Here is a 142,283-nt window from a genome sequence, read left to right as displayed (position 1 = left end):
ATCTGCATGATCAGAAGCTGTAAATCAAGGGTTTTTGGTGTAATAATGATATAAATAAAGTGAATTAGACATAATATATAATACATACAGCCTCATAGACAGCTCTGAGGAAGTTGATCTCATCCTGAAGAGCATCAGCCCTGGCCTCGAGCTCCACCTTGTTCATATAGGCAGCATCGACATCCTGGAAGGGAAATTATGTACAAACAGGCTCTGTTATAACTGGAGGCCATAAATATCCTGTTTTTTTTTAAATTTTATTCTAAAGGAGAATCTTGATGTTTTCGCACCTTCTTCAGGAGCACAAACTCGTTCTCTGCACCTGCACGGTTGTTGATTTCATCCTCATACCTGTTGGAACACAAGGCGACATGTGAGTACATCTCTTTGTTTTGCACATCCGCTTATTATATCTCAGGACAATGTTCAAACTCACTTTCTCTTGAAGTCCTCAACCAGGCCTTGCATGTTCTTGAGCTCTCCATCCAGCTTGACTTTCTCGTTGCCCAGCCCATCGAGCTGTCTGCGCAGGTTGGCGATGTAGGCCTCGAACATGCTGTCGATGTTGGAGCGGGTGGTGGTCTGGTCCTGCAGGAGGCTCCATTTGGTCTCCAGCATCTTGTTCTGCTGCTCCAAGAATCTGACCTGTGCGGATAAAAACCCAGAGAGGATCGTCACATGTTGCTCTAAAAGTGTTTTTATTGCATTGCTAAAACTGAATAAATGGAGATTGTTGTTTGACTGGTGATATATAACTGAGTTGTGTTTGACTCAATGGTGATTAAAAGATTCTCATCATTATTAAAGAAGAGGAACAGCCTGAAAAGAATTTTAAGGGTGTGTCCTTTGTGGTATCTGGTCTTTAAATGCCTCAACCTTATCAGCATGCCTGCCTTGATAGCTGCATATCTGGACAGCCACACCCAGAGTCACAACAATTGTAACTCCGGCTCTAACTCTTTGTGCATACACTGTCCAAGCAGCTGTAATAGGAAAAGCCATTCATAGACTGCATAGTTATACATTTTCTTTCTTACATCAAATGACAGTGTGTGTTCTGCCCACATGTTTTGGCAACATGTGTACAGTATGTGGCTTTAAATGTTTCAAATGCTACATGGGTTGTTTAGCCATGACTCATCCTAAATGCTCTGCTGTGCTATAAAGCCACACAGTCGCTGCAGCCATAAAACACAAAACAAGGTGTGGCAGATAAACCGCAGAAAACAAAGCAGAACAGTGTTGGCAAGCAAACGCTTTGTTTTCAGAGTTATTGTCCAAGACTTTAAAGAGTCCCCCTCCACAGGAAAAGGTAAAGAGGTGCAGACCGTGTGACTTTTTTGGTATTAAATTGAGTAAGAGCAGATTTTCAGCTTCGTGTTTAAGTTGCCCATAACAACCAGGTAAAAAGGTGAGGAGTGCAAACAGCAGACTTTGGACTCTGTGGGCAGAGTGTAGACATATATATGATCTCTAGCAGTCTGCCAGGTGAGGGATTGGCAAATTATTGCAACATAATCCCCACCCATGTTTAACTAGTGGGCAGAGAGGCAACCACAGGCCTGGAGAGGATACTTCCGACAGCTGTTAAAAGTAAAGAAAAGTCGGATGAAGGATGTCAGTGCTAAGACACTGAGGCCTACAGTTAACTACACTTCAGACATAAGATAGTCACACAGAGCTCTCAGAAACCAACCTTGTCGATGAAGGAGGCGAAGCGGTTGTTCAGGCCCTTGATCTGGTCCTTCTCATGGGTGCGGACGATCTGGATGTTGGGGTCAATCTCCAGGTTCAGTGGGGCCAGCAGGCTCGAGTTGACCGAGACAGCGGTGATATGTGGTTGGATCATACCACCACCATAACTGCCACCTTGGCTGGAACCATAGCCAAAAGCACTGCCACTACTAAAGTTAGCACCCGGAGCCGAACCAACGCCATAGCTGGTTCTCTTCGAGATGGTGTAGCTGCTGCCGCCTGGTGTGGCAGTGGACTTCCTGCTGCTGCCTCCGTAGCCATGGAGAGATGCTGACTGTCTGTAGATAGACATTGTCGATTCTTGAGCTGGGCAAGAGAGTGAAGATGAGCAGGCTTCTAAAGGTGAGTCAAGTCCCTCTGAATGTCTAACTGCAGCCTCTGCCTGCTTTTATGGCTGCGTCGAGCCAGTGGGAGGACCCTCCTCAGCCACTCAAACCTGTACTCTCACTTTTGCCGGCCAGCCTCCTCTCTGCCTCGGCTTACACGCCTCTGGACATGAATGACAGGAGTGGCCGTTCCTGTAAATCAGGGGTGTCTAAACTTTTTATCCCGAGGGCCACATATTGAAAAAAATACGAAGGTCCGGGCCACTCACGGCGCTACGCCCCCCTGCCCTGGAGCGGACTGTTGACAGTTGGGGGGGGGGGGGGGGGGGGGGGGGGGGCGTGGCTGCGTTCTGAGGGACAGCAGCAATACAGTGGGCCATAGTCCATCACATTACCTTTCATTTAGCTGACGCTTTTATCCAAAGCAACTTACAATAAGTGCATTCAAGAGTACAAACCCAGAACAACATGAATCAAGAAAGTACAATTTATTCAAAATTAGAGCTAAACTACAAAGTGCTATAAGTAAGTGCCATTAAAGTACTATTAAATTGTTAGTTTGAAAATAAAAATAAAAAACATTTTTTATTTTTTTTATTTAATTTTAATTTTTTTTATTTTTTGAGGCGGGCCAATTTAAAATGGATGGCTGGCCGCAGATGGTAACAACTTAAATAGTTAACAACATATTCAATTTCATTCTAATTAACTATTTTTCCTGCTGATTGAATTATGGAATGTTGCTTTTGTCCTAGTGGTGGACTTTGTTACAAAAAGGTATATCGGTGTGTCAATGCTTTATTTGTTGTGTGCTTGACTTTACACATGTCAATGCATTGATTATGATGGGGTGCTATCATGTGAAATGTGTGTTTGCTCCTCTCGATGGTGCTGTTGGTTCCTTGCAAAGACTTGCCCACTATTTCTTTCATATTATCTTCTAAATCACAGACTGCAGGTTTACGTCCAGCCGCCATGTTACAAGTTTGCAGGATCACATCAACTGTGCACATAGAACCAACCAGTCTGCTGTTTTTGTTTAAGCATTTTAATATTCTTCTGCTTGAGATTAACACGAATGGCAGGACAGAAGTGAAATAGTCTAATGGATGGAGGTTGTTAGGCAGAGGGTCATATCAGCCTCACAATAGTCGATGCATGTTAAATACGTTTAAATTTGTAAGAAAAAAATTGGTTAGAAAATAAATCAAAAATTATAAAAAATATAAAAAAATGTCTAATCAACCAAACATTTCGCGACCCCCCTGCAGTACCTCCGCGGACCCCCTAGGGGTCGCGGACCCCCTGTTGAAGACCTCTGCTATAGACCATTAAACATCAGCTTCTCTGGGGTGTGTAAGGACCTGCTCCCCTTTGTGCTGCCATGCACAACATTATAGATGTAGCCTGACTCAATTACAGATACATGTTCATTACTGCCTCCTATTCTGTATCAAGGGTGCTATGACTCTCAATATCCTCAGGGGTCAGGTAATGAGAGCTATAGTGGTTAACAGCAGAGCAAAACATCACAACAAATTCACTCTGAAGGAGATGGAACTTTCTAATGGTGCGTTCACAACAACAGCAAGCAAAGACATGGATAGATGACACTTGAATGATGGGATGTGATAGACACAAAGATGGGAAATTCACATCATACGCTTCATCCAATCAAGTTGAAATATTTGATTTTCAGCCACTGTAGTCACTTCAGCTAGTAGTCCTCCTCTCCTCTTTTCCAGAGTAGAATGGGTGAATGTTCAGGGTTTGTGTTTGATCGCGTTGCTCATGTGAGGAAACACAAATTATCCTGCGGCTAAAGTGATGCAAAAATGTTTTTTAACTAAATTAACGTGTATACGTGGTTAAACCCATGCAGGCGGTTGACTCCCGTCCAATTGCCGGCGGAGGAGTTTCCCTTTCTGTGCTTCCCCCCCACCCCCCCCGGTGAGACATGTTCAACATCACAAACGTGCTGGAAACTCTCTCACCTCGTTGTCTTGCCAGTGTTGCATCTTGCATGATATGAAGTAAACATTGCTGTGGCATGTTCATGTTTCATGTTGATGCACCAACACCTGGAAATTCAATTTGTGTCATAATGTCACGCAGGAAAAGTGCAGCATCAGTGATAAGTCCGCCAAAGTAAAGAAAAGAAGAAGAAGATGAAATTATGCACTCACCCAGGTGTAATGTCTCTGTCACTGTCTATTGGAGCCAGAGTCTGTAAAATCCTGTGTTGTCTGCAGAGTGATTCGATCCAGGAGTGAACGCTCTTTGTTTCCATTTGAGTTACAGATAACAGCCTGACGTTAGCGTGTGTTGGAGGGTTTTTGGACCAGTGGAAAAGTGGCTTATGAGTGACAACAGGTCTGAGTTTGAATGACAGCACTTGTTTCTCTGCAGGAGAAATGCAATATTTGTGAAGCCAGCAGGAGTGCTTATGTCCTGCAGGTAGGAAATGATGCATTACTTGTTATTGCTGTCTAGTGGTTATGTAACTGGTTTCGCTGGAACATGAATGGCATGTGCTTGGCATCATTATAATGACTCAACCAAACTTTTAATTCATCTGGGACCAAATTCAAAAATTTACTGTATGACTGCTGCCAGCATTCTGAGCCTCGGGCAGAGATGAACAATCTGCCAACAGGTGCCTAGAGTGCACTTTTAAAAATACTACAGACACAATCGAGGTCTTAGCACAAAGGCATGTATTTAACAGGTTTGTAACACCCAGTAATACCTTCTGGGTGTTTGTAGACACTCCCTCCCATCTGATTAAGAGAATAAGGGCCCTATTAGTCTGAAGGAATCTCTGTCCGTGATTCCATTCAGGAGTGGAAGAGGGTGGAGGAGTGTGTACTGCTGGCTCTGTATGGTGGCTGCTTACAGTAACACATGTACATACATTTGGCATGAATGCTGGACACAGGGTTTATTAGCAGTTATAATGAAGGTGTATCTCTTCAGCCCTCTTCCTCCTTGTGATAAAGGCCGATGTCCCTGTTGATGTAATTAAGTGTAATTAATATGTTACATTCTGCTGCGCCACTCCTCACCTGAAGAGTCTGGAGATTTCTGTGTTGTTGTTAACTTATCTGAGAATCTCCTGCTCCATTGTTCATGGGTGAAAGGCAAACTGCAGATCAATCGGGCAGACATTCACCAGAGCCCACATCTGAAACCGGCTTCAATACAACGCCCTTGATATCTAATTCTTGATGATCACTACACTCAACTAGGACATTACAAAGAACATCTCTACATGTGAACATCTCCGAAAGCAAACATCCTCTGAACACGAGTCACTACATCTGAAGCATGTTTGGGAAGAGGTAGAACCGGGAAACTCTGCAGCGATTATGTGACGAGATCATCTAATCATTTGCCAAGATCTCTAAAGCAATGTTTCCGACATCTTGTGGCATGCAGGCGACAAAGAGCTATGTTTTGAGCAGAAGGAGAACCCCGCCCAGTACAAGTGTGATGTTTCTGTGGAGCGCAGGGGAGTGCAAAACCAAGCAGGGGGTGTAAAAGTGGCACACCACTGCCACCAAGTGAAAGCTCAGTGAGAAAATCTCATCCTCCTGTTAAAGCTTCAAGTGAACATCCCGCTGTTTCTTTCATTTATCACAACAATAATGAGAAAAAGTCAATTTCTTGGGTTCTCAGATGTATTTTATTCAGATTCATGTTGCTGACGTGAAGGCTTTTACAAAACAAATCCGGTTTCAACATAGTTTTGGCTTGAAGGCAAGGAAAAGGCAGAAACCAAGCAGGGAAACATTTGACAGAGCAGTAAAAGGGAATAAGCCAGTGACCAAACACTTCAAAGTATAAATGCAAACGTGTCACCTCACACAAATGTATAATTCACCTATTCTGTCGTGATTGGAATTACTCAATTACTTGCTCTTATTATTGATATCAGAATAGTACAGAGCACTGACTTTCACTGTTCTCTGTTTCCTTGCTTAGTTTCAACACCCGTGTAAAAAAACAAGTTTCATCTTGATAAATGATCTAGGCCTTGTGTGTTTAACGTGTACCTTCAGAAACTCTTGTTAAATCATGCTGAAGTACTTAGTAAGAAGAACAACCAGCGATCCTTAAAACACATGATGGCAGTGTAATATGATTTTTATATGTAATTCAAGAAATTCAAATTTTGGGATATTCAACCCACTGGTCAAACATTATTAACAGTATTGCTTAGCACCCTGAAGGACTACAGCTTGATGAATGTCAAAAGTTTCTGAAGGGGAAGAGGGACGACTCTCCTTTTTTAATACATTCTCCTGCTGCTGCTGGTTGATGATGTTGATGTCTTGGTGATGGTGCCTTGTCCTCCACCATATCCACCCCCATATCCACCACTATATCCACTACCGCCGTATCCACCACCATAACCACCGGACATGCTGGAGTTTTGGAGTCCTGGAGCAGGAAAAACAAAAAAGACAGGAAGTGTTAGCAGTGTTTGATTGGGTGTCACTAATGACGATGATGATGTTTGAAATCTGACACTTACCTGCAGAGCTTTGCTGCATGCGAACGGTTGCGGTGGCGCCTCCACTGCTGATTCTAATGGTGTGAGGAAGTTCAGTTAGTGTTTCATTCAGAGTTGAAAGTGATGCTACAGCCACAAAACATTGAGTGTTAAAGATTCAAGTGTATCCCACCTGTCCTCCTCTCCTTCCAGCAGTTTCCTGTAGGTGGCGATTTCGATGTCCAGGGCCAGCTTGACGTTCATCAGCTCCTGGTATTCACGCACCTGGCGGGCCATGTCCTGCTTGGCTCTCTGCAGAGCATCCTCCAGGTCCCTGATGCGGAGCTTGGCGTCCTTCACTGCCAGCTCACCACGTTCTTCGGCCTCTGCGATCTGAGATTCAAGGTTTACCCTCTGTGGGAAAACATGCGGTTTAATAACTGCACATCTTACACAATGAAGTGTGTTACTGATAAGGCGTGTTCCCACAAAGGCTCCTGAAATGTACCTGTCCCTTGACAGCCTCGATCTCATTCTGAAGACGGGCGATCATGCGGTTCAGCTCAGCGATCTCAGTCTTGGTTGAGCGCAGGTCATCTCCATACTGTCCGGCTGACGACTGCATCTCCTCGTACTATTAAATATAAGAAACGTGTGTCATGCTTATTCAGAAGACAGAGGAGGGGACTACATGGGGATTAACATGATCTTTGCTTTTCACTCACCTTCTGTTTGTACCAGCCCTCTGCTTCAGCTCTGCTGCGGTTGGCAATATCCTCATACTGAGCGCGCACTTCAGCCACAATGGAGTCCATGTCCAGGTTACGGCTGTTGTCCATCTCCACAACGACAGAGGTGTCCTTGATCTGGCCCTGCAGCTCACGAAGCTCCTGCAGAAGCAAAGGTTGTTGTTAAAAAGACAGTTATTCACTTATTTTATCTGCTTCATACAGCATCTGCATGATCAGAAGCTGTAAATCAAGGGTTTTTGGTGTAATAATGATATAAATAAAGTGAATTAGACATAATAGATAATACATACAGCCTCATAGACAGCTCTGAGGAAGTTGATCTCATCCTGAAGAGCATCAGCCCTGGCCTCGAGCTCCACCTTGTTCATATAGGCAGCATCGACATCCTGGAAGGGAAATTATGTACAAACAGGCTCTGTTATAACTGGAGGCCATAAATATCCAGTTTTTTTTTAAATTTTATTCTAAAGGAGAATCTTGATGTTTTCGCACCTTCTTCAGGAGCACAAACTCGTTCTCTGCACCTGCACGTTTGTTGATTTCATCCTCATACCTGTTGGAACACAAGGCAACATGTGAGTACATCTCTTTGTTTTGCACATCTGCTTATTATATCTCAGGACAATGTTCAAACTCACTTTCTCTTGAAGTCCTCAACCAGGCCTTGCATGTTCTTGAGCTCTCCATCCAGCTTGACTTTCTCGTTGCCCAGCCCATCGAGCTGTCTGCGCAGGTTGGCGATGTAGGCCTCGAACATGCTGTCGATGTTGGAGCGGGTGGTGGTCTGGTCCTGCAGGAGGCTCCATTTGGTCTCCAGCATCTTGTTCTGCTGCTCCAAGAATCTGACCTGTGCGGATAAAAACCCAGAGAGGATCGTCACATGTTGCTCTAAAAGTGTTTTTATTGCATTGCTAAAACTGAATAAATGGAGATTGTTGTTTGACTGGTGATATATAACTGAGTTGTGTTTGACTCAATGGTGATTAAAAGATTCTCATCATTATTAAAGAAGAGGATCAGCCTGAAAAGAATTTTAAGGGTGTGTCCTTTGTGGTATCTGGTCTTTAAATGCCTCAACCTTATCAGCATGCCTGCCTTGATAGCTGCATATCTGGACAGCCACACCCAGAGTCACAACAATTGTAACTCCGGCTCCGACTCTTTGTGCATACACTGTCCAAGCAGCTGTAATAGGAAAAGCCATTCATAGACTGCATAGTTATACATTTTCTTTCTTACATCAAATGACAGTGTGTGTTTTGCCCAGATGTTTTGGCAACATGTGTACAGTATGTGGCTTTAAATGTTTCAAATGCTACATGGGTTGTTTAGCCATGACTCATCCTAAATGCTCTGCTGTGCTATAAAGCCACACAGTCGCTGCAGCCATAAAACACAAAACAAGGTGTGGCAGATAAACCGCAGAAAACAAAGCAGAACAGTGTTGGCAAGCAAACGCTTTGTTTTCAGAGTTATTGTCCAAGACTTTAAAGAGTCCCCCTCCACAGGAAAAGGTAAAGAGGTGCAGACCGTGTGACTTTTTTGGTATTAAATTGAGTAAGAGCAGATTTTCAGCTTCGTGTTTAAGTTGCCCATAACAACCAGGTAAAAAGGTGAGGAGTGCAAACAGCAGACTTTGGACTCTGTGGGCAGAGTGTAGACATATATATGATCTCTAGCAGTCTGCCAGGTGAGGGATTGGCAAGTTATTGCAATATAATCCCCACCCATGTTTAACTAGTGGGCAGAGAGGCAACCACAGGCCTGGAGAGGGTACTTTCGACAGCTGTTAGAAGTAAAGAAAAGTCGGATGAAGGATGTCAGTGCTAAGACACTGAGGCCTACAGTTAACTACACTTCAGACATAAGATAGTCACACAGAGCTCTCAGAAACCAACCTTGTCGATGAAGGAGGCGAAGCGGTTGTTCAGGCCCTTGATCTGGTCCTTCTCATGGGTGCGGACGATGTGGATGTTGGGGTCAATCTCCAGGTTCAGTGGGGCCAGCAGGCTCGAGTTGACTGAGACAGCGGTGATTTGTGGTTGGATCATACCACCACCATAACTGCCACCTTGGCTGGAACCATAGCCAAAAGCACTGCCACTACTAAAGTTAGCACCCGGAGCCGAACCAACGCCATAGCTGGTTCTCTTCGAGATGGTGTAGCTGCTGCCGCCTGGTGTGGCAGTGGACTTCCTGCTGCTGGCTCCGTAGCCATGGAGAGATGCTGACTGTCTGTAGATAGACATTGTCGATTCTTGAGCTGGGCAAGAGAGTGAAGATGAGCAGGCTTCTAAAGGTGAGTCAAGTCCCTCTGAATGTCTAACTGCAGCCTCTGCCTGCTTTTATGGCTGCGTCGAGCCAGTGGGAGGACCCTCCTCAGCCACTCAAACCTGTACTCTCACTTTTGCCGGCCAGCCTCCTCTCTGCCTCGGCTTACACGCCTCTGACCATGAATGACAGGAGTGGCCGTTCCTGTAAAACAGGTAGGGAGAGATAGTCAGCAGATAAGCAGAGACACACCCTGCAACAGGACAAGCTGAGGAGGAAGGGAGAGGGGGGCCTAGTGAAGCAGAGTCAACATGTGATTACGTAAGGAAAGTTTGTTGTTATAAAATCTTTTAAATTTAAAAACATCCATTGTGGTCAAGGATACAACAAATTACAGTCACAAACACATGACGTGAAATAAAAAAATAAAAAATTCCCCATTCTCAAAATACACAAATACACTGCACTGAATTTACTCAACTGTCTGCACAAACATTTCCACAGAGGAATTAAACCTATGACCTGAGGTAAGAAAGTAAGCTTCATGTTAACCAACAAAGTGAGAATTTCATTGTACAGTGCGATGCCTGTTGCTACTGTGTATTTGAGAATAAAGGTTCTTGAATTGAGAATTGGTACAACAAACTTTTATTTCTACATTTCAGGGCCATTATTATTACGATCATCCAGCACGATACTGGATCCACCACTACGATAACGATCTCTTATCATATGCGTTGCTTTTCCTCTAAAGTGTCTTTTCGAATCAGGTTTGCTTTTTTTAGAACAGTTCTCTTTAGAAAAGGTTTTTGTATCGAGTGTTCTTATCTATTTCATTCATTTATTCATTGTCTGTATGGCCAGTAAAGAATATCTATCTGTCCATCTACTTTCTCAGCTATATTTATTTGACAGCTATACTTTGTTTTACTTTTAGAGTAAAATTTTCATCCAAAACATATGAACATTTCATATAAAGCAAAATATTATTAATATTCATCAGAGCTACTGCCATATTGATAGAAACAAGCCACGATTAATAATATTAATATTAGCTCAAAAAAATATTAAGTACTATTTGGAAGTTTTTATTAATTCAGACATGTACTATGTAAAACATTTTGTTCTGCTTCACATGAATCATCTACAATATCAAAATACTGTTTAAATATGAATCCATGCACCATTATAATCCAGAAAGCTTTTTCCAAAGGAGCATGCTGAATAATAGTTCGTTAATTGTTTGGTATTTATGTAATAAGACACTCAGCAAAAGCTTTCTTGACATGTTTGTTGGTTCTACGTGTATGGCACCACTTGGGTTCAGTGCATGTCTGAAGGCAGCCTGTCTTCATTAAACTATTATACCAGTACTTCCATTTTTTGCAACTGTTAACTGCAAAAGTTAATCTCTTTAAACAACTGAACAAGGCTGCTGTTTTTAAAGTTAATGTTACACAATGTCTCTTCTCTCCAGGACTGAAATGAGTTTGTTTCGATTGGACAACTTAATCTAAACTCAATCTGCATCTGTCCACATCTAAACTAAAGTGATCCACAATCATCTCCTCAACTTCGAACTGGTCTTCGAACCTTTAATTTGCTTTGGACTGTTAGTGTGACGAAGCTGTGGCTCCAGGAGAGGACCAGCACACACTGCCACGCCGTGCACGGCTCACAGGTCAACTCACATGACAGCTGACTAAATGCACAAACCTGGACGTGTGCTCAGCACAGTGGTCACAATACTTGATACAACAAAAGAGTTCTAATGGAGTTTTCTCATGTGGATATAAATCTGGCACCAGTGTCAGAGCAAAACTTCTAACTCACGTGCATAATGTACTTACTCAGAACATTATGCATGATCATTTAAAAAGGGTAAGTGGTGGAATTTTTACTTTATCTGACATTCCTCAGCTTACTCACATTATAAAACTCCAACATCTGCACTTATCAAACCAAATATTCACATTTAAAGTCACGTGCACCAGTACTACTCCAATCAACTTGACACAGCAAAGCACAGATTATAAACAAAGTGTAACTACTAGTACAAAGTATTATTAAGGGTTAATCAAACAAATGCATAAGGCAGAGTTATGTCTTATTAAAGTGTTGTTATAACAACAAGCAAATACAGTGTCTTCAGTGCTGCAAAACTAGATCCCTCACAGAAACCATTGGCTTGACTATATGTGCATTATCATGCATAGTGCTATGTGTTTCTGGAGCATTCTGGTTTTGGTGGAAACAATCGTGCAAATGAATCACTGATGCACATTACCGACCACGGAATTAGTGGGTTGTTTTCTCTCTGGATACATTTCACCACACCCTAGTTGTTCCACAATCAAACACTGCAGCACTTGTTTCTTCCCCCTGTACCTTTGGTGTAGGTGAGGCCTGCATTCTTTTTCATTCTTCCCATTCTTCACATGCACATGCCTCCAATTTCTACCATGGTGTGGAACTTTACCCTAAAGCTCAAATCTCTGCTGTCCGACTGCTGTTAGAGGAGAATTTATGTGCTAGTTATTACATGCTTTTTTTATTACATTTTCAACATATGCAACAAAGATAATTATTTGACCTTTTACATTCTCACACAGACAAAAACTTGCATGTACATGCACACAGACACACAAACAGAGACTCCTGTATTTCTCCGCTGAATCTACAGCCGAACAGGAGTCCTGAACAGTCACGTGATTGAAAAGTATGAACTCGATTAAGTGTGCGGGGGGGTTACAGTAGGGCAGCAAAGAATCCAGATGAAATGCTGCTGATGTAATCTGAAAAACAGGGTGGACACGGAACACAATCATTAAGTGCTTTGTCTGTGCCTGTTTGAAATTGAATTGGTCATTACCGTCATAAAGTCAATTCAAGTCAATTTTAGCAGTACATGGAGCAAGTCAACGTTCAAAACCTCATATACCAAGGAGCATTTAGCTTTTTTTGCAGGGGTTTGTGAAATTGTATAATATTTCAAAATGTGTTCCTATGTGCGAGTACGTTCGGCAGGATGAACATTATTAGCTGATGCAGTGTGAAACATGCTGAAACAATTTGTTCATGCGTTTACATTGTTTCTTAAAGCAGTTGCAAACAGGAAATCATCATGACTCTATTGTAGTAAAACTCAAAGGATAGGATAAAAATCTGCAAAAGATGTCTGTAAAAACACAAAAGAATGTACAGGTGGCTCACACACATGCTCACACACATCCACACATACACACACACAGAGGTTTAATGAATTATCCTTATTAGGACTTTTTATTGACTTCCATTCATTGTGGACAGCATAACCAAAACCTTATCCCTAACTTTAACCATGACCAACTCATACCTAACCACTAGTCACCTATTACCATGTTCAGATGATAATTCTAGCTGATTTACAGTAAAGTAATTGGAGAATTAAAGTGTCTGAACCCTGAACCAACACTTTACTCAGCTTTTAGAGGAAAGTCAGTGAAAGTGTTTCCACCCCATTCGGCAGATCACATTCCCCAGTCTTTGCTCTCATGTTGTTTCAACACCCACACAGATAAGTTTTACCATCCCCATACTTGGCATCTCAGTGATTCATAAAGTCACATCAGATCAAAGTTTGTGTAGTTGTCTGCGTTGATAGGTAATCAGGAAATGGAGAAAAAAACAACATGAAACCATTCGGTTTAATGCGCTATTTCTTGGCTTTTGTTTTTTTAAATCCACATGTTTAACTGGAACTTACTTAACATTAACAAAATGTCTTATGAATTGATGTCATTTCATATTTGTGTGTTTGATTGTGCCTCTGCAGTACGTGTAAACTAGGCGTGGGCATTTGCCAATGTGTGAGGTGTCGTTTGGACGGCCAGGCCGCTTGAGCATCAGAACGAGCAGCCAGGCGGAAAACCGAAATTCTTCAGACTTGTTTAGCATTACAAGGAAGGAGTTTTCTGTGTGAGTGAAAGTCAATCTCATTCTGTTGACTCAGAGACTAAATGAAGTCTGCACCTCGTGTTTGTCTCATATATATGATTGACAAGTTAGGGGATAAAAACATAATTAAGGAGTAGAGAAGTATTAAAAAGCCTGTGAGGGAAAAGAGGGACGCTTGTGTGGGCCCAGATTCCAGGTCACGGCTGGAGTTTTAATATGAGTGGTGATTAAAGTGGCATCTGCTCTGAGATTGATGGGGAGGACGCCAGTGAATAGGGTCAGAATTTGTGGTCGTCAGCGCACATTTGATGACTCTGATTCTCGAGCATTAGTGCGATATGTGAGATTCTCAGGTGACTGAGAATGTCAACGCAGGGCGTGACAAGACAGTGCCAGCAAGAACAGTGTGTTGATATCAAACAGAGGGAGGTATTATAGTGGAGTCACAGAGCATAAACCCCTCATTAAAAAGATTACTGCACTTTTCAGCGGTTGGTGGTACCGAAACTACAGGCACTGTTCTGCACGAGGACTCAAACATTGTGGCTTGAGTCCTTGTGCAGCAGCAGCCGGTTCGGTTCTGACCGGGTACAGACGAATGACAATGGTGAAGCCTAGAATTTCATTTTGAAAGCCAGCTCAGGTCAAAGGTCAAACTGTTGGACTTCTGCTCAACATAAGATAATGCTAATTTACACTTGTGGTGCTGCAGTGAATAGTGTTTCTGTTCTGCTTCTTGGCAACACCTGAATATTGTTATGTGTTACATAACCAGACACAAATCTTTCACCCTCTAGCTCCGGGCATCCTTCGACACCTGTGCATAAGACACAGTGTAGATGTTGTCAATGCACAGTTTCAATGTAAGAGAAACACTGTGCGCTGCCAAATCTATCACCAAACTTGCTGGGTAGCTTTTGTGTGTTCATGGACTTTTACATCTTTCTTTAGTCTTTGAGTGACACACTGATTGTTGAAGTGTGGAGTGGAGATGTTGTGTCATGTTTGTCATGTGCCCACATGTCTAATCAAGATAATATGGTTACTATGGCAACATCAACTCTGTGACACTGTGACACAATCCCAGTGCTGCTGCTCACATGAGCCACATCGGGCTGGGGTTCAGAGAGACGCTCGGTTCGGAATCTGTGACTCTGATCAAGTTTAGACAGAAGTATGCGACTCGAGTCATACTCCAGTTAATCAGTAACTACACACCCAAAGGCTTCTGGATTCCACTTGTCAGGTCTTTCAATTTCCACCTGTCTCATGCCTTAGGTGCTTTGCTTTCGCTTTTTTTTCCTGTCTTTGAAGCTTCGCCTCTGGACTCTGAAACCTGCAGAACAGCTCCAGCCTCCCCTGCCTTGGGAGAATTTACCTTTTTTTCTAGTTTATTTAAATTAATTTCTTTAGTTCACACACGTTGCGTAAAACATGTTGTGCTGTCAATGCAGCAGTCAGGTCAAACAGGACTGGGCAGTAATTATTATCCAGCTATTTTGACTACTATTTTAAACAAGAGCAGTGCTACTACTGCTACACCCACTACTACGTACTTATAACAACTAGCTAGATAAAACAGAGGATAATATTTAAATCTAAGACTATCAAAAACAGTTGAATTTCACAGATGCTTTAGAATCCATGTCTTATTATGAAAAAGTTTCACAACCAATGCACTTAACATGTTTTTTAGTTACTAGGAGGTGTAGAAACTTTCCTCTGCTTTCCAGAGAATCCAATAAAATGCATAACCTTCAAATAAACTGAAGTATATAATAGAGTATTATATTAGATATTACTATGCCTTCCATATTTATGAATTAAAGCTACTATATAATACTAAGTATAATGACACTCAGTAGAGCACATCCCTCCACCAAGGCCTGACAGTTCCCTTAACTGCAATCAAACTGCACCAAATATCACACACTCTGTTACTGTTTTATACGTAAACACATTACCATACCTGCTCTGCTTAAGGTTGCTGTATTTCTCATAGAATCAACTAAAATCATAATTTAAAAAAAAAAGATGTACACAGCAAAGTAGTGAAAAAACAAAACTGAATCTGCACCAATATTTAACAGGTTCCTCCGCGGCCCATACCACACCCTTCCACCATGTTCTGTGGAAATGTATTCAGTTGTTTTTATGTAATCTTGCTAACTAACAGACAAACAAAAGGACAGGGCTGAAACTTAACCTCCTTGACGGAGATAATTATTGTTTAATCATGTTTAATCATAGAGACACATTGTCGTGAGGATTCATGGAATGTGAGGAATTCCTTCAACCAGCAGAGTAACTGGTTAAACTGGCCTCTTTGTGTATCGGTGCTTTGCCACTAAGGACAACTTTTTACAGGGTTGCTGTGGTACAATAGTTATATACTTGCAGACTGAAATATGCATTAAATCCTTCATTGTTCCAGCATTATGTCAGTGTAGAGCGTTTTATTTCTGAGTCTCCCTCTTGAATGGTCACTTTAACTCGCAGGGACAGGCAGCTCTGAGGTGGAGGAAGATCAAGTTCCTGCATGTCCGACATGTCTGTTCAATATTTATGTTCAGTGTACATCAAGCTTTTTTCCCCTCACGCTGCGTAACAGCTTACTTGAGAAAGGTCATAAGGTCCAAAGTCATCATATCCGACTGAGTAAACCGGAGTATTCATCGTGGACATGCACACAAAAGAGAAGAATCTGAAGCCTTTTGACACACAAACACACCCCTCCGTGCTTGTTCTGGCATCCTCGCTAGGTTGTGGGTGTGTTCATCGCGAGGGAGTGGAGTTGGATTGCATTTTAATCTAGGCCTAGCAAAAGGTACACACCCTTACAACACAGTAGCTGCAAATGTTGCATGGAAACACTGTGTGGGGGCCAAGTGAAGAGAATGCGGCTAACCTGCAATGGATGTGTAGATGAATGGGATTAGTTAACATAACAATCAAATGAAACTCTACATGTCCCACTAGAATAAGCACCTCTGCATTTTGGAGTACTGTAAGCACTGCCTCTCCTGAGTCAACACACTCCCATACACATTCGCACTGTTTGTTTAAAAAGCACGAGGAGATATTACTTTGCAATTCTGGACTTTAGCACCTCGCCACTAGCCCATACACACATACTCGCCGCCTCGCTGTGATTGTGGTCAGGCATGGGAACGCTCGCAGGAACTGCTGTCTGACGGGATGACTCACCCTCAGACAGGGAAGTTCATGAAAGTGGTGTGGCTGAAATAAAACCCTAGCAACCAAGAGGTTTTCTTGTGTGAGTGGGAGTTTGAAAACACCTGCTTATAAATGAGGTCATGTACAATGTCTGTGATTGTCTGGTTTTCTTGAGTTTGTTTTCTGTTTCTCAAACAGCCGTGCAACGTTGGGCAACCCCAGTTTTATCTGTGCTGACAAGAGGATTAATATGAGTCAGTTTCACAGCTAACCAAAAGAATGTGAGCAAACAGATTTCTGTGATAAAACCTGTGGATTTTATGGGCAGGTTGTAATGGTGGCAGTGGTACAGCTCAGTGAGCAGCAATGTTGACTGGATTATTGTCAAAACCGTTGAGTGCTCCTCTCAGATATGGTGAGGGGCTGTGTGTGACAAAGCAGATGTCCAAGTTTGTAAGCTCTAGACATTTTTTTAAGGAAATGTTCCCTCCACCTCCTAATAAATTATCCAGAAAACGATAGATTGAGCCCTATAGCAGGAGCAAGTCTGTAAAGTGAGCAAGTGTTTCTAACAACTGATGCTAAAATGTGAGACAAAATTAATATCTCAAGGTTAAAAAAGAGGAAACAAACACGTAGAAGCAGCCCACAAATATGTCACCTTGGAAAGACAATGAGATTCGAGAGATTCTGGCGAAAAGGGGCGACGCCCGTGTTGATGTGCAGTTGACAAGTATGTGAGATCTGAGCAGTGGAATTTATACGTCACGTCTGACTGCATGCTCTGCTCAGGTGCCACCCTTCCCCCCCACTGAATGCTCCGGAGATTTTCCTGTACATTTCCCTTGTTCATGTCTGAAAACAGCTTTTGATATGTGAACATGCCATTTTGTACAGATATTAATGCTTCCAAATACAGAGAATCCTACGTAGGATCCTTGTAAGGATTATTCAGTACTGCATGCACCTCACTACCAAGTTTGACTGCCCGGACCAATACAAAGCCCACTGGAGCTCCTTTTGGTCCAAAAACCTGCTTAGTCTAGTTCGACCATAGAAATAAACTTTACATTAGTGCTGGACCGTCTAGATTACACAGAGGCAATTGTCTCAGCAGGACTGTGTGTTCTGCCGGCAGTGAAAACATTCCTGGGACACCACCCATCCAGTCAATCAGAGGGCTCAGCACCACAGCGCCTCCACTGTGACTCGGTGCAGCACACAGTTGTGCACTCATGCCTTCTCATATATCACCTGTTTGAATAGAAATCAGTTGTATATGCAGATGTAGCTCTTAAAATTAACTGAGAATCTGTCTAAAAATCTGTTGTGACTGCTCATATATCACAGCTGCTCCTACAGCGAGTTTCAGACCTGTTGAATCTTGTGGCCGGTCCTCCATTAGATCTGGGAGAGTAACATGCCTGACAGGACGATGATTTGGCTGATTATGTCAGAAGTGCAGTAATATGGATGTTTGACATCGTATTTGGAAGCATGTACACCATGCCGATGTCATATAGCCAATACACGTCATGTTGAATGTATTTAAGGTGTTTTTTTGTATATCTTTGCTTTAGAGTAGGACTTTTTGTGATAGAACAAATGATATGAAAACATATCACAAAATAAACGTTATCACATCGACACATTTTCCCAGAATCCATTCTGACTATGTGTTACAACCGTCTGTTATTGTTGCTGCTGTGCCTAGCAACCACTATCATGTCATTACATTTACTCACCACCTATATAAATCCCTGTGTGTGTGTGTGTGTGTGTGTGTGTGTGTGTGTGTGTGTGTGTGTGTGTGTGTGTGTGTGTGTGTGTGTGTGTGTGTGTGTGTGTGTGTGTGTGTGGTCGGATCATTAAAACTGCCTTGATAAGTTGTGTAATAAATATTAAGTTGATGTAATGTGGTGTAGATGAGACAAAAAAGAAAGACTGGGGGAAATAATTGAAGCCTCTAAGAGCAGACTCCTTGGCACATACTTGCATACTTTGCATGTTTGAACAGGTAAAGAAAAGTGAGTACATGTCACTCCACCCTTTTACACCTTGCACACATCCACAGTTCCACATTTGATTGTAGAAAATGATTGATTTGTGCTTGTAAACTACATTCTACCTACAGGAGGGCAGGACAGTGCAACTTATCAGCATTCTAGTCTCCACAGTGTGACACTTTAACCAAAGAAGGTATGAAAGAGCAGATCAGCAAACTTTTAGAAACTCACACTGTAGAATAACAGCAAACAGAGAGCTGTAAAAGACATGAGTCATGTTGAATCATGACGCCTTATCTAAAAGCCCACTGAACCCTGCCTTCAACTTTGCCACCAAATTCTGTGGAAATACCTTCATTAATTCCAGGATAACCCTGCTGACAATCAGACAAACAGACAAATGGTTGAAAAACTAGAAGGATGAAAAGATATGGGCCTAGGTGGAGGTAACAAAATAATCATCCTTCTATCTACAGAAACCTAATTTTAAAGAGCTGTTGAGCATATTGTTGGTTTAAAAACAAGTACGTTGTGTTTAGTGGAGGGAAAGTAAATAAACAAAATACTGGGTTTAATTTCTTGGTGCATTTTTAAAACGAATCATGGAATTGTGTAAAAATAAATCTATCAGTTTTTACATGAAAACCTTCAGGTTGACACACCCCTGAATTCTTTACAGTAAAAGTTATGTGTAAAAAATAGGTGCTAGTAAAAGATTTTCTCTATTTGAGTGATTTAGATATAAATATATATTGATCACAAAATGGACAAACCAAGAGTTGTTTAGTTCTGTGCACAGCTTTCATAGCATGTTCAGGCCAGTAAACATCAGTGGCCCTGTTACCTGCAGCAATGACTGGGCTGCACCCTGCAGTGTCACTCTCAGTGTATTATTAATGTCACCTGCTGTCATTTTAACACAACAGCTTTTGTTGAGAGAGCGTTTTCTGTTGGCATAAAATTGAACAGAGAAAATATTTGACACCAAGGAAACATGTATGCTGCAATACAACAAAAATCTAATTTCTAAGACATGAGGGACTAAAAAGGAAAAAAATATGAAGAACAAAGATATGATATGACTTGTCCACTGTGGCATCATCATACCGGAGGAATGACAGTTGATCAATCCATTTAATCAATATAGTAATTTCTTGTGATTCCAAGTAACCTCCATGTGGTTCGATACGATCTACCAGCTCGAGCTACACACCCAGTGCTCAGGGCAGATCCGCCCTGTCAGATCATAGCTTAGATACAAAACTGGAACCAAACAGGACCAGCTGGCAGCTGACCCAAGCTGCTGGCCCCGGGATATGCAGTAAATTCGACAAAACGTGTTTCGACACCTTCCCTCAGGAGATACCCTGGGGCTGAACTTCCCTGTCAGTCACTTTGAGAGGAGACAGACAGATAGCATTACTAAACCAGGTAACTCCACTGACAAGTCGTAAAAACAGGGGGACCTGTAGGACCTGCCTTACTTGATGTGGTACTTCGGTGGGGCCGATGAATGACCTGATAGTTGCATGTTTTTATGTGATAGTGGATGTCTTTCTGACCTGTTTTACTTTTCATATCTATTGCCTTTTGTATTGCTCTTGTTGCCATAGTGCATCTATTGACTTTGACATTCCTTTTGCTGTTTTATCAGCTGCACTACATATTCCAGTGTTTTCTATTTGAATGGCTCCTAAGCCTCACTAATAAAACACATTGGTACGTTTCCTTCCAGGTAGGGTTTCGTTTCTGATTTGACGGATGCAAAAACCAAGAAGAACAGATACTATTTTGTGATGGAGTCTGGCTGACTATTACATCACATGCTCTTTAATGTTTAATGTGTTGTATGAATAATTGAGGATCGAAGATGCTCTTGAAAGTACTTAAGAACTCATCTTACAGATAGAATAAGATCACAAAACATGTTGTATATGGCATATTTGAGAAGGGGTGGTCCAGTCAAGAAAGATCTCTAACTTTCTTAGTCCAATGTTTGAATTTGATTTTAGATTTTACTTTTGCTTTTGCTTTTGATTGCGTAAACATACTCAGTCTAGACAAAACTGTACGAGATAGGGATTAAAGTAACACTGTATTTGTTAACCTTAAAAGAACTTCCTTAAGATACGTTTTTGGATTCAGGAGAATGGTGCTGCTATGATTCCCACTCCCCACCCTGAAAATCTTGTGTTGCTCGATTTAACCTTAGTGAGCAGAGAGGATCTCCTGTGAGAGGTGTGTAACTGACTGATAGACGCAGCAGAATCAGGCTCAGCAAGTTTAAGAGAAATGCTGCAGTGTAGATCAGTTAACAAGATCGAACAGTCATTAAAATCTAGATTTATCTCCAATACTCAGCAAGCAAACTTCCAGTATACGTAGACCTCTAAATAGAGTTTGGTTTATTAGTTGCAGTGTTAGCTCATGGGTACTATCCTCTGTTCAGTCATCAGAGCTCCTGATAAACATGCAAACCTGAATCACCACGTGTGGCTGTAGAGGGCGCTGCTGCTTGGTAAAAATTAAATAGAGTTGCTTCAGCAGATGAATCCTTTTTCTGAATTACAGATTTCCTTTTACAGTGACCGTGGACAGTCACCAGGACACCAAAATTTTAGATTTCGTCTCTACTAAAATTATTATTCAGAACAGTTCTACACCACCCTAGAGGGACAGTACTCATCATGTGGCCTTTATTCTGAAGGAGGCTGTACCTGTCAGGGTGTTTTGAGTACAATTTTAAAAAAACTTTAACGCCAAACCAATTCTGCAGTTGTATCATTATATTATGCAACCTGTGAACTCGGTGACAGCTTTGGATGTGCACTCAGTGGCCAGTTTTTCTGGTACATCTGTACAATCAATGTCATCTAATATAACAATTTTGTCATGAACTTTACTTTTATGAAGCATACATTCCTCAATGCTTTTCAAGCATTTATAGATGGTTTTATATTAGCTGTAACTCTAAAATATTACTATACTGTTCATTTAATTAATTCTCATCATTTTATATATTTATTTCTATTTATTTATTTATTTTCCAATGAGATATGATTGTCGTGCACAATCTGAAGAGAATGACATTTTCAGAAAGCAACATCTGTTGTTTTTGTTGGTTTTACTACAGAAAAATGGGCACACCTTTAGCAGGAATCACAACGCTAAATACTCCACTGATTTTAATCCTCCAGCCATCGGTCACTTTCGCTCTAACCCAGCAGAGGAATTCAGACCAGTTTGTCAAGTTGAGAGAGCAAAGTCTTTTTCTGTTTCATGGTGTGAAAACACTTGTCAGTCTTGTACCGTTTATATATTAAGCCCTGTATAGACAAATCCTGGATTAGACAAATTGATGCAGTGAATAAACGTGTTGCCGCTGGTGTAGTTTCAGTGTTCAGAGGCTATTAAATCAGACTGAGTTTACATGATTGCCTGAAAACCTGGTGGGACAACAAACACTAATAGTTTATGCAAGTCAATGTGTCTTTTTATTGGCAGTGAAGTTGAATGAAGAATAACTTGAGGATAGGATTGACATTTGTTAATGTACACAGTGAGGAAAGTTGTGAAGCGCCTGGCTTCAGACGATTTAATACACTTGTTGAAACAAAAGTTTCTTTCCCATGAGCTCATGATCTGACTCACTTCCAGCTCAGTGTTCACTGTGCCAACACACACACATAAGCCTGCATCAACAAACCAGAAGCATTGTTTGAGTTTTAATTTATTAGTGCTGAAGAGTCTTCCAAGTAACTATGATCACTAACATGTGGCCTGCGCACACTTACACGCGCACACTGACAGACATGCACACACACGCATGCACACACACACACATCTACACTCACACATACACTGAGACATACACACACGCATTCACCCACGCACGCACACACACACAGACGCACTTACACACAAGGACAGGTGCAGTGTTACCGCAGTCGCCTGCAGGCAGAAGACTGAGGGAAGAGCATTACTAGATTTTCTTTTCTCATTGAGGTGTGAACATCTTTACTCTGCAGAACACCATGGGGAAGTCAACCATACTATATTAGACAGAGGCTTATTGTGTATGTTACATAACTTTAAGTTAAAACTCACGGCAAGATACATTGTGGACCCTGGGATTTCGAATGTTGACTGAGGGTTCATGTGGCCTCCCATCAATCAATCAATCAAACAGGAATGCAGCCAAGAACATTCATTTGTTTTACTCTTTTCAACATGTCCTCACTCCCTGCACTCAAATATCTGTAAGCTTTTCCCCTACAGCATTTATTTGTTAGGTAAGGCAAGTTTCTTTATATAAACAATGCAATTTAAAGTAGAAATAGCACAACATAATATGAAATTGTTTAGCCTTTTTAAGTTTTTCAACACAAAGGCCTGCAGCATTATCAGTGCTTCATGTTAAAGCAAGATCAGGGCTCAATGGTTCTCATTCGTTCAGCAGAGCCAAAGAGATCCTGGTTCGGTGTCATCTGCAGAGCCTCCTCTGTGCAGACAGTAAAACCAGAGGTGTCAAAAGTATTCCCATTCATTACTCAAGTAGAAGTATAGATACTAGGGTTTAAAAATACTTCTGTAGAAGTTGAAGTATCAACTCAAGCTTTTTACTTCAGTAAAAGTATAAAAGTACTGGTTTCAAAACTACTTAAAGTATAAAAGTAAAAGTAATGTAAGGGGAATTTTTTTATGTAAATACATTAAAGTACCATATGTGTACTACTGAGCATTTACATGCGTTTCATGGAGCGGAAGACATAATAACTAGTTGCCAATAAGTAATGTAATAGTGCAAAAAGTCAAACTTCAGTGGAATGTTATCAATAACCTTTATTGAAAGAGACCTTGAGACCTTTGTGCTAAACCTGTATGTACAACAACACTACCGATAGGCTTTGTTCAGCCGCAAAAGCAGCAGGTTCTCAAAGTTATTTGAGCCTATGCATGCTCTACCTGAACTGAAGATGAGCCCTGCAACACTAAACAGTCTTTCACAGGCTTCTGAGGCCCTGCCCTTTGTACACACCGCCCGTCGCTACTACCGATTGAATGGTTTAGTGAGGTCCTCGGATCGGCCCCGCCGGAGTCGGTAACGGCCCTGGCGGAGCGCCGAGAAGACGATCAAACTTGACTATCTAGAGGAAGTAAAAGTCATAACAAGGTTTCCGTAGGTGAACCTGTGGAAGGATCATTACCGGTAGGGGAGAGCGGGGTAATGTGGGACATCGGGAAATGTGAGACACCCCCTGTATCTAGGCAACGGAACACATTTGTGGTCGGTCATGTGAACATTATGTTTTCAAGCCACTCCCATTCCCCCCTTGCCATGAAGGAGAAGTTAATGCTGGTGCTGTGGAAAGTATGTTTTTTCACAAAAATTTGTTTTTTGCATGTAAAAGTAAATTTTCTTGCTCTGAACTTAATCAACTGTTGTGTCAAAACAAATTGAATCAGGTAGAAAAACTTATATCATACATGTTGGTGAACTTCCAACATATAAAACCATGTGATTGATGCTAGCTGAAGATTAGCCTGAATTGCTAAGAGATGTTTTTTCTAAAACGGTGGCTGTGGGGTAAAGTGGGACAAATGTTGTGAGACAGTGTCTCACTTTACCCCACCATGAAGCACAAGTTAAGTTTAGCTTTAAACATATTCTAGTGTTATATTACATTATATATATTTTATTTTTAATGTCATAAACATTGTAGAAAAGCCATCATGACAAGAAACTACACCAGGAAGACAACCTGGGGCCAAACACCCCTCGCAGAGATGGAGAGTGCAGCCGCTGAGGTCATGCAAGGAAAGAAGTCCTTAAGAAAAGCTGGAAGGGATAGAAATATTGACAAGACAACCCTCAAAAGATTCCTAAAGAAAAAAGAGAAAGGGAAAGTAAAATCAGTAGCCTGGGGTGCAGTAGCTGAGGTACAGAGAATATTCACAGATGAGATGGAGGAGGAGCTTGCCAAACACTTCAAACAACTAGCTGACCAGTTCCATGGCCTTGCTCCAGTTAAGTGCCGTGAACTGGGATTTGAATACGCAGAGAAAAACAATATCCCTGTCCCTGCCGATTGGACAGAGCAACAATGTGCAGGTAAGCTAGGGTGTGCAAGAGATCACATGAATCATAATAATCATAAATTTGCTTAATTGACCAATCCCCATGATTCTGTTACTAGTCCGATATTAGTTTTGGAATGTGTGGTTGTCAATCTAGCTGTCGGGATTTTAACTATTACAACATGTGTTGTTTTGGTAGTTTTAAAATGGAAAAAGTAAGTGTCTCACTTTACCCCGTAGCCAGGGTAAAGTGAGACACAAGACCACTTTTTTTAAAACAATCATATTTTCACTGCCCTTTGTCCTGAAGACATTCTGATCATTTCCATTGCTAGAAAACATCCTGAATTAATGGGAAATGTTAAATTTTACTGATATATCATTTTAGCTCGCCTAGAGGGGAGCAAATGTAAAAAAAGTCTCACATTACCCCGCTCTCACATACAGCATTTTTCTGTCTCCTCCACTTTGTCTGAGCACTGTCCACGACCGTGCGGTGCCTCCTTCTCCGCTTTTCCACCCACCTCCGTGCGCCTTTGCCGGGCTGCTCCGATGGCCGACGGACCTGTCAGCGGAGGCGGGAGGATGACGGATGCTGCGAGGACGGTGCCGCACGCCACAGCTCTGGCTTCGCTCTCCTCTTTTTCGGAACCCTCCAGTACGGCTGTGTGGCGGCCTCGGCCTGGCCGTCATCCCGCGCATGCAGCGGGCACCCAACTCAAACTCTCCTCGTTCGAGGGGGGTTTAATTTTAATACAGTGTCTACGTATACTGGAAGTTTGCTTGCTGAGTATTGGAGATAAATCTAGATTTTAATGACTGTTCGATCTTGTTAACTGATCTACACTGCAGCATTTCTCTTAAACTTGCTGAGCCTGATTCTGCTGCGTCTATCAGTCAGTTACACACCTCTCACAGGAGATCCTCTCTGCTCACTAAGGTTAAATCGAGCAACACAAGATTTTCAGGGTGGGGAGTGGGAATCATAGCAGCACCATTCTCCTGAATCCAAAAACGTATCTTAAGGAAGTTATTTTGAGGTTAACAAATACAGTGTTACTTTAATCCCTATCTCGTACAGTTTTGTCGAGACTGAGTATGTTTACGCAATCAAAAGCAAAAGCAAAAGTAAAATCTAAAATCTTTTGTGTATGTGTTTTTGAACAATGACAAACCGGAATGAAAACAAGCCAAAATTAAATAAGAGTAACGAGGCTATTTTTAAAATGTAAGGAGTAGAAAGTACAGATATTTGCGTGAAAATGTAAGGAGTAGAAGTAAAAAGTCGTCTGAAAAATAAATACTCCAGTAAAGTATAGATACCAAAAATTTCTACTTAAGTAAGGAAACGAAGTATTTGTACTTCGTTACTTGACACCTCTGTGTAAAACTGTCAGTGAATGAACACCTGCAATGTTATGATGAGTGAATGTGCAACTATTATAAACAGCTGACCTACTGGCAGCATGGAAATGTCTGCGTTACAGTACCAGCAGCTGAGCATGTTCCACACCAACACAAACAATCAAATGTCAAAACAAGCATGTAAACATAAACAATCTGAGTGACATTAACGAATATGAAGTTTTCAGTGCGGGGCAGGAGCTTCTAGCACAGAAATAAAGTTACTTTGAAATAAAATAATAAATAATAAAATAACACACTGACTGTCTGTGTACTGATCAATCCGTCCCGTCTGACCTGCAGTTGTCAGGCGTGTCACTATTATAATGTTGGTTGATAACTGTTGTTAATATAATAATGTTATATTGTATGATATTGTTTGTCACTGTATTAAATAACGTTGGCTGCTGATGATTTAACGAGCAATTCCTAGGTGAAGATTTTTCTAGCCCTGTCTGTTGTGGCTCCGTTTGGAGGGGGACACCATCAGCGAAGGGGACTTCATAACTAGGGGTCGGGCCAAGGGAGGGAATTTTGGACTGGGCCGAAATAATGGATAATGGATTTATCTGATGACTGTAATGCTTTTGCAGAAGAAGCTCAAACATATGATGACCTATAAATTTACACAGGTGCTCCAACATTGACATGATACACAATAATAGTAAATGTTTTTAACAATTAACATTTTGATGGATTTTTTATGCAGTAATATTTGTAATTCCGTCAAAGCAGAGTCAGAGTAGGTCACCACAGCTTTTACTGCTCAACCTGTACAGAAATGTTGAGCATGCTGATACCATAGGCAAGGTTTTCAGCTTCACTGTCACCACAGGTCACCTATTGTCAAGAACACTTCTATGGTTATAAACAGAATATTATTATATATATTATATTAGTTAATTATATGTATATGTCATATAGGTGATCAGACCCGAGTCATGCTCAGGTGAACGTCAGCCGCCAGACATCTGTTGAAAGCAATGAACGTTGGGCGGAATTTCTGCAGGTTTCTGTCTATTACTTCAAAAGCCCTTGCACTACCTTGGGTGCGGCACCACCACCCATTATTCATGTTCAAACCTGTTCCTCCAGGGCAGAAAGGGCCCTTAAAGAAAGAATTCACTGTCAAAAAAAAAAAACATAGCATAACTCTATAAATCACATATTCCTCATTTGGTCCTCAAACAAACTCCTGCATACAGTTCTTGCCTGGTTGGGTTTAACTAAAAGTTGGATTGGTTTGTTTTGTGTGTGCTTAAGAAAACAAAATGTCCTGACATTTTTTAAGAATGCATGACCTTTGAATTATGTCCAGCTGTTCAAGAGAAAGTCCTGGAGCATGTACCTATAGACCGAGGCAGCGTGAGACTTGTCGGGTGTTCCAGAGCAAACGTTGATGAGTGGAAAATCATCTTTCCATTAAGTTAAGTTTCTTTTTAGAACTATTTTAAAAGTAAAATCTATTTTCATGCGGATGTGTGTTTTGACCTAGTAGAAAACCCACATAAAAAATTATCTCAGGCTGATAATGATCTTTGAATGTATCCTTTTAATATTTTTCTGCAAATGGGCTGTTGCACATTTCCTCATTAAGTGTTTAAGTACTTGAAATATTTCAATGTTCGTGGAAATTTAACTTCAAAATACAGAAGACCACAATGGAAATTACTTTTTAAAGAAGATTTATTGTCGACCAAATAGGACCCCAGGTGGTGCAGCAGCAGCACACTGAAAGACTACAAAAGTATTTCTAAGTAAAAAGTCATGAAGAGCATTTTATTTGTATGTTACTGTTTGCATACATAAGTTTTAGGAGTTTAGCATGGTGATGTTTTATTTTACTCCAAAGTGCTCAAATTAAATTTGATTTAATTTGAATAACAGTTTTTACAGTGCTACCTGTTCGTCAAACATTAAAGGAAACAGCAGAGGAAAAGACATACAGCACTGCCACCTGTTGGCTAAACATGTGTGGTGCAGCAGGACCACAGTTACAATAATAAAACGCACACATACAGAATTTCTCAGCCTTCACAAGTTTCCAGAGACCAGAATAAAATCTCATCAGGTATCATCTCTTCATCAAATTATCTGACAGAAAGTTGTGTCTGTGTATTGTGTGAAGGCACTTTGGTGAATCTACAATTAAAAAACTGGAAGAAAAAGCAGTGTTTATTCTTAACAACCAAGGACAAAAACAGTAAACCAGAGCTCATCACTCATCAGCCTCAGCCTCAGCTACAGCCTCAGCCTCAGCTACAGCCTCAGCCTCAGCTACAGCCTCAGCCTCAGCTACAGCCACAGCTTCAGGCTCAGCCTCAGGCTCTTCCTGCACATGTTCCTGCTCCTTCTGCTCAACTGTAACCCGCTCCTCGATCACCGCCTGCTCCTCCTTCTTCTCCTCCACCTCTGTCTTCTTCTCCTCCACCTCTGTCTTCTTCTCCTCCACCTCTGTCTTCTTCTCCTCCACCTCTGTCTTGATCACCACGGTTTCTGTCTTGGTGATCGTGGTGCTCTTCACCGCTCCTCCCTCCAGGGAAGTGATGGAACCACTGCTGGCTGTGACTCCTCCAAAGGAGCTGCTGGCATTGACTCCTCCAAAGGAGCTGCTGGCATTGACTCCTCCAAAGGAGCTGCTGGCATTGACTCCTCCAAAGGAGCTGCTGGCTTTGACTCCTCCAAAGGAGCTGCTGGCATTGACTCCTCCAAAGGAGCTGCTGGCTTTGACTCCTCCAAAGGAGCTGCTGGTGTACACTGGGGTGCGGTAGCTCTCTTGGCCATAGGCACTGTAGTTCACAGCTGCAAAAGGTAAAGATTAGCATGGACATTTAAAAAAAGGTGCCAATAGAGATGATATTTAAATGTAATTGTCTGCACATTAGAACTTATTTTATATATTTTTGTATCTGCAAAGGCTCTGGGGAAGTTTTCTAATGTCAGAAATAATATGGCCACTGACACATTACATGTACATTATGTTTACTCCCATAAACTGGACTTGCCCTTCGAATGCACCATAGCTCTTTTTGATTTCCTTCTAACGCACGCCTCTTTACACGTGGATATCACATCACAGTCTTCTTTTTTCAGTTTTTCATAAGTTTTTATTCTATAAAATGGCAAAAACATCTGTGAAACACCACTTACATGTCTGTTTTGCTACATTGATCTTGATTCCTGTTGCTAACCTGTGGAGACAAATAGAGCGAGACAAGAAAAAGCTAAATACCATGAGACAAAGTGAAAAACAAAAGATGCCGTTTTCATTACTTGCTCTGACCGAGACATCTTACCTGTCCTCCTCTCCTTCCAGCAGCTTCCTGTAGGTGGCGATCTCAATGTCCAGGGCCAGCTTCACATTCATCAGTTCCTGGTACTGGCGGACTTGATTGGTCATGTCCTGCTTGGCTCTCTGCAGAGCCTCCTCTAGCTCTCTCATGCGGAGTTTAGCATCCTTCACTGCCAGCTCACCACGCTCCTCGGCCTCTGTGATCTGAGCTTCCAAATTGATTCTCTAAGAGTGGAGATGGAAAAATTGAAGTTGGATGTAATGTCCTTATTAGGACATGTTTTTCTAACACATTCAGAAATAACAAAAGTTATCTAACAAGGCCCCTTTACTGTGAAACATGTCTAAATATATGAAACTGAAATCTGCGTTCCTCACTTGTGCTTTAACCATTTCAATTTCAGACTGGAGCCTCATTATCCGGCGGTTAATTTCAGCGATCTCCGCCTTTGTTGACTTCACGTCGTCACCATGTTGGCTGGCTGAGTGCTGCATCTCTGTGTACTGGTACAGAAAGGAACAAGTCAGGCTAACACATGAAAAGGCATCATTATAACTTGGGTATCTTTTAGTTTAGTTTCTGTTCACATGAGACTTTCGAGAAATGAGAAAAAAAGTTGCAGTAAGTTCTTGCCAAGGGGGCTGAAGAAGAAAAGACAAAAGAGGGCTGTCTACAGCAGCCAGATCGACCAACAGCATGCTGTGGTAGTGGGGATCAGGTCTCACCTTGGTCTGGTACCACGACTCAGCTTCTGCTCTGCTGCGGTTTGCGATATCCTCATACTGGGCGCGCACCTCAGCGACAATGGCGTCCATGTCAAGGTAACGGGTGTTGTCCATCTCGACCACAACGGATGTGTCCTTGATCTGGCCCTGGAGCTCACTGATTTCCTAACATAGGAAAACATGTACCGAAGATGAACAGACATGCAAAGACAGATTTTGGAAGATTTTAAGAATCAAAGTAAGTGTAAGTTATTACTGCGTTGTAGATCTGCCTCAAGAAGTCAATCTTATCAGAGAGCCCGTCCAGTTTGGCTTCCAGGTCCGTCTTAATCACGTAGGCTGCATCTGTATCCTGCAGAGGAAAGAGAGACGACACTGAGAGGAAAGTTGCCATTGTGTGGGCTCATCGTGCTCAAAGACTCATCATATTATTACAAGATCAAGGATCAGAACAGACCTTTTTCATGAGGACAAAGTTGTTCTCACATTCATTGCGCTTGTTAATCTCATCTTCATACCTGGAAAACAGAATTTTTTTATTATTACAAAAGTCAAGGCATCAGAAAGTACCTTTTCTTGAATTTGAATATAACCCTTGGTAAATATAAATATCAAGACAATGGAATGCATGAATGTGGCATCTACACTGACTCAAATATTTAAACCAAAGAATGCTTAATTGTTAGACTGGTATTACCTTTTTATTGCAGATATATCAGTATCTGTCTATAAGCAAACCAATAAGTTACATTAAATTCCAGCAGACAAATGGTAAATTAGGTTTTGAGAAACTTAGAAACTGTATCTTCATTACATAGTTTGTCCACCAGAGAGTACAGAAAAGTACAATTTTACATTGTAAAATAATCTTGTCAAGTTTGTATCAGTGGGGTAGGTGTTTTTTAGTTCATGTTTGTGTAAAAGAACCTACTGAAGATCAAAAATCTTTCAAATTTATAATGGCTGAATATTTATGTTGTAATCGTCTAAATCTGTCGGTCAGGCTATAGACAAGTTATTTCCATTTACTTCAAATTAGATGTTTGGTTCAGATTCATCTCCACTCACTTGGTTTTGAAGTCCTCGACCAGGTCCTTCATGTGATGCAGGTCAGATTCCAGCTTGACTTTTTCATGACCCATGCTGTCGAGCTGCTTGCGCAGGTTGGCGATGTAAGCTTCGAACATGGTGTCGATGTTGGAGCGAGACGTGGTCTGTTCCTGCAGAAGTTTCCACTTGGTCTCCAGCATTTTGTTCTGCTGCTCCAAGAAACGTACCTGCAAAGAGAGAGGTGTGTGAAGAGTATAGAAAAAGGCAAATGAGCACCTCTGTAACTTTGCTTCATTGACATTGTCCAAGTTTCATATTTGTTTGACGACATGAACCTCAACAGTCTCATCAATAAAGAATGGATACAGATACTGAATAAATATTTCTTATTTTCACATAAGACTTCAACACTGTGTACTTTAAATAGGATGGAGGGTGTCATTGAGTGCAAAGAGGGCAGGAGTGACTCAGAAAATAACAATGGCCTCACTTTGTTTGCCTAGAGACATGGACAAAGAAACAAGAGGACTAGAAGAAAGCTGACAGAACTTCTCCGACCTACAGAAACCTCTGGATGTCACATCAATATTTGCTCACCGAATTCTGACCCATACTTCTGTGTTTCAACACAATGTGGCACTGTTTCCCAATTGTGACACGGCGCGCCCCTTTACGCATTTCCTATTCAGCACCCTGACCCTGGGTTGGGTTCCGCTTCCACTCGGCAAACATGACGAGAGACATGCAGTTCTGTGTGTGCATGTGTCATACCAATAAGACATGTGTGTTGAGGAGTGGCAGAGAACTGTGTTTTAAGACTGAGATTGATTTGCAGGTTAACTTGCATCACTCCTGGTAGCCCCCTAAACAATAGAAATGGTTTATGAGTAACCATGAGAGATAACAGAAGAATCGGATTAATCTCAATGAGAGAACAGGTGAGCTGCTGTCTCTCTATGAATAAGATGTTTCTGACAACTCTGCAATCTCTGTCTGATGGTGGGTGTATAAAAAGGATTTATGCTTCAGTCAAGAAAATGGATTTCTTGAAAATGAATTTCTTGAAAAGGAATTTCTTGAAAAGGAATTTCTTGACTGTGACAGGCCCATGAAGTAGGTCTTATTCGTACTGAATTTTTTTTTTTGCAGATTATTATTTTGCTGCACTGATGTGCATGTACCACGCTGGTCTTATGTAAACCTGCATCCTGCCACTCCCTCTCTTCTTCTGTAAAAGTTTGTACAGTTTGTGACCATCCACTTCAAAAACTCCCAAACATATTGCAAAAATACAATACCAGAGTGTAAGAGTGGATTCATGACATAATGTTCAAGAATACATCTGTCCTTTATCTACTTTCTGAACCTCTCTGTTGCAGATTATTGCTCACATGTGGCTGCACAGTTTTCCTTCAGGCAAAAATACTTCTGCTCCTCAAATCAGCCGTGCATGTACTGTGTAGACAGGTTGATCCTCTTATCTGGGTCCAACGATCTTAACATATTAGGAGGACAATACATTTCAGTAGTCACTCTCCTACATGAAATCTCAGTGCTTAGCTGTTAGTGGACTGAATGTACAGTTTTTATTAGGGATTGTCTCAACAAGATCCCCATTGAGAATTTTGTCCATCTTTTACCTTGAGCTTTTTTGGCTTGCAGTGCATTCATTTCCTGAGTTATTTTTTACTCTGAGCTTGATAGTTGTTTGTGAGTAGAGAACAAAGCATCATGCATATGTGCTGGTTGTTGCAGTTTCCCTCATGTGGCATTGATATGAAAGACTTCTGGTAGAGTGGCACTGATCTATAATATGGACTGACCTTGTCAATGAAGGAGGCGAAGCGGTTGTTGAGGCCCTTGATCTGCTCCTTCTCCTGGGTGCGGACAGCCTGGATGTTGGGGTCAATCTCCAGGTTCAGGGGCGCCAGCAGGCTCTTGTTCACAGTCACTGATGTGATGGGGGCCACCAGCTCATTGGACATGCCACCTCCCATACCTCCACCAAATCCCATGTAACCAAACTCTACCCCACCACCTCTTTGAGAAGCACCTCCAGCAACATACCCACCGGCCACCTTAAACCCCCCGGCACCCACACTGGCACCACAGCTGCCCACTCCCCCGTAGGAGCTGCGGACAGCATTGCTCTGCCTGGCACCACCATAGCCAGAGTAGGACTGGCTGCTGAAGCCTTGAGATGGGCCCCTGTGAGAAGATGCAGTGGAGTAAGTGGTGGTCTTCATGGCTCTGACGGACATGGTTAAAGAGGGAGTCTGTAGCACTGAGTTGGTGAGAGACTCTGCTGCGAAAAGGACAGCCAGGCAGATAGAACCTCCCTGGTACTCAATGTGCTATATATCAGAGCAGGGGAGGGACCCTGCTGAGGTGCCATTGGCTGCCTTTCTCGGCAGGGGAGTGAAGGATGGGGGGGTGAGGGATTGTCAGGGAAGAAAATTGCATCACGTTACACATTTACAGCGCACAAACCATGGTGGAAGAAAAAAAAGGGATTACATAATAGTCACCGTGCCAGTTTCTGTAAAACCCCTGCAGAAATACTGGAAAGCTCTGAGTTTTGTCCACATTAACCACGTTTGGCAAACTTTATTTTCCATGCTTTATATCATAATGACACACACTCTACTTTAATCAGGGAGACAAACAATGTACCTCCATGTTGTACAAAAACATAGACTCGGCACATGCACACACAGCAAGTCAAACCTGAGGTATAATGAACCAGCAGATGATTTTATGACCTTCTCCTCTCCTTAGCTACAGTTCTCACAGATGTGATAAATTGCAAAGTAAATTGCAGTTGCCCTGTGGGACGGTCTTAACATGTTTGTGGGCAGGGACTGTCAATCTCGTAAATATAGGAGAACCAATTCTACCCACTGAATACATTTCACTATCTATTTATCTTTACAAGCTTTTAAAAAAAAGTTAAAACAAGTAAATTGGACCTTTACAGCTTGGACTTCAAGGGAAGAAAAAAAATACTGCCTTTTGCAGTTTGCCAGATCTATGATCAGCAGACCAAACCCTGCTAACACACACACACACACACACACACACACACACACACACACACACACACAGATTATTGATGAACATTCCTGCGGTATCAGCCGAGTAAAGAGCAAACCGAGTTTGTCTTTTATATTTTCCATTGGACGCCAAGAGTAGTTTTACACAGCCATAAAAGTACTGATACGTACCCATGAAGCCAAATACTCAGACTGCACAAGATAAGATAGATAGCTACATTGCTGCATAGCTGCATAGATAGCTAGATAGATAGATAGAATGATAGATAGATAGATAGATAGATAGATAGATAGATAGATAGATAGATAGATAGATAGATAATTTGTGAAAGAAACATGTACCTCAACAATCATCTCAAATTGTGGAAATCATGATTCGGCCTTGGCTTGACACAGTTGACAGATTCATGACTCGTGAAACACCCACTTGGCTCCTCAGGCTCCAACGTTTTCACACAACACCTCTATTCTTTTCTTTTCCAAGTTTTAAATGGTTTTAGGGGAAAAACTACCAGCTAATGAAAAGAGCCAAATCACTGGGTTCTCTGCTGCATGGCAACTAAATTTGATTTAAAAAAACCAGCAGGTACATGAACTTTTTTAAACCAATCCAAAAATGCATTTTTCTTGATTTGCCTCAAGCAGTGACGTGACTCTTCACAATGATGCTGCTGTGCTAAACTTGGAAGCAACCATATAAGTCCAGGTCGGCCAGATTTGTCGTCTCACTAACTCACTCTCTCCGACTTACTTTTGAACAAAGCTGCCTTTATTCTTCTTTGATGGTTGAAACATGGTTAAAAGCGCTTTTACTCCATATGAGACAGCTCATCATTATTTGTGCATGAGGAGTGGGAGGGGGGTCATTTACAAAAACATCACCCACCAGCCTTCAGTCTCTTAAGAGGCCGGGGATGTTTTGGTTTGTATGAAGCTGCTATATGACACATCACGTTTGGAATGTGCCGAGAGACACACATACATGCTACAAGCTGGAGAAGAGGGGTGGAGGCAAGATTAGTTGTTGGAGGATATGAGAGAGGAAAATTAGCAAAGATAAGAACTAAACCTTTTTCAAAACCACCGACAGACTGAGTGCACATTTAGTGGGGACAGGGTGGGATACTTCATGGTGCACAGCAGGTTAAAAGTAGAGGCATAAATATACAAAGGATAGATGTTATCACTCCTGCACACATCTTCATGTTTATGACATGGCTGGGTCCCTACCTACCTTCTGCCTTACCTCCCAACCAATATATCTACCTACCTAGCCACCCATCCACCTACTCATGTGCCCAGCTACCACCTTTCTACCTACCTATCTACCTACCTACCTTCTGAGCCCGGATTCATTTTAAATAAACTTTTAATTAATTATTCTGCAATGTTTTGTAAAACATTATGTCATTACTGAATGTTTGCATTATTCAGCTGTAACATACAGTGTGTTAATGAGCATGTTAGGCAGAGGTTACCTAACATGTTGCTTTTCTGTAAGGGAGGGGAGGGGATTATTGGATTTCTGCCTGGTAACAAGTTAGGACACATCCCATTTGAGGTGCCCGTGGCTGCTGTGTCCGACAGGGGTACTCGACTGCATGGGAGCTGTGTGAGTTCGCAAGCATCAACACCAAATGGAAATCGTGTAAAGCTGACTCAAGCAATACATTTTCTGTGGGCTCAGAGACGGCTGCCGACAGCGAGACATTAACTTTAAGTTAAAAAAACTGTTGGTTTTTAAAAAGTTGTGTTAATTAAAGTTACACCAAATACAAATTGTGTGTGTGTGTACAGGAAAAATAGCTGAACTTAGTGTTAGTATGTGTTGCATGATGTTAGCATGCATGTAGCCTGTGCTATGGGGCTCAAACTCACTGTTTATACAGATTCAAAAGGTGCACTGTGGTATGTAGCATACATGGCATTATCAGTTTCATTTAACTATTCAAAGGACATGGTCATAAAGGGGATAGTGGAGTTTTGCAGAGGAGTTCAAGTTGGGTTGGATATTAATCCTTTTAGTTGCTTGTGGATGAATGGATGGGGTCATTAATGAATTGCTCACAATTTTAACATCAAATGACTGTGATTGTAGAGCTGCAGGATGGTATTGAAATGAATACACTATACAGGTGGAGTGGAAAGGAAACAACTTGAGCAGATTTACTTGAGCGTTGTAATACTGTAACTTTCTCAGTTTTGTGTTCAGGTGGACGTGGAGTTCAACGGGATGTGGGGCAAGAACCTCAAGCAGAAATTCTATGGAAGCATTGACGGGCACAGTCCACGTCCTATTACAATATTTTGATCCAAATGAGGGAACATTGGGCAAGCTATTCACATTTCTCACGAGAGAACAAGGTTGGTGCATACCCATCATGCACTCGCATTGTTTCACAGCCTATGTTGTCATGTCCCGGCTCAAGTGGCCGCCTCAAAAAGGTAGACACATCAGTATACTAGTTAAAGTATTGTATATTTTATTTATCAACCATATCAACCCAATTTGACATTCCAAGTTCCAAGAGTTAACATATGAAATGGGGAAGTCAGTAATGTCAGAGGTGCAGGGTGGGTGTGAGTGAAGGGTGTGGCTGCAAATGTTCAGCGGGTGTAACAAAAACATGAAGAACAACCTAAAAGAACAGATCCCAAATGGAACATGATGTGCCCGTGGAGAGGAGCCGAGAGAAGCTGAGTCGGCAGACAGAGCTTATGTAACCTTCACACAAAGGGCCACAGGGGCTCCAGATCATATCAATCAGCCACCTGCAGAACAGACAGGCAGTTCACGCCCAGATCGTACCTCAAGGGGGCGCACGGATCATCACAGTGTCATGACAAAGTTTACCGAAAGTTCTACTTTCGTAATAGTGCAATCGAATCCAAATTGTGCGTTTATACACCATTCATTTCTTGTCATTACAGGTATCTAACTTAGAGAGCTGATATCCATTCTTGGTGACAACCCCGACAGACTTCTTCCCTTCTACTTCTTGTAAGTAACTGAATTGATGTAAGCGTATCTAAAAGTATTGTAAAGGCTTAATGATGAACCATATGGGCATAGTTTAAAACATGCAATTAAGAGAATAAGATATTGTGCCACTTTTCAAAATATTCCCCTTCTGTTAGTACCCCAGTCCACTGAGGCTGGATAGGTCCTCTATTGTTGAGCTCAAACTGTTCGATATTTTTTACACAAGTACAACTACTTTTTCGGGCTATATTGCTAACATTTGTGATATTAATTTAATGAGAGATGCCATTGTGCTCTTGGGATTATCTTCTTATTTAAGGACTCTGATGATGATGACTCATCCAACCATATTGACATTAGGATGCTCCTTGTTGAGCATGAAGGTGCTGTGCTGGGATCTTCCCTGCATCTCAGTTCAGCCTCAATAAAGATCATCATTGAGGGGAAAGTTTTATTGGGCAACTTTCAAGACGTATATGCATTTAGAAATCTTGCTTAAATTTAAAATGATAATTTAATTCAACTCAGAAATAATTTATGTTAACTAATGATTTTGAGTGAAGATGGTTAATATAAACTTGAATATGTGCTCTGTATTAATTAACGTTTTTTGTTTGTAAAACTTGACCTGTTTAGTTATACCTGGGGTAAAAACTTAGTTTAGGGCAACAGGTTTCCACAGGTAAAGGTAAAGTCAACAAATTTGGGAAAAGAGTGCTACAAACCTACTTGACTACCCACCTTCTGACCTTCCTACCTAGCTACCCACCCACCTACTGTACCTACCTGCCTACTCTCCCTCCTACCTGCCTACTTTATGACCTACCTACCAACAAACCTGTCTATCTACTGTCATGGGAATTTCTCAATAATCAAGCACAATTCATTACAATGTCTTTCTGGAAGTTTATTCTACATCTGCAGATGGGCATCAATGTACAAGACCATGGAATAGGTTTCACACAATGAGCAATGACATACAAGAAAAAGCAACACTTTATACATCTCCAAGCCCCTCCTAGAGAGGAGATAAATGTTATCGATCAACCTCTTTCATGTTAAGCAACAGGTGACCATTATCCTGTCACCTGATCTTTCCCAGACCTTTGGAATGTAGCATCTACTGTTCAAGATCCCTTGAGTAGTTTACAAACACAAATCCTCTGTTCTGTTAAGTGATTTGTTTGGTGACCTCGTCAGTGAGGATGTCACATAACAGTCATGAGTGCAACATTTGATATCTTTCGAAAACATCAATATCAATCATTGCCCTAATGAGTAAAATTTCTATCACACTACCTACCTACCTTTAAAGCTATCAGATATATCAGCTATATAATTGACCTCATGCTGCACTCAGTGATGCCTGTGCAAACTGATAACCTCCGCAACACATGAATGAAGTCTACACTTAGAGCACTGTGTTACACAAACTAAATGCAGTTAACTCTGAGAAAAGAGTGCAAGGCGTGGTTAGAAACTGCAGTTGTGAGCCGACTGCAACATGCATCTCACAGTGCACGTTTGTTTGCTTTGAGATTCACACCCTCTACTGACTGGAAGATGGAAGTGAATGTTGAGCAGCCCGAGAAACTGTACAGGAGTGGCATCACATATAGTACACACATATATATATATATTTATATATATATATATATACTTATAGAAATATAGTGTCTCATAGAACATCAGCAAATCTACTTCATTAAACTTAAGTCTTTTTGGAAGGATGACAACCTTGCTCAGTCAGTCGGTCCACCACTTTGGTCTGGACTGAAGTATCTTGAAGTATTGAATAGACAATCATGGTCCACATGAGAATCCGAGGGCAGGGTTCAGCAAGTCACAGCTCCACATGCAGCTCTTCAGCTTCTCTTTTTTCACAAAAAGGTGCCAACTCCATTTTATACATGCTGCTAGCATTCTTGTAGGCCCAAACCCAGTCTAACCTAACATAAAAATGCTTTAACATGGTGTGGTCTAAAGTATGCATTATATAATAAATTGCAGCCTGGCTCATCCTGTTTGATGAACTCTATACTCTTGGTGAAAGTAGATTTTTTGCTTTCATCACCACTAGTGCTACTTTACTGGAACTGAGGTTTGATCTGCAGTGAGAGATTAGAAAACAATTAAAGTCTAACAGTGAAAAGACATTTCCCGATGAAGTATCTAGCTGCGGATAAAAAAAATGGGCGCAGATTTGAAACTGGGGACTGAATTAAGAAAACTGAGATAATTCAGACTATAAAGATATACCCCTTTAAACAGAAACTGATAGCTTTACTGTTGTGGAGGACCACAGCCACCTAGTGGTAAGACAGATGACTTAATCATCCATTAGACCAGCAGGACTCAAACGTTTTTATGCAAGTTTTTCAACTTCTGCCTGTGGGGATCCTCCGTTTCTTTCCTCTATAGTAAATGATTTTGCTTTGGGGAGAAATCTCTTGAAAGCTATTGGATGGACTGGTTGGATATTTGCCACAGAAGTTCAAGGTCCCCAGGGGATACAAAGTCTGGAGATCCCTACACTGTTTATCTGAGCTATGTTCTCTGTCTTTTTCTATTGTTTGCTTTTCCATTTGCACATGTACATTTAATATTTAAAAAAGAGGAATTTGACTTATAGTGTATCCAGATACCTAAAAAGTGTATCCTAAACGGAAAGTCTTACTTCCTGAAATTAAATGAATCTCGTCTCATCATGGAGAAATGAGAGTATAGGTTATTCTGCAGTGTTCCTGACTCACTGCACCATTAAGTCTTCATGTGAAATAACTTGGTGCTAGAAATGGACATGACATCCCAGAGAGAAAAAGTCTCTTAGTTGACACATTTCGCTAACATCTGATATGTGACCCTTTCACTTTTCAGAATGTCCTGTTCATTAAACTTGAAAATAGATTCATATAAATAGATTCATATAAAAGTTAAACAATTGGCTCTTAGTTTGGCTTTCAGTGATGTTGGGTAAATCAATGAGGGAGTAGAGAGAGGAGGGAAGGACATAAGGAAATGATTATGAATGCATCACACTTACACTCACATCCACATTCCTTCCTGCGTCTGTCAGGGTGCACACAAGTATGAATATGCATCTTTGCAAACAGACATTTGTAGCTTTGTATACAAGTGTGTGAGAGCTCTCAGTCTGTAGTGAAGCTGGACAATGAGGAAGGGGAGGGAGGTTCATTTAAGGTCGCAGCAGGCTGAGAGCAGTGATAATCTGACAGCTGTCCAAGATTTGTGAGGCACATAAACTCCTGTGGTAGTTCCCAGCAGCTTCCTGCTGTGTGTAACTATGACTCACAGACTCGAGCTTCTCCTCTGTACCACTACTTTTGTCTTCTCTTATCTGGGGAAGATGTGTGTGGTTATGATTTTATTTGTGGAAAATAATAAATAGTATGGAATCATTACAATCTCCATATGCACACATGATGTGAATACAAAAATCCTTTACATTGAAAAGCTAGTACATATGTCATAAATATGTAATATGTATTAATCAAGTTAAGTACCTCTTTCTTTTTGTCTGTTTCTTGTTTTTCAGGTCGTTGGGGGCGAGGTCCAAAATGTTGCCAACACAACGTTCAAACAAACAGGACTGTCATGAGGCATGACTCACACTGATTTAATTCATGGTTCCTCTTCTTCTGCCTGTCCTCATCACATGCCAGACTCATTGGCGGTCCCTCTGCTTCTTGCGACCTCCCGTATGCTGTTTTCCCTTCTCATTGAGTACTAAAGACATTGGTGAATAAATGCAAAGTGAGGTGAGAAACAGTGAAACTTGATCAACCATGAGGATGAGGTAAGATCAGGGGAGGAGAGAACTATAGATTGTACTGGAGTTCAGGAGGGTGTTGGAGACTTGTACTGTTTCCCTCCTGGGGGCTGGTTCATTTGGTTTTATTGCCCAGTTCTCTGGGGGCCAGCATGGAAATCCTCTCCGACCACAACTTCAGCCTAAGATAAACCTTTCCATGGTCAGAACACAGCACACCGAGGCAAATCACTTATTTCCCCTTTCTTCTCATTTGCCTTGTATACCCCAGTGCACGTGGTTATATAACAAAGGAAAATACAACTCTGAAAAGGACCAAGTTGGGAATTTGGGTACATGCCATGCAAATTTGCAGCTAATACCGACAATTGTCAAACAGCCCCATCTGAGTTTATTTTGAAATGATGGTTTCCACTATAGGGTCAATAAGCGGGATCATAAGGGAATAAATAACTTCACTATGGGACTCTGTACTGTTTACAGCCATCCCCCTTCTGTTTATACTGGCCCATTATAAGTTTGAAAGATCTGTGTTGTGTTTGAGTCTGGAGTGGCCCAAACAGAGATGTTTGGAAATGATGATTCATCAGGTTCCTATCACATGCAAACAACCAGCATCAGCCTTAGCTAACAGTGAAGATTGCAACATGGATAATCAATTATAAGCATTGCTGTCTCTGGCCCTGTGATTTTTCTAATGCAATCTCAAGTGGACAGCTCTAACTAAAGGAGCGTAAGCACTCAGGACATTCGAAGGTTGTCCAGGTCATTTAGCAAGGTGAACGAGTGCTGGGCCGCATGAAGGAAGGACCACCTACTCAGTTGTCGTCCCCTGTCCCGCTGCAGTGTCACTATGAACCCAAAATTATCTTCTCATTGATTTGTTTTTTGAGCACTGCTACAATAACACTGCTCACCACATAATGAGCAATATATATATATTTTTTCATTGGTAAAATCTTTCACAGCGCAGAAAGATGTGTTGTGTACTCCGACTGGGTAAAAACAACATAACTCGGTCGTCGTGAACAAGAATGATGGACGTGTTTTGGTTGTATGGAGCAAGGAGGTGTTAAGCCCCATGATTATGTGGCCCTATGGGGCAAACTTGTAAGATCAGTGACCACTACTGACAGCAATCAACAAAAGAAGGACTTTAAAAACAGCCGAACCTTGGGATTTAGGCTCACCAGAACCAGAAGTCCCCACACTGGAAGCCTCCCTTTCGATCCTGACAGTATTATTTTAGAACCTCAATTCCATGGCCCGGTGCACGTCATTAATGACTGGTGTGATCAGAGTGGAGCTAGAGGAGAGACGAGAGGAAAACAGGGACACGGCACAGGACCACATACAGCCATAACAGAGGTGGGATCCGTTCTGAAATCCGAGCACGAGACATGGGGCCACATTTCAAGTGTGAACACGCACACTCAGAGCGGTCCACTTGTGATCGGACCACAAACGCTATATGTTAATGTCAGGTGTGCCCCTGTTGTCTTTTCTACCAGCTGTTACACAGTGAAATTCATCATTTAACAATAATACAACTGTTCACATCTTTTCTTTGAAAAAAATTATGGGAAATTAAATAATGACTCCTGCTTTAATTGTTTTTTTGTTGTTGTTGTTCACAAAGCATCCACAAAAAGAGAAAACATCTTTTCATACTTAAATGTAAAACCTAGTTCTCATGGGCACCAAAGATAAGGCTTTAAAGTTAATTGTGCAAACTCCTCAATAGGAGTGACGTGTTCAGTTCGTCGTGTGGTGTGAATGAGGGCAGCTTCTCTTTCCTTACGATTGTTTTCTGATTCAGGTATCAGTTAACAATCTACCCTTTGGGTGAAGTTGAAGCCTGGTCTTTCTTTGAAGGCTGCAGGTTTCATTGTTAAATACGGTACACCCTGTTGACTGAGTAGAAATTTGATTGCTGTAATTCTGACAAAGAGTTCAATATAATGCTGAAGATAATGTTTCCTTGATGATTTTACACTTTAAAAGAATAGACCAGAAGGAAAAAAGAAGTCCTTGCTCTCTGTTTTAAAAGAATCTGTGCTGTAGCTGCTGTATCTTGCTTTTAGTTTAGTCTAGATACGAAGGCTGGCAAAATATCTCTATTTTGGAGCGTATGTGACCACAACCTTCGAAACTATGCAGCAAGTGGTGGGCATCATGCCTTTCATGGGCAAACCAAAGGAATTTGGCTGCATGCTTGCAAAGTAAGCCTACATTTGCTAAGACTATTCTAGCATTTAACATTTTGTTTTAATCTTTTTCGAGCTTCTCTTTTCAACAAAGTGTGTATTTTATGCTGGACAACATGTCTGCCATGGCTTTCTTTCCTTTGCTGTGAACTGCTGTTTATGTGATCGCTAAAGTTCAGCCAGTTAAACTGATTTGCTCTGGTTGTTTTAATGAGATTGTTTTAAGTGCTTCCACAACAGATAAATGCCTCAAACGTCTCCTTGGAGACGAAAAACACTGCGTATGTTGAAAAAAAAGGGGAACATGTGAGTGAATGAGAGCAGGGAGGGGGAGCAGGACAGGAAGACTGGGCCGAAGTTGAAGTGGGCAGGGTCTGAGAGACCAGCTGTGATTGAGGGAGAAGCAGGAGTATAAAGTTCCCCACTTCCCACTGCCAGCGTCACTTTCTGAGCCGGCCAGCAGCGAGCTTCCACATCTCATTTTTCACTTCATTCCCTGAGGCGCCTCAACTTCTCCAAAATGAGCTTCCGTTCAACCCGCATGACTAGATCTTCTCCCCACATCTCCATGACCCGCTCTTCTCCCCAGTACAGCAGCGCCAGCCTTTATGGTGGTGCTGGTGGACAAGGCACCCGCATCTCCTATGGCTCAGCAGCTTCACTGCGATCTGCTGGACCAGTAACCTCTTCTTCGAGCGCCTTCAAGCTGAGCAACAGAATGGGTGGAGGTTCGGGTGCAGGTTTTGGTGGTGCTGGTGCATCCATGGCAAGCGGAGGTGGTGCTGGGATACAGGGCAACGAGAAGGGGGCCATGCAAAACCTCAACGATCGCCTGGCCAATTACCTGGAGACGGTGAGGAACCTGGAGCAGGCCAACCAGGAGCTGGAGATGAAGATCAGGGACGCCCTGGAGAAGGGAGGACCCGAAATCAAAGACTACTCCAAGTATGAACCCATCATCGAAGACCTACGACAACAGGTGAGCATGGAAATGATGAATAATCAATAAAATGAACAGGCGGAGGTTGAGTAGGAGGCTTTATCTAAAAAATGTTGAGTGAAAATCCTTGTCAAAGCGAGATCAGACAGACAACTAGATAAGTGAAGATTAGTGTGTCTGAGATTAATCAATGAGAGCATGTGACAGCACTCATGCCAGTAAATAACATCAATGTGTTAACGATTTATCTGAAGACTGAAGTTGGAAAACCAAAATGGGGGCCGTTTACAGTGAGACTCACAGTTTTCTTTTGTAGATGATCAAATTTCAGGCAACAGAATGAAGGGTGTGGTTGCCAAGCTTTTCACCCTCCCCCCCTGTGAAAACGTATTCGTGCCACAAACCAGCCAGAACTTCCTCTGATGAATCACCAGCACGAGGGTTTCATAGGGAGATAGACTGGAAAGCTCCCAAACTACCTACACCAGACAAAGGCATTTCAAATGGTCCCATACGTGTAAAGAGTGATTCTGGAAGCATACTCTGGTGTAGGAGGACCTCAATGTGAAACAGATGTGTGGTAATGACACACGCACATGCACACAAAGGCTCTGGGACTACCAGTGGGAGTGTGTGTGTGTATGTGTATGTGCACATAAATGAATGCATGTCCACTGGTTGTATAACAATCAGCTCTAGTCAGCAGAGTCAAATGTCACATTCTTCTCCAGACCCAACTTCTTCAGTGTTACAGACTGACACACTGATGTTGGCACTTTGTATCGATACATAAAGGGACTTGTATCTCCCATTTCCTCTGATTCAGGATACCATCAAAAATTTACAGACTCAGAAAAACGCCCATGCACAACGAATTTTCCACACATAAACACAAGTATACAAAGAGAAAAGTGCAGCTGGGTGGAAATTTGAGAGAAGAAAAATTCTCTTTATGACTCGTCAGACAGGAAACCCTTCTTTCCAACAATGCTAAAACAAACCAGATTCAGGGTTGGCACGAGAACATCCTCTTTTCCTGTTCTTCAGTTTGTGGTTCCTCTTTTTTTCTCACTCTATGATACACGATGGATTAAATCGTGCTGCGGCCCTGATGTGAAACCTGAATCTGGGGGTTGCTTTTGTAACATAATGGAAATACTGATTCAAATCATATGTTCAATTCTTTAGCTGAGTGAAAAAAGGGGGGATTTCATAATATAAAGTGAGCAAAAGGGTTCTTTGTTACAAATGGGATTCTTTCTAACCAGTTACATTAGAAAAATGGTACCACATAAAGATCATTTTGTCAAAATTTCTTTTTTTTGCGCAGATCTTTGACAAAATATCGGAGAATGCTCGTTTTGTGCTCCAGATGGACAATGCCCGTCTTGCTGCCGACGACTTCAAAGTAAAGTGAGTTGTTTTATATTCAATTTCAATATAGTCTATGTTGTTTTATATGAATTACAAATGAAAGCTGAATCTCTACATCCTGTACAAACAGAGTTACAGCAGAAGTCCATACAGATTTTGTACAGTTCATTTGGTGTAGTATCTATAATGTCTGGTAGAATGAGGTTTCTACAATAGCAGGGCTGTATCTACTCAGCTGTGGCTCTATGCAACATTGCACCACACAGTGCAGTGTGAACAAAAGCTGGTTGTGTCTCTAATACAGTTTGTGTCTGCACACTCCCATAGGTTTGACAATGAGATGGGAATCCGCCAGTCTGTGGAGGCTGACATTGGTGGCCTAAAGAAAGTCATTGATGACACCAACATGACCAGGATGAACATCGAGAGTGAGATTGAAGCTGTGAAGGAGGAGCTCCTTTTCCTGAAGAAGAACCATGACAATGTGAGTTAATATGATCATTAGCACACTTGAGTAGAGCCAGAGGTCTTAAAACAACTTTGTTCATTTCTCTTTTTCTGCCCTCCCCTGTCTGTCCTGTAGGAGGTGATGGAGATGAGGAGTCAGATCTCCCATTCCGGCGTGCAAGTGGACGTAGACGCTCCTAAAGGTCAAGACCTGTCCCAGTTAATGGAGGACGTGAGGTCCAACTACGAGAAGATCGCTCTGAAGAATGCGGAGGACCTCAAACTATGGCATGAAAATCAGGTAATGTGATGTTGAAAGGGCAATTGTGCAATTTTCGTGAAAGAATTTTTGGGGGTTTAACTAATTTTCCTGTCTCTTTGTCAGATTTCAGATGTACAGGTGCAGGTATCACAGAACACAGAAGCACTCCAGGGGGCCCAGATGGAGATGGGTGACTTATCCAGACAGTTACAGACCCTTGAAATTGAACTTGCATCCCAACAGAGCTTAGTAAGCATTTTTTTACGATTATATTCTGTCCTTACTTATTTGCAAATAATAAAATTTTCTCATTATATCTAAAAATTCTTGCTGCAATAACTCTATTCCCTAAAATACACTCACGACTACATATCACCTATTCCAATTGTTAAACATTTTTTGTGTCAACTTTCTCATGTTCTCCCGAAATAGACTTGCTTGCCCAAAAACTTTCTCTTTTATCCTTTATCAGAAATCCTCCCTAGAGGACACACTACGCAACACAGAGCAACGAAACAACATGGAAATGGAGAAGTACAATGGCTTTATTATTCGCCTGGAAGAGGAGCTGACTAACTTGCGTGCAAACATTCAGCAACAGACCCAGGACTATGAGGCGCTCCTGAACATGAAGATGAAACTGGAGGCAGAGATTGAGACTTACAAGACGCTGCTGGATGGTGGAGACTTCAAGTAAGAGTTAAAAGTGGGGCAGAAGAAAAAAACTAATCGAGGCAAAGTGGTGATGGTGGTGCAGGTGAATACTAAAGTCACTTGTTATCCGTTTGCATGGTCACATATAACAACATCATAAAGTGAGGCAGACTGCCACATGACAAATTCAACATGAATATTTTGAAAGTGAAATTTGTCCCTTTTGTTTGACACAGGCTCCAGGATGCACTGGACGAGCTGGCGGGCACATTCTAATTTGGAACCAAGGATCCGGGACCACCCCAACGATGAAATCAAAGTGACCCAAAATTATAAACAACGGAAAAAATGTCCTGCTGATCCAATCAACTGAAGCCATTTTTTAACCGAGACCACATGCAGTGTAAAATCGTGAATGATTTGTGTAACTCTGAATAAAGGCATTCTTCCACACCACAATGAAACATGCAGAGCTGTTACAAAAGCAACCGCTGCCTGCCACTAGTCAGTAAAATAAAATAAAACCACTCCTTGACCCACAGCCATGACTCTTGTGTATTGGTACATAATGAAAGAATGTGCATTTTATGTTTCTTTATACGTTTTTGTCATACTTAATGCACTACCATAGCATCCACTACTTGAAAACCAAAGTTTGAACGAGATGAGTAATTCATTTATGTTGACAGAAGATCCACATCTTTAAAAAGACATGTTATTACAAATTATATACTGTTGTTGTAGTCTCTCGTGTACACTTCAAGTATGCTTAAAGCTACCTCAATTTGTTTAACTACAAGAAAGCATGGGGAACTTCCAAAAATGACTCACAGTCCTGAAATATTACAACTTTATTTGTCTCTTATATTTTTTGCAAATGTCCCATAAAAGAGGGCAATATTATCTTTCCACTTGAGGCATATCTGCTGTTGCTGTTGCTGTGCCGTTACTGAATGTTCTCGTTGTGAATGGATCCTGCACATGCAGGCGCGACATTGATTACGTTCTAAAATAACAATCCTTTGTATATGGAGTGGAAGATGCTGTGTAGTAGTATAACTGAAAGAGAAGAAAGAGAAAAAGATATTCCTGAGCAATAGTGAAGTAACAATATCAGAAAGTATTTTTAATGCTGACTGATAAATTGTCTGTACACACCCATGGACTAGGGTCAAAGGTTTAAGGGGAGTATTGATACCTGATCAGTTAAGGAGATTTTTAATCGATTGTAAGTAATTATAAGCTTAAAGTGCCCTAATAAACCTATGGGTCATCTGCTTATATGCTTCTGAAAAATAGAGCCATAAAATTATAATTAAACTGGGCCTCAAATGGAGCCTTGCGGTCTACCACATTATATGGGTACAGATGTTGAGTTGCACTTCCCTATAATTATTCTTGTATTCTTGGAAGAGGTTGCCCCATTGCATGGTCAAAGGTAAGAGAGACAGCATCATTTAATAAACTGCTGCTACTCATGGCTATAATAATATATTTTACTACCTACTAAACGAGTTGAGTTGATAAAATATCTGATGAAGAAGATGTGGGATTTATATAAGAGACAAGGTCAGTGAAGTGGGAGGAGGACACAGGTCGAAGAAGACCTGAGATGGAAGATCTAATTTGATCTAATCAGAGTGTCACTACAGAGAGTGTCACTACACTGTTATTTGTCTTAAACAGCTCTTTCTACTAAGTTTTGGTAGAGATTTAAATTATTGTGTGTCATATGAAACCTGTAAAATATCTGTATATTTACACTCAGCTCTTCTGCATTTAAGTGCACAGACTTGTTAAGGCAGGGGGATGCCGGCATTGTTTACTTTGGATGTTTTTTTAATTTAGGGGTGCTCGATAGTTCATGATGTCAGAGCAGGATAAGGTAAAGAGAGTACCTAACTGTTCAGTATGAGAATATGAGGGAGGGGCATTTCAAATATGGTAAATGTGCCTGTTGGATAAGTGTGACTGTGGCTAAATGTCTATATAATAAGGGAGTAGGGTTAGGAGGGAAACAAGAAAGGAGATTCAAATATAAGCAAGAGGTAGTAAAAGACACCGGCATCGATCAATTCAGGCACAGGGAAGAAATACAGAATCTAGATGTATCGCTTCAAACCTTTTTTGGATGCGATGAAAATATTCTAAAAGATATTAGAAAAGAAAAAGAGGAACAACAGTGAGAGATATGAAGTAAAGTTATGAAACAGCAGAGCCACTGGGCAGATGTGGGTCAGTGAGCAAACAAGGGAGGAGACAGACAGGCTCCGCTGTTCACGATGCGCGCTCCCGATAATAAACCTCTGACGCCTTCATCCGGGAATTACTACGAACTCGCTCTCCAACATGGCGGCGTCAGGTGAGGTTTATGTGGGTGAACGATGTTGGTGGCCGGTGGGGATTTCAACGGTTTATACGCCGATATATTAAAACATTTTACGTTTAGAGGTTGTTAAGACATCGCCTTGTCGAACCGTGTCGGTGTCCCGCTCGTGTAAATAGGTTTTCTGGTTGTTTTGGGGCCCTGTAAGGATAGTGGCTGCCGGAGGAAGGGACGAAACGACTAGCACATTCCGAACATTTAAACCGACTCCTTGCTTGCTGTTCTTCCCGGGGGCTAACGTTACCGCGGTGTTAGCATACGTTAGCATGTGATGTAGGGCATATTATAATGCGTGTGACACGTTATGAAATGTTTGGTAGTGCGTGCAGAGCTGGCACATTGTGTGTCTGTGGCGGAACTCGCCGTGGCGCTCACAGCAGAAAGGCACCGGGCGCAGGCGCGTTCTGTGGAGGAGGGGTCGAGCCGAGCACTCCGGGCTGCCCGAGGAGTCTCCCCACGTGTGCAGCCCCGGCTCTCCTTGCGTCTGTGGCGGCTGAAATGTGGCACCCGGGCCCGGTTTGGGTCGCCTCCTAAATACTTCCCATGGTAGTTAAACAACTCCGTGCTCTCCCTCCTTTCCGGCCGGTCGGCCCATTGTAGCCCCGCTGATGGCGCACTTGGACCCTGGCTCTGCATCGTGCGCTACTAGGCCCTAAAACCTAGCTAGCTAAGCAGGGATACTTCCCCCGTCAGCAGTCATTTGCTGGCTAAGCCCGCATACAGACAAAGGCGACCTACGTACACAACAAGCAAACAACCAGTATGGTTAGCCCAAACATTAAGCTAGCAGCCAATGTTGCTTTAACTGCAACTCCCTAAAGTTAACGTTACGCAGCTTTCAGCAAGCTAATGCTGCATGTTAGCATATCGCCAAGAAGGATGCTAAACAGGGCTTGTTTTTCGTTCATCAGCTCGCAGTCGAGGCCGGGTAGCTAGGCCTGTGTTTAATGTAAGCAATGACTTAGCATTATTTCCCTGCTCCCTGTGTGCGTGCAGGTTTTAACGACGTGTATAAAATGTCCTGACAGCTTGGATTTTCAGAATAAAGCTCACAGCCATCTTTATAGCTCACCTCCTTTTTCTGCCTCAGATTAAAACAAACTAGGGCTGGTCTATGGGCTGTGTGTGGAGGGGGGGCACACCTAACAACAGTTTATCATTCAAATACACACCCTTGAGGAATGTTGTGCAGTTTATACAGGATTCGTTTTTAGAACTCATCCATTCATCCATGTAGTTATCAGATAACACAACTTCACTCCTGAAGCTGAACAGAGATGAGCCTTCTCGGAGCACCTGCACGCTGTCAGTTGGATGTGCAGACCACTCCTTGTGTGTTGTGCTTTCCAGTAGAGGAATAAGTGTTTTTGTCATCGCATACACGCTGCAGTCTCCTTATCTGGCTTGGCTGGACTACATCTTGTTTGTTGTCGAGCTGGAGCTGTCAACAACAGTAGACACACACACGTCTTTTTAAACTAAGACTGTTTTTGTGTTGTATATCACAGCATTATTGTTTTTCCAATTGAATCTTTAAATAAATAATCACAGTTGTTCACAGCATCTAATACAAGACAGTGAAGCGATCATAAAAAAATTCATGACTTGGCATGTTTCGTTCATCATGGTTGACCATGATCTGTTTGTTTTTTACCCCTTAGCTAAGAAGAAGAATAAGAAGGGGAAGACCCTCACTCTGACTGACTTCCTGGCAGAGGACAACAGCGGAGGCAATAGCAACCCTGCGCCGCCCAGCTACCCGGCAAAGTCAACTAGCTGGGCTGATGAGACTGACGACCTGGAAGGAGATGGTGAGTGAAATACACATGCTGGTTTTTGCTGTCAATCTATATAGTTTAACATTTGACTGAAAGAAGAAGAAGAAAAAAGTGTCTGTTTGCCCTTAGGGGTAGAGCAGTAAAAAAAGATGTCAGGTGGATTAGAGGGGCATGCAGTGCAAATGGCTAAACTCCACAATTTCAGTTTAGGTATGACGACACATCAGAGTCTCTGCTGATATAAGGGTGATACTTGTGTTTCATGTCCACCACTACCTGATATACTTGTTGATGAAGGCTGATTCAATTCAAGTGATGATGTCACTGTTAAACTTTCCTGTCTGCTGCTCTGTTTTTTCCAATGTTAAACTTGAGTCTAACAAGTTCTGCCAGAGTTGGTAATGATTTGATTACATTTGAGCGCCGTATGTTTAAAAAAAAAATGGAATTCACTAATATTTTAGTGCTGATTTGGGATGACACTTTGATGTTATAGATGGGTTGCCTATAAGTTACATCACCAAAAACCCCATATTATCAATCTCATACTAGTTTTTTGACATATTCAGTGATTTTTGTCTTTCACTTTTGCTTTCTGGGGTTACTTGTGGGACTTGCTTGCATCCTACAATGTTTTTTTTGTTGTGATTCTCAAATATTTAAGGAGTGATTTATCTTACTATTAAAAGATTAATTGATAATGAATATAATTGCTTGTTATGCCATGTGTGACACTGGTACGTTTTTTCTCTCCAGTTTCGACTTCGTGGCACACAGAGGAGGAGTCATACCGGGCATCGGCAATTGACCGCTCCGTCCTGCCCACAGCACCTCGATCAGCCCGTGAACCCAACGTCGACCGGTCTCGACTGCCCCGTAGCCCGCCGTACACAGCCTTCCTGGGCAACCTGCCCTATGAAGTCTCCGAAGAGTCGATCAAAGATTTCTTCCGCGGCTTGGCAGTAGGTGTAACAAGCACATGCAATGTGCAGGCTATAACAGATAGCACTTGGAAACAGTTACTGCTTGTCTTTGTTTTGCAAAGCAGCACAGTCAGGAAAACGCAAGAGACAGTTTCAGTTAGTCTCTTATGCGCCACATAGCACCTGTAATGTAAGGGTTAGCAAAACAGTCTGAGTGGCCATAAAACATGCAGTTTTTAGATAAAATATCACCTTTATTACATCTGTCTCGTCTCCAGATGGCTCATCATATCCCAGTAGGACATATTGCTTAAAACTTTGTGACTTAATAACTAAGCTCATCTGATCTAAAATGACCTGACCACTTATCTATGGGAAATTCAGAAATTGAACACAGTACTCTGGAATGTCCTCCATCCCTAAATCAGCCCATATCTTCCAGATTCTATTTTATTCTATTTTATACTATTTCTATTTTATTTTTTAGGTTGTAATTACTTGAGCATTGCTAGAAGAGAGCGTGTGACTCAAGCATTTCACTGCCAGCGACTGCTTAATGTTATTGTTGTGCATTTGATAATAAAAATCTTGAATCTCATAGTGCTCTTAAGATATCCTGGATATGTAGCAGTGAACTGTACAGTGCTGAGTCCAGTTCTGCACATTCTGTTTTCTTATTCTGTCTTCATTTTCAGATCAGTGCAGTGCGTCTGCCTCGAGAGCCCAGTAACCCAGAGAGGCTGAAGGGCTTTGGTTATGCTGAATTTGACGATGTGGATTCCCTCTTGAGGGCCCTCAGTCTCAATGAGGAGGTGAGATGATGCAGCAAAAAATGATTTCAAATCTCTGCATTTTGATCTTACTATTTTCATGTCTGTACAAGTTTCCCATAATTGAATTGCACAATAAAATCTTATAGTTTTTTTTTTTTTGCTGTATCGCATTACAATTGTATAGTTTCATCATTTATACTTTTACTTTTAGATGAGTCGGTCTTTCTTTTTCATAAAAGTGTAATCAAAGAATCGAAAAATAATTTGTCTCCTTTATCTGTTCAACAGAACTTGGGGAACCGAAGGATTCGTGTGGATATTGCAGACCAGTCGAATGATAAAGGTACATGCTAACTTATATTTTTGTGGCTTTTTCTGTCCTTTAGATGCTGCAGGGCTCCAATTTGGGGTGATTGATCAAGTACATCCTTCAACCTACATATTCTATAATTAAACTTGATGTCACCTTTTCGTACTTCAGAGAGAGACAGTGGTATGGGAGGCCGAGACAGGGGTGGACGGATGGAAGACATGGGTCCCGATAAGACGGACAGTGACTGGAGAGCTCGGCCAAGTTCCGATGATGATGGACCCCCCAAGAGAGATGATTCCTTTGGACCCCGCAAGAGGGATGATGGCTTTGGACCCCCCAAGAGAGATGATGGCTTTGGACCTCCCAAGAGTGATGCCTTTGGAGAGAGTGAGTTGGAAATGATTTAGTTTGTGCTTCAACTTCTTAACTTTTTTCATTTCTAATAATTGTTATGTAGATGCAGTTTTGTATAGAAAGGACTTATTAGTCAATTCCAGTCTAACCCGATTGTAGATATATTACGTCAGGCCATTGAGTCATTGGCAGTTCATTGGAAAAGGATATGTGATTCATTTTTTTTCTTCTATCTATGCTTTTGCAGGATCACGGGACCGTTACGAGTCGGATCGTTTCAGAGATGGACCACGGCGTGACGGTGATCGTTTTGAAGGAGGAAGAGACCGCTTCCGGGATCGTTATGACGACAGGGACCGCAGAGACTACGACAGAGGTGGTGAGTAGTCGTGCATTTCTTTGGTTGCTGTTTTTTTCTTAAATCTAAAGAATTATGTAAAAGAGTTTTAAAAAACAATACATTCCCACCCTAATGGAATAATTGATTTACACGACCTCCGGATTGTTTAGCTGCAATCTTGATCGCGCTTTTGGCAGCATTTCCTGTTCTCGTCTTTCAAGTTCCTTGTGTCCTTTCCATCCTGTCAGGTTTTGACTCTGGTAGTGGAGGTAGTCGTCGTGCCTTTGGCACCGGCTTCCGCCGTGACTATGATGACACTCGGGGTAGCAGTGATCGTTATGGGGACAAGGATCGTTATGGCGGCCGTGATGACAAGTATGAGAAACGGGAGGAGAGGCAGGACGACAGAGGTGAGAGTTCAGTTTTGGTCTTTGCATTAGCATTATAGTTGCCACAAATCCAATTAATATATTCTTGAAAATAAAAACTATAATAATCCTGTGCTGTGCTCACTCTAGCTCCTGTGCAGAGACCCAAGCTGAACCTTAAGCCCCGCAGTGTGCTCGAGGAGGCTGCTGCTGCTGCTGCTGCTGCTGGTGGTGGTGGCGGCAGCGGTCCTTCCCCTGCTGCTGCTCCAAGCTCCGGCAGCAGGTCCTCATCCATCTTTGGCGCTGCCAAGCCTGTTGACACAGCTGCTAAGGAAAGGGAGGTAGAGGAGAGGCTGAAGAAGGAGGAAGAACGTCTGCAGAGGCAGCTGGAGGACGACAGAGGCCGGGGACCCGACAGAAAGATGCGAGACAGGTCAGAGACTGACATGGATGGTTTTAAAATCAAAGTACATAAAAAAGAAATTGGCGATATCTTTCGTTCTGATATTTTTTTAAACTTGCTTGTCATTGTTTTCAGAGACCCAAGCTGGCGCAATGAGGAATCTCATACTGAGCGATCTCGCACAGCAAGTGAGTCTTCACAGCCAGGAAGTACTTCTGGAAGGGGTAAGATAACTCCAAATTTAATTTCTATATAGCTTACCTTTATATATCTGTATTTCACTTGTAAACAGGTAGAGACTGCAATTGCACATGATTGTGTTCTGTTTTCAACTACAGACTTATTCTCTCTGCCCCGACTTAAAATTGTGTCCCTTTCTTTCTATTATCAGGGTCTCGGTGTGGAGATAATGATCGCTCTGGCGAGAATGAAGTTTTCAGTGGGAGAGAAGGTGAACCCTCCTCCCCCGTGCCACCCTCACACCCCCCCTCTACAAGCTCCTCCAAGGAGCCCCTGAAGGTGATGCCTGCACCTCCTCCCAAGGAGAACGCCTGGGCCAAGAGAGGTGTCGTCAACACAGGCTCTAGTGAAGGGGAAGGCCGACCTCCAGTCTCTCCTGTCTCCCCAAGTGGATCAACTCCTCCCAAGCTCAGGTGAGACTATAGTTGGGAACAGAAACTTTTATCCAAAAAGTACAAAATGTCTACCCTCACACATTTTTCTGTCACAGGCTATCGGTGTCCTGATTTCTATTTCTGATTGTCTTCACTTTCTTTCTAAAGCTCCTCAAGTTCTGCGGATGAAAGAGAATCTGGAAAGGGTAAGGACGACTGATGAGTGCTAGGCACATTGGAATTTCACCCTAACCAAACCCCACATTAAGCTTGAATGCAATTGAACAACCAAGAGACAGTGCAACTATAAAAGGACTCAACAAAAACACAGGAAGCTGAGGAGGGAAGACATTTCTGTAAACACAAACACTTGCATACATCTGCAAAGCTATGAGATAATGGGACTTTAAATTTGAACAAGACAATATGTCAGCCTGCGATAATGTAAGGGGCATCACACAACATTGCTGTTTTTTTTTTTTATTCTTACCACCAATTAAGCAAAACAATTTGACACCAGTGGAAAAGCCATGTTATGTTTATCAAAACAGTGTATTCTGTGAACGGTGGCCTTTTTAGGACATCTCAGACTCTTCTCATTAGCCTCTGCAGTTCTTTGAGATATAAACCTCATGACAGCATGCATGTCCTCAGCTGTTGATGTTTTCATGCTAACAATGTGTAGTATGGTGACATTGTAATGTGAGCATATTAAACATCCGATTTTAGAGCTGATGGGAAGTCTATCATTGATTTTAGCGTCGTTCTGTCATGAAGTGTTGGATGAGTGGAAATGTTTGACCTTTGGCTCAGTGACAAATGACACAGCAGCCCATACAATCGTTTTTGAGATATTAAACCAATGTTTTGGCATGCGCAAAAACTGGCACCGTTATTTCTAAAGCTCCGCCGCTAACCTAAAAGTTCTCTACTCAACCTGTGTAGATTGTATCTGAAAGTGTAATTTTTTTTTAAACATCTGATTGCCCATATATAAAATTGCATTTGGGACTGTTGTCCACAATCTACACAGTGTCCTTGTTTCTTTTCCTTTATTGAGGACTTGCTCCAGTTGAGTGTGGCTGCACCAGATTGAATTTTTATCTCATTAGGACCTTTTCTCACACACTTCTTTTCATGATCATTCACCCTGCAACGCAGAAATAAAGGTGGTTTAAAACTTCTGTGGTCCAGAGGAGGTGACAGGAATCTAACCTGAAAGTTTAATATTTAACAGCCTCAATCCTCATTATACATTTCGAATGATAAGTTGCATCAGAGATTTTCAGTCTTTTTTTCACAAAGTCAAGCTTCTCCACATCAGGTGTAGGAGCAGCTGTTATAATTACCTTTCACACTGATAACCAACTGTCATAATTGAGTAAAGAGCAGGTCACAGGATCATCTTCCACCTCAGTGTAAAGCACTAAAATGTTCTAAACATTAGTCTGTTATCATGGGAAAATCTGAAGTAACGAGTATGGTACTAAATATGCACCATATGCAAATCTACCATAATTCTGACTTAAACAATATCGGGTCTAGAATTATGCAGAAGATCCATTATCTGCATTGCTGTATCAGAACTGGTCTTACTTGAACTAATAGTTTGGAAATCTCTGGTATAGCGTGAGCCAGTATCAAATTTATGAGAGTCTTCTTCTGTTGCACAGACTCCACTTGCATTCAAGCAGTGGTGCACTTCTTATCAGTGACTAACAGCTTTTGAATCCAACCCAGTGCCTTTTGACTGCAATGTGTTGTGAGGGTAGTCGACTGTATCAAGTCCAACAACTTCCCTTTACTTACATGTCTGGCTTCTCCTTTAAGATGAGAACAAGGCTGGCGGTGTGCGTCGGGACCGGGGGCCCCCGCTGGCAAAAGGGGGGCCTGCAGGGCGGGGCCTTGGACAGGGGCCAAACAGAGACCGAAGAAAGGAGGCAGACAGGTCAGCCATTCAAAGCTTGGCAACTTCAGATCACTGAAGGCAGGGAGGATATATACACTGGGCATCTGTGAAGAGTGGCCTTTGCTCAGTTCTGTAACTCCTGATGCATGAATTGTTCCTGGTATTTTGGTCATTAGGGAAACAAGGACATAAGCATGTTTAATGTTTTCCCTTTTTACAGCAAATAGTTACAATCCCCATGGTGTAGTGCAGGAAACCTCAGCAGTAAGGTCAACATTCCAGAATTTTGCCCTTCGTCATGAGAATGTTAAGATCATGAAAATAAGCGTAGTCTTTTTTAACTGCTGGATTGAGGATTCTCAGAAAGGGAAAACTTTCCCGTGTCTGGCCCATCCAATTAATTTTAACGTTAGTGTTCGTTCTGATTGTAGAAAGGATAACAGAAGAGACCGAGACTCCAGACCACCTCCAGAGCCAAAGAAATACGAAGAAAGCCCAACCCCTGTAAGTCCTTAACCGAGTGACACCAAAATCTGTCTGAAATATCCTCCTCCCCCCCTCCCCCTTCCACCGTCAGTGTAGAGTGTCCATGATGCCTTGAGTCTCTCCCTTTTACACTGTAGATTTTAGAAGAAAGATCCTCTTGTGAACTAGATAAGAAGCCCACTCATATAATCATTTACCCTAATGTAGAGCCGGCCCAATTTATCAATTGGCCAATAAAAATCTGCGGAAATGAGCCTTTTACAGACACAGTATCTGTATTTGTTTTTGCTGATATAAAAACTTTAATTTTACATTATAAGCGATGCAGAAAAGATGTCCATTTATGTTTGCAGCCTATTTAAAGGTTCAGTGGGTAGAGTGTTGTGACATCTAGTGGTGGAGTTTCATGTTGCAGCTGAATACCCCTCATCCTCCCTTCCAAACATGAGGGAGACCTGTGGTAGCCTTCAGTTGTCATACAAACCCAAAAGGTGTTTAGTTTCAAGTTTTTCCAGAAAAAAACATGATTGCTCCCACAGAGGACCTGCTCCTGATGTAAATATAAAGTATTTAAATATTAAGGGCCCATTATAGGCTAAAGAAACAATTTGTACAATTTATATGAAACACTAATGAAAACATCACTAGGATTATTTTATATTCAATTTCTGCCAAAAGATCCCTTTCTCTTAAATCGTACACACTGGACCTTTAACAAACATTCTTAATTCAAGGTCTGTATATTTGGGTTTTATTCATAGTGATTTTCAGTAGTTTATAGTTGCACTGTAGAATTTCAAACCTTTTTTCATAAGGCTTTGATAATGACATCTAAAAAGAATTCAATATCTAAATTGCCAAATTATTTACAACGTAATCGGAATATGCAGCAATCCCCAACACTCAATTTAGTTGGGCGCCACCATAATGCTATTTCATGCTCCTCAAGAACATAACATGCTCTGTATTTGCCACATCTGTTCAACAAACGTACTGTTCTGATCCAGGTTCTTTGTTTGTTTTTCTTTCAGAAATTCAGCTCAGCCAGTAAGTACGCCGCTTTGCTAATGGACGGAGACGATGCCGAGGACGTTGAATAGAGGGCGTCAATGACGACGCCTCCCGAAAAAGCAAGAAAGAGGAGAAACAGATGAATGCAGATCAAAATTAATCTCACATAGTTTATGATGATAAATCTCCTGGGAAGACCTCACTTCCTCCACCCTTCCTTCCTTTCCTTTTACAAACTTGTCCTCTGCTTTGAACCCCCCCCCCCGCCCCACCTTCAGGACTTTTCAGGTTCTAAAGAATAGTCACATACTGAAGTTGTTTTAAAAAGGAATAGCTGACACATGGAAAATGATAAATAACAATGAATTAATTGTAATAAATAAATGGAAAAGTGAGAGAAATCAATGAATTTGTCCATTTGTAGGTTACAAGTCGGAGCACAAGACAAAAGATGTAGCTTCATTAAGTGGAACCTCTTTTTTTTTTTTTTGTCTGTCATATTCCCTGTAGATTAAATGTCTAACGATTCATCATCAAGCCTTTTTATTCATTCCTTTAAATGAATCCAACAAATTAATTCATGAAAATAATCAAGCTACTAACAGGCACGAATGTGAGACCTGATGACTAATTAAAACGCTTTCATGAGTCATGTATCCACCACTCAGCAAACCAGTGACTGAATTTCTTCTTTCGAGCAGAACTGATTGACAGATCATTAGAAGAGAGGAGTGTAATTTATAGGCAGTTCTGCAGGACTGATTTTCGTGTCAACGCTGAAAGATAAGCAGCGGCAACTTGATCCTCAAGTGCCGTCAGTTGTAATGTGTCTATTTCTCTCCACCTCCTGATGAAATAATCATATTCATTAAAAGCTCATCATGATCTCATCTCCTGCCGTCTTAAAGATTCTCTGCTGTCAAAATCACTCTCTCTTCCTCAAGTGAAGAAAACCAACTATTTGGGGAAAATCTGGTCTGTGGGGGTTTCCATGAGATTATGTCAACTTCTCTTCCAATGTGCAAAGAATTGGGAGTCATTACACATTAAAATAGTATGTGCTTTTTTAGCCATAGGCCAAAAACGAATTTAGAGACATTTGAAGTACATTTTGTGATTGTCTCTACTAGTTAAATGTTCACAGACAGGCCAGACTGTTAACTCCTCACCTGCTGAGGCCGCACACACTTTTTGTGACAGTACGCCATTTTAGATTTAGTCAGTCGGAGTTTGGCGAGTTGCTTTATTAGAAAGAAAAACAAAATATCTTTCCTCTGCTAATTGTTCTCCTGGTGTGGTCTGGCGGGGCAGAACATTACCTCAGTGTTTCTACAGTCGCAGCCTCCTGCTGAGGGCCTGGCTCCTGGTGACAGCTGGTCAGGATCCTGCTGAGCTCCACGACACACACACACACACTCACACACTCACACTGCAGAATAAGACTCCTGAGGACCTCTGAACAGCAGACATCAGCAAAGTAGAGACGGACAGTAAAAGGAACATTGAGCTGCAGCAGGTGTGTCTGTGTGTGTTTTAGACAATGTTGTATCAAAGGTGACCATCAATGTTATGTGTCATGGAACAATTAGACCAATAAACTAGTGGGAGTTCGGTGAAAACGGTCAATTTTTTGACTGGGTTTGTTGCCAGCTATTAACTCTTGTGGCTTTTCAGGAAATAGAAAGTGTGTGAGTCAGAAGAAGTGACCATCAGCTTTATGCATCAACCATCCTTGTGAACTGGGACTTAATTTCATAAGGTCATATAACGTTTATACACTCACATCTACAAATTTATATGACAAGTCATTTGATTTAAATTAACATAGGGCAGGGCAATAAAACAACAGGATTTTTAAACAAGAGTCAACATTAAAAGGTCCAATATTTATTCATTACATTTGTATATATGCACGGTGGCAGCACAGTTAGAAACACTACATTGATCTACCTCAGTTTTTAAAATGTTTTGCTGTTTGTCAACTTTTCATTCTCTGCTCATAAAGAGATTAAAACCACAGCCTTCACTCAGGAGCAAATACTAGACTTTAAATGTTTAAAACAATCATAATGTGACGTTTTCCATGATAATTACTGAAATTGACTGATATGAACATTTTTATTTTGACATATTTTTTGGTCATAATGCTCAGCCCTAATCACAACTATCACAGAGCTAAAAACAAATGCTTCAGCATCATTTTATCATGTGTGACTGTAATGAGCATCTTTATGTTAAGTCCACCACCTTGATTCACCCAATCTGAGAGAAAATATTGGGTAAAAGAAGTTAGAAAAACTAAAAATCACAAGCTCATGTCCTCATGTTAAGTCGAGTTTTAATGTTTTCAAGGTTCTTTCTACTAGCATATTCAAAAAGGCTCAATATGTTTGTACATGTAGTCTGATGACATGAACAACAACCTGATGTGATTCAAGAACGCATATAGTAACTAAACTAAAGGAACAGTTGGGAAGACCAGAGTCAGACGTGTTCATCATCTGGGAACCATGAAGCTCTTCAGAGAAATTCATTGAAAAACCATGAAGAGTTGTTGTAATATTTCAGTCTGAAACAAAGCAGCAGATGAACCAACAGGCATCAGCCGCCCTGGAGTCGAGCTGCGAGCATGCACACAGGAAACTGTCCCAAGGTTTTGTGTGTACACAGCGTTGTCCTGCATTTGAGCCGATCTTTGGATCAAAGTCTTTTTGCGTCACTACATGGTAACAAACTGTCTCAGTGAATAAAACGACGGCATCCTGGAGTTTTGTTGTGTTGCCCCCCCCCCACTGACCCCTGTTAACATGAATCAGCAGCTGATTCACACAGGAGGGTCCTTCAAGTCCCAACCCGAGTGGGAGGGTCTGTTCTTTAGACCCCGACATGATGTTTTAGGAAAATCTGTCATAGTACTGCACAGGTTATATACCTGTAAAATCAGTACAGTAGGCCAGTGTTTGTGTGGGGTTGTGGGGGTGTGGTCAAGGTATTACTCATGTTGTGGGGACCTAAATCTTTTTACACAGGAAAATTGTGGGGACTTAGCAAGTCCTCATAATGTAAATTATTAGTTTTAAGGATGAGGACATGTTTTAAGGTTAGATTTAGGTTCATGTTAAATTTAAGGTTAAGGTTAATGCACAAATTAATGGTTGGGGTCAAATTAAGCCCCAAGGAAATCAATGTAAGTCATTGTAATGTCATGAGTGTGTGTGTGTGTGTGTGTGTGTGTGTGCATTATGGACATCTACCCTCGTCGTCAGATCTCTGGAGCGTTAACACAGAGGTAGGTTTGATTTAGCTAAAAGTCTCACTTACGGCCACATGTCGATGGTTTGTCACCTCATTTAGCCAGCATTGGTCTCACTTTATTTAAACCAAAGGCCGCTTTGTATCGTCTAACTGGGGGCTAAAAACATTGCTTCAGAAAGAGCTTATTGTTGGGAGATTTTCCCCTCACAACCCTAAAAAACCCTGCAGCTTAAAGCAGCATTTTGTCTGGTGAACCCAGTTTGAGGAAATACAGTTATGTGTCTCACAGAAAGAGAGAGAGAGAGAGAGAACTGTATAAAGGAATTTGACGAGGGGAGAGAGGATGTAAGATTTAAGCACAGAGCCTATCATTGTTTTCATTTCAGCAGCGTGCAACTGAGGGAATAAAGACAGGACGTTAATGATGGTGTCATGTGTCCTATCAGTCACGGCTGTGGAGTTCATTACATCTGGGATTTTTACATCTGGGACAGATGTGGTGATATAAGAGATCCTGATTGACAAAAGAAAGGCTCAACCGTAGGCCTATTTTCTCGAATGTTAACTTTAAAAAAACAAAACAAAACAAGATGAGGGGCGGGAGGAGACCGGAAAAGTGAGATCAAAACTATCAAGTCATTCTCATGTCAAGTCTAGAGTCTAGAGATTTTCAGTGTGTGAAAGAGGCTCTATCTGATTACTCCCCCGTGCGTAAGAGGAGAGTGAGAGGGGCTGAAGTGAAGCCAAGGAAGAGGGGAAGGGCCTGACATCAGCAAGCCAAAACAGCTGCCCCCTTCTCCCCCATGGAGAGACAGCAAGGGGAGACTGATGGAGCAGGAGAGAGAGGGGAAGACTGGAGGGCCTGTAAGTGCGGAGCAGGAGAGAGCGGCGTGCGAGACATTTGAGGGTCTGTAGAGGCTGGAGAGGAGAGAAGGAGGTATTGGCGAGGGTGACAGAGGGGAGGTGGGGAGTGTGTGCTTGCATGCTTTCAGAGTGAGGGAAGCTAGGGAGCGAAGGGACAGGGGGAGAGTGTAAGAGGAGAGGGTGCGTGAGGAGGTGAGGGTCTGTGCTGGGTTTCACGTCCTGGTGGTGTCGTGTGGGCTGGGGGGGGGGGGGGTGGTATCTGGAGTGGATTTCAAGGCAGGACGAGCTGTCAGATAGAAGGGCAGGGGGTGGTGGCGAGGAGTCACCGGGGGAAGAAGGGAACATGCTGGAGAAGACACTGACAACATAAGGGGGCCCTTCACGACGTGGAGAGGGATCGGAGGAGAGGAGCGAACCTTCTGGGGCCAAAAGCACTTGTCTGGAATCAGCGGATAAGAGCTGAGGAAATCGAGGATACAAGGTTGAGAAGAGAAATAGGTGGCTGCTGGAAGTATGGGGTGCATTCACAGCAGCCCGGGCACTGGCCGGATGAAGACACATGGGCCTGGTGGTGACACAGGAGGAATCCCTGTGACGGCAGAGCCTGAGGTACATCCTGAAATCCTCCATCTGGCTGAGGTGAGTGAACGCCTGCACTCCGGTCTACTGTAAACATGCTGGTTAACACAGAGGTCATGTGCCGCTCATGATCATCTTTTATATTTTGGAGATAAAAGTTTGGCTTTGACTCGTAGTGTTCATTTTGTGTTGCGTTGTTGTCTGCAGCTGTACAATGGCAATTAAGTATCTTCAAACTTGGACAATTTTGACCGCATCTATGCCCCAGGATGTTTGGGCATATTGGACTCAGGAGGAGGAGCTGGACCTGGTTGAATTATTTGATGTCATCACATAGCAAATTAGATCCAAAGCGGTTCTGTCTCATATATTTCCTCTGTGTTTTAGAACAGAAGCATCTCATGCTCGCATACCGAAGTGTGAACCTGTTTTGTGGGTCCATTTTACACCTGCACAGCGAACATGGTTTGCATGTGCGGCTAATGTTTGGATATGAGCCAGTGTCAATATTAAGCAAGAAATATATCATACAAATGAAGCATGAGCAATGAGAGGGGTTGGAAAAAAACACATACCCACCGCAGCGGCCGACTGTCTACTTGATAGCAGTTAATCATGTCCCTGAGGAGTCAAGGTTCAAGAGGAAGTGGTTTAAGTTACTGTCCGGTTTCGACCCGCCGTCACCCAGTCTGCTGCCTCTATTTAGGAACATGCATGGATTTAGGAGCAAGCCGCGTTGCTTCACATGTAAAGCCCCTGGAGGACGTTTGTAGAGTCTAAAATAAAAAGTGCCTGAGGTTTGAGTGGTACGCACCAGAATGTGTCCATTCTCACATGCCAGACTAAATCACACATGGACATGCTGTATGTCAAAGTCGTAAAACAAAGAGCAAACAAACTCCAAAGGGTCATATGTTCCATCTTGGTGGAACAAAAACATTACACAGAGCACAAGTGGCTTCAAATCCCCTGAAGTGCTTATTGTGTGTGTGTGTATGTGCAAGTGTGTGTTTGTGTGTGTGTGTGTGTGTGTGTGTGTGTGTGTGTGTGTGTGTGTGTGTGTGTGTGTGTGTGTGTGTGTGCCAAACTATGACAGAATGGTCCCAACTGAAAGGGTGGATTCTGCAGTGAAGAGGAATGAAATGTGTCATACATGAGAACTGTCCAGGAGTTCTTCTTTCTATAGGTTGTTTATAATCTCTCTCTCTCTCTCTCTCTCTCTCTCTCTCTCTTTCTCTCTCTCTCTCTCTCTCTCTCTCTCTCTCTCTCACACACACACACACACACACACACACACACACACACACACACACACACACACACACTCATTCCCGCACCTATTCTCAGCATTTTCACGAGTGTTTGGAGGTGACAGTCTCTGCTTATGCAGGTTATAAATACCCTGCCAGATCTGGAACATACCCCTGGCCTGCCACCTGCTCCCGTCCCTTCCCAGCCAGATCATGTGTGAGGTTGTGTGTGTGCACGTGTGTGTGTCACAAAGAGCTAGAGTTTGTGACTCCTGCTCTCCAGCATGTCATCACTTGTGAGGTGTCATTGAAAAAAACAGACGAGGCGTGTACCCTATGTTGATTTACAGTGTGTGTGTGTGTGTGTGTTGCAGCTGTATATTTGAACCATTTCAATGCATTAGCACAGTGAACACATACCATTACATTTATGATTTGTGTATGTATATGTATGTTTGGTGCATTACCATGGTAATAACATTAATAATCAGGATCACCTAACTGTAATTATATCACATAGTGCTTCTTAATGCTCTGTATTAGTTTGTACGAGTTGTTTTAGAGTTACACCCTCAAACCGCCTCTGCTGCAGTTCTCAACGTAATAAACAGCGCGTGCAGCCACAGTCATAAAGAACGCCATTATTCTTCTACACTGGTGTCCGACCCTCTCCTCGTCTCCATGTGAGAAGAGCTGCGGGCTCTCTGCAGTGGTCAGAGATGCTTGGAGAATGACATAGACTTTGGCTGCAAGAACTCTGGGGTAGGGTGGGGTTCCTGTAATACTGCAATGCAATGCTGCAACCCTGCTGATAGTCACGGGAGACCGAGCGTCCACTCAACCAAACTGCTGTTGAACATACATGAAGGCTGGTGGACACAACGTCCTGATCCCCTGAACCGTCTTCTACAAAGTCCAGAATCCTCAACAACTGAGTAAAAGTCTCAGGTTTATCTAACGTTCCACTAATGCTATCATTGTCAACATAAACTTTTCTCATTGAGAATATTCAGCTATTTAATTGCACTGTGGTATGTTTTGTTTTGCTGTTGTTTTCTCTCCCTCTGCTCCTCTGCTGTTCACGGATCGACTCAGTGAGAAGTGGAGAAAAAGAACCACTGGAAAAAAAGTGTCAGTGCACCATTACTTTAAAAAAAAACACACACTCAGAGAATAATGAGTCATGTCATCTGTGTCGGTTTTAAATGTAATGACTCTCTATCGTCTCATTTTTCATCATTTGACAGACAATTACCAAACAATCTCCTTCACATTTTGCGGTTAGTCACTGATGTACTGATTTTTTATTAGAACATAAGAAATTCCCTTCTTTTCATCACCTTTGAGCAATCACTATAGGAAAGAGAGTCCATGTTTATACAAGTGAAAACTTTCTCACACAAGTTGAAAGTGAAATGTGAATATAATAGGCAACTATATTAATAACCACGTTTTCAAAGTTAAGGAAATTAAGTCAAAGAATCTTATTAGGTGTGTGTTTTCTTTAAGTAACGATATTTTAAGTAGAATCAGTAGAAATGAACATGAAACCAAGAGGATCTGCACGGATACGTTCTGACTATGTTAGTGTGTCTGAGCCTGAGCTGCACTGACACTACTTCACCACTGAGAGGTGCCCTTGACTCATTCTGCTTTCTCAAAAGATTTCAACTTCAAACTAACACACTGGCTTTACAAGATAAACAATCTCAGTGAGGACTGACTGTGGAATTAATATAAAAAATTGTTGTCCTAAATGAAAAGTTACATTTTCTGTCTGAGTTGATTGTCTCTTGAGAGAATTCACAGCATTTTCAGTATAGAGAGGGACTTCTCGGTTAATGCAGAGGATGTGTTAGTGAGTTGCCATGTATTAAGCCCATATTAGTGGGGATTTTATTTGACTGTAACAACACGGAAAAACGACTCAATATTGAATAGTGACATGCCAAAAAACTGTGACTATATTTAAGTTTTATGGTGTTTTTTTTAAACTCCAATGTACATTTATCATGGTTTGAATGTTCCCATGTGGACATGTGGACTGGATTTTCTTCCCATGTGTCTGTGCATTTGCTCCAGGTAGTAACAACATCCCTTTCTCTCTCTCCTTGGTTTCTCTCTCTCCTAAGTCATTGCATTACTTCATGCATCTTTATTATTCCGGATGTAGAAGTGATTCTTTACAATGAGTGGGATCTAACTAACCTCTCAGTGTTGTGACTGTGCTGCAGTTGAACTCTGGTCAGGATTATAAAGGGACCGCGGCTCTGTATGACATTACATAAGTTGAATCGATTCCCCCTCCATGACTTATGTAATAACATTTGAAATGTTACTGGTGAGGTGGGCTGATGATCCACTCCTCCCCTTGTTTGACCCCTTTTTGTCAGGTTCATCAATTCTCTCCTTAAATCCCTTCACACTCTCTCTCTCTAACACAAACACACACACACAGATTCATCAAATGAAGTGGGTGCCTCAGTTTATAGCAGCAGCCATTCATCATATCAGCAGAGGACCTTTCAATAGACCAGTGGCTTGTTACTCTGCTGGTTTGATTATAAGATCAATAGCTACAACATCATGGGAATGTCACTCCAGGTCAGTGACCAAAATAAACACAGTTTTTACAACTGAGGGGGTTTTTGTGGTTAGTGCGACATTAAAATTACAAAAAATAAACACACAACTTAACTCATTAGAAACGGAACTATTTGAAACACCATGCCGGACCCAAATAGACAAAGTCATACCCTTATTCAACTTTAAACATTAAGAATATGAATATTCTTCACGTCTTAAGAATCAAAGTATGGTTTATGATATTATTCTCATCATACTCTACCACCTTTGTACTGTCACTATTGTCTCTATTTTAAAGAACATGTTTGACATTTTTGTAAATATGTTAACTTGCTTAGTTGCTACCTGTTATCAAACCAACATCTCACCAACATGTATAAAAAAGACTTAAGTTCTCTAACTCACCTGTAGCCCACAGATTAATGTGCACATAAAACTCATAGACTGTACGTTTTATAAAGATGGATGATATGATAGCTCCCCATAGTGAAAAAATTTAAAAAAGGCAAAAAGATATCATCTTAAAGTACAACTGTAAGTGGACTAAACAAACATAAATACAAATTGAATGTTAATGGAAAGAACATGAACTGTTTTTAACAAAGCAAGTCAACAAATTCTGTTGGGTTTTGTTGTGTGTTGTGAGGTGTAGTTGGAGCCAAGCCACCGCATTATGGTCATATTATGTAACCACGATAAGCTCAAGGTAGAGCAACATAAAACATAATTATACATTATACATTCCCATTAATAAAGGATTAAGACTGTATACGCTCCACTTGAGAGACACGGCTGTTTCATAATACATCACGTTGAGTGTATGTTTTCTTCCACTCACCATTCAAGATGGAGAAATGAGGGAGATGTCAGCGAGTCAGTGAGTGTTTGGTTGTGAAAAGTGTATAAAAGGTGGTGAACAGGCACCTTCACCTCTCAGAGTAACATTCAATGCTGCTCCTGTTTGGAAAAGCTCAGGGATTGGAAAATGCAAAAAAGTGCCAGAGCTGAAAACATGTTTTTTAAAGACCGGAGAAATGCATTAAGTCAGGAAAAGAAAACAGGAAATGGAACAGCAGTGTGAGCAGGTATGTTGTTTGTGGCACTCCACCTCTCTTCCATTGACCCCCCCCCCCCCCCCCCCCACACACACACCCTTACACACACCCCCATACACACACACACACACACGCCAGTCAGTCCAGACACCACCTCCCACTTGATGTTTCCACTCACCCTCTCGGCCGCAAAAGATGTAATGGTTGACTGCAGCTCTGAAGGCGTCACTTTGGGATAAGCATAACTTTATATAAACATTGTCCTATTTCTTTACACTGGTTTCACTGGAGGAATTGAGTATTGGTTTATAAAAAGACGAATCCATGTGTGTGTGTGTGTGTCTACAGTCAGTGTGCTTACTTACCCCAGACATAGAAACCGTTGACCGAGTAAGTCCATGTTTCAAATTTACCTTTGGCTCTTTTCTTGCTTTGCCCACAAAAAGCTTGATTTATGAACTATATTGCAGCCAGCCACCAGGTGGCGATCGAGTTACTTTGGCTAAATGTGTCCGTCATTATACACAATCTATGGATGTGACTGATTCCATGTCTGTATATTCAGTGACTTGTGATCATGTGGGCTCGTAGCACTTGAAACTGATTATTATTTATCGTCTTGTCCGGACAGACTGTGACAGAATAAGGACGAGTTAAAAAAAAGATGAAAAACAGGATGCCTTGAAACACAGCATGATATGACAGGTGTTTTTAGTGGAGGAAACTGAAAGAACAGCAGGCGTAGGACACCAGTGATCACGCTGCCTCAGTGTCACTGAGCCAGAGTGTATCTACACAGGCAGCAGCCATGCAAGGGACTGTGGACGTCCAGTGCTTCGTTTGGATCAACACTGAGATCACAAGCTTAGAAAGCAACAAGAAAATGGCTAAAAATCTTGCATGACATTTTAAAGACCTGCAGAGACTGTTGGTTTTGATCCATCTAAAAACCTGCTTCTGACTTCCTTTGGCAGTAGCATTCATTGTGTTCACCTCTGGAATCCCTCTTTTCATGCTGCGTGTGGATGATCAGATTTCCCTCTCCTGTGTGTCTGCAGCTCGCCAAAGCTGGGTGCCATGACTTCACGGAAAAGAGCTTCAAGAGGAGACGTGTCTGTGATGTGTGCAAGCAGAACATCGACAACCCGGGGTCTTTCTGCAAGGGTGAGTGGGACATCTCAGTTGGGTCAGGTGGCAGACCCAGAGCACGACACAGCATGCACCCATACACACAGTCGTAGGCCTCAGCTCATCCTGATGTCAAATCAGATTTGTCCTCTCTCTCCCTCCTCTTTGCAGATTGCAAGGCTGCAGTTCACAAGACTTGTGAAGCAAAGGTAAGCGTTATATTCATGTCCCTCTGACCTGAGGAAACTGTGCTCCTGTGACAGAGGTTGTTGGGCTGCGATGTTAATGTGACGTGAGACCTAAGCGCAGTAAGCCATGTGCACTGACCTAGATGTCTGGTTGGAGAAGGCCTCCCCCCTGAACAACAACCAGCCAGGTCACTATGATTAATTCAGTCATGTGCTAACGTGGTATAGCAGGACCCCCCCCACCCCCCACCCCAAAGTATCCTCAAGCACCCAGGTAGTCGATGTATGAAGTGAGCAGTTGGATTATATGCGTTTTTTCTTATTAAAATATCCTATATTTTAAATAATACACAACTTCTCATTAGCATTGTGCGTGAGGAGTATTCTAAGGTGAGCTCTCAGTCCTGAATACAAGTGGCAGGGATTAGTGAGGACAATGTTTTGTAAATGCAGGTTGGAAGGAATAGGTCAACATTTTGGGGACATTGTGATCTGATCGGAGATCAACCAGAATGGCGCTCAGCAGAACGTATACCACTGCCGCTACCCAACACTCCAACTTAATTCAATTGAGCTGCACCAAATCTCACACATACAGACATCAGTCCCCTAAATGTGCTTTTTCATTAAGATCCATGAATTATTTCTCAAGAAATTCACAAGAAATAAAAACTGTTCTCAATGCTAAAGTGCAAAAATTAAGGCATACGCCCCCTTAAAGGTATAGTTCACAGAAAAAGGAGAATTCCCTCATTCACTCACTATGCAGATGCAGGGGGTCCATAAAACACTTTTGGAGTTTGAGAGGTTAACAGCGTTGCAGCCAAATCCAGTACAATTGAGGTAAGGAAGTAGTAGTGAGTTGATGATGAATGAATTTGAAATATAAATACATCTGAAAAGCAAATGATAAGCTAAATTATTTTATGACCCTAAAGGAAAATTTTGATAAAAATCAAGATTTCAAGGGGGAAAAAATGAAACACGTTTCAGTAACTTCAAGCGTTAATTTAATTAAGCTCATATAGACATATTTCAAGTGCAGATACAAAGGAGCTTAATTTTTTAATTCACTGCATCATTGGTCAGGTGTTGTTGTCAGTTCCTAGGAAACAAAGAGAAATTGTTTCACATCACCATATTGCAGCAAAATTAAAGAATATCATACGTTTAAACCTGGGGTGAAGGAGGCAGAGATAAATGTTTCTCCAAAGACAGTTGCCCTGATAGTTCAGACTTTGTGCATGTCAAAAGATTGGGTTTTAGTAAAGGTGCTTAATCTTTGTTGTTTTTGCACCAGGAGGGGACTCTCTGTCATTGCACTGTGCAATAGAGACGATCTCTCTCTCTCTCTCTCTCTCTGTCTGTCTGTCCACATCTGCTTATGTCAGAGCATTGGCAGCCTCCGCTCTCATGTGACCCTGCTCAGAGTAGCTCAGCATCACACAACACTGACTGAGCTCATGACCTTGCTGTAACTGCACTTTCCAACAGCAAAAAACACACACACTGCACACTTGCTCTGTGTCACGCAGAGGGGCCCATTGCCTTTATTATTTGGCTCATCAGGTCAGATCCAATCCTGCAGGATTTATGAGGAGCAGGGAGGGTGGGGGGGGGGGCTGGGTGTTCCTGCCTCCTCCTCTTCCACTCACAAACACACACGCACACACCGTTATGGTGTATGATTGGGCCCTACCAGCTGCTGTGCCTTAGCAGCATGCATTAAAAGAGGATTATTATTTTTGTCATCCTCGTCCCCCCCGGTCACCAAAGCGATACGGCCAAAAACAACTCGCTGGCTGCAGAGGCCTTGGATTCGAGTGGACATTGTCACACAGGACGATGATCAATCTGCACAGGGGAAGTCTGAGCGGGTAAATATAGCAAATAACAAGAGTGCCATAGATGCCTTCCAGTGGGTGATCAGTAGGAGGACACAAATAAGCGAGAAGCAGCTGGGAAGGCATTCTGTGTTTATGTGTGTGTGTGTGTGTTTATGTGTGTGTGTGTGTGTGTGTGTGTGTGTGTGTGTGTGTGTGTGTGTCTGTGTGTGTGTGTAATCAGTCCATTTCGGGGTATGTATAAATAATAATGGCTGCAAGGCTTCATGTCATGCTATTTCTGTTTTCTATGAGCTTCGTCAAATTTCAACGTATTGCTCTCTTTCTTATTCCTCTTGTCATCATCTTCGTACCTTTAATCTCTGTATTGATTTGTTTTCCAATGTTTCAAAATTCCTCCCTCCCTCTCCCACCTTTTTCTTCTGTTCAAACATTTCTTTCATCAGCGTGTCTGCCATCTCCATAACAATCACTACTAAAGTTCCAATTTCTTTTTTGCATCCCTTGTGCATCATCTCTGCATTCCTCTTGTCCTCTCAACACTATCTCTCCATCCAACACTACCCCGCTGCCACTTTTATTCTGCCTCTTGTCATCTCTCGCTCTGCCTCGGGCCACTGAAAAGGTCAGTGCACATCAGCGCCCTGTGACTGTGCAGGGCTGCCCGGTGTCTGCATGCGGGGTATTGACGTCTGTGCTGTGCTGCACATGTGCGAGGCAAAGTACTCTGGCTTTAACGTCTCTGTGCGTATGACACGGGCAGAGCGAGAGGGGAAAGTTATGCGCTGCATGCGCTGCCGGCTCAGTGTTTGTGTGTGTGTTTATGTGTGTGTGTGTTATCATGAGAGAGGGAGGGTGGTAAAGTGAGTCGTGAGAGGGATCGAGCAGAGTTTGTAAGAAAGCGAGAGAGAGAGAGGGAGGTGTTGTGTGATAGTCAGCGAACAGGACTACTCAGAGGCAGAGGGACAGACTGAAGCTGCTTGTTCAGAGGTAAAAACACGCTCTGTGCTCTATTTCTTTGGTTTACTTCATTCCTATGTACTCAGCACGTCAGTTGTGACTTTTCATTTTCTTCTGACTTGCAATCTAACGTCCTTAAACCCCTTTCCACAGTGTTTGCTTCGATAACGCAGCATGTCATTGTGCAAATGATTCCATTAAAGCTGTAGCCAGGGTGCTCTTGATTTGCCCAGAAAAAGGATTTCATTGAGTGTGATGTGATTAAGGCAAGTGCAGAAAATGAAGTACAGACTCCTGCTGTGACCTACAAAAAAATACACAGATTTTAATTATTAATGAGACAGAGTGAATTCGAAAGATTTACTTTTTAATGAGATATTCGTCTCTAGGTCCAGGTCAGCAGATTATGGAATCTGTAGCCAACCAATAACCCAGCTCTATACCATTCTATATGCTGTACATCCCTGATAATATGAGATTTTGTGGGGTTAGATTGAATGATGTGATGTCACAATGCAATTTCCTGCAGCATCTATTCACTGGGTCTATTCCAATGCTGTGTATACACCATCTGTGTTGTATGTTGTGCATGTCATCTCTGTCCAAAAGGGCACCTGACAGAGACAAATGGCTGCACTGCCGACACACTCAGCTCTCCTATCATCATCCTCTGATGGATGTTGATGTTGTGTAGTGAAGAACAGATGGTAACAGTTCCCTGCTCATATACACCAGCTGTTCTGCTAATGTGTCATGCTGATCTATGAATTGATTATGATGCTATAAGGAGCATGTGCTTGTATGCTCACGTTAATGCGTATACTATATATTGATATATTAATGTTGCCAGGTTGTCCTGAAGTGCTAGTGAGGCTGGAACCTGCAGATAAACAAACTTTACTGCAAAGTTGCAAGACACTTTTTGCTAATATAAATTCAGCAGTGCTGTCCAGAAGTTGTGAGGTTTCTTCTCCTTTATCAGGTGCTCTGAGCAAGTCATGTTTTGCAACCTTCTCTGTTGTTTGTGTTGCTCCACGGGGAACGTGTTGTCCTAGCTCCTTGCAGATCAATAGGAAGGTAAAAACAGAGTCAATAGAGAGATTAATACAACAAATCACGCTAGGCCTGCGTTTGAGGTAGATGTGGACAGACAATCCCGTCAGCTGAACATCTGTTTAACCTGATTAAGGTGGTGACTTATTAGTGTCACATTGTTGTTTCCTTTTATAACCACTGCTGGCATGATGCACTGCATCCAGATGACTATCATGGTTGTTTTAATTTAACTGCTTTATTGGCCTTTTTTTAGTAATGAAGTATTACAACGACTATGCACACAAAAACACAGACACAAAACACACACACACACACACACATTGTCCTGCTGTTGTCGGGCTGCTGCTGCTGCAGTAAAGGCAGAAAGTGGATTTGTGAGATGACTGATGGACAATTATACAAAATGAGCCCTTGAGTGTTCCGAGAGACGTTTGGTCTAAAATAAGGAGCTTTATCAAAATAGCTCAGTGAAATCTCTCTGCTCTGTGTCAGTGGTCAGCAGGCATGTTCAGCTGTTGACATCTCTCTCCCATCAAGCGCCCGCTCTCACTTTCTCTCTGCTTGCCTGTCCTCTTTCCTCTTCCTGTCTTCCCTTTTACTTCTAAGCTCTGTCTGTCTCGGCTCCCCAGACAATTTGTCTGTTGCTTTTAGACCTTTGTCTATGCTTCCTCTTGTTCCCCTTCTCTCCTTCTTTCCAGGCCAGTTACATAGCAACTTGCCCCAGCTCTCTGTGGTGCTTATCAAGGGCTTGTTTGTCATCAGATGTTGTTTATCCAAGGGGAGCAAATACTTGTATCTCACGGCAGGGATGATTACCCTGTCCACAGGCGCTGAGAGTCAAGTGAGGGAGAGGGTGTCAAGTAGTAGGAGAGGAGGAAGTGGAGGGGAGTGGCAGCAGTAGGGGGTAGAAGATGGTGAAACAAGGCTTCAGGGATGAGGAGAGAAGGTTGTGAGGTAGAGCGATAATGGAACAAGAAATGGAGGGAACTTCACTCTTTAATGTGAGTCCTCCAAAATAATAACCACTTCTAAATTTGCCCTCTGCTGCCCTGGTTAAAATAACCAGCCTACGCAAAAATAAGTGAAGAGTTTTATTTAGCTTTCAGTGGACTTCAGTGCACCAGTGTCTTTTAATGAGACTATGGAACTTCGAACAAGCCACAGTTAATTTTTCCTTTCAAGGTTGAAATGGGAAAGCTTACTCACTTCTCCCTCTCCACAGCATGACGTAGTGTCAGAATGAAAGTCAGTCCTTCTATGATGGCACACCGACTACGCCTGTGTCTCTAAGTCTCACATTTATATTCCGCTACATCGTGACATACTCCGGCAAAGCTCTGTGTTGGATTTCCTCTCCCTGGGAAAGGAGTGATTCAAGGATTCAAAATGTAGCACAGAGAACATTTGAGACCTGTGTCACAGCCGATGTGTTGTGGAAGGGAATGACAGCTAGGAACCTCTCAAGGAAGAAGTCTAAAGGCTGAGAGCAGATTCATGTCAAATTTGATTGGCCCGATCAGATAAGAAGATTCCCTGTTTGTATCCCAGTTTGGTACACACACAGACACACACACACACACACACACACACACACACACACACACACACACACACACACACACACACACACTCACACTCACACACACACACACTCACACACACTCACACACAAATTCTCAAAGTAGGTGATCACTGTTACAGTCTGTTCACTTGACCGTTTTCCAGTCTTTATGCTAAGCTAAGCTAACTGTCTGCAGTGGCTTCATATTCCTGCTTCAGGGACTGACTGAAGACTAGTTGTCTTGCCTGTTTAGTTGCTTTCCCTTGTTCTTCTTGAAGCAGTTTATCATGTATCAAGCAACAGCTGTCTTCATGCACAGCAAAGTCCAATTGCTGCTTCTGCAGTTTCACATTTATTCCACAGACAAGGAACGAAAAGGAGGAATGACAAGTGCACTTGAGGAACAAGGCGAGCCCAACCACTGAACACACTCGGCATCTAGTCCACTTCCAGTCACTCAGTCAGTCAGTCAGTCAGTCAGTCCCTGGGGGCGGGATGGAGGGCTGTCACTGGCACCTCAGTAAATGCAAGCTGATGAACAAGACAAACTGAACCAGATGGCTGCTTTCCCAGTGGCTCCAGTGTACACACCGCATGTATTAATGAAGAGCCTGAGGCTGGCAGGAGCTACCCAAAACACGTGTATACACCCTGCATGTGTGTGTGTGTGTTTGTATGTGTAAACCCAGGTTGACCAGCGCTGACATCCTGTTGCAAATTGCTTCCTGTTGACTCTACCGTCCTCCTCCTCTGCCTTTGTGCTGCATGTTGTTGATCTCTGCCTCTATGTTCCGCCCTGCGCTTCTTTTGTCTGCATGTTTGTGTTAATACGGGGTTCAAGTGTTGCATCTGTCTTTTATTGTTCCTTCCTGGAGTCAACCACTTTATCCACTTCCCTATTACTAAGGCTATTAAGAGACAGGTTCTCCCCTGGGGCTTGATCGCCATTTCATTTCCTACTGTAGGTTTTATTACATATTTATGATGCGTCCATGTACACTAACACAGGAAAGTAGAGATTAGCAGCTTGTGGTACAGCATGTGAAGAGAGAGGATCAACTCAGAAGTTGTTTAGAGACCACTCATGATTCAAGAAGTCCTTGACCAATAATCAACTAATGAGGCATGTCAGTGATGAATATTGGCCACATCATCTCGACAGTTCAGCTGCAGCATATGTTGCTGTGTTGTAACCAATTACAGCCTGTCCTTTTCTCTGCACTCCTCCTTTAACTCATTCCTCTGTAGATCACATGTCTGTTTATGTCCCTTTACTGTGGCCCCCTCTCTCCATTTCATGTATCACCGACTCTGTGTGTGCTATAACAAAGAAAGCTTTGGTTTCATGCAATAGAAAACACATTACAAAGCTTTTTGGACTATTTTTTAATAAACAAAATCAAATGTTATGGTTCAGATGTCATTGAGTCTAGTTTTTGGGAATACACAGCACTAAAAACAGTGCTAAACTAGAATACCTCTGACAAGGCCCAAAAGTCTCCTTTAATCAAGCTGCACACAAGTATATAAATGCAAATACAACTCCCTTAAATGTGCCTGATTTTATTGATCTAGATCTATGAATTTTTTCCTGGGAAATCTCACAGTGTTAAAGAAAGTGATACAAAATTCTTGATCCGCACCAATACTTAATGGATTATTTTCTAACTCATAACACCTTTCCAGAGCTTCATGATAATCTGTCGAGATGTTTTTGTGTGATCTTGCTTACAAATAAACAAACCAACCAACAAACAAACGTACAGGGCTGGAGACATAACCTCCTTGCTGGAGGTTATGAATTGAAGATGCATGATATGTCTTATTCTGTATCTTTACAGAAATAAATGGTTTGTGTTAAACAGCATGGTTTTAAAATTAATGAATTATTGGTTGACTCAGTTTTGTCCTGATGTTGGCATGATGACGATCTGTACCCACTGAACACAGTCCAATAAAAAAAAAAATCAACCTCAACTGTCATAGGAAATCAAACAACCCCAAAATTAAATTCTGCTGGAGCTGGAACTGAAACACTTGGGAATCACTTGTAATGACTTTGAGCTGCATTTAAGTTTATTTTATTATATTTTGATAGTTATTCTGAGTGTCAGAGCAGGGACAGTTTACAAAGTAGTGATTTAATCTAATAGAAGATCTGAATGGAAGAAGGTATGAAATCGGTCTTGTCTTTAACACAGTAAATAACTACCTGACTGCTGTTGTTGTCCTGGGGGCTTTTCGTAGATCATTGTGATTGTCAGGCATTTGACTTGTTAACACCTGTCAGCACGGGCCAGCACTCAGCCAAGGAGGGCAGTTCAGCTGTCAGTCATCCTTGCGGGATGGTTCAAAGGTCAAAGGTTGACAAGGTGTCACCTGCTAAGGTTTACAGTCAGCGCACATATACATGTAGCTGTTCCGTAATACTGAATGTTTGAAACCATTTCTTGGCTCATTTCCTTCAGTTTTTTTGTTGTACTGGTAAGCATGATGTTTTCATCAGAAATTACTAACTTTACCTTGTGACACCAACAAATGAGCACGAAAAAGTAACACATGCCCCGACTGACATATCACTTGCTCCCCACACATCACTAGAGCTCTATTATCCTCATGATAAACAATCCAGAGCAGAGGAAGCCACAGAAATCTGATCAGGTCTATTTGTAGCATATTGGCTGTAGTCTGTTTGCATGACCTCTCCCTCTCTCTCTCTCTCTGTTTACATGTGTCTGTGGTTTTGGCTGTTGGCTCACCAGCAGAGAAGAAGAACTGCACGCCACATGTCAAGTCGTCCTCCAGTAAACTCGATCAATCTCTCCCAACTCAATCTTCTTAACGAGACAAAGAAAGAAAAAAACACAATCAATCATTTTTATTGAGTATCTCACTTTAATCTGAGGACTTCGGCTTTTTCTAATGTCTGGTCAACACATTTCAAACCAGCTGGTTGTTCCCCAGTGTTGTGAAGGGAGAATTGTCTGTGTCTGAAATAATGTGACATGTGGAATGAGAATCAGTGCTGACAGCCCCAGCTGCAGGAGGAGAGTAGGACCGGATCTCACCATCCTCTCCATCAGCTCTTCATCCCTCCATTTCTTAATTTGCGCTGCGGGAGCAGGACCAAGAGCATTAAACCAAACACATGACTTGGCGTGTGTTGGTTCAGTCCCTGTGTGTGTTTGTGTGTCTGTATGTGTTTGCATAGGTTTGTGTGTCTGCTGGACAAACTAATCCTATTTTCCTGTCTTCCTTTCAGGTGTCTCCCACCTGCACCTCAACATCAGATCTGGTAAATTTGTACATGCACTTGATAGAAAGTAGTTTAAATCAATGGTAATTTATAAAGTGATCAATAAAGTGATCAATAACTGCAGCATAGTTACTCTTTAACATTTGTTTCTCAGAGAGGTTCCACTAAATCTACATCCCAGAAGAAAAGAGGCTCCTTGCCGAGGTAAGACAAATCAACAAGACAAAAGTAAATTATATTTGATATGCGAAAAATAGAAGTAAAATCAGCATTATGGACACAGAGCTTAACAATCTTATCTCCTAATGGATGTTTTGGCTGCACTGAAAGCACAACTTCTCTCAATGTCCAGGAGTAAAAGTGTGGAGCAAGTGATGGAGCATGTGATGGAGCGCCACTACGACTTTGACCTCACCTACATCACAGAGAGGATCATCTCTGTCTTCTTCCTGCCAGACCTGGAGGAACAGCGCTACCGCAGGAACCTCCAGGAAGTGGCCTCTATGCTGAAATCCAAGCACCAAGACAAGTTTCTGGTCAGTAATGAAACTGAAGTGGTAGCAATTTGTATCGTTAAAGGACTACATTTAGTAGTGGCTGCAATGGAAACAAGACCTATGTAAACATATTCAAACACTCAATATGTATTTAAGATTTTTTTAAGGGTAAAAATTCAGATTATTACATTTGAGAAGTTGTATGTGTGATATCTTCTGAAATCTGTCATATATCTGCCTTTTTCAGCTACTGAATTTTTCAGAAAAGAGACATGACATCACCAAACTAAACCAAAAGGTACATATTTTGAAATCTGTATGAAAAGATAACATGTTACTGAGACACTAATGAGATGCATAAACTATGAGATCACTTTGTACTGACAAGTTTAACAATCTCACTGTATTTTCCTCTGCTTCTTCATAGGTGCAGGACTACGGCTGGCCTGATCTTCACGCCCCACCCTTGGACAGGATCTGTGCCGTCTGTAAGGCAATGGAGACTTGGCTGACCTCTGACCCCAGTAACGTAGTGGTCCTCCACTGCAAGGTTTATAAAGCCTGAATCCTCATCAACCTATTTTGCTGTTAAAGTGGAGGAAAAAAACAACATCATAGTTACCCTGATCTGTGTTCTGACAGGGAAACAAAGGGAAGACGGGAGTGATCGTGTCGGCCTACATGCACTACAGCAAGATATCCGCTGGGTAATCTCTATTATTACTAATGTGATAAGACACGTGTAAAAATATATTATCCACGATCCTATCAATACTCCTGCCATGAAAAATGCGGGATCAATCCCGACCTCTAACATTGCATCTTTTTTCTAACACAAATCTGTATAAGATTCATTAATACGCGTGTGTTTGTGCCCACAGAGCGGACCAGGCTCTCACCACACTGGCCATGAGAAAATTCTGCGAAGACAAAGTGTCCTCCTCGCTACAACCCTCTCAGAACAGGTCAGACATATTTCCTCCTCCTTTTCCTCCATACACCACTTCTTGCGAAGCTGCTGTCATCACATTTGTTTCTTCACCTCATGTATTTTCAGGTACATCTACTACTTTAGCGGCCTGCTGTCAGGCACCATCAAAATGAACAGCAGTGCTCTGTTCCTCCACCAGATCATCATTCCCTCGTTACCAAACTTCCAGACTAGAGGAGGTCGGTGTTATACGAACTAAGGCTTGTGTGAACAGAAAGTGTTTAACAAAGTCAAAGGCAAAAGAATATAATCTTAATTTCTTTGTAGGGTTCTTTCCCTTCCTGAAGATCTATCAGTCTCTACAGCTGGTCTACACCTCAGGTGTCTAGTAAGTACATGGTCAGTTGTCGGGTTGTACCCCTGGGTTTTTGGTACATGTCCTGCGGGCAGACGTCTGTCCCTCCCTCTGTCCCTTTGACAGTTTTTGTCTATACAGGCCGGTGTCTGTGTTTAGGTGTAGGCTGGTCTGTGCTTACGTTAAAGTGAATGTTGTTTGCCAGTGTTTTACTCGACTGAGACATGGTTTTGACTGGATTTATATATGGTTCTGTGGCTGTGTTTTTTACACTGTGTATGTGTGTGTGCAGTGATCCTCAGAGCTCCAGGGCGAGGAAGCTGTGTGTGACTATGGAGCCTGCACTGTTATTAAAGGGAGACATTATGGTGAGAAAAAAAGCCTCTTGTGAACTGTTTGTCTCTAATTAGAAATCTTACTTTGATTCTAATCTTAGGTATATACGCACATCCTATACACTGCACTACATCTGCTGCTATTACCTAATACCTGCTTATTGCATTCAGTTTTACATACATTTCTTTGTCCGGTCTGTAATACACTTTTATAACTTTATAACATGCTTGATTATTTTCAAAGCTGATGATGTAATATCACACTTATAGCTCTGTTACTCACACATGCCTCCTTCTCTGCAGGTGAAGTGCTATCACCGGCGGAGTCAAGCAGCAGAGAGGGAGGTGCTCTTCAGAGTCCAGTTTCACACCTGCACCGTGCACGGAGCCCAGCTGTGGTTTGGCAAGACTGAACTGGACGTGGCCTGCACAGGTATAAAATAGAGGATGGTTTGGAAATGCAGGGACTAAGAAGTCTTTGGACAGACATGAAGGAATCACAGTAGGGATTAGAGAGAAAAGTATAGTCATCAACTAGAATGGCACAATTCCTGGTTCTTCACCTTTGTCCAGATCGGCACCAAAGATTATCAACATTAAGATCCTGAGAAAGCATACCGCCCTACAAAACCCCATCCGCTAGATCCAGAAGTTTATTTAGATATGTACTGAATTCCACAAACTCATAGTCATCAGTCCCCTAAATATGGCCAATTTTCCCATCAAGATCCATGAAATATTATCTGGGAAATCAGTGAATAAGTTCTTCCTTGGCCCATTTCCCCATCTTCCTGCAAGTTTTGTGGAAATGGGTTGAGTAGCTGTGAAAATATGGCCTCTACAGTTAACTATAGCACTATATGATTGAAGTAGAATACATTGTACTACAGTGTAATCGAAATATTGAATCTAAACATAGTAATGAACATTTGGAAATCTGTATATTTCTACTGTTAAGATATCAATACAATTCAAGAGCCACTTAAATCCACTGTGGGGCATTTTGAGACAAACAGCAAATTACTGTCACATCACATGAGACAAATTCTTGAACCCGGCTCAGTAAGCAGCAGCCTCCTGACAGTTGCTCTAAGTGCTCCATGCTGTCGATGTATAAATGATATTACCCACACTCACGCATGAAAGTAAAAATAAATCTGGGCTGGTGCGGTTCTTTGAAGCCCCGTGCTCTGTTTACTTAACTCATGTCCTGTCTTATCATTGTATCACTCTCTCTGTTCTGGGTATTTTAGTCTGCCTGTATATTCGTCTGTTTATAGATGACAGGTTCCCTCCCGATGCCACAGTCGAGTTCATCTTCTCTAATGGGCCAGAAAAAATGAAAGGTGAATATTATAATTTTGTTTCTCTCACACTGCATCTTGTGGTGCATTTTAAGCTCCTGATCCCTTTCTTTATTTTATCTTCATGTGCGTCACATCATAACGTTTGTTTTTCAAGGTCGAGAATGCCGTCAGAATGATGCCTCTATCAAAGTGGACTATAAGACCTCAGACCCTGTGGTCAGATGGGATTCTTATGAGAACTTCAACCTGCATCACCAAGACAGCATGGAGAGTAAGAAACAAACACATACTCACACACACACATATGCACACGCACACACACACACACACACACACACACACACACACACACACACACACACACACACACACTATGACCTCTAACCTTAACCATAGTAACAGCTTGCCTGACTCTTAACCCAACCCACAGGTTTATGCATTTTCTCACACTCCCTTCTCCTTTCACCCAGATATCTGTCATACGAAGGGACCTCTGGACGGCAGTCTGTACGCACAGGTGAAGAAGAGACGTGGGCCCGGCTCGACTGCTTCACCAGCGTCTACCAACGGATGCCTCAGCAGCAGCCCAACAGTGAAGCCTCAAACTCCCAGCCAGCCCCCGCCTCCCAGCTACACCAGTAACTCCAGTCGCTCTTCACCACCCACTGATCATCTGCAAGATGGCTCTCCCTCGACAAACAGCCCTGAAAGAGAGAACACTGACTGTGCGTCGAGGAGTGGACATGGGGAAGACAGAGCAAGAGAGAAAACACGAGGGAAAGAAAAGGACAGGGAGACAGCTATTTTAGATGATGGAGAGCCTGTAAGTTCAGGAGGTTTGAGGCGGGAGCACTCATGTTGTGGTCGTGGAAAACCAAAGTGTGGCGATGTGGGGTGGGAGAGGGAGAGAGGGCCCTGCCTTTCTAATGGTCATTGCCTCGGACATTGCAACAGCATTAAGACTCATCCAAAGAGTCAAACGCTGCCGGCTTTACCAACCAAATCTGTGTCCCCTCCCACAAATCCAGCTCATATGGAACTCTGCCATCGCCACAGTGCCCATCTGTTGCCAGACTTACCATGGGAACATCCACCACCACCTCCGCCCCCACCCCTGCCCTGTCTCCACAGGCCCTACTACCCTTATTCTCCCCCTGACCACACACACCCACACAGCAACTCCCTCCCTCCCAGCAACAGACTGTGCAATGCGGAGGAGTGTCACTTCTTCCATTATTCCAACCACAGCCCGTCTACTCATCTGTCCCATCAGTCACTGCCCTCCAGCCCTTACAGGGAAATGTTCTTCAGCTCTCCAACACCGGCCTCTGGTTGCCTCTGTCGAGAGTGCTCCAGCAGGCGAGAGCACCAGTCCAACTCAGTCAGAACATTCCACCCGTTTCACCTAAACCAAATACAGACCCCGCACTGGTCCCAAGGAGCAGGGGTACAACAAACAAGAGAGGTGCCTACGCTGTGGGAAAACGAAAATCCATGGGAGCTGGTGAGAGATTCAGAGTTTTGGCAGAGCAAATCCCCCACCCCTGTGTTCCGGGTCTGCCACTCCACTTTGGATCAGGGTCCAAACCAGGAGCAGCCGACATTTGGCCACGCACCACACCAGACCTACCACGGTCCCCAGTCTCTGGTGGACGTGCGGGATGGAGCAAGCAGTGGGTACCACACCCCTCCTCCACCCCGCCACTCCTGCCCTTGCTCTCATCAGTCATCCCCAGCTGAGAGCCATGAGAGCCGGGGTTACGTCTCGGGATACCACTCTGGATCGGCCTCGCCTCTACCTGCTACCAGCCCGTCTCCTGGGAGAGGCAGGCTGCCTGAGATGCAGTCCAAATCCAGAGAACAGCAGCGTGCTGAAGGTGAATGAGGGATACAGTGAGAATTGCTTTATTTAAATTCTTATTTCACACATTTTCCTGATTGTTTTGTTATAAGTGATAAAATCATCTTACTTCATCTCGCTTCTCAAAGTGGAAAAGGCAAAAACAGATTCAGAGGATGACGTCTCCCAGGATTCAGAGGGTAAATCAGACTCTACTGGCCCATCAAGCACCCCTGGACAGGACTCTGATCATGACTATACAATAATTGGTAGCAGCAGCCCCACACACACTGAAGACAGGTGGGTTATACTTCCTTTCTGGATTCCTACTCATACTTAAAATGACATTTATCCATATATGTGGATAATTATCTAATTTTCTCATGTTTTTTCCCCAGTGTAACAGCTGACAGCCCACGTCAAAGCCAAGAAACCCCCGCAGAGCAAGAACCCAACACAAATATTAACAAAACAAGCACAACACCAACAGAAACACAAACTTCTAGCATATCTATACTCTCATCACAGCCGTCAATTGAGCCGATAGCAAGTTCTGATGGTGCAGCCAAGATCACAGGAAGCACCCAGGGATCTACCAAGTCAAATACTTCAAGTTACACGGCTGTCATCATCACTCCGGTCCAAATGCAACTCAATGGTGCCGCTCTTCCCAGCGATACACCATCCGATAGTGTAGCTGTGAACCCGTCTGCCAGTCTCAGTTCTAGCCCCTCCACCACTTCCCCAAATTCTCTTATTGGCTCACCAGAGCTGCAGACTTCTCCTCGGCACTCCCCAATTGCGACAGACATGGGCCATAGACTGACTCCAGACAGAGACAGCTCAGCAGACAACAAACCTCCGTCACCTGTTCCTGACGGATATAACACACCCACATTTCCCTTAGCGTCCTATTACTACCCAATACTGAATGTCCCCCATGTCCCGTACACGGGGTACACTGCAGTCACTATCCCTGCCATCCAGCCACCACTCCCGGAGAAGAAACGCCTCTCCTCCTCTGCAGGGTCCCTGAACACACACAACTCTCTTCTGAGACTCTCCTCAGCTCCTTCCCCAACACACCATGTGAGTTTCTCCTCCGCTGTGGGACAGCAGAGACGAGGGTCTGCGCAGTGTAGTTACAAGGACGAGGCAGACATCAGGGTTAATGCTAAGTTTGTCCAGGATAGTTCCAAGTACTGGTACAAACCAGGCATCTCCAGAGACCAAGGTGAGGATTGTTTAGAAAATGAATGGTTGTATTTATCATTACCAGGTAATCCAGTCTTCTGTAATTACTGGAGAGTTATTTTACACCACCCCTCCTTCTAACCTGTCCTCTCTACCATAGCTATAGCTGTGTTGAAGGACAAGGAACCAGGAACCTTTCTTATCAGAGACAGTAACTCCTTCCAGGGGGCGTACGGTCTGGCCCTCAAAGTGGCCACCCCCCCTCCTAATGCCAACATCAATGGCAGCAAAGGTATGAATGTATTGTTAGTACTACGAAGGCACTCGGTAAAAGGCTCATACCTCCACTGAGCCCTAAAAGGTTTCCTGAAATTCAATCAAGCGGCAACAAATCACATCCACACATTCAGTTCTCTAAGTGCCTATGGTTTTCCCGACAACATTTCCACGTGAATCATTAGAAATGGGGGACAAATTAATGTTTGTTTATTTGCCTCCTATTTAAGACATAGTTACCAAAATGCATTCATTATTCCCATGCATTCAAACAGCGAATGTTACTGATGGATCAAACCATTTCATGTACGTCTGTTCTATTCTGTTCCTGCATGAAATGAAAAGCAGTGGCAATATGGTTTAGGTTGTCACTGGCTTCTATTGCAAACAGAATCATGCATCCTAAAGACATGTTCTGTGCAGACAGTCAGCCTTATCTTTTCATCATCGCTGCCTCTCTCCTCTCTCCTCTCACCCAGGGGATCCTCTGGAACAGCTGGTGAGACATTTCCTCATCGAGACTGGGCCACGAGGAGTGAAGATCAAGGGCTGTCAGAACGAGTCTTACTTCGGTCAGTTATGTGGTAGACGCTTACTGCCATAATGCGTTTCACATATTTAGTTCTGTAAGACATACTGACACTGAGAGGTCTTAACCAATAAGAACTAGAAAAAAGTTACCTCCTTCCCAGACCCTTATTTTCTATTCTTTACCTATTTCTACTCGGTACTATATACATGCATACAAAATATATATTTTGTAACGTATTTTCTCTCTTTGACTTTTTCTTTTGCAGGAAGTTTATCTGCCATGGTGTACCAGCATTCAATTACACCCATCTCTCTACCCTGTGCCCTCCGCATCCCAGAAAAAGGTCAGATCAGCCTCATTTATACATTGTTTTTACAATCAAAATCAAATATCAGATCTTTTCAGCTACATTTACTACAAGAGAACATATAAATGACTTCCATTCAAAGCCTAGTAGGTTGTTACATTAGCTACAGTCTGGATCCCCAATAATTGAGACGGTGCTGTTATCTAACAGACTCTGATGTTTCAGATCTGGTCGGGGAACTTCAGGAGACGCAGAGTGCAACAAACACCAGCACAGCAGCCGACCTCCTCAAACAAGGAGCAGGTATTACATGAGCTTGTTCAGGTTTTGGTGATTCTGTTGTCGGATGAACTTCAACAGATGCTGAATCACATGTTGAGCGGTGGTTGCAGTTCTTTCATTTGACCAACAGAGACCGCTGAGGCCTCATATTTATGTAGCACTGACCAGTAATACAACACACTGTACTGTATGTTTATGTGACTTATATAAGTTTTCAAATCTGCTTGTTAACCCAGGCTGCAACGTGCTTTACCTGAACTCAGTGGAAACCGAATCACTGACTGGGCCGGAGGCAGTTTCCAAGGCAACCAAGTGCACTTTGGCTCTGAGCCTGCGTCCAGTGGCGACGGTGGTCCACTTCAAAGTGTCCTCTCAGGGGATCACTCTGACAGACAGCAAAAGAAGGTGCATCTCAGACACAACAGCCTTGCTTGGTAGTGGGGCTGGTTAATGATTATATCAAGATAAAAATGTTCATATCAGTCGATATCGATAAATGTCAGGATAAATATGGCTGTAGCTGTAACCAGTGAATTTCCCCATCATAGGATCAATAAAGCTCATATTATCGTGGCTTATCTTATAAGCATTGTATCCTATATATATCATACTTTTTTCATATTGCAATCAGTGAAAATTATATTGATATTGTTTTTTGTTACCCCATCCTAACAAGCACTTATCTACCACAGTATCTACCACAGTATCTACCACACATTTAAACGTTTTTTTTGTTATTGCATCAAGTTTCTGGTGCATGACACAGTGTGTGCCTCAGTTTGACAGGAAACTTTTCAGATAGTGTTCATAAAACTAAACCTAAAGAGAGATGAGCTATAATGTTTGTTATTGTTGTTGGCAGACTGTTCTTCAGGAGACACTACCCAATCAACACTGTCACTTTCAGCAGCCTTGACCCCCAAGACAAGAGGTAAAAAACTAACCCTTTTGATTTGAATAAAAAACAAACCTGTGCTTGAACATGTTGCTGCTGATTATCTTTGTAATAAACGTGTGGTTTCTGCTGCTGCAGCATTCATCTTGTACTGACTTATATTTTATGAATATAAGCTCTGTCTGTTATCTGCTCGTCTGTTTTCTTTAACTCTGAGAAGTGAATGAATATGAGAAGTGATTGCTTAGTTTGACGAAACAGTCTCCTTGTCCTTGTTATTCATGTCTTCCTGCATTTTGTCTCTATGTCTCGTTGGGTGCCCCTGCTTCAGGTGGACTAACTCTGATAGCACATCAAGCAAGTAAGTGCTTGTGTCTTTGTGTCTTCTTCTTGGTTGTGTGATATCATCTATAAATTGTGCTACTTTGCATGGCGATTACTCACAACAATCTGATATTCTACTCTGGGGTTTTTTTCAGTGTCAAATACCTTTTACTCTCCAGTCGTTTGACTTCTCTTGTCTGTTTTCTCTCTGCAGGATGTTCGGCTTTGTGGCCAGGCGGACGGGCAGTTCCACAGAAAATGTCTGTCACCTGTTTGCAGAGATGGACCCCGAGCAGCCAGCTGTCGCCATCGTCAACTTTATCAACAAAGTCATGCTGGGACCTCAGCTGCGGAGATGAGAGAGTAGAGGAATCTGACAAGCTGGACTAGTGGGGACGTGGGAGAGATACTAAAGAGATTATATGCCAGTCTACAGAGGAATCGTTTGATAAGCCAAAGCCAACATTTTGTAATATTTGCCAAATGAGATTCAAACACCTGACATTTTTTTTCATGTTACAAACTGTTTATATGATGTAAAACAAACTGCACGACTATCCATTTGCCACAATGTCCTTAGTGTTTAAGTTTCTCTACATAAACATTCAAAGCTTGAAAGACGATGGACGCATTAGAATGTGAGGGTCATGTTTTAAGTGAAGAGTGGGGCAGCAGCGATTTTGTTCCTCATGCAGGGTGAGAAAGGTGAAGAAAGTGATTAAATGAAAGATGTGTAAAAAAAAAACGAAAAAAATAACGGTACACTTTCATACCAACAGACAGTTTATTATGCTGGACCTACCTACAATTTAAACCAGGCAGGTAGATGATATAACAAAATGTGGTGTGGTTACCTATGAGAAAGTAAAAGTGAGGTTAGCCTGAAAAAAGAATTAACTAATTAAAAAAGTCATGGACAGGACTTTAATATTTATATTGAATATTTTCTACAAAACCCCTTTACTTTGTAACACTAAAAATGCCAGGGAAGAAGGGGCTGTTTTTTATCAATGTCTTTTTGTTGATGAGTTATTGCATTTTCTATAAACTAACACTATTTACATGACTTCAGCACAATGTTTTCATAATGGATTTTTATGTAATAGAAGTAATATATTTAAGGCCTCAGGGGTGGGGGGGTGGGGGGGGGAATGGTGTAGGCTGTCATATTTGAAAAGAAATTAAAGCAATAAAAGGACATCAGTTACAAATGTGTGCTTCATCATTTAATAGCTTTGTGTCAAATATTTCAGTGCTTATTTGCAAACTCGTTGGTAACCATTTCCTTTTTGTATTGACCTTATTGACTAAATAAAGACGGACGACGTTTCTCCACTTTCTCCCACTATCCAGAAACGAGGCCTAAATACCAACGCTGCCATTTTGAGTCGAGCATGTTACTTTGGAGCCAGAATCTGCGCAATAGGGATCAGGGGGTGAAGCCATGATAACCAGGTCTGAGTCAGTCTCAGCTGTCGATCATGACATTTCCCCCCATTTTTACAACATCAAATAAGTAAAAATAAAATCAGCTGTCATGCGAATTCTGAAATGGTTCATTGAATCACATTGAATTGGCATGTTGTGACCAAGTCATAAATATGCCGCAAAGGATTGGACATTTCAAAAAGTCTGAGGAATTGATAGAAGAAAATTTACAACAGAAATGTACCAAAGGAGTAGACCATTTTGAGGTTTCTATGTTTAAAATCGGTTGACGCATGTATGAAGGAGCTGTTCGTGACTGAAACCTAAATAAATGCAGAATAACAAACAAGAAAACTGTCAGCTTTCACACAAATGAAAAACTAAAGCGAGTGGGATAAGATAGACACCAGCATTGAAGAAAAGGAGGAGGCCAGAGTATCGTGCATTTAAAACAATGACTGAAAATGCACAGATCGAGAAGATCAAAAGGGTGAGGTCCCACCGAGATTTGAACTCGGATCGCTGGATTCAAAGTCCAGAGTGCTAACCATTACACCATGGGACCACGTGTAGTGCATCTTTAACTTCAAGATGTATATACTTTGTACACCCCGAAGCTGTGTGTTATGCATTCGCTCCATTACAACATGTTTTGTGGAATTCAGGATTATGAAGCTTTACCTAGCCGTGTTTCGGCAGTATTAGTCAGCTAACTAACTAAAGCGGACCCAGATAACGAAACGTAACGCGACAGAAGCAGCGTCACAGCGCGGAACTAGACTCGGCTCGTTTTTAACGCACACATCCACCTACTTGTACAGAAAGTCAACCACCTGTGGGAAGACAGGAGATTTCTGTAGTCAATCACACAAGTCGAAGTCTCAGCCAAGACTCCGGCCATCGCAGAAAAGACTCGTAGTGTCTGAACTTTCTCTTAACATCATCCAGCGTTCATCCTTTTCTTCTTCTTCTTCCTGCCAGTGACGAGCCTGTACACCGCCAAAACTCGTGCAGCGCCCCCCTGTGGCACACCCAGGCGTTACAGGCAAGCGCCCAGAGAGATGCTGCCTTTGTGGATTCACGTGGCATCACTCCAACCACTGCCCCTGCATGGGTCAAATGTGAGTTTTTTTAATAGTCTATAACCCTGTATATTATGGGGCAGAGATAAAAGCCACCATGTCAACCTGATTCCTTCTGCCATTCCTTTAAAAGCACTGAATGCCAGGTCACAGGCGTGGTCATGTACAGGAGTAGTTCACCTAGTCTGCTGTAGAGAAATCAGAAATTCTTCTGTGTGCAGGAGTATATACACAATGCCGACTTCCACACAAGAAGTGACGATACAGATGCGTGGGAAATGGTACTGTGCGTACAGTGTGTCACCCGAAGACCAAGAATAAATGCTCGCCCCTGACCTCACTGAGGTCTTTGAGATTTTGAGATTTTTTACTTTATTAACTCTATTATAGTTAAATTATTTTTGTCTTTTGTGTTTACATCATGCAGTTCATCCAAATCCAGGGCTTGAATGACAAAGACACAATGCATCATTCTGACCAGAATAGTATTCAGTTGAACATTTACTTTTAGTAAATAAGAAAATCAATATATTTGGTTGAACATATGGAACCACCTGCAAACCAATGCTCTCTATGATGTTTGATCTATTATAAAAACCTTAGACGTCTGAAGTGATACTATGTTTTGTGAGATTACTTAAACCTCAGTCATGTTGGGTTCACCTCTAGAACGACTCTGCTTGAGGAGATTTTGAACTCACTGCCGGAGAGGACTGGGGAAACACACACATACTGCACACACAATTATTTTCTACAATCACAAATGTACGGAGCAATCAATCAAGGTTAAAAACCTTTTACAAATCAAACCTACATATCTTGCTGCAGCCAATCCTAACCGTTTTGTATGTATTATTCCCTGGGTAATGCAGTGCAGATAAAAAAAATTAAAAAGCTGTATCTCGTCATGTTAAAGAAAGTTATGCCCCTCTAAAGTTATGCCCCTCTTTGTCTGGATTGATACCAAAATATAATGTGTTCTCTCTCGGCTCATCCTTTGCATTATCTGGCTAACAAACAAACAAATAAACAAACAAACAAATGGAAACAAGTGACAATAACCTCCTTGGCGTTTGGAATGATGTTTCCTCCATTTAGTATAAAATCTATTCAGAGATTTTTAATCATAGGCCACATTACCATTCTTGCAAGTTTGCACAAATATGTAATCGCTTGGGACTGGCTCCTCCGGTTGCACTGCATTCATTGGCAGGCCCTTAGTGATCCATGGCTGACTTCCTCTGTGCCATTTTGAAAACTGTAACACACTGCAATATTTAGCTGTGTGGTGTTGTTAAAGCTTGTGTGCTCCACTTAAGGCATGATTGGTCTACCTCATCCTCCCAGAAGGGGGAACTAGAGGAACTCTGATGGACCACGCTGGTCCTAGTACAGTGAGTCAGGTCTCCACGTTGCAGCTCCCAGCGGAGACTGGTGTGAGGGTTTAATATTTCTGTGTGTGTGAATGAAATATCACTGTCAGTCTCTCTAAATCATTAAATCTGAGAGCTGGTCCTGTTGCACATCCGATATCTGGTTTCAATAAGTCGTGTTATTGTTGTGCTGTACAGAGTTTAAAAACAGTAGGAGTCCAGGAACAGCGTCCACTCCGTCTTGGCTATCTGCTGAGGAATTATAAAAAAATAAAAATAACCACTGGTCTCTTGAGTCAATATTTAAAGAAGACAAAGGAATTTCAACAATGCTCTATATTTTCTGCAACATAACACTTTGAAGTCAAGAAGAGAAAACTGTTTATTTGAGCAACAACTACCACAGCATTGATAGTATCACTACCCTAAGTATTTAAAACCAAATATGTTGTGTTTATTTGAACCATTTAAACAACATAATTAAAATAAATTAAACAAGCCAACTAATTAAAAAAATTGTAATCATTGTTGAAAGGGGGGAAAAAAATCAACCTAAAGGACAGTTCAGGACAGTAGGAGACAGTAAACAAAGGATATGAGTGAGTGAGGGACGTATGGATGCTGATGGCTTTGAGACGACACTGTCCTGAACCTGCCGACAGCTGGAAACAATATTATGTTCATGTTTACCCAGAGGTTATAAGACTACAGGGTTTGAGGTGGCAGGACGAGTGTGTCCTGCATGATTTTGTGGGCCTCCCTCGAGTGTCTCCTGTGGTAAACATCCCGTTTATTGCCTTTGAGAACCTATGCTGTCTGGATCACCTGCTGCACAGCTTTACGGTCCAGGGCGGTGCACCTCGGACGCCACACGGTGATGCAGCTGCTACTGATAATCTCGATGCAGCACGTGTGGATGCTGCTGAGGATCTGTGGAGCCGTGCTGGATTTCTGTATTAACATTACCCCCTATCGCTGACCCAGAGGAACTGGAAACTGCTGACAGGATCCACTTAAGGTATATTGACGAGTTTCAGGGCAGTTCCACCTCGTCGCCTGCTTCCCTAAGTCTACAATCATCTCGTTCACCTCCTGGCGACATATTAAAGGGCCTCACCTCCAAGTGAAAACAGGTTACATGTTTGCGTGATTAAAACTCCTATTTATGATTAATATGATATTTTTTCCACAGAAAACGTGTTATTTTTTAACAATAACTGGTATATTCAATTTTACATAACAAAAATTGCTATCATGTGCTTATTTTCATACAAATAAATAAATACCGATAGATAAATCTTCTGCGGATGATGTTTCAGGCTACTGATAAAATCCAGAAAAACCAGTGAAGATTGAAGATTCAGTGTCTGTGGTGTATTGTTGTTGTCAAACTGATGACAGTGAGAATGTGCTGGTCCACCGCTAAGTGTGAGCAGGGGGGGGTACTGGCGTGGGCCTGGGTTTCCGCAGTGCTGAGAAAAAGAGTGACAGAAATGCCTGTCTTCACCAGCAGCAGTCTGCCTGTCAGCGAGCGCAGGGTTCAGTTGCACATGTTCAGACATGGTCCCTGAGCGTGATGGATTTAAAATGAACTCGGTAATCAACAGGATTGTTGGGGTTAAGAAGATCGCATCCACAGCTGATCAAATTGCTTCATTCAATCTACAGAGAATCTGGTTTGGCCTGGAGGAAGGGAGTCTGTGTAGGTTTTGACCAGCAGCCTGAAGGCTGAGCTCGTGATGACAGATGTGAGTGGAACAGACCAGTCGTCCCTTCAGCAGGATATCCTTGGTTTCTTCAGAGCAGCAGGAATGCATGTGGTATTGCAGTGAAACATTACAAAGTGGAGCAGGCGAGGTTTGAGTGTACACATCAGGACATCTGCCCGCTGATCAGCCCTCATGCTCTCAGGATATGGTAAGAGATGGGGAGGGGGGTGCACCTGAGGGCTCTGGTCACTAGAGCACTGGAAACAGTGAGTGCTACTGGCTGTGTAGGACATGTTTGGTTCATCGTGGCGGCACATGGATACATATGACGTCCCTAAGTGGCTCACAAACTGCCAAGACTGTCCCTCTGTTAATTTACTTCATGTCGTCATATTCAGGCATACATCACACATACTACAACAGTATATGTTACAGTATTTCCCACAATACTCGCCTGTGTAATCTCACTCTTCACAGAACATTGCATCAACAAAGGATTTTCCTCAATATTTTAAGTAACAATAATTAATTTAGATTGATTATTGTGGCAAGTGCTCCACTTTAAATGGATGTCTTTTAAATCTGCATCCAAATTACTGCTTGAATGTGCATGTTAATATGTGAGGTTCACCTGTCCTGTATTTCACACTGTGAAATAGACTTACAAACCAGGCTGTCCTTAAGACACGTGTCAGTATGAGATCTTTCATTCAAGTTATTTACATTTCTGCACCAGCGCCATGAATACCAGTTTGTGCAGTTTAAGTGGGTCAAATATTTCCACTCTCCTTCCTGTTTCCCAACAGCAAGCCAGCTCAGGTGGGAAGGGCCGGAGCATCTGAGGACACAAAATGGCCGGGCCCGGATACATGTCTGACATGGGTGTTGCGGAGCCAAATAAATCCCTGTTTGCAGAACAGCTTGATCCAGCGCAAGTGCCAGACTTGGAGAGCGCCCAAGCCACAGGACAAGGATCAACTCTCCATGAGCATGCACCTAACACCCACACACTTTACTACCAGTCACTGTACATGAATCAACAGTTAATAAGATTATGACACACGTCTAAGGTGCTTAAGGGCTCGGGATATGTTGATTCGGAGTTTGAGACAGAATTCAAACCGGGACATAGACTTAACGTTTGTAGCAGACAGAGAAATTTGTACGTGCATGCTGGGTTTTTATGGTGTGACCTTAATTGTTGAGCGGTTTGTAATGTTTAGCCACAGCGTGGGTACAAATTGTATAATTGTCTAATGTGGAATGAGCTGGAATATTTGGGGAATGTATGTTGTGCAAAGTTTTGAAGGCACTAGAAGGCAGCGCTGGCAGGGATTGTAAAAGCAGAAGCAGTGTAGAACTTACAGCAGCCCCAGCACTGTAATGACTATAAGAACATAGCAGGGGTTAAGATTATATCAAGACAGAATAAACAGATAAGATAGAAAAAGTACAATAGTGAAACTGTGGACAAAAGCAGTCCTTTTGTATGCAAAAAAGAAAGAAAGATGTGAATAGGCCATGTAAACGTCAGAAATTACATTTTATGTTATAGCACAAGACAATCAAAATACTTTCCAAGCTCAGATATACTATGTGTACTCTCTGCAGCTCCTTGTGATGACTGTTTAGATCCATGCAGGGGATGAATAACATGTGAGAAAGCACAGCTCCGGTTCCACATTTGACCAGAAACAAGTGACTATAGCTTGATCATGTATTCTGTAATGTTATGAGGGCAGTCGACAATTCAGCATTTGCTAATTGTTATAACCTGTTTTAGGATTGATTAAGCTTTGCTGTTTTTAGTTTTAAATGTATGTTTTTTAGATAAAATGGGGGAATTCATTCGTACTGCAAAATGTATTTATAAAAGCTATTTAAAAACATGTGAATATGCCAGGTTAACGTGAGGAATAATTGTGTAGTGCTAGAACACCAGTTACGTTATACTACAGCAAATTCTAAAGACTTTGCAGAGCTCTTCTCTGTAAAATGTGCTCAGTTGTACCTCATGTTTTCAGCCTGCAGCAGGCCTGGATAACTATTAGTTGGAAGAGGATACATGGGACCGGATGGGGCCCTGCTCTCTCTTTCCCCTCTCCCCTTCATATCTGTAGCCTTTTACTGTGTTTACATTATAGACACACCCCTGACCTTCACCCCACTTCTCTCCCTCCGCTGGCCCCAGCACAACTCACATCACCATTTCCAGCACATGGCAGAGCTCCTATAAGAGCACATGTATAACCGGAAGCAGCACTTGAATACATTTCATTTACATTAAAATTTTTCATTTAGCTGTTATCCAAAGCGACTTACAATAAGTGCATTCAACCCCGAAGGTACAAACCCAGAACAACATGAATTAAGAAAGAACAATTTCTTCAAAAATAAAGCAAAAATACAAAGTGCTATAAGTAAATGCCATAAATGAATGGATGCAAAATAAATGTGCTTATTTTCATCTAGGAGGATGGTGCGTCGTGTCAGCATTATGCTGTAGTGGTGGAACTGTTTAATCGCCTATTTATAGCTCACACACACGCCATGTTTCCTCATGCATTGCAAATGTATGGCAACATCGCCATGCAGCGGCATCGCCTCTCAGCCTACCACTGTACTGCAGAGCGGACACACCCCTCAGATACACCCGCCTCACTGCACACATCAGCGGAGCGTCAAAGGAATAATGGAGGCAAATGCATTGAATTAACAATCTAGGCCACCGCTCAGCTCCCACTGCTGCTGCAACTGCGCACCATCGATGATGTTGTGGTTTATTCGTGTTTTTTGTATAATTCTGCTCCCAGTGTCTGCGGAACAAAGACGCTCTGGTGCGTGAGAGAACAGCGGGTCACGGGCACAGTCTCCCCCCGCAATGAGCCGCCACATCGTGCGGATGGTGTTCGCAGGGTGACCCCCCCCCCATCAACGCCTCCCGTTGCTTCAGAGATCCGGGGGATAAACGGGTGTTGCTTTAAACCTCACGCGGTCAAAGTTGTTTACCTCTTCGTTACCTCTGACGTCACGACACACCCCTGTACGAGAGGGGCGTCGCCTTGCCTTACGAGCACCGCGGCCGGCCAATCAGAGCTGCGCAGGGCGGAAATGTCTCCAATCGTGACGCGGGGGACAGGCCGAGCTCGCCCGCGATTGGCCAGCGAAGGGGCTGGGGGGGAAATCCCTCTTTTCCCGTAGAGGTCCTCAGAAAGGGGCGGTCCATAACAAAGAAAGTAATGGCCATCTATTTGGGTCCTGAAGAAGGAGGGATATTGCTCGTCGGACAACCGTAGGTGTGATTGAGTGTTCCTCCATGTTGGCGTTCGCCCGCCGCTGACAGACGGCCGCGTCCCACAGCGCCTCGGTCGGACGTGCGTAGCCCGCGGTTCCGCAGGGCGGTGAGCAGAGCTGCTTGAACTTGGGGCCGCGTTTTAGGGTTAAAGCAGCCACGCTAACGTTAGCTACTACCAGCGCTGCTGCTGCTGCTGCTGCGGGAGCCAGGGTCTGGAAAGGGCGGACGACTCTGACGCTTTCTCCGCCACAAGTCACATTTCTTGAGTTTTTTTTTTCCGGGTACAACAGCGTCCTCTCACTGGCCCCACAAGAAAAGAAAAGCTGAAAAGCTGAGGTCCCAGAGCTGGCCCAGACGACAACATGGAGCGGACACACTTTGCCAGAGAATGAAGACGACGGCGGACGACGACTAAAGAGGATTACATGCAACTCGGTGTTGATGGGGAAAAGTTGAGCTGAGGTATGGAACTCGCGAGCACGGGACAAATGCGAAAGTCCAATCTGGAGTTATTGCAATGCCTGCTGTGAAGAGGGAGGTTTAAGAGAACAAAACTGTAATTTAAATCTCCAGATCCTTGTCTGACTGCTGCGTGGTGATTAGCACTGAGTGTGTGTGTGTCGCTGTGAAAATAGTTGAGAGTTACGTAAACAGAGCTGCAGCAGGTCAGGTAGTAGGGTAAAGGCCCACCGCTCACTCACTGACTTGCGACATGCCTCTTCTCTCTGTTGTGCTGAACAGGATCAACAACTTGGGCTAAAGTGAACAGAGGTTTTCGAGTCTTACCTATCGTACGAGGGCATGCGAGAACCGCAGGTGAGATGTTTTTCTTCTCCCCCCCCCCCCCCCCCCCCAACACCTGCCAATGTGCACTTTGTTGTGTTGCTCTCGTGTGCGAGGATAACTAGTGTTTGTGTGGCCACAACCTGTTGTTTTCAGGTCAGACACTATCACGCACGGGATGTGTAGGATGGCGGAATTCACGTGTGTGTCACTCAGGCTGTGTTGCATCCAGTCACTGCCTTCACGCATGAGAAAAGAAACCCGAGGAGTACATGTACGAGCAACTGTAAATACTCTATTAAAAAAAAATGGGTTGGTGACGCACTTACGGGTTACTGCGACACGCACGAGAATACGTTTTTCAAAGTTTTGTTTTCTGCAGATCTGAAAAATATGTATACATATATTGAATGCAATTGATTTCACTATATTGTGTTCTTGGCCCAAATTAATCAAGTATAATATAGCTTAAACAAAATATCCCCCTAAATCATGCGTATTACTACAACCTCACCTGTTTTCTTTTTATCTTAACAGACTGTAACTCACTGATTTCTTGCAATTACAGTTATCTGAGCATGTATAGAGTCACTTTCAATTACTCACACAGTTGTATGGCTGGTAGAATTAGTTGTATATTGGTATATGCATATACAGTGAAATGTGTTAGTCGAATAAGTTCTATTTTTCTATATACTAGATTATTTGGTGGTAGAGATAGTTAAAAGTATTTTTATTTACACACCTTAACCACGCACTTCATAGTCACGTTGACCGTAGCCATGGGCTGATGATGACATCATTAATTACTACAAGGGCCCTGTCTCTTTCATGGCTGAAATTTAAACAGGCTCCAGCTTTTCTCTCTCTGCTGCTTATCCCTTAAATTATCGGTATACAGTTGACAGCAAGTAGTATAAATATATAAACATATTCCTAGAACCTGTATTATTTGAGAAGGGGCCAGAGACTTTGTTCACATGAAGGCCAGGCATGCGTTTGAATAATTTTTCCAGTTAATTTGTTTATAAACATGCGACGGGGAAACTATACGAAGGAGCTTGGTTGGTCTTTATTGACTATAACCATGGCAACTTGTTTATGGAGCTGTGTGCTGTGGTGATGGTACAGTCCATTATGTCTCCTATACAGTGAAGTACCCGGCCCCCTACCCCCTTTCGTGACTGCAGTAATTGGTTGCTTCCTCTCACATGTAACCCTATAGAAAGAAAGAGGCTGCTGTACTTTACTGTAAAGACCCACTTGTATGTACGTTTGTGCATGCGTGCTGTGTACAACATATGTTCAGCTGCTTTTTGAGACTAATGAAGTGTTAAGTTCCCCCTAATGTTTTTTGGTCCTCATTTACCTCCTGTGGTTGATGGTATCGAAGCCAAACACATCACACAGGTAATGTTTGTTTGTATATGGAGCGCGACTAATGCAGAACAATTCTTCTGGGAAAGCAAAATGTATGTCACTGTTTGATACCCAGGACAGTGGGTGTGTTTTTTTCTTTTTCTTTCCTTTATGCAGTAATGATATCTGTGTAAAAATTGATTATGTGTGAACTTGAAAGTACAAGTGCATATTTTTCTGCCTTACAAAAGTTTGGGTATTTCTTAGAAATGCAAATTTCACTATTGTCCTGTATTTCCTCGAATGGATCTAGCAATTATTGGAGATTATATAACTTTGGTTTTTGGGTTAGGTGCAGTTGCATCCACCTCACCCACATGTGTGTCGTGTGTCCGGGGACTGTCCACACTGGGCTTTCAGTGTGCGCCGCTCCGTGTAGCTTGAGAATGTACTTTCTCCGTCAAATTCAGCATAGATATCAACAGGATTTTTGGTGAGTGTGTGTTTGAGTGGGCCTCTCCCTGCCTCGTCTCTTTCCCCTCTCCAGAGTCCAGCAAGGGGCCCAGCATAAGGGGGCAGGTTGCCGTCACTGCCTCTCTCGCTCCCCTTGCAGGCCAGCGCTGGGGCCTGGGCAGGGGGGGAGAGCGGGGCAGAGACCATAGGGTTGGACACGGGACATGGGACCCCCTCCCACCCCAGTTTAGCCCATCCTGTGTGGGGCACAGGTCACCTTGTCATGTGCTATTACTGCTGCTGTAATATGCTCCCTGTGATCATAGGGAAAGAGCATGCAATAGACCCGTGGAGGCTGCAGGAGGGTGAATGAGAGAGAGGGAAGCGAAGGGACAGGACTGGACTAGTCTGCTCAGCCACTTGTTTAGCTGCATTACAGACTCAGTTTGTTGTCTTTGTTGTTGTTGGGCCCACATTGTCTCTTTTTGTCCATTGTTCCATCCCCTCTATCTGTTTTCCGCATGTATTGTCTGTTTTGTGTTTAACACAAAGCAGATTTGAATTAAACTTCTCCTCTCACTCATCTCAGATCTTGTTTGCTTTGATCGACCTATTTTCTTCTTCAACCACATCTTCCTTCTTCTTTTAAAAGCTTTCCCCTTTACCCTCACCTCTGCCTCTGTTTCGGGCTAAGATGTGCTTCTATATGTGTGAATCATGTATTTCTATTGTAGCCCAGTTCTCTGTGCAGCCCGGGTCATTCCAGATCTGATTTGTTTTATGTCTCTTCTGTACTCGTAGTGACCCGGGCCGAGGTATGCAGTAAAACACATCGTCTTATGTTTTCTCCCCTTTTCCCTCCCAACTCTCTCCAAAACGTCTCCCCGTCTCTCTCTCTCGCTCTCGCTCTCCCTCTCCTTTTTTTTTTCCTTTAAGAGAAACCTTTGGCAGCATGGAACAATTTCAGAACCATTTGTGGGATTGCGTCATGTGATATTGATGGAGGGTGCTCATTGGACTGTCAGAGAGGGCCTCCTTCTCTCACTTAGGCGTTCCACAGCGATCCCTCTCTTTCTTCCAGTGCTGTTATAGGTCTGGATGTGATTCAGACTCTGACTCTTATGTGTTGGGATGTGGTCTGTAAGCCCATTGCTGACATTCTTGGGACGTGATGCCAGAGGTTTTTTATTTCCCGCTTTCCCTTCTCTCTTCTGCACGTCTGTGTGCAGTTAAAATGATCACTACTTGAAGCGCTGTCTAGATCCACCTCTTTACCCACTTTGTTTTATCTTACCCTGTCCTCAATCACATTTCATTTCAGCAGCCGGGAACTAATGGCACCACTTAATTAGGTTTGTTGGATGGTGGGCCTCAGTGGAGGGTGGGTTTTTATAATCGCTTGATATTGACTTTGATGAAAGTTAATCTAACATCTGGGCCGCCTTCCAAATCTTTTTCACGGCTGAGGTCTCATTTATGTCTCCTTTAGAAGTAATAGGGCACCTGATGGCAAAAAAAATAAATACAATGGCCACTTTCCTGTTTGATAAGAACATACTTGGTTGCAGCTGGAAATGAAAATGCGAGTAGAACAGAGGGGAATAAGTGACCTTATGAGTTGCACTGCACTCCTGCCATGGTCTGTCTTTATGAATATCTTACAGAAGCCCAAATGACCTGTTGATACTTTCAATGCTGCAGAAACACAGATTTATTCATGCAACATCTCAACACAAAGTGTTACTATTTCTCACATTAGCACTTAACTCAGTTTTTCAGGTTCACACCATCTATAGTGAGGAATTCATTCAATTGATATATAATATTGGCTAATTAGAAGGTGCCAGTTAGAGGCATCCATTGTGGACACGTGTTAATCACCGGACTTTTTATTAGATGCTCGGAAATGCCTCCAATACTGCAGAAAATGCTGGGTAGGGCAACGGGGAGTATGCGACTTATCCGATTCCATGTCTATAATGTATATTAGTTTCTCCCAGAAAAAAAACTGCACGTTTTCTTTTCCCATAAATCACTTCCTCTTTGCTACATAACAGAAGCACTTTCACTGTACTGCCAATGGAGAGTCGTGTTTTGAAACCTTTTTTAGATAATGAAAATAATTCTATATGGCCTTCATTCTCTATATGCATTTGTTTTTCAAAGTGTTTAACCTGAGCCTATACAGGCTATACAACAATGATAGCAACCCACACTTTAGGGTTAGTAGCATACAGCTGAATGAAACATTAAATTAGTTATTTTTTCAAATGCATTAATTTCAAATCTTTCAGGTATCAAAATGGGAGGAATGGTATTGGAACATCTCCAGTTTTGTATAGTGTAGGTTATATTCAGTTTTTTAAAGACAGTCTGTCATATGACAACCTAAGTGGTTTTTCAGACATGTTGATTTTTAATTCTGTCCAGACCACCAACAGCACCACCACACCATTTATCTTCAGAATTGATGACCTATCAACTCTTAAGCTTTGACAGTTTTGACAACAATGTTACGTCTTTAAATCCAACCGGGGACCGACTATAACGTCAGTCTCTGGATTATGAGACTCGTGCATGTCATGATGTGAATAAATCAAAGAGGAAAAGATGAGTCACTGCTCCGCTGCATGCTAAGTAGCATGTGTTCTTTCTCAGCTCGTGTGTTGAGGTAGAAGAAGGGGAAACTCCCTAACCTCTTTGCCAAACTCTGCCACTGAAATTTGGGTAATGTCTTTATTTTGCAGCTTTCACCACCCAGTTAAAATGACAAGCTGCAGTCAGTTTGTGGTGGTGCACATAATTACAGCAGGCCTCATCTCTTGCTCATCAACCACCGCTGCCGTGTGTCTCGCTTTGCCAAACACCAGTCGTCTCATCTGCTTCTCCTTTTCATCTCTTTATCGTCCAATGGTTACTTCTTTTGTAACTGACTGATTCCGAAAGGGATTATTTTACGCTAAGTGATCAATTCTTATTTTCATTCAGTAAAGAATTGTCTCTTTTATTGGCATTGAAATGATTAGCCTCAAATGAATGACTCAATCAATTGAAAATGAGTGAGAATCAATAGTTAAGTCAAAAATGCTAAACCTTTCCTAGTTAAAAATTTTTTCTTATGAGGTTTTTTCTGCTTAATGTTACTGTAATTGAATATCTTTTTTTATTTGAAACGGGGTTGAACAATACAAGACATTTAAAGATGTCAGCTTGTGCTTTTTGAAATCACATTGGGTGTTTTCCCTACTACATAAATGTTATTGCTGAATGCTGACAATCATTGGATTACAGAAAGGAGAACCTTTGCTTTAGTTATAAAATAGTTAGATTTAGTTTATCCTCCACATCAAACCTTAAAAAACAATGATTAGCTGTCCTGTACTTATTTATTTGTGTGATCAGGAGGGTGCGGTGTTGTTTCACGTGGCCCGCCCTTTTGTGCCACCCCCACTTGTTGGAAGTGGCACAGATGAGCCTTGAACCTGAAGGTTTCTGACAAATAAAAACGTACGTTAAGATTAAATGTACAAATATCAAATATATAAAAAATGTCACTGTGACAATGAAACGTGTTCACAAACAACGTATCATGCCAAAATCGCCTCCTTGATTTAAAAATGGGAGTGAAGCAGCAACGCCAGAAATAAATCACAACTACATGAAGAGCTAATTGCTTTTTCCACTGATGCTTTTCAAAATGAGGGCCTGTCAGAGATGAGACGTGTATTGAAGTTGCATATTTTTAGCCATGCTTTTAAAATAACAAAAACAGACTGTTTGTGTGGACGGCCTCACTCGGGCCCACTGCTGCCGTCAACCTCTACTCACAAAACAATTCTGTCGAATCTTTGTGAAAGAGGTCACCCCTCCCCTACTCGCTGTATCTATGTATATATTCCTATCGGTTTTACTCCATCTCTCCAGCCAGCGTTCCCTCCTTCCCACTCCTCCGTGGCTGCAGTCTGTCCTGCATCCCTCTCACTCTCACTCCCGTTGGCTGGCATTTCCTTTCCCGCTGTGACTATAAACAGCAAGCGGGCCATTCACAGAGCGATGGATGAAAATATATCCAAACTCGCTGCGTAGTGAGGTGTAATTGAAAGCATGTATGACCTTCTCAATAGCAAAGTGTTGAGAAGATAACAAGCAAGAGAATGTGCTTCTGCAAAACGGTTACATTAGCAATGATAACAGTAATGTAGTTTATTTTATTTATTTCAGTAATAAAGTTAATTTATCTAGCACAAACTGATAGACAGTGTTAATCAGGGTGGAATGAAAACATAATACATGTTAAAAATGAAATTCATGCATAAATTAACCTACACACAAATAAATACACACATTTTCTTATTGTGGTTCAAGGCATTCTTGAAGACTTAAAAAATTATTGATTTTGAAAGTGTGAGGTCAAGAATTTCATAATATTTTACATAATCCAAACCTGACAGTCCTAATGATCTCGTAAAGATTGTTCATGTTCAAGAGGTGTGTCTCCTTAAGCTTGTGGAAGCTTTTTCCTACTCAAACGAGTCATGTGGCTGAGATGAACTACTTTAAATACCCCCAGTAACTCTGCTTTAACGTACATATAACCCTGAATCAGTCACCGACTGTGATCATATATTGTGACACCTAATGTTACAGTCAATCTCAACGCCCAATATCAGATTCTTTAATGTGTTGATGCACATCATAACCATTTTCAAATCTTACTTAGAAACATTCAGCTTTCAATTTTCTGGTGATGTTTCTGTTTCTGGTTTATAATCACACTTTGGCGGCTGTGGCTGAGGGGTAGAGTGGTCGTCCTCCAGCCTGAAGGTTGGCGGTTCGATCCCCAGTCTGACCCATCTGCATGCCGAAGTGTCCTTGGGCAAGATGCTGAACCCCGAATGGCCCCCATAGAATAACAAAGTGCTGTGAATAGATGCCCAGTATGTATGTGAATGGGTGAATGTAAAACTGTACTGTAAAGCACCTTGAGTGGTCATCAAGACTAGAAAAGCGCTATATAAATTCAAAAACCATTTACTTCTCTTTATCTCACTATTTATGATTTTAGTATCATTGGAAAGTTAACCGTGAAGTTCAAACATTAACCACGCTGTAAGAAATTCCCATCCTTATTGTCCTTGATATTGTTACCTGTAAATAAAACTCGGGCTTGTTTGCATTTTGAATAGATGCTGCACATGGCTCCATGGTGAGAGTTTTTAAAATGCATCTGGATTAACAATGTATGTAAGACCATGTTTGCGAATAAAAGTATTACATAATCAGGCAGTTGACATGACAACAGTGACAAGCATCATTGGATTTAAGCAGCATCATATGTTGGGTCCTTGAGACACCTTCTCTGTTCAAAGAGACTGTGCTGAGCTTTTTTTTGCATTGAGAAATAATAATGACTTTATTGAGGTATTTACAGTGTTAACATGGTTTAAGGTATTAAAAACATGTAAAGCTGCAATAATAAAAATGGTGCACATTTTGTATTCAAACAATCAGAGTTTGTAAATTTCATTGCCCTTATTAAGTAAAAATTGGTTATTTAAAAAGATTTCATTGCTCCCCTTAAGCTCCTAATGTTCTCCTGAAGTTTAAACTACACCCCAGTAGTTCCTGTGCTGTTAGACATTTTTCAATACAGGATCAGGGATCTTAATAGAAAATAAAGTCATAAAATAAAAGTTAATACTAATTTATTAAAAGCATTTTTTATTGCGGCTTCCTGAATTTTACTTTGGAGATATGACTTAAAAGTGGGTGCATTTTTAGTGCCATTGATAAACCTTATCTTATGAACTTACTCATTAACAGCTACATATTATGGTTCTTTCTTTTCCAGTTGACCAAATACACCCTCCTGGAAAATAGATCCTCAGCCATCTGTCATTTGTCGTCAACATAATTCAGATATTTTAAACATTAATTAGATTGCTATATATATATATATATATATATATATTTTTGATTGTATTAATTCAATTCAAGAAAAATCCTAATAAATGCTGAAAGTGTCGGCAGTTGATTGACAAATCTGGTCCAGAGAAGTAAATGTGGAAAAGGTCAATCTGATGATATGCTCCAGTAATACATCCTCCGAAGAAATCCTGTGAGCTAATTTCTTGATGTATCTTTGTGAGCTCAGTGTCTTCTTAACATCATGTTTGTACTAAAAAAGATGCTGCTTATGTTTGCAGCCAACGGCAAATCCTGTTTACCACCTGAGGGTTTCAGTCCAAACACGGTGGAATCTGACAGTCGTTGCTCCGGAAGTTGTTAAAATCAAAGTTATTAAGCAAATACAGTATAAGGCAGTTGATAACGTCCCTCCTGCTACAATGGCTCAGTCAAACACATGGCAGTGATTGCTACAAGAGTCTAGTTATAATATACAAGCATGTTGTTGTAGATGCTTCTTATAAGAGGTTGAAATGATGAATTGCAACTTCTATTAGCTGGCCGTCAGGTAAAAAAAATCCATACTCTGTTTGCCTGTCCCTGGTAAGCAAATTAGAAATCAGAGTCCCCTGCTTTGTCCTTAGGCTTTCTGCCAGTGTAACACACTAAGATGAGTAGTATCCTGATCTGCATTAATTCAACAATGCCAGATCTGATCGATGCTTTCGAACGCTGTACAACGCTGTGTCGCCCAGCAGCGAGACGTTCAGTCGAAGCTCAAAACCATCTCCCTGGCTCTGCGTGCCCAAGTCCGGAATGAGCACAGATCTGGTCTGATAACCTGATGCATTATTTACAGCTCTCTCAATACGACTGCATTTACTGTAATGGCCTGTCAAGGCTGAATGAAATCACAGAGGAGCGACCTCACTGATCAGTTGATGATATAGTAAGGTGATTGTTTTTTTTTCCATAGTGAGTGATGAGCGTGTTCGCCTGCTGGGATTAGTCCGCCTGCACATTGGAGAATAGATGTTATTCTTTCTAAAAGGCCGTCCCTAATTATATTGTGTAACACTTTACTACATGGTAGCATTAGATATTTTGTGGCTAATGTGTCAGACCTGCCTAAAGGATTTAATGGTTTAATTCCCAAATACTTTTACTTTTAAGTGCTTTGGTAGGATCACAGCTCTCTAGTGGTTGGTAGTCTGGCACCAGTCAAAATGTCCAGCAGCACTGAAGTACTCCTTGTTTTAACATTGTACATGAGAATGGAACCAACCTCCAGACCTTTTTATTTTCCTCAGGATATCTCACATTACCTGATCCATGATTTCCGTGTTCGTGGGCCAGCCCCTCACACCCACACTCACCACTAAACCACCAAAATAATAATTTTCTCGGAAGACAGAAGGCAGATAAGGTTAGGAGCACATGTTGAAACAGCACAAGGGAGTTGTTTTTCCCACAACAGCAGGTTTTTGGAATAACCGTGATACTCAAGAAGTTGCAACTGAGGAAGTTTGGTAAACACCCCAATCACAGAAGGCAATATTTTCATGGGATTAATTGGTTGGTTTTAGAAATGTTCAATTCAACTCCTTTTGGTGCTAAGCTTTATATAGGTCAGGGCGGTAGTGTAGCTAAACAGAGTTTGAGTGTATGAAATCTAAAACCTGTGCCCATTCATATTTCATCTCCTGCATGGCAAGTTGGTTATCATATAGAAAATAGCCTTTGAGGCCTTATCTTAATTCGTCTTTGGATAAACTCTATTGTAAACCTGTCATAAGGACAAGGAATTACTTTAAAGCAATTATCCACTGGTATGCCATTTTTAAAGACCTTTGACCCGACATGTGAACTTTACCTCTGCTCTCAAAACCAGGGATGTGTGAAAGGAGAATAGTAGACTGGGGCGGGTTGGGGTCAAAATGGGACAGTTCAGGACATACCATCACCTAATCTGTCACTAGAGGCAGTTTGTACAGTAAAACAGAACATGGCTTCTACCAATTTGTGCACATTCTCTTTGCAGAGCAGCAGCAGCTGCTATAAATGTTCTGTTAAGTTCAGTTAAAATGTATTTATAGAGGCCACAGGCTCTTGTCCCTGTTCCGCTGTATGTTGTTTTGTTGCTGGGTTTCTATTGGCTGGCGCTGAGGAGGAATGATTGTATAATAAAATACTTTGCCAATGTTCCGCAAGATTATTTAAGCACCTGCCCAACATTGTGTTCTTGTTACGTTTTCTTGTGGTTGTGTTATCATTTGTTTGTGTCATCTTTTGGCTTGGTTTTGCACTTACGACATACTACTCACACATGCTTCATCACGGAGTCTTACCCTTAAGCTCCATATTTCTTTCTCTTAAGAGAGTTTCTTGGGGGTTGTTCGCACGTTTGTTTGTGGTAATGATAACACAAAAACTACTGAACGGATCCAGGAGTTTCTTTTTTAACTTTCTGTAACATTGAGAGATTGGATGTTTTTCACCAATTTTCTTGATTTTTCAAAATGATTCAGGGATCTTGATTAAAGAAAATCAGGCATGTTTAGAGGACTGATACCTCTGTATGAAATATGATGCTGCTTTAATGAATTTAAGGGGACAGTTGCACAGACTTGGCAGAGGAATGTGTTCTACTGAGTGCTATTTGAGGTTGAAGTGCATCTCCTTTTATTTATTGTGGCTTGCCAAGCGGTGCAAACACTTAACAATGTCGATTTAACCAACTAAATCTATTTTTTTCTATATATATTAACAAATTAACTCCTCTGCTTTGCTTTAAATCGACAAGCTAGAACTCACTGCTTCCAGAACCCAAAGACAAAGCGAAACGATCTCAAGAGTTTTCCGATCGACATTTTAAGGTTCTCCGTGCTCGGTCGTTTATCAGAAGTCTGGCGGACACATCTGCTCAGTTCCCTTCATAAGTATTCGCTGCCACTTGGTGCTACTTCCAGTTGCGTGCATACATACTGTTTGAGCGTACCACAGTGGAGGTTGTATCAGATGTTCTGCATTGAAGCATGTGGTGCTGCTATACAAGACGTCCACATGCTGCAGATGCTTGAGCCACCGCTGTCCATGATGCCTGCAGCGCTGAGGCAATGACTGGAGCTTCTTGTTTCCTTTCTTCTTTTGACCTTTTGTTTTATTAAGGACTACATATCCTGTTAATAGAATTGGCCAGGAACAGAATTTGTTTTCAAGGCATACTGGTCCTGATGATGGTCACTGCTGTAGAAAAACAGCAACAAGAGAAAGAATCTATTCTGTTGAATTTACAAGAGTGTGTACACGATTTCTAGGTAGAACAGAGTTTCATTAATTACACATGAATTATAGAAAGCTCTGTCAAATTCGCTTAAATTATTCAACTGCATGGGCCCTCACCGTATTGGCTGTTGATTTTTTTTTATCGGTTTAGTTGTCCTCGCTTCCCCTTTCTCTGCCTGCCTCCATCATTTGCTTTGCTTTGACTGTACAGTGGAAGCAAAGACAGGAATAAGAAAGGAGCTTTGTGAAAAGGACAGTGATTGTTTGTTTATGAGGATGCTAGCCGTGCGGTGACATGCATTTCTTTCCCTCCCTCTCATGAGGCTGTTAAGTGAAATAGATACTTGGAGCGCTATGTAATCAATTGTAACCCAGATTCAGCTTTTTGGAGTGGAACAAGAGTTTTTCCACTCGATTCATAAGGCTCCGGTTCCTTGCTCCTGGACAAAAACACTGGAGTAGAGTTCACCTCCAAATGGTAGAGCGGGACGGAATCTGTTCTGCAGGAAGGGGCTGTGTTTGGTTGGCATGGAGACAGATGAAAAGATATGCGTCTCACTTCTGCGAAGGTTTTTCACTTTGACAATCATAATAAATTAAATCCATTTTAAAAACCTCATGATATCCTGCGAAGTGCAGCACGGAACGGATATGATTTAAGAAAATGCTCTCAAATTTTACTTCAGATGTTAGAGGTTGGCAGCATGATTTTTTGGTGATTATTGGTGGCAAAGTAACTGAAAATGTCTACAACCTGGAGCTGATTTAATAATGTTTTTCCTCCCTCTCTCTTTCTTATCTGTTCAGTGATGGAAACCACGGTTGTGAGTACATCCTCTCTGGCCACTGAGGAGTTTGACAGGAACATGCCTCGTATCTGCGGCGTGTGCGGGGACAAAGCCAGCGGCTTCCACTTTAACGCCATGACCTGTGAGGGATGCAAGGGTTTTTTCAGGTACGAAATGCTAAAGTGAAGTCCCAGATGCAATGCAAAGCAGACACATACTAACATATCTAACCCACACTAAGTAGACTGTGTAAAGCACAATAGCTCATACAACCCAGAAGGTGTATATTGACCGACTTATTGACACATGTACACGTTAGCATACAAACAGGGGGATTGGAACTTGCATATGTAATGGCCACCCACACACCGCCATTAAATGTGATTGCCACCTACGGTTATGTATTTTACACATACACACACACACACACACACACACACACAGACAACTTGGTAACATCGCTGTCCATGCTGACGCTCAGGCACCAGGTAGAGAATACAGATGAGCTCAGCCCTGAAGTTAATGCCTTGGCCTCTACCTGCTCATTGAAAAACACACGCTTCCAATTCAGACCAAAACAAAACTGGAGCAAGTCGTGATGCTGACGTGATGCTGTCGGCTGATGTATTCATCCGTTGGTTTCTGCTCCTCTCAGAAGAGTTGATATTTAAAGTGAGAGGATAAAAAAGACTGATGTTTAGTAATCTCCTTCCTCCTCTCACAGCTGGCCCTTATTTGAACTCTCACCAAGCGTGTGTGTGTGTGTGTGTTTGCTTGCTCACATCTGTGTAATAATGTTCAAACATACATTTCCATCTCTGACCAAATCATTGTGCTTGCATCACTGTTTGGCGAGATTCATCATTTACCGCTAGATTCCTTGGCGCTCATCCATATGTTCGCTGCTTCTCTCACTTCCAGGCTAAAAAATATTTATCCAGTTCTACCGTGATAATTATGTTTGTGCAAAACAGTGTCAAAGCTGTCACGTTGTGATTTTTGTGAAAATCTAATTATATGCACACATCTGTTGTCAACACTGTTACAAGCAGAGTTTTATTTTTCTGCAATTCTGTGTCTTTTAAAAACTCTACATGATTTTCTCAGGCGCAGTATGAAGCGCAAGGCCTCGTTCACGTGTCCATTCAACGGCAGTTGCACCATCACCAAGGACAACAGGCGCCACTGCCAGGCATGCCGACTCAAGCGCTGTGTGGACATTGGCATGATGAAAGAGTGTAAGTATGACAGGTGACCCACATGTCCTCAGGGGAACAATTTAACCTTCCACCGTGTGATTTACTGCATGCATTCAATTAGTGAAGTTATTGATGCTCTCTGTCCTTGTTTGGCCCTTTGGGCTCAGTTTATGGCTCTTATCATAAATCCCATGATTCCTTTGCAAACTTTGCTCTGATTGAATAATTGGACCAGTAGTTTTCTTGTGAACTGGAGGTTCGGAATATGAGCTAATGTTATATCCTGAACTGACCCAGGATCAGCCTCCAACTTAGTCAGTTTACATGTTTATTTAACCTTCTGTATGTTTATTATGTTAATTTGCATCTGTGTTTCTTGTTAAACCTACAATCTAGTTACCTTCTCTAGGATTAAAAGTACAATTTACACAACAGTTTTTTTTTCAGTTTCTTGGGGCCTATTGTCCTCTTGTAAATATTATGTAATTTTTGGACTGGGGTCAGTGTCTCTGGGTCTTTGCCCCCATTAGAGCGTTTACACATTCTGTTTGAACTACCGGAGCCTCCCCACATTGTATACAGTAAGTATACTCCATCTGAAGTTTAAACACCTGCTGTTATGTACAATCCAGTGAGGCCCTGTCTTTCCACACTGCCTTGTTTGTTTTCATGGTCTGTAAATAGCAGGTCCATCTTTTCTTGTTTTCTCCTGATATCCGGATATTGTCCGCCGGCCACTTCTAAGCAAGGGCCTCTCGCTTCCAGGCGAATGTTTTTTCCCTGGGTGTTTCTGGGAAAACCACAAGAGCAGTGGAACAGACGCTGCGACTTACTGTTCTGAATCCGCGCTCGCTGTTGCAAAAACAGGAGCATGTTGTTGAGACCCAGTTCTCTCCTTCTCTCCCTATCTCCGACTCTATGAGCTAATTCAGTGGCTAGAACAACAAGGAGCGGGCAGAACAAAAACAATGCGCTCATTTGTTCGATGCAGCGGGGTCTCCATATGGACCTGTCCCCTCCCATTCTCTTGCTCCAGAGAATAACAACCCCCCTCCACCCAGCACCACATCGACATAGCTGTCATCACAATGTTAAAGACAAGTATGTGCCGAGAAGCTTTAAAGTCTAACCAGTATCCACGCTACACCAGTATTCTGTCATCATCGCTCTTTTTGTATATTCCGCTGGTTTTCCTGTGCCTAATGTTTTATTATTGTCCTTCTTACACAAAACAGTTTCCTTCATCCCGTTTTTTCCCCTGAAAGTTAAATTTTCCTGTCTAATTCCAACACCCTCTCTCCCTCTTTGACTCATTATGATCCCCCCCCCACAGTCATTCTGACAGATGAGGAAGTGCAGAGGAAGAAGGACCTTATTCAGCGGAGGAAGGATGATGAGGCCCAGCGCGAGGCGGAGAAGGAGGCACGGCGGCCCCGGCTCACTGATGAGCAAAGTCAGGTCATCGCCACACTGGTGGAGGCACACCACAAAACATATGACGACTCCTACTCTGACTTCTGCCGCTTCAGGGTGCGTGTCTCAATGTGGCCATTTGTTGTCGTAAATCAACACAAAAACACGAGCTTAAACATGTGATTTCAGACAACATAAACACTAATGTAAGATACAGCAGTGCAACTTTTATTTGACAAATATTGACAAATGTATTGCTGCTGATGTCCAATAAAATAACACTATTGATATTATTTGAATTTGTAAATCTTCATGAGGTGTCCTGTCTGGGATACTCGCAGCATTTCAATGTTATGATTCCTCAAATAAGAATTTATTTCTGTATCACCTTTACTCCACTTCCACAAATCTCCCATCCAGCCGTCCCTCAATCCATTTCTGTAATGAAATTCATTTTCTAGTTTCCATCTGCACAAATTTCACACACAGCCACACTTAAATTGGGCAGTTCAATCCCATTTCTCTAGCAGACATTCGTCAAAGCTGCAGGTTCTGCTTTTAAATTAGAATCACAACAATGAACAGTCAACTTTGCATGTTACTTTTTTTTACTGTGTAAATGTAAATATTCAAATATCACCCTCACCTTAATATTTTCCATTATTTCAAGATCAAAATTTACTTTATTGTCAATCACACCACACATAAGACAAGTGCACAGTAGAACGAAAATTTAATAGCATCCGGCTCAGGAACGTTATTTATAATGCTATGGTTTCCCGAGTGGGTATTAAAGCTAAGATGTAAAGTAAAAACTAGTAATAATATAGGTTTAATAATAAATTGATAAATATGGGTGGAACGGACCTTGGGATATTCTTTGCAACTGGATGAAATTGCAGATATTGAACGAATAAATAAATAAGATATGTAAACAGACATGAGAAATACTGCACATATTTTTTGAAATTGCACGAAATTGCAATTAGATTATATATAGTTTATATGTATACAGATAGAGCTTTAGTGACTGTATTTCTTGTCTGACTAGCCTCCTGTGCGTGAGGGTCCAGTGACACGTAGCGCCAGCAGAGCCGCGTCCCTCCACTCTCTGTCTGATGCCTCCTCTGACTCCTTCAGTCACTCTCCAGGTAAGAGACACACAGTGTGAGCGCTTCACTTTAAACTCAAGAGAAAATACTGATTGATAACTCTCATAATAAAACTGTTTTCCTCCAGTGAATCAAGGGTTAAAACTCGACTTATGACGGCTATTTTGTTCCAGTTCAGCTATTTGCATATTGGCTTATATAATCTGTTATGTTGCTTTACTGAGAATCCTGTGGAAATCCTGTGAATAACCTGTACCCTGCAGACACCTGACTAGACCCCACCACTAGTAAACATCAGTTCATTAATGCATCCGTCACTAATGGAGCGAACACAGCGAGGGACACGGTCACGTGGCCTCCTTCCAACACTCAGCACACACAATTGACTCAAAACAACCCAATCTGGCTCTGCCTGCTTCACATGATGCCAGAGCTGTAATCTGAGCTTTCATCTCACTTCTACTGGCCTGACACTCACGTATTTTCAGATCATCCTGTCTGCCAACAGGGCACCTCTCCACATTCATGATTTCCGTCTGTTCTTTCTGTACACCATGTGTGGTTGTGTGTTTTCCTGGAGGAATATAGCATGACTTTGTTGGGCTTGGTGTGTGAACGTTTTCTTCTCTCCTCTTGTCTCATATTTTCCCTCCCTGGTCTCCACTCTGCCCGCTGCAGAGTCAGTAGACACCAAAGTGAACTTAAACAACCTGCTCATGATGTACCAGGAGCAGGGCAGCAGCCCTGACTCCAGCGAGGAGGAGGGCTCCAGCTTCTCCATGCTGCCTCACCTGGCTGACCTGGTCTCCTACAGCATCCAAAAGGTCATAGGATTTGCCAAGATGATCCCTGGGTTCAGGTGTGTCTGCATGCACGTGTGTTGTTTATAACTGATGTCTCCCAGAAACAGCATGTCTTGTCTGGACGTTTTACTTGTAGGCACGCAGGCCAGCAACATACCCTATATAAGTCGGCAAGAAAAATATGTTGGTTAGTAAACATACTTTATGTATTACTATAGTTCAATGGGAGTCGTCAGCTCTGTTTTCAGTCTTACTCTTGACTGGTTTTCATTAAAAGCTAATTTCCTGACTTTCAGTTTCATTTAGCAGTCTACTGCTGCTCATAGCCAACATAAAACTGAGAGGGTGCACATTTGATTCTCTGTATTTCTGTTTTAGCAGAGAACTTCCTTTCGATCAGGTATTTTTTGGCTGTATTCAGAATACTGCTGCTCCTGCAACTAACTGTTGTTGTCTGACAAAATCTTTTTTTTTGCCCAAATGTAGGTGATGAACTTTCAGACCTAATGTATTTTTTTATTTGCATGTCTCAGAGTTACTCTTTACCTAAATGTCTGCTGAAGACTTTGTACACCGACTTGTTTTTCTGCCTGATTAGTCGATATTGTGTCACAGTGATGGCTGTGGTCTAAAGGCCATAGATCACTGATAGACTTATTATTGCAGATAGCTGACACATTGTATCATGCGACATAACATTATTTTATCTTTCATCTTGTTCCTTCACTGGACGAGCTTATAAATATGCCCTGGTCATGTTGTTTACTTTTAATTTGGCCCATAAAGTATGTTAGTAGGTGATTGCCTGACCTTCTCTCGTACTGAACAGGAACCTGCTTTGCACGTACGCTGCCAAGTTGTTTATCTGGTGATCACCTATTTTTTAAGACCATGTGATAGCATGTGATCTTTGCTTAAAAGACTGAAATATGTAGGATAATGCAATACCTTAAAAAGCAAACACGTTATTTGTGACTACTAACTTAAAATTGCAATGGGTGCCCCAAGGTTTTTTTCCATTGTTGCCTCCCCACCTTCCTCCCTGACACATGGCAACCGTTGCCCTTCAACATGTTTGTCTCTCAGCGTGTCGACAGAAACAAAAGCTCCGTGTCTCAGGGGTCACCTCAAAGTCAAGAGTAAAACGAGTTGGGGCCTGTATATCCTGAAAGTTGTCATTCCCACTCGCAGCGAGTGATGGACGTGGTCGGATTACCATTGGAATGTTCTTCCACTTAAGATCTGCTCCCAAAGCCCTGAAAAACACCACAGACCTCCCCTGGAGATCTGCAGGTTCCAGCTCATGGCTCCTGCTAATCCACTAGTTTCACGTCATGAACATTTAGAGACATTTCATAACATGGCTGGAATCTAACTGTGCCAGTGAAGATGCTTAAAGCGGCAACCGTTTCACTGATGTTGATCAAATGAGAGATCTGTACACGCCAGCCCATCACGACCGGGGGAAGCAAACAGAAAAAAGATTTTGGATGTTTTTTTCTTTCTGCCCGCCGTATATCTGACAACGTCTGCGACTGGCCTTGAACTTGTAGTGGGTAAAACATTGATGAGCACAATCCTTTGAAATGAATTCTACAACTGATAAACTGACACATTTATGCAGAGTGAGCAGGTTCCAGGTTTGAATTTTCTCGCTGTTGTTTACCTGCTGCTGTATCAGTTTCCTGCCATGTCTGATGATGAAAACAAGATTATTGTGTTTGTTTTAAGAGCTGTTTGTTTATGATACACCAACATAAAAGATGAATTCTTTCCCCGCAGGGACTTGACTGCAGAAGACCAGATTGCCCTGCTCAAGTCCAGCGCCATCGAGGTGATCATGCTGCGCTCAAATCAGAGTTTCAGCCTGGAAGACATGTCATGGAGCTGCGGTGCACCTGACTTTAAATACCAGATCAGTGATGTCACCAAAGGTCAGTGCAAAACGCTGCCACGTGTACAGTTTAACTGTTGTGAAGACATGCCAGTGTTTATGGCCATGCACATTCATGCCTGGCCACTCATTCTGCTCAGCTGATAATTGTAGAAAAGACGCTCATGTTACACATTAACGCTTCTGATCACAGCTCGAAGGAAGCGGCCAGGCGTTAAGGAGGTGACAGGATCATTAGCGTGAGAGGACAGATAATGTTACTGCCTTTGGGCCTGTGTACACACCCGTAGGCAAAGAATGCTAATGCAAGTATTTCTGCAAAAAATATATCCGCAGAAGTCTTAGTGGTTGTGGCTTTCGTATGCCTTTCAAACAAAAAACCCCTCTCTCTGGGATTAACCAAAGAATGTCACTCCTGACCTGCTTGCGACACAAAACAACCACTGTCTGGACAAGGAGAGGCAGCTCTGTCACGCTCTGTCCTAAAATACATGTCGATGACATCAGGCATGATCCTAATACAGAGGTTTCTTGGGCGGTAATAAAAAGTTTTACGACAACATATTTTATGCTCTTTCACATGGGAATCCTTTCCCTCAAACTTTCATAAGGAAATGCTTGTGCTAGTGCAGTTTTAATTTTAAAACTGTGTTTTCATGTAGATCATCCCTCTACCGATCAAAGTTATTCTTTGAAACACTCGAAACGTATTTTTCTAGAAAATCTGTGCAGTTAACCCCAACTTTTTCAAATTAAACTGCATCACTGTCTTGTATTATATAACTGTACATGACCACTGCCAATTATTCAATATGAATTAATAAAACTTGTCAGTTCTCGGAAAGCCTCATGGTTCACTTCATAACCGGCCATAACATAACAAAATGGAGGCACATTAATGATAAACATCAAAGAAAACTTCTGATCAGTATTCACGTGGCTCTCATTTACACATCTGCATTAAAGCAACCCTGCATGAGAAATTGAATATAAATCGATCATTATTCAAAATTTTCCCATCAAACCTGAGACCTGAGAACACGTTCAAAGGAAAATCCTCACCAGAGATGATTCCATGAGGCTAAATGAAATATTAATGAGTAAGTGGGATGGTAACATTCCCTGGAGGGCCTTTCTCTTGCATTACAGTGTGGAGCCAGTTGTACGCGCTGCGCAGGCACTAACGATGTGTTGCTTCCTCCACAGCGGGCCACACTGTGGAGCTGCTGGAGCCACTGGTAAAGTTCCAGGTGGGCCTGAAGAAGCTCAACCTGGGGGAGGAGGAACATGTGATGCTGATGGCCATCTGTTTGCTTTCTCCAGGTAATGTGCATCCGACTGTGTGGAGGAGGGAACGGTCGTCATGAATTGTGCATGAGTGAACACATGTGCCTTTCTTTTTTTTTCCAAGGGAAGAATATGTTCATTATGGGTTTTTTATTGCTAAAGATCAACTGAAACCTTTTGGTTCGATAATATATGAAGCAGTTTTACCATCTGTCACAGTGACATGCAGGCATAAGCTGCGAGAGGGGTTTCATGTTTCGTTGTATTAGTGTCTATGTGAACACATAGTTGTGTGTATGGTATCCATTTGCAGGAAATACAGAGTATATATTAAACATGTATTGTTATGCAAGCTGCAAGCAAGCATGTGTAACCAAGTGTATATCTGCATCCCTCTCTGTATATCAGGCAGGTCATTAACAATACATAGATGTGCTTGGCCTGATCTAAAATTAGCACGCTACCTTACCAGCATGGTAGAAATACAAACACAAAGATCATACAGCTTTATCTAAGTTACTACTGGACTCCAGGATAAATATTATTATTGCACAGTCAACACGGATTTTTAAATCCTTGGTTGTACATCAGCGTTTCAATTCTACCCCTGTCCATTTGTTGGTTGTTGGGTTGTTTTTTATGTTTTTAAGAAAGATTTCACAAAAACAGCTGAATGGATTTCCATGAAACTTGTTTGCAGGATCAGGGAAAAACCCTATCCATGGAGGATCCACATTAGGGGGTGGATCCAGGAACTGTTTTCCTTTTTAACATTGTGATATAGAACGTTTTTCTACATTTGCTACAGTTTATCAGAGAATGATTTATTGATCTGGATGAAAAAACACACTTAGGGGAATGATATTAACGAGTTTGTGAAATTTGGTGCAGCCTTATTGAATTTAAGGGTCTGTTGGTCCTTTACTGATTGGTAGTTATATTTAACATTTTATTTGAACCATAAAATTTCACAAGTCTGTCTCCTCCTCTGCTGTAGACCGCCCAGGTGTGCAGGATCATGCACGGATCGAAGCCCTCCAAGACAGCCTGTCAGAGACCCTGCAGGCCTACATCCAGCTTCACCATCCGGCGGGGCGGCTGCTCTACGCCAAGATGATCCAGAAGCTGGCCGACCTGCGCAGCCTCAACGAGGAGCACTCCAAGCAGTACCGCTCGCTCTCCTTCCGGCCTGAGCACAGCATGCAGCTCACCCCGCTGGTGCTGGAAGTGTTCGGCAGCGAAGTCTCCTAGATGCCCGCCTCGATCAAACCTCCGAGGGGAAGCTGGAGACGAGACCCCTGGGGGTAAAAATGGAGGGAGGGAGCTGAGAATGTGCTGAGTGGACTAAATGGAGGTGTGGAGGGGGAGTGTGAGTGTGTGCGTATGTGTGTGCATGTGGGGTGTGTGGTTTCATGTGTGTGTGTCATGTCTAAAGAAGTCTCTCTTGGTGTAAAGGCCAAGGTTGTGTGGAGAGCGAGCAGGTGTTAAGAGACTCTGTAAACAAGGGACCTTCATATAATACAAATGAACCTATACATACAACTATATACAGTATTTGTTTCTGTATATAAAAATCAACAAACCGCTGCTTCAAAAACCAGGACATTTAGTGTGCACATGCCGTGCACACACCAACACAACATACATAACTCAGTTATTCATCTAGCCATTCATTTGAGCTACCTCTTGGTTTTACTGGGGTTGTTTTATATTTACATCACCTATGTGAAACAGTAACCTTTACATGGATCAATTTAGATACAGTACAGATGACATTTCAGTTTATCAGTGCAAAAGCAGTGCCTGCACATTACTTTGACATTTTTGGATGTTTTCAAAAGAAAAAAAAGTATATATGTATAAATATATATCTGTATTTTGTTTTTCATTTGCTTCTCTCAAAAGGCAGCCTATGTAAATGACTCTGTATACAAATCAAACACAAGCCTTTCACCTTTCACCAAAGGTATGGTCAACAACTTTCTCAAAAAAAGCTTCCAGTACCTAAAACAAAAAAAAAAGTGTCACACCGCGCGTCGTTTCACACGTGCAGCCTCTCGACCTGTGAGCAGGTTGTCTGACTAGCCTCACAGCCTATGAAGGAAAATGTCATTACACAGGTTTATACCGCCGTCAGAGCGTAGACTGAAATTTTAGTCAGGTTTTGATAGGAATTTGGGGTGCCAGGTTTTTGAGGTGAGAATTAGCCACTAAGTGTGTTAGTTACTTTTTCACTGCTAACTGTCAATCAAACTAAGCCTACATAATGGCTTGTTTCTCTCTTTTGAAACTGATTTTCATTCTTCGTCTCTCTCCTTTTGGCTCAAATTGTGTATTTCCCTGTATATAGTTAATTGCTGCCACATGTATCCTAAGCACTGTTATACCACCTTTTACTCAAGCATATGTACTGATATACAGCATCTATATTATCACAGATTTTTAAAGGGCTAAAATGCCAAATCTAACTGGAATAGTAAACGGAGGCCAAAGCAGGGGGGGGCAGGGCAGGGCAGGGCCTGTCTTAGTTGAAACAGTATATATCTGCATTACCTTACTCTGATTTGGCATAGCTACAGATGTAATGGCAGTTGTTTGTTTTTCTTTGTGTTTTCTAAATTACTTCACCTTAAAAAAGAAACAATTCCATGAATTGTTCCTCCTCGGTAAATATTGAGCTCGGCGGGCGGAGGGCTTGGGAAGCTGCTTCAGACCTCCACAGATATCACACCCCTTTCTTTTCTGACTGGGAAGTGGATTTTCTAGAATGTCTGGGGGCCTGGCTGTGGTGGAGGCATGCCTGCACCTTCACACCCAGGCCCTCCTGTTTGATGATGTATGCTGCGCAGCCCTCTAGTGGTTGCATTGTGTAAATACCAAGTATATGTGTATCTATATATATATAGATATACATATCACAACATATATGTATACTGTATGTAATATGTCCGTCGCTGTACATAGGGCTACACATATATTTCTCAAGGCAAATTTTTTTCTAAAATATATATGCAAATACAATATTGACCCTTTTTGGATTCATTATCCTGATGTTCTCAAACACTATGCTCTTTGTTTTGACTTTGATAATGTCGTTTGGTGAGAGTGACCTACAAATTGCTTCAGATGGGATTGCTTGTGTATTTGACTCAGTCAGATTATTATTTGTGTTGTGGTGGGTTTTGACGTTTATGACTAATTTTAATTTTTCAGAAAGAGGACAAGCTAAACATACCGTGCTGCTCTCTAATATAAGCCATATAGACCACTGAGCTAGTTATACACCTGATGCATTACAGTACATCCAACCGATGACTCCACAGCCTTGGGTAATCTCATTGTATAATCTACTAAACTCATGCTATTTGTCTATGGCTTTTCCGAAGATAAGCTTGTGTATGATATGAACTCATATGCCTATACTCTCCTCTGTCAGTCATCTTTGGCTTATGCTTCATCAGACAGCATCTAATGGCTTGTAAACCAAACTGCCGAGAGAATTTCAATTCTTTTAGGTTTAGAGGCCAGTAATGTTCGGCTTCGTACACATGGGATTCTGCTAAAGTAAAATGAGACGATATTACTTTTTTTTTATATACGTATGAAGACAACTCCCCCCAAAGAAGCATTGAGTCTAATCCGTGCCAAGCGCTGGATGTTTTTTTTATTTTTACGTGACGCAACCTGGCTTAAAAGAAAAAATTCTCAGAGGACACAAAAGTCTTAACAGATTCTTTGTCTTGTATTTGCTGCGTGTCAGAAGACGTGTTTTAAAACGGTTCCTGTGATTGGCCCCGCGGGCTTCCTGTGTCAGAACTAGAGCTTCCTTCATCTCCACAGCCCAGGGTAACTCTGTGATCTTAGAGGAAGAGAGACAGAGGCAGAGTGTGCATATTTTTGTTGTCGAGCTCAACGTGACGTGTTCTCACAACTGCTTTGTGAGAAGATGACAGTTGTTGCTTTAATCTGTTCTGTTTTTTTTTAAGTCCAGTCTCTGTCACTGGGGCTTTATTCCAACTCTTCGCTGTCAGTAATCATCAGCTATCACTGTGATTCACTGACAGTCTGGGTTCTACACAGATCCTCTGCATAGCATGGATAGCTTTTTTGGGGGGAGGTTTCTATATTGATGAAATCATTATAAGTTTAATTTTCTTCCTGAAAATCACTGGGACTATAGTGTGTGTGTTTGTGTATATACACATGTCCCACCATGTCCCTGCTGCGATTGAACATTGCGGAGTCGAGTCTCGAGCGTCTGTAGGCAGTACCACTCATATGTATAGTATGTTAGTATGTTAGTCTGATGAGGGGTATGATGTGCTTGGTTACTGAACACTGACTTTTGAAGATTTGAAGAGTCTCCATGTTGATTTTTCTCTGAGTACATACTTCTTGTATGTAGACATCGGTTTGATTATGTTCTACTTCCTTTTCTTTCTTTTTTTGAGATAGCGATGCAGTGTTGATTTGTGTATTAATACAGTGGGAGCAGAGTTCCCGCCATATAATGATAGGATAAAAAAAAAGAGGAGTTGCTCTTTTGGGGGGGGGTTGAAAACCAAACAGGAAAGAGTGTTGAGGATGCATCATAAAGCTGCTGATTGTAAAAAGTACATCTGTGACGCGCTGGGGGAATTCTGACTCTAGGCGTCGTCATACGAAGGGAATTCCCTGTTTCCTTTTTAGACTGAAAATGTAACTTGACATTTTCCCCATTAAATTCCCCAAAAACACGGTTAAATCTAAATATGGTACATTCCTGCAGCTTTCCTGTTTGTTTGTTTTTCCCCCTGGTCGCCTGCTCAGCCTCCATGAATTGAATCGCTGCATCGTGTTTGTGAAAATACTGGACCTGGAAAACCATATGTCAGTGGAAATTTACACTACAAATGAGAAGGATCTATCCATGAGGAAATTTCCTCAAAATCGGCAACTTAACAACAGTAACAATGCCTGCAGCAACTCATGGTACATTATCACCAGCAAGCTTTACAGTTTATCATGTTAGTAGACATGTTTTTTGTATAACCGTTGCCATTACAAATCCTGTCTTTAGAAACGTGTATATCGTTCATAGACATCAGTCGGCTATCTCCCAGCTTTTCCTTTTTATTATCATTATTATTTTTATTATTTTGTTCCTCCCATTAGGACAGGGATTGTAATGGAATCAAGTTAATGTAGTTCTTACAAAAAAGGAGTGTCCACAATGGATGTACACCATAATCTACCTAAAATACCTACCTCTCTTAGCTCAGATTTTTTTCAGTATTAAGCATTTGCCTCTGTTTTTACTTTTTGTAATATTTGTATTCATGTTGGTATTTATTGCTGTCTAATGAGTCATACTTCAATGATTACCTCAGAGATATCTCAGATTTTGGGAGAGTCCAGCTAATGAAGTCATTCTGTTTTGGTTATTTTTTATATATTTTTTTTCTTCTCAGACTTAACATTGCCTCTTCTTTTTTTTTTACGCACAAAATACCAGGAGTGTTTTTTTTCATATAGTGCCTGCACTCTGACCAGCAGGGCTCAGACTGGCTAGGATGAGGCTGCATTAGCTCCAGAAGTGACGTCCTTCTCTGCATGTTTGTCCCTCTGCTCCGTCTTTGGGATATCTATGTAGTGTTCAGCAACAGATGTCATTGATCTCATTGCTGTGCCCCTCTACGCAGTTGACTTGCTCCGCAAAGCTCTCCTGTTTGCCCTTAAGAACTATAAAGACAAGGTAGATGTCCGTATAGTTACTAAGGGCAAATGGAACAGGAGTGGATGCGGCTGCGTGGAGGGAACAACCTGGAAGACTTAGTGGCAGCAGAAGAAACGAGGGGTGTGTTTGCGCTTCACTCGGTACTGTTAGCGTGGTCTTTTTCTCTGTAGATCCTTCCTCTCGCCTCTTATTTCCTCTGGGCCCTCTCTGTCTCTTCACCTCTCCTCCTGTCCTAAAGTCTGCTCCCACACCTTCATCATTCCCTGCCAATGTTTGGTCAAACGAGGGGGAATCAGGAGACGGGTGAACTCCTCAGTATCCATGCAATGCTGCTTTTATTATCACAAGCATCACCTAGTTGTGTGTTATCTGACACTACATGATGTGGGAATCATCCAAAGGTCTGCCGCCCCTCCCACCAGTGACAGCGGCGCGACCAACCTCATTGGAAGATTGTGTCTTTTGGAATACACGCACTTACAAAACGTAACTTAGTGATGCTTATTAGGGTGAAAAACTAATTCCATTCAGATCCGTGTTTCATTTTAACAGAGCAACTACTCACTTTGGATGATATAAAACCTTTTATTTTTTTCTATTAATGTCAAACTGCTTCAGGTAAACACTGAATGAAATTAGAGTTCTATGAATCAGTGAATACTAGGGAACAATGTGGCCATGGTCACATCGACCCAGAGCTGTGTGCCATAATATGACCCTTTTAGTGCAGGGGAGGGTGTTTAATGAAGCTGGCTTCAAATGATCCCAAGCTCAATTTCAATGGGAGGCTTGTCTGAGTGGGAGGTCGGCTTCAAACTTAGTAATCTGTCAGACGTGTATTGATTTTATTTTTTTAAATAACGAGAATTTGAATTAGGCATTGAATTCTAACCCTGCATTGTGAATCCAAATCATGCCACATTCAATTAAATGATATGCCTGAACCAACAAAAAGCACTTAATGTAATGTTTGTAACACATGCATACTGATGAATCGACGAGCCATACACTGCCTGTGTATAGGTCAGCATGATATGGCTGCAATTATCAAAAATAAAGTCACCTAAATTCTATTGTAATTGCAATTTATCTTTTGTCTCTTTTTTCCTTCAAAGATCTTCTTTTTTTCTATTATAAATTGGTGTTTATGTAATGTTATTTTTGTCAGATGTTTTGCAAATCAAAAATAAACAGTTGTACATAGCAGTGAGCTTCTGTGTGTTCTCTTTTTATCTTTAATACAGTAGGATTTGTTTTGTAGACATGATGATCAAATGTTTAAAGGTGAATCCTGTACTGTTTAGTAATGTTTAGAAATAAACATTTAGTGTTTGCATTATATCCTTCCCCCTAACAGCTGGGGATCAGTGATGAAATGTGCTGACTGCAGTCTTCATATAATTTGTAGTGGAATGCACAGAGGTACTTCTTGAAAATGATTTATCTGATCATGAAAAAATGGTAGAAAGTATAAAGATCAACCAGACTATGCACTTATCACAATGTATTCAGTGCGCCATGGCCTAAGATGAGATGGTACTTCATTCAGACCAAATGAGTCGATTAATATGTTCAAAAAAACGGGGTACGACAAGTTACTAAAATCGCAATATTTAGTAGCATTGCTCAAAATTACAACAAAAGCAGAAACTACAATTACAGAAAACATAATATAAGATATAGTATTATATTACAATGTGCATTCAGAAAATATGATCAGACCAACATGAGCTACATTTCAAATGTCAAGAGTCAGAGTATTTAGATCAATGTGATATATTTCAGTTTTCTTATGTGATAAATTTGCAAAGAAATTTCAAAAATTATGTATTTGCCTTTGATTGGAAATTGATTGTGAAGCAAAGAGGGAAAACAAACACTGTTGGTTCTAAGGTAGAGATGTTCTCAGTTCACTGTGTCACTATGTAATGGTATGTTTTTGGTTTTTGTCTCCTTAGCAACATTAGCAGAGATGAACTCTGTATTTTAACATCACAGTGTAAATCACAGATATTCAGAGAATAGAATTGATATATCAAATTACATTATTTCAGGATTAGGTTTCCATATTGTGTTTTGGGACGTATGAATTATATATATTCTGTCACACTCTCCATGTTATTTTATTAATATACCTTTAAAATGATTGAGCCACTAGAGGGCGCTGTCTTTCATTATATGTGCTAGTACACCCTCATTGTCCTGATGACCTCTCTGATTCAACACTGAGGTCAGCCATGAACAGTTTATCTGGATTGCACTGCACGGCCCCTCACCACAGCGCTGTGGTGTGTGTACAGACACACAACAGACTCATATCAGGACATATCGGACATGTGTACAATATGTCGAAAGAGATTTGAGCTCACCTCAGCTCACATCTCTCCGGTTGGTCATGCATGGGACAAGATTGCACGGGTGGCGGTGTGCGGGGGGGACATATAAAAGGTTATCAGAAAAATCCAGTCATCGTGCGACAGTTAATTGTCAGCCCTGTGTATGAAGGATGAAGCGGAGGACCTTCTTTTGCCTGCTGATAAGCTTGCGCTCGAGCAGTCTGCTGAACCGTTTGTGCAAGAGGTTAGATGGAGGGAAGAGAGACTCTGGTTGCAGCAACATCCCTTAGGTGAGGGCTCTCTGGCTCCATTATCTCCCAGCAGAGCAAGAAGAAACCGTACACCCAGTAGTTTTCCACAGCCTAGTATCTGTGGCCCCACATTCCTGCAGATAATAAGCATTAGTTCCAAAAAGGCAGTTTCATGCATCCTTCAGGTGTTCAAAGATGAAACAACTGTCCCTAACTGGGGACGTCCACATGTGGAACAGTCCCAACAAGAAACAGGCCACGTTCCATTCCTATTAATCTTTCCTTTAATCAAATGGCACTGATTTGAGCCCATGCTATTTAGTTCACTTATAAAGCGTTTTTCTGCTGAGGAAATCTAATATTATATATTTTCTGTTAAATCAATGTATCATATTAATGACTGCTATATAATAATATAAAGAAAAGAAAAGATTTGATTTTAGAAATTAGAAGTTAGAAGTTGATTAGGTTTAATTTATTAGTTATATTATATTCAACAATTTCTGATCAGGGGTGTGGTTCCCTTCAGTTCTAAGTTGTGTTTTCTGCTCTTGCTCCATATTAACTGTTATCATTATTTACAGCCACAGCAGTTAGCCACAGAAAAAAGCTCCAAGAACACACTGTACTCTATCTGATCCACATCGAATGACAAACACACAAAGTCGGTGAACACAGCGGAGCATTTAGACAGATGTTTCCAATTGCAAATGGTGGAGGCCAAAACGGAGCTAAAAGTAGTAGCCTTGTCAATGCCAGGGGAAAGAGACGTGACTCGGAATGAATGATAATGTAACTCGGGTTAAAAAGTGTTTGTTAACATGTGTGCTACAACTTTATAAGACATATGTCAGTGTTGTGCTTACAGCTTGTTTTGTCCCAATCAAGTAGCCCAAAAATCTATCAGTGCAGATTTAACGTTTTTGTTTGATTGTGAAAGTAATGGTTTATCGCGATTAGAAAATAGTAAAAGATCATTTTAGCACATAATTCCACCTATGGTTGTTTGTGGTTCCTCTGGCAGTACACAGCTTTGTGCTCAGTGACCCGAGTCACAGGGGGACAGTTTCTCGTGATGACACTGTGTGACTGTGTTGGATTTTTTGTGTGAGGCTGGTCATGGGTACCAGGTACACAAACACACACACACACACACACACACACAGATAAACACGCACATTTGTGTACATTTACAATGGGATGGCCCACACAGGCATTTATTTCTGTCCGTGGAGGGTATTAATATGTATGGGTAGAGCCCTCGTGTTATCAGAGACTGATACAGCTCAGAGCAGCACATGTTCGCTGATAGACCGCCGCCTCTGTACGAAATGTAACTGTATGTTTTTCTCAGAATGCCCCTGCCACCATGATACAGACTGTTTTATTTTTGCGCTCCAGCTCGGGATATGACTGTTCAGCTGGCACAGGGCCGCCTGCAGGGGGACGCCAGTTGTGACTTTCCAGTAATAACAAGGGCGTGTTGTTTTCTGTGTGCATATCTCTTGTACATGTGTGTGTGTGTGTGAGACAGAGACGGACAGTTTTATTTGAAACTTAACAGCCAGTCGCAACGAGACGACAAAGCAGAGAAGGACGCAGTGGGATCAGTAATGTGAAGCTCACGCCATGCATTGAGTCCACAGGGGCGAAAGAGAGAGGAACCTTTTCTTCCTCGTTTCTAGTGATTCTGTGCCCACTTATCTAGATTGGATGTTGGATGCCCTTTATGCAAGTCATCCAAATATCATTAAGGCCGAACCCACTCTGTGGTTTTGCTTCAGAATGTGAGGAACGCCTGCACGGCCCGGAGATGTTTCTCTGCTCGCCCTCAGGCTCCACTCCCAGAGCTGCTGGAGACGGAGAGAAAATACACAATTACAGAAAATCAACAAGCCGGCAGTTTATGACAGATTATGCTCATGAGGCACCAGCCGCTCCTTCGCTGTGAATAGAAGCAGAGCATGCTGGGATTTAGTGCATGATCAAGTGTGATCACACCATACAGATTAGATAAGAACGAGACAAAGAAAAGAGGAAAAAAACGGCAGAGATGACGTTATTTTTCTTAATCCTCTTTCTCCTGAGCTGAACATTGTTCCAAAAGGTGAAAGAAAAACATCTCAGCTTTCTTTTCTTTCAATTTCCCTGTTGTTCTTGTGCCCTCCGTACTTTCCAGGCAAAAGGAAGAGGGCAGTGTGTGTATGAGTGTGTGTTTAAGGAAGTGTTCTCCTTGGGAAATAATGGCTGCAAAGTCGCATTAACAGCCAGACATTTCCTCCGTGTTTTCCCGGGCCCTATATTTATATTCGGCATTCCCACCCCCCACCCCCCTTGCCCCCGCATGCACAGACACACAGATAGCAGGCAACTGTGGTTATTCACCTTTTAGGTTACTGATGTGTTCGTATTAAACAGTTTCTGTTCACACAAGTATTTATAATGTTTATAAGTCATAATTAATGAGGAGCTCTGTCCAAGACAATATGTGTCTCATACAGTAGCTGTTTGTCTTAACCCTATTACTGTTTTTGTGATTTCATATGTTTTGCAGGTTCCCATCCGAACATCAGTAAAATGTGCTAAAAGTGAATGAAAGTCCCTCGATTTCAATCCTCTGTGAAATCTGACAATAAAAATAACAAACTGCCATAGTTCTTGTGCCCTTGAGCAAAGAATTGAAACCCTGAGCTGCTGCACTGGAACAAGTTGTACCAGACACAGATGTGTGTATCTTTGAGAAATAGAAGTGGGATGTTGTTAAATAAAAAAAAAACGCCCTGCTTGCACAGCAAAGCCTTTTGGAAAAATGATGACAGACTCACAGGTTTTCTAAGTATAGGAGGAAGTATAGAACTTAATGGGGACAGAATCACATTCATTTTGATGATATTCACATCAGTGTCTCCTGCTGTTTGTTGTTTGGTGTCAGTTCATATAACTACAGGTTTGATATAGTCGCTGTAATAACAAAACCAGAGCCAGTCTTGCACCCCGTGTTGAACAGAGAGGGAGAGAAAGTGTTCAGTGTGTGACGAAACTGAGACATGAATCAGAAAGTTTTCAGATTCCAGTATAAGAAGTGTATATACATCACACACTCATCCATGATCATCACCTCGTAAATGGGCCGCCTGTGTGTGTGTGAGCGTGTGCGTGTGACTGTGAGTTTTTCTTTTAAATGTCATTGTGTCGAGCGCACTGTGGTTTCCTGGGTATTCAACATCTATGGCTTCTCTGATGAACCACACGTCACCTGAACTGCAGATAAACCATAAGAGAACATGGTTCATGTTAAAAGTCTGTCTGTGCTTCTGGGTGTTTCTGTCAGTTTGTATTGTTTGTGCGTCATGTGAGTGTGTACAATGTGATGCTGATGTGTATTTACATGCCTGAAATATACATTGCGTAAAACATCTGCTCATTGTCAGTCAGATCGTGTGTGTGTGTGTGTGTGTGTGTGTGTGTGTGTGTGTGTGTGTGTGTGTGTGTGTGTGTGTGTAAACCGAGCAGCTCTCTGGCTTGGAGTCATGTATTCACACTTCTGCTGCGGGGGCATTTTCTCAGTAAAGACCACAGTGTGTCTGATCACAGCTGGAGGCAGGGGGACACCTGTCAACCTCCTCCTCGGCCCTGCGGTCATCCTGCCCTACTTACAACCCTGAGAGAGAGAGAGAGAGAGAGAGAGCGAGAGAGAGAGAGAGAGAGAGAGAGAGAGAGAGAGAGAGAGAGAGAGAGAGAGAGAGAGAGAACATCGATCAGCAGACGATAGAAGAAAACATTATCTGTAAAATAACAATCATGTCCTTTTACTGGCGATACTATTTGTCTGTCGGGGGTTTCATCCTCTTCTCTGAGGGAATGTTTAATTCAGGTTTGACTGTAATGCTGTTTGGGCGGCATGGTGGTTCAGTGGGTAGCGCTGTCCACACTGCGAGATGGGTCTTGGTTCGGATCCCGGTTCAGCGAGGCTCTTTCTGTATGGAGTTTGAAAGCTCGTCATTGTGGGCTCTCCGGTTTCCTCTCTGCAATGAATGGACGTTCTGCCACTGTTCTCCATCTCTCTCTCTTTCTCTCGCCATCTCTCTCTGTGTGTTTTGTGAAGTTCAACTGAACAGTTTAACTTTAACTAAGGGATTCTCTTAAATTCTTAAATTGGCATTAACTGCCCAGATAGAAGCTGATACTGGATCAGCCTCCCAACCAGCAGATCCACACCGAAGTCATATTATATGCTACGGCATCATTCAGCTCAGATACAGGTTGGGTCCACTAAGGGAGGAACAGTGTCACAGTCAGAACCGAGTTGATTTGTGTCAGGCTCAAAGGAAAGATGACAAAATAATTTGCGTCCTAGCAGTTTCACATCTGGAACTTGGCCGGGCCTGTTTTCCACATCTGTCCCAGAACTAATGGAGGCTCTGGGCGAGATCCAGGCCATTTAACGTTGGCTGTTTTTTGACCACTTGCAGGCGAAGGAAACGAGCTGTAAACACAACACTGACACGGTGTCATCTCGTGAAGTTGATATAATGGACTTGTTGACAAAGAGCTGCCAATGTACACAAACAGCAGGTACAGAGCAACACTCATTTGGAGCATCAGATTTGATTAAGTCCAATATTCACTGCATTTTACTGCCCAGCAGGGGAAAAGCAAAGTTAGCTGATAATTCTCATCACAAACTCTCACATGCCAGCATCATGTTACACGTTCTAAACATTCAGTGTTGAAGTGATTCTAGTATTATTGTAAAGCTCTGCAGTAATGTTCTGTCTTTACACCAGTTTCACCAGGATATGAACATATTTCAGTCAGACAACTCACGCTTGAACATTTAGTGCAACGACAGATTTAGTGTTTTTGGCGTCTAGGCTCCGACTTAATCACTCCCCCATATGATTACAAAGGAATGATGGGGGTGATGATGACTAAATACTTGTACCCCCCCCCCCCCCCCCCGTTGGAGCCTACAGGTGGATGCTGGGGTGGTGGAGGGGCTGAAGCAACTGGTGGCAATACTGCAGCAGCAGTGTGAACAAGAGGGGTTGATGGGTAATGTCTCTCTGGTTAAATAGACCACCTGATGAGGTGGGTGTGTATTATAGATGGTTGTGGAGAGTGAGGTATTTCACATGATGTATGTCACATGACGTATGTCACATGATTGGCGCAGCGCAGCTCGAGTTGCCTGCCAGAACTAACTCGCCGGCGACCCCACGTCAGATTTTCTTGACCAAAATGACACCGAAGCAATTGATCCGATTCTTTAAATATTTATTATGTAACAATTTTTAAATAACATGTCAAAAACAACTAGTCTGCTGTTATACATGTGGTCCGTTTGTCCACTTACATAATCCAAAATGTTTCCAAAAATGTTCAAATGGATCACATCCACTCTACCAGTGGCTTTGTCCGTCTCTGCTTTAACTTCGATGTGTGACAAAGGAAAAACGCTGTGAGTCTAAAGCCGGTTGGCAGTGTTTTCCTTCCACTCACCCATAATGCATCATGATTATTCATTGCTGTTTACTGTGTATGGTGAATATAGCTTTAATGACCTCAGCCGTAAAACATGACCTGCGCCTGACTTCTGTCAGGTCCATTTTTTCATCTGCAGAGGTGGTGATGCCCATGATCCCTCACTGCCTCACAAAGTCATCAAACTAGGTCTTATATCGTTTTCATTGGGAGACCTCCAAAGCGGCCGAGGTTACATAATGTACATTAGAATAAAAGCAACTTAAGGCCTAATATTCTGTAAGAGATTACCCCTTTTAAAGTTAGCAGTGCCATCAAATTCTTGATATCACCTTTACATCCTCTTCTTTTGCTTCTGCACTCCCCGCGCATCACATTTGCTGCTCAGCATGACCTGTTTTTGTTTTTAATAAAACCTCTACACAGTCGCCCCTCTTCTATTAGTTTGTGGCAAGAGTGTATTCATTTTTTTATGACTTCACGAGAAAACCAACATGAAAGTGTCACAGTTACAGTAAGAATGTGCTCAACAGACAGGAGACAATAAATGTGACCAATGTGGATTTGTGTGTGCATGTCAGTGTATGTGTGTGGGGGGGCATTTCCGCCAGAGAACAGGTGCATAGAGACATGTCGCCTGTGCACAACTTTGATCACACACACACACACACACACACACACACACACACACACACACACACACACACACACACACACACACCGTAGATGCTGCGATAAGTGTGAGCTCAAACCACGGCGCCACTTGAGATATGAGGAGGAGGGGATTTCACAAGCAGCGGAGCCTCAAAACATGATCCAGGTGTGTGCTTGTGGCAGGTGTTAACATTTCTGCAAACACCACACAAAGAATTATACAAAATAATGTTAAATTGCCTCTAAATCACACAGATATACCTAAACACAAGTGTTTTGTGTGCTTGCATGTGTCTCTGTTTGCACACATTGTTGTGTCGATGTTACACATGTGGTGCTGTGGTTTCCTGGCTGTACGTGTCGTCTCCTGCTACACACAGTGTGTACGCCAAACAAAAAAAATGTAGCACTTCTCGTGAAAAGTGGGCGTGGCACAATAAACCACATGCTGATATTTTCTCATATACAAATACAGACATTCCCACACAAAGTCGGAGAAACGTAGCGTACAGATGTGTATGTGTGTGTTGGCCTCAGAGTAAGTGGTGAGCAGCTCATTGAAGTGATGAAGTGTAAATGTGTGGGGATGAGTAGTGAGAGAACACACCAATGTCAGGCACCTTTTTTTCCATAGTCTGGCTTTAACATATGACGACGCAGAGCGGTGCAGGGCCAAAACCAAAACAGCCAGCGTCTTCTTAGCCAGGGTGAGTTCATGTTATTTCCACTACCTCCCACCTCCTCCCACACACACACACACACACGCACACAAACACACAAGGGATCTGCAGTTTGTCATCCTTGCATTGGTCATTCAAGTTCCCAAGGCTGATTCATTACAGAGCGAGAGAGACCACTTAATCGGAGGCACATCCACCCAACAGCGGATTGGTTCTGCAACAGCTGTGCAAAACATCTGCCGGGCCTCCCCTGGTCCCAGCCTGGACGCTCTGGGGTAAGACCAACATTTGACATAAACCGATAAATTTGTCGATTCCACTTCCAGAAAAAAGTCCACCCTCCCTACATGCTATTACTCTCAGGAAGTCGCCCCCCCCACCCCCCCTCTCCCCTTTCTTCACCGTCTCCTCTGGACGTACCTCGTCCCTCTTCTGTGAATCCACCGGCCCCCCCCACCCCCCTCCTGTACACCCCCTCCCCTCTATACAGCTGTTGCTTTTCCTCATGTTGCGCATTCTTTCATTCTTCGGGCCTCTGGCTGTCGGGGACCCATTACAGTCTCCTGCTGCTGCTGCTGCAGTGTGAGTGTGTGCGTGTGTGTGTGTGTGAGTGTGTGCGTGTGTGTATGTGTGCGTGTGTATGTATGTGTGTGTGTGTGAGAGAGAGAGAGAGAGAGAGACAGAAAGCAATGCAACAATTTGAGAGGGATCTAGAGCCTGAAAGACAGAGTACAGCTGCATGGAGGAGAGCCCCCTCACACACACACACACACACACACACACACACTCCCCCAGCTGTTTGTCTCTCGCCAATTACTGCAGCCTCTGTTCGTCCTGTCCCCTCTCGTCCTCCCTCCGTCCCACAAGAACCTTCCTATTCCAGCTATTTTTAGCAGAGAGACGGGGGGCCCCTTCACGGCCTAATCACGGCATCCACCGTGCACCCGCTGCCTTCATATTTTCACTGCCCAGCCCCCCCCCCCAGCCTCCTTTGTCTCTCACTCTTCAAACTTCCCTCCCCCTGTTCTCCTCCATCTTTTGGCCAAGGGGTCAGGTAATATACTTGGGAATGCTAAACAAAGGAAAAGTGCAACACAAAAACAGGCAGCGACCCGACAAACAACAAAGCAATTAGTCCGTGTTTGGTCTGGCTGGAACAACCGTGACCTTTCAGGAAACTCCCCCATCCTGTGAGAGACGGGCCTGCCTGCCACTCGGCCCGGTTGAAACACAACAACCAGGATTCTTGGGAGTGTGTGATCACGTCTGACATGTTGGAGTGAATTTCCTCCAAGAGGTCATCCCAACCTACATGGTCTATGAGACGTCAGCCACAGTGATCTCAACAGCAAAGGTGAAGGTGAAACATGTTGTTCGATGTTTTGGTTTTAAACTATAAGTATCTACACATTGAAACTCATTGAAATTTGATCCTGAGATTTCTTATCTTATTTACTTTCCTCGTCTAAAGAAATCACATGAAAAACCAAAAATATGTTTAGTTATAGTTATTCTAATCTATACCCCTTGGCATCATGCATCCACACTGTTGTCCAAAACCTATAAAAGACAGTGGGCGACATATTCCTCGGCATTTAGCTTGATGAAAATAATTGATTATGTTTGATATTTAGTTTGTGTAATTTGGAGCAGATCTAAATAACAATCTGGATCTGTTGAATTTAAATGCGAATTCATGAGGGGACTGTTGGGCCTTAGTTGAGGTGAAGTACTGTTCTAGTTTAATGTATTGTTTTGTTAGGTATTCTCAGAAAATGTCAAATCTGTTGACATTTTCAGGTCAAATTCTTTTCTCATTTGTTGACAACATTTAAGATTTAGAAACATTTGTTTCGAGGGAGGATTTTTAAACACCGTTCACATGACAGACATTTCGAGGGGCAATCTTAAAAATGAGCTGCTGAAACAGATAATGGGAAAACGATGTGGTCACTTGCAGGCTGATAAGACATTTCCAGTTTTTTCCTCTCCTTGGGATCCGTCTCAACTGCTCTGGCAGATAAAGGCACCCCCCCCCCCCCCCCCCCCCTTTCCTACTGCTCCTCCTCACGCTGATCTTTAGGGTCTGTTAGCAGCCTCTGTGTTTCCACATGATGCAAATCCCATTGTATTCCTCAAGGACTCCTAACCTGCTTCTTATCAGCTTCTTTTTCTCTCCTTTTCCTCTCAGCGCTCCAAAAAGGAACAGTTTAGCTGTTTGTAACAACTCCACCGCAGCCTCTTGGTGCCCAACTCCCATCGATTACAGCCAATTGTGAGGAATTTGTATTTGCGGGGCTTGAAAAGTGGACTCATCCAATCCAGACTGTTTCTTTTATGTATATCAGAACCCACACACTGTCATATAGTGGCGGGGTGGAAGTTCTGGGAAATCGCTTGAGGTTGGATCAGAAATGTTGACACTGAGGCAAAACCAAATCTTTAAATTCATGAAATGCGGCAAAACATTCTTTTGTTGTAGTTTTACAAGAGCATCCGTCAATGGGTTGCTTTTTATGCATCGATTCTGTGTTTTCACATCACGGTCTCCTTTTCCTCGTTGAGTTTGTTTGGGGAGAAACTGACACCGGGGCGAGCCGACGGCACAGTCCCTCTCACTTGCCATGAGGACGATGGGTCGTGACCCCCAAACATGAGTTTCCTTTGGTCAGTGTGTTTTCCCAAAGGATGGGGTTACATCTGAGGCAGAAAGCTAATCCATAGCTGCTAGCTCGGTAGTGGAGGGAGCCAGACCACACAGCAGATGAGGTCAGGAGGGTTGTCGACCCTTTTAGCTGCAATTCTCCTCCACAGAAGGAGACAATCACAAAGGCCACACTCCCTGAAATGAGCAGAGGTGAGTTCAGCAGCTAACTGAGCTAATGTGTGCTGGCGTACAGCTGCAGCACTGTGTGTCTGAGACTTGTCGTGTCTGTACGTGGGACTGTTGTGTCTGCTGAGGTCACATCAGATGAAAGATCTGTTGACTGGTAGAATGAATCAAACTGATCAAATTGATTAATAGACATTTCAGGATTCATACATGAAGATAGCTCAACATCATAAAATGAATTCAAAACACATTCACTGAGTTCAATGAGGGTTCAAAAGATTCATAATAATGGGCCATAGAAATCCTTATTTTAAATATTTTGGGGGAAAAAGATTGGAGATCTGACAAATGTTCTCAGATCTATCAAATTGTGATCTTTTAAGGGAATATAGTATCAACTATAACTACTACTACAGAAGCAAAGTTACTTGCACTCAGTAGAGCCCATGCCTACGGATGAACAATCCCCCTAACTTTTTTATCAAGCCGCTCCAAATTGTACACAATGTTAAGAGAGATAAACAAATAAATAAACCTGTATCCACCCTCAAATTCAACGTGTTCCTTATTGACCTATGTACCATCCCAGCTGTTTCGGTGGTTTTTGGCGAGAGGCTAAAACACAACCTTCTTTGCAAAGGTAACTAAACTATGTTGTGGATAGAGCTGGTCATCCTGATAGAGATCCATCGCCATAGCAACAAAATGATCCCCACAGCATAACAGAGCCACCGGATCTCTTTACTCTCTAAAACTGGTTTTTGCCCCACTGACCTCTGAAATGTACACAAATCTTTATGATGAGGGGAGTGGGCACTGCCCCCCTCCTCTAATATCACTCTACGTGTGATATCAACAGCCTGCTCTTGCTGACACGGTCTCTGTCCTGCATTCTCTGTCACCTGAGAACCTCACGTATCGCACTAATGCTCGAGAATCAGGGTCATCAAATGTGCGCCGATGGCCACAGTGTCTGAACTGGTTTACTGAAGTCTTCCCCATAAATCTAAATGCAGCCAGTTGATCATGGTTGTGTCTGCAGCTCCTGCCATCTGTGCTCAAACAATAAAACTTCCTTTAGAGTCACAGATGCTGTGTCCAAAATCACCACTAAGCACTATAGAGTGAGTTTGGCATTAGTGATGTTCGATCTTTAGTGTATTTATTTTACCCTACATAGTGAACTCATTGTTTCCAACAGTGCATCTAGAAAAGTAGTGTGCAACCGATGGTCACTGACCCGAGCACTATATACCATCATGCATTGTGCTTGCATTGACACTAAGTGTAAAATAAACATTTGAGACAATAACACAATTAGCAAATAGTGTCTGAAAGTGATCACTAAATAGTCCTCTATATAGAAGTCACTGCATAGTGAATTAGTGAGTGAAACTGCAAAATTCACCATCTTCATACAAAATCGAAATGAACAGTGTCTGCTCAGCATTTTCATACCTGCCCTGGAACCCGATGGATGTTAAGTGCTTAGTCGTACCATGCAGTGCATCTCTGTGGAAGCATCAGCCTTCAATTTCTATCTCCAGCCTAATTTTCAGGCTTTATTATCATCCTTTTGAGTAGAGCTGATATTATTAGTCATTTGACAGAAACTTTATCTGCAACTATTTAGAGTTTTCAGCCGCTTATTTATGAATATTTGCTGTTTCTCTTTGTCTTGAACTCACCGAGTTACATTATGCTAACACTGGGCAGATTTTTTTTTAATGTTTTGTTTGGGAGATTTTGCTTCATGTTGACCTGACTGCCTCCCATCATCCCTGCAGATTTGCCGCGTTACATTCGTGGTGCGAGTCACCTTTTCTAATCCATCCTGACCTTTACCGGTGTTGTAGAATGGGATTCTGGTTGGACACATGGATTCATGCTGTTGCCACACAAGATGTTTCAGACCAGGCAACATGTTTCCAGTCTTCAGCCGTCTCGTGTTGCTGAGTCCGACTGCAGGGAAGCCCGACATGTTCTTCCGGTTCTCAGGGTTGGACACGTTGTTCATTTTGAGACGCTCCTCTGCTTTTCTGCCCACCACAGTTGTAGAGTGTGGTTATCGGAGTTATCATAGTGTGTCAGCTGCAACCAGTCCGGTCCTTCTCCTCTGACCTCTCTCACCAACAAAGCTTTTCTGCAGAGGTGTTCCTCATTGGATGTTTTTGTTTTGTTTTGTTTTTCCATACCTTTAGGCACATCTCAAATACACAATGTCTGCAACCGACAACAATGCGGTGACATTTTTCTACCATTATGATGTTTGATATCAACATGAACTGCTGCTCCATCATTGGTTGTGCACGTGTAACTCGCTACCGGGGCTCCACATGGAGTTGGATATTAAGAGGAAATGGCGACGTGTTGTCCATCTTTAGAAACTGTCTCCAATCAGTTGCAGCCATACCTCTCTGAATCTTTTTCTCAAAATCAGATTAGAATAATATTTACAGTTTAATTTCATCATCAAGTTAGGTTTTATAAGAAAAAAATTCTGATGTGAATATTTTAAATACATGCTCTCCATTTTCATCCTAAGCATTTCTTTGCGTGACTATTCAACACAGTTTCCGCCTGTTTGTGCTCTTGGATGTTGTTGTTTTATATGAATGAATCTCCAGACAGTTCTGATTGGTGCGAAATCTGTGAGAAAACCACACGTAGCAAATCGTCTTTTCCGCTCACGTTTCCGGGGAGATTTTCACTTACCAGAAATACTGTACCTGCAGATACGTTCATGTGTGCGCAGTCAACTGCTGCTTCTTCTTCGCAATGGTTTCACAACTGTATATGCAAACCAGGAATGAATAATGATCACATTGTAATTAAGCACTATACTATAATTGTTAATGGAATACAGCACTTTCCGTTCTTTTCCTGAATCTCTAATATGCTGGCTGTTTTCTTTCTTGGTAATGTCACTCAGGCTGAAATGTAATTGCGGTGTTGAAATGTGTTGCCTCGTGTCAGTAATCACACTGAATACTCCGTTTGTGTGTTTAAGAGCTTGACGGGGTCATGAAGGGAAAAGAGAGAAAACAGCTCAGTGCTTCTTACTTTAGTTATCTGTCTTTGATAAGCACCATCCGTAGAGTGCTGCCTTTGAAAAACATTTAGATGCAGCGTATGTCATATCCTACTCTATGTTTGCATGTAAAGAAAAGCTTATTTCTATGAAAAACTAATACATAAACCAACACATTTACATCTAAATTTACCTACGTAGGTTGAATAACAACATTTAGAGGAAAACAATAATAAAAAATGCATTATTTAGTTGTTACATGATTAGTCTCCTGTTTTAAAGTTGATTGTTTGTGATCTTCATCCTGCCTGCAAGATGCCTGGCAACCAAACAGGGGTAAATTATGCTCTTGTGGCAAATGAAAGAAAACATTGAGACACTCTTCATACATTTAGTCTCACATGATACTTTTGGTCCAGCACTAAAGGAACTAAGTGTAATACCACTGTTATGGGTCTTTCGACACTTGTAATGCTTTATGCAACTTTTTATTTAGATCCCATGTGCATCCTAAAGCAACACTTCCTGCTATTGTCTGTCAGACCCAAGCAGCTACACAATCTGTCCCCCTCTCTCTCTCGAACACACACATGCACGCAGACACACATCCCCCCTCCCCTTTACCACCCCCGGAGGTTCTGGTGCTGGGGCAGCACTGACAAAAAGTTACAGTGGGGTGATAGGGCAGAGCAACCGTTGCTCCTCTGAAAAAGAGATTGAGATATAGACCGTGTAAGTAAGAAAACAGAGAGAGAGAGAGAGAGAGGGAGAGGGAGGAAGAGAGGTAGACCGAGAGAGAGAGGGAGAGTAATGCTCACATGAGAGGAAGTGCAAGACAGAGAAGTCAGAGCGAGAGCCCGTTGTGTCAAACAGTTGACTGTGACTCTCTCTGTGTCAGAGCGCAGCAGCCGGGGCTCCAGCACTGCAGCACCACTCCCCTGTCAGAGCAGGATCTATCCGTCTTCTCCCGGAGCCTCCCAGCCTGTCCGCCTGCTGCCTCTGGGATTGACTGGACCGCCGTGGGACCGCTCACTGGATGTCAGCACCCAAAACTGGTAAGAGACTTCACAGGCTTCACAAAATCAACATTGAACTTTGAAAAGCAGCTGCACGAAAACGTCTGTGTTCTTCCGTGATTGTATGTTATGTATGGTAGGATGTCAATCTTCTTGTTTGTGAAAGCCTGAAGAGAGGATTCTCGCTGCAGATGTTGACACAGTTATGTCCAGACCAGAGCTTCTTGGTCCAGTTGCTAGTTTGGTTTATCTGAATCTTCTTTTACTACCGGCAGATGGTCAGTTTTGGATCGGCTTCAGCTGTGAGAAACTTGTGTTCATTCTGGTTTCGGCTATACATTATCAGATCAAATATTTCTAAATCTTGTAGATACATACATGTGCAAGACTGTTCTGAGGAGAACCAGTCAGCAACAGGTAGGAAATCAACTTTCTCTCAGGGTTGTCTTTGTGGAGCTTTTGAAGCGTTTGCTTCTCAGGACAGGGAAGGGGAGAAAATTGGAAACAGACCCATGCAGTCACCCTGGAGAGCTGGTCTGTCCATGAAAAGTATTAGAGTGCAAAGAAAGAGGAGGAACACAACAACAGTCCTTCAGTGCAGCGCTGGAGGAGAAGAGCACGGAGATGAGAGAGCGAAAGAGGGCGATCTGCAAAAGGCTAGAAGGAGGTTTATTTGTGAATGCTGTCACAACAGCCTGTCACAGTATCTACCGTACTCATCCTCAACTTTCAGTCTTAAAAACGAAGACATGCTTGAGTTGTCGGATCTTGCTTGTGCATGCATAAATCGTTTGCCCACAGACACTCCGGTAAGTCTTCACATCACCACTGCCACATCCGTAAAACCGAATGATTCTAAAGTAAAGAAAAGTTAGTCCACTGTATAACAGGTTTAGCTTCTCACCCCATCCTTCCTTGCTTTCGTGCACCATACATAAATCATGCTGCATAAGATAAAAATCCTGGCCTCAGCTTGTTCTTGCTCTTTTGCCCAAAACAGTAAACTTTCACTCTATTTTTACTCCCTCGTGCTGCGCCGTTTTTAGAGACTTTTTGTCTACGTGGTTTTTGGGCAATAAATCAGATTTAAACTGCTCTGTGTCCTCTGGGAATATTGAGTTTTAGGGAGTTCATCTCTGATAAAAACAAACTGGAGATTAGAAAAGACAAACTCTCCCTGGACAGATGTTACAATGTCAAAATAAACAATAAATTAAATAAGATTTTTATAAATTTGTGTTTTGAGGCATAAATGCCAGATTACTTGAAGATAAAATAAATGTTTCCTGATCCATCCATGGAAATGATTTGAGCTAAAGCATTTAAAATGAGATAAGTAGCTGAATGCATCTTTTTATTCACAAAAGTTTGAGCAGTTTTCTTTGGTAGATTGACCGAAATAGACATTTGGATAATTGATTAATTGCAACACATTTGTTAGAAATAATGCAGCCCTTTTAAGCAAAAATATACTCCAACGATGAAATGTAACTGCAGGGAAATAACTTTATTTGAATTGTTTGACTAAAACAAGACATTTAAGGACGTCATCGTGTGATAAGTAAGAATTTATTATGGTTGCTTTAAAGAATGAAACTAAATAATTGAGAAAAAGGCTGTTGGATCAATGGATTATCAAAATAACTGTTATCAGAGAAGCAATATTTAGTGCATTAGAGTAGAACAAATAAATGTCCATGTTTAAAGCGGGAAATCCGAGCAGCTGAACTGAGTAAATACCTTGATAAACGTGAGCATCTGTCAATGTGATAAATCATCAGACTCTGGGTTTGTTTGGTTTGTAGAGGTTAAGAGGCCGCAGTCAGCTGGAAGTGGCCCTCAGGGGACACAACTCTCCCTCTCCCGGGGTCACTGACTCAGGCTACATCTCTAGTGGGAGTCGGCACGGGCGTCTAAATCAAGCAGAGGGAAAACAAAGTTGTGTGTTTCAGTTTCAAATGTGTAACACTTGTTTTTCATTCAGTACTAAAGCCTCCTCTAAAAGGTTTTAGAGAAGAAGTCATTATTTGTTTTTTTGAAAACCTCCATCCCTAATGACTTGTTGAGATAGTTTTCGTCCTTCCAGTCAAAACGCATATGCATCTTTGTTTTCGATTACTAAAATCACTTTTGGATTTGCGCTGGTTCGTGACATTTTCCAAGTTGCCGAGGGACAGTATAGTAACTTGGCTGCAAAGTAGGCCAAAAAGTATGGTGATCCAAAACAGATCGCCTCTCTCATTCAGGCTGAAGAGAGCGCTTCATCACAGCAGATGCTGCCAACAGAGGTCACATCAGCTTGAGGGCTTGATGTATGATACTGATGAGTTGATATAGGCCTAGAGCAAGCTCACTACCATCTCTTATACCTGAACAGGCTGCTGATTGTGTTTAGATTACAAACAATAGATGGAGTCATTCATTTGAGCATCAGCCCCTTGTGGGAAATTATTTTCACTGCAAGAATCGCATCTACTACAGAGCTAGTTTGTTTCAATGTTACTACTTCCACGGGGAAGTCGGATTTTTAAAGGAAATACTGTCTGAGGAATTTTGTTGTGGTGGAAGCTGGAGTTCCAGAAACCACAATAAGGAAATGTAATGCAGTTTCATGAGATTCTAATGACACTGTGCAGTATTGTGTAGAGGAGCTCTCGGAAATGTGTAGTTTTTTTCCCACCATGTTCAGCTGTACGATGCTCAGCCTTATCAAAGTCCTGATTTCTTAAAACAATAGGCATCATAAGACAGGGGCTGCTGAGAAGCCGCCCCCTCACAGGTTTGTTCAGTTTGACATGTACATATAGCACGTCACAAACCTTATCAAAGTGGTTACACACTGTTCTGAGCTGCACGCTTTGACGTTTTCCCACAAGTGTGCACACGGGAGTACGAAGGCGTCGTAAAGCAACAATTTCCAGCATCTCAGTCAGTTTCCAGAGAAACCAGGCGAGCGCTACATAAGGCCTATCACTCCGCTATGTGGGTTGACTTTGCTTTGCTGCTGGGAGTGGAAAGAGGTTTTAAAGTCTACCCACTGCTGCAGGCACGTCTCCATCGACGTCTCAAAGTTTCAAAGTTACCACACAGCTGCTAGCTACAGCTACACGTTGTTAATGACACGCAAGGGCCCTTATTACAAAGAGTTTGAGAGAGGGAGGAAACTGTGTGCTGTGCAACTACTTTTTTATGTATGAAATTCGACTATTTTGTTTAATGTACACGTCAAATTTATGTAATTGAACGTATCTTTGCTGAAAGCTAAAAAGCTGCATTAACTCTTTTTAACAAAACATCGACATATTTACTTTTTGATTTAGTTTTTCGGTTGTTTGGTTCTGGACAGGTGATATTCGGTCGATTCCTCATGGCTGTTTCACAATAGCTTCCTGTTGCCATGGTGAAAATGATGAGATTGATGAGAACAAACAAAAGCAATAAAGTTTTGAGCTGTAAAACCAAAACAATGATGCTAACACAGTCTGAATGGAGCTGGGTGATAATTCTCTATGGCTTTATCACTAAACAATCATGTTAATATACTATGTCATGATTGAATAAATGTTTATGAGATAATATTGACGATTGCAGATCTGAACTGAACCACTAATCTTTTCCATATGAAACAGATATTTTATGTCTGTCCTGCAGGAGGCTCACTAGTTAGTTTGTGTATTGTAAAGCTCTCTCAGACATATTTGCAATTTTACACTATATACAAAACACTCACTGAACAACTGACCTAGCTAGAGGCAGCTAAACTGTACTAGTAATAGTGATGACCATTAAAAAAAGAGTGAAACAGATTTAAAGGGTTGG

The 142,283-nt window shown here is 42.2% G+C and overlaps 8 protein-coding genes, 2 long non-coding RNA genes and 1 other non-coding gene across 25 annotated transcripts in view; 6 read left to right on the top strand and 5 right to left on the bottom strand.

The window, feature by feature from the left end:
* The window catches only part of LOC128424789 (keratin, type II cytoskeletal 8), a 3,385-nt gene extending 1,241 nt beyond the window's left edge, over window positions 1-2,144 (bottom strand). Inside the window, exons 1-4 of the mRNA XM_053411192.1 lie at window positions 1,697-2,144; window positions 437-645; window positions 291-351; window positions 89-184 (exon numbers count right to left, since the gene is read on the bottom strand). Of these exons, the coding sequence (XP_053267167.1) occupies window positions 89-184; window positions 291-351; window positions 437-645; window positions 1,697-2,047 (717 nt within the window). The 5' untranslated portion in view covers window positions 2,048-2,144. The remainder of the gene's footprint in view (window positions 1-88; window positions 185-290; window positions 352-436; window positions 646-1,696) is intronic.
* Window positions 2,145-5,743: 3,599 nt separating this feature from the next.
* Window positions 5,744-9,666, bottom strand: LOC128454813 (keratin, type II cytoskeletal 8). Its single transcript, XM_053438367.1, has 9 exons — window positions 9,227-9,666; window positions 7,967-8,175; window positions 7,821-7,881; window positions 7,619-7,714; window positions 7,302-7,466; window positions 7,085-7,210; window positions 6,770-6,990; window positions 6,619-6,671; window positions 5,744-6,524 (listed from the first exon to the last, which is right to left on the bottom strand). The coding sequence occupies exons 1-9, from the start codon at window positions 9,575-9,577 to the stop codon at window positions 6,373-6,375; spliced, it is 1,434 nt and encodes a 477-aa protein (XP_053294342.1). The 5' UTR covers window positions 9,578-9,666; the 3' UTR covers window positions 5,744-6,372.
* An 18,202-nt stretch (window positions 9,667-27,868) lies between these two features.
* Window positions 27,869-33,615, bottom strand: LOC128458575 (keratin, type II cytoskeletal 8). The gene is made up of 9 exons (XM_053443465.1): window positions 33,092-33,615; window positions 31,287-31,495; window positions 30,676-30,736; window positions 30,475-30,570; window positions 30,219-30,383; window positions 29,871-29,996; window positions 29,497-29,717; window positions 29,351-29,391; window positions 27,869-29,002 (listed from the first exon to the last, which is right to left on the bottom strand). The coding sequence occupies exons 1-9, from the start codon at window positions 33,527-33,529 to the stop codon at window positions 28,419-28,421; spliced, it is 1,941 nt and encodes a 646-aa protein (XP_053299440.1). The 5' UTR covers window positions 33,530-33,615; the 3' UTR covers window positions 27,869-28,418.
* On the top strand, window positions 31,999-42,693 carry LOC128458585 (uncharacterized). Its single transcript, XR_008342035.1, has 3 exons — window positions 31,999-32,206; window positions 37,253-37,322; window positions 40,861-42,693. It is a non-coding gene; the product is annotated as an uncharacterized LOC128458585 (long non-coding RNA).
* Window positions 42,694-43,731: 1,038 nt separating this feature from the next.
* On the top strand, window positions 43,732-47,519 carry LOC128449316 (keratin, type I cytoskeletal 18). Of its 2 annotated transcripts, none has more exons than XR_008339861.1 (7): window positions 43,732-44,280; window positions 45,572-45,654; window positions 45,943-46,099; window positions 46,199-46,363; window positions 46,448-46,573; window positions 46,797-47,081; window positions 47,215-47,519. XR_008339861.1 is itself a non-coding variant. In XM_053432415.1 (7 exons), the coding sequence occupies exons 1-7, from the start codon at window positions 43,822-43,824 to the stop codon at window positions 47,252-47,254; spliced, it is 1,251 nt and encodes a 416-aa protein (XP_053288390.1). In that variant the 5' UTR covers window positions 43,732-43,821; the 3' UTR covers window positions 47,255-47,519. The 2 variants fall into 2 exon arrangements, 1 of the variants encoding a protein (XP_053288390.1); XM_053432415.1 differs by having other exon boundaries at window positions 46,797-47,017.
* Window positions 47,520-49,216: 1,697 nt separating this feature from the next.
* On the top strand, window positions 49,217-59,526 carry eif4ba (eukaryotic translation initiation factor 4Ba). Of its 5 annotated transcripts, XM_053432367.1 has the most exons (15): window positions 49,217-49,340; window positions 51,026-51,175; window positions 51,899-52,104; window positions 52,761-52,877; window positions 53,127-53,181; window positions 53,320-53,538; window positions 53,753-53,884; window positions 54,094-54,255; window positions 54,364-54,646; window positions 54,752-54,840; window positions 55,008-55,269; window positions 55,399-55,436; window positions 57,061-57,178; window positions 57,571-57,643; window positions 58,657-59,526. In XM_053432367.1, exons 1-15 carry the CDS (start codon window positions 49,328-49,330, stop codon window positions 58,723-58,725), a joined length of 1,986 nt encoding a protein of 661 aa, XP_053288342.1. In that variant the 5' UTR covers window positions 49,217-49,327; the 3' UTR covers window positions 58,726-59,526. The 5 variants fall into 5 exon arrangements, with proteins under 5 accessions (XP_053288342.1, XP_053288359.1, XP_053288350.1 ...); XM_053432384.1 differs by lacking the exon at window positions 57,061-57,178; XM_053432375.1 differs by lacking the exon at window positions 57,571-57,643.
* Window positions 59,527-62,524: 2,998 nt separating this feature from the next.
* Window positions 62,525-88,415, top strand: LOC128458731 (tensin-2). 3 transcript variants are annotated; one of them, XM_053443695.1, is made up of 27 exons: window positions 62,525-63,394; window positions 69,284-69,389; window positions 69,525-69,562; window positions 78,225-78,257; window positions 78,373-78,422; window positions 78,571-78,754; window positions 78,963-79,013; window positions 79,143-79,265; window positions 79,358-79,422; window positions 79,597-79,680; window positions 79,773-79,885; window positions 79,974-80,034; window positions 80,294-80,369; window positions 80,640-80,769; window positions 81,617-81,682; window positions 81,798-81,914; window positions 82,114-83,520; window positions 83,633-83,783; window positions 83,882-84,717; window positions 84,838-84,969; window positions 85,433-85,525; window positions 85,751-85,828; window positions 86,018-86,095; window positions 86,311-86,479; window positions 86,937-87,005; window positions 87,301-87,330; window positions 87,508-88,415. In XM_053443695.1, the coding sequence occupies exons 1-27, from the start codon at window positions 63,269-63,271 to the stop codon at window positions 87,650-87,652; spliced, it is 4,611 nt and encodes a 1,536-aa protein (XP_053299670.1). In that variant the 5' UTR covers window positions 62,525-63,268; the 3' UTR covers window positions 87,653-88,415. The 3 variants fall into 3 exon arrangements, with proteins under 3 accessions (XP_053299670.1, XP_053299679.1, XP_053299687.1); XM_053443704.1 differs by lacking the exon at window positions 87,301-87,330; XM_053443712.1 differs by lacking the exons at window positions 62,525-63,394; window positions 69,284-69,389; window positions 69,525-69,562 and adding an exon at window positions 72,071-72,375.
* On the bottom strand, window positions 77,028-89,705 carry LOC128458752 (uncharacterized). 3 transcript variants are annotated; one of them, XR_008342053.1, is made up of 7 exons: window positions 89,535-89,705; window positions 87,459-87,640; window positions 86,328-86,459; window positions 80,620-80,761; window positions 79,101-79,300; window positions 78,634-78,724; window positions 77,028-77,799 (listed from the first exon to the last, which is right to left on the bottom strand). It is a non-coding gene; the product is annotated as an uncharacterized LOC128458752 (long non-coding RNA). The 3 variants fall into 3 exon arrangements; XR_008342051.1 differs by having other exon boundaries at window positions 79,118-79,300; XR_008342052.1 differs by having other exon boundaries at window positions 77,028-77,796; window positions 79,118-79,300.
* Window positions 89,215-89,286, bottom strand: trnaq-uug (transfer RNA glutamine (anticodon UUG)). The gene has a single exon. It is a non-coding gene; the product is annotated as a tRNA-Gln (tRNA).
* Window positions 89,706-96,167: 6,462 nt separating the features above from the next.
* Window positions 96,168-123,385, top strand: LOC128446960 (vitamin D3 receptor B). Of its 2 annotated transcripts, XM_053429665.1 has the most exons (10): window positions 96,168-96,642; window positions 96,922-96,996; window positions 108,775-108,922; window positions 109,863-109,993; window positions 111,288-111,484; window positions 112,419-112,518; window positions 113,158-113,338; window positions 115,065-115,216; window positions 116,383-116,499; window positions 117,461-123,385. In XM_053429665.1, the coding sequence occupies exons 3-10, from the start codon at window positions 108,777-108,779 to the stop codon at window positions 117,712-117,714; spliced, it is 1,278 nt and encodes a 425-aa protein (XP_053285640.1). In that variant the 5' UTR covers window positions 96,168-96,642; window positions 96,922-96,996; window positions 108,775-108,776; the 3' UTR covers window positions 117,715-123,385. The 2 variants fall into 2 exon arrangements, with proteins under 2 accessions (XP_053285640.1, XP_053285641.1); XM_053429666.1 differs by lacking the exons at window positions 96,168-96,642; window positions 96,922-96,996 and having other exon boundaries at window positions 108,778-108,919; window positions 109,859-109,993.
* Window positions 123,386-137,599: 14,214 nt separating this feature from the next.
* The window catches only part of LOC128452336 (histone deacetylase 7), a 41,020-nt gene continuing 36,336 nt past the window's right edge, over window positions 137,600-142,283 (top strand). For 3 of the 5 annotated variants that reach the window (XR_008340889.1, XM_053435517.1, XM_053435522.1), the window contains exon 1: window positions 139,066-139,273. Coding sequence is in view for 3 of the 5 variants with exons in the window: in XM_053435517.1 (XP_053291492.1) it covers window positions 139,243-139,273 (31 nt within the window). In the remaining 2 variants the exon portion in view is untranslated. Of the gene's footprint in view, window positions 138,504-139,065; window positions 139,274-142,283 lie in introns of those variants that run through there. The other 2 variants (XM_053435519.1, XM_053435521.1) reach the window with 2 other exon arrangements.

This window comes from Pleuronectes platessa, chromosome 2 (assembly GCF_947347685.1).
Source record: "Pleuronectes platessa chromosome 2, fPlePla1.1, whole genome shotgun sequence".
Classification (NCBI taxonomy): domain Eukaryota; kingdom Metazoa; phylum Chordata; class Actinopteri; order Pleuronectiformes; family Pleuronectidae; genus Pleuronectes; species Pleuronectes platessa.
The sequence above is the reverse complement of the archived record's forward strand: the minus strand, read 5'-3'. Positions and strand labels throughout refer to the sequence as shown.

Excerpts from the sequence above, each read along its gene's own strand:
- LOC128458731 (XM_053443695.1), top strand. The coding sequence starts at position 63,269 with ATGGGGTGCATTCACAGCAGCCCGGGCACTGGCCGGATGAAGACACAT. Across the intron at positions 79,014-79,142 it reads TCACCAAACTAAACCAAAAG|GTGCAGGACTACGGCTGGCC; the intron begins GTACATATTTTG and ends GCTTCTTCATAG. Across the intron at positions 80,770-81,616 it reads ACTGGACGTGGCCTGCACAG|ATGACAGGTTCCCTCCCGAT; the intron begins GTATAAAATAGA and ends GTCTGTTTATAG.
- eif4ba (XM_053432367.1), top strand. Across the intron at positions 53,182-53,319 it reads AGACCAGTCGAATGATAAAG|AGAGAGACAGTGGTATGGGA; the intron begins GTACATGCTAAC and ends TTCGTACTTCAG. Across the intron at positions 55,437-57,060 it reads TGAAAGAGAATCTGGAAAGG|ATGAGAACAAGGCTGGCGGT; the intron begins GTAAGGACGACT and ends TTCTCCTTTAAG.
- LOC128449316 (XM_053432415.1), top strand. The coding sequence starts at position 43,822 with ATGAGCTTCCGTTCAACCCGCATGACTAGATCTTCTCCCCACATCTCC. Across the intron at positions 44,281-45,571 it reads TCGAAGACCTACGACAACAG|ATCTTTGACAAAATATCGGA; the intron begins GTGAGCATGGAA and ends TTTTTTGCGCAG. Across the intron at positions 47,018-47,214 it reads CTGGATGGTGGAGACTTCAA|GCTCCAGGATGCACTGGACG; the intron begins GTAAGAGTTAAA and ends TGTTTGACACAG.
- LOC128458575 (XM_053443465.1), bottom strand. The coding sequence starts at position 33,529 with ATGTCCGTCAGAGCCATGAAGACCACCACTTACTCCACTGCATCTTCT. Across the intron at positions 29,997-30,218 it reads AGTCGTGGTACCAGACCAAG|TACACAGAGATGCAGCACTC; the intron begins GTGAGACCTGAT and ends TTTCTGTACCAG. Across the intron at positions 29,392-29,496 it reads CTGGAAGGAGAGGAGGACAG|GTTAGCAACAGGAATCAAGA; the intron begins GTAAGATGTCTC and ends TTGTCTCCACAG.
- LOC128446960 (XM_053429665.1), top strand. The coding sequence starts at position 108,777 with ATGGAAACCACGGTTGTGAGTACATCCTCTCTGGCCACTGAGGAGTTT. Across the intron at positions 112,519-113,157 it reads CTCCTTCAGTCACTCTCCAG|AGTCAGTAGACACCAAAGTG; the intron begins GTAAGAGACACA and ends TGCCCGCTGCAG. Across the intron at positions 115,217-116,382 it reads GATCAGTGATGTCACCAAAG|CGGGCCACACTGTGGAGCTG; the intron begins GTCAGTGCAAAA and ends CTTCCTCCACAG.
- LOC128454813 (XM_053438367.1), bottom strand. The coding sequence starts at position 9,577 with ATGTCTATCTACAGACAGTCAGCATCTCTCCATGGCTACGGAGCCAGC. Across the intron at positions 6,991-7,084 it reads TCGAGGCTGTCAAGGGACAG|AGGGTAAACCTTGAATCTCA; the intron begins GTACATTTCAGG and ends GTTTTCCCACAG. Across the intron at positions 6,525-6,618 it reads CATGCAGCAAAGCTCTGCAG|GACTCCAAAACTCCAGCATG; the intron begins GTAAGTGTCAGA and ends TTCCTGCTCCAG.